Source organism: Dendrobium catenatum, unplaced genomic scaffold (genome assembly GCF_001605985.2).
Source record: "Dendrobium catenatum unplaced genomic scaffold, ASM160598v2 fragScaff_scaffold_1122, whole genome shotgun sequence".
NCBI classification, from domain to species: Eukaryota; Viridiplantae; Streptophyta; class Magnoliopsida; order Asparagales; family Orchidaceae; genus Dendrobium; species Dendrobium catenatum.
In genome coordinates this window covers 236,128-355,355 of record NW_021319584.1, presented here as the reverse complement: position 1 = coordinate 355,355, position 119,228 = coordinate 236,128, and the positions used below count along the sequence as shown (strand labels likewise).

Genomic DNA, 119,228 nt, shown 5'->3' with positions numbered 1-119,228 from the left:
CTCTCTACTAACATGTCCATTTAAATCTCCTCCAATAAAAACTTTCTTCTAGAGATATCTTTTGTAATAATTTTTCTAAGTCATTTCAAAAGTTTAATTTAGAACTCATATCCAAACCTACCTGAGGAGCATAAGCACTTATAATATTAACAATCTTATCATCAATAATAATCTTTAAAACTATAATTCTATCTCAAATCCTATTAATTTTTATAATATTATCCTTCAAACCCTTATCTATAATAACATTTACACCATTTTTAGTACGACTCCTGCCCGAATACCAAAGTTTAAATCATAAACTATCAATTTCCTTATCCTTCTCTCCAACCCATTTAGTTTCCTGAATGCACAAAATATTTATCTTCCTATGAATCATAATATCTATTAATTCTATTAATTTTCCTATAAGGGAACCTATATTTCAAGTTTCTTCGACTACCTAACGCAACCCTCTATTTTTCTCATCCAGGACTTGGGACCTGGCAACGGTAGTGTTTCTAAATGTGATTGACTGAAATGGAACAAATTTTGTTTCAGTAGTGTTATAAATATTTTGTCCGAAATCAAGATTTTGAGGCTTAAGAGGTTAAGTTACGTTAAATAGCTTTAGCTTATGGTTTTTGGCGATGCTGAATTGACTAGAAGCTCTTTTGATTACCACCAGGAAAGAGCAGCTTTTCAGAAAAACACTTATATATGCTTAAGTGCAAAGTAGGTCTTTAGTTACTTGCCAGATTGTGAAGTCAACATCGAGGACATGTACTAGGGTGTATGTGCGGCTCATTGAGTTCAGATCATTAGTTTTGATGGAACCTAAGTTCTATAGCCAAGTAGGATAACATAAGATATGCAACAAGATACTTGCTTCATTAAAACATAAACCAACACCAACAGAATGAAACTTAATAGTAAACAGATGTAAGAAAATGATTAGGTAACCTTGCCAAAAAAAAGACTAAAACATAAAAATAAACTACCCTCAGAACAACCTAGAAAGGTCACCTCATCTGCAAATTTGAAAATTAGAGAATGGTTATCAAAGGAAAATCAAACCAATAGTTTGCCATAGAAAGTTTGATCCAGCTCAAGTCGGTACTCCTCCGGCAAATACCAACAAACAGGCTCAACTACACCTCACACTTATTATATTTGGCGAAGAAATGTACAAGTGGAAGGGAAACATGGAGATAAGAAATAGATGGAAGACCAGAAAGAAGAAATAGGTGTAGGAAGAAGATATCTCTCAAGCTAGGAAGAAAACCCTCAGGTTTGGATTAGATTTCAGCAAATAACTACCTTTTTCCTGCAACAAATTAGCTATATTTATAGGAGAAAAAAGTCCAAATGCACACATAAATGTGCCACCCAAGCAGTCAATTGAAGTCACATATTGAGAAGATAAAACACTATACTAGTAATCAACAAAGAGGGAAGGTGAACGGACAGAAGCTTGAAACCAAAGCCCATGGAACACTGACCAGCATGGGAAACCAGCAGCAGGACTGCAGGAGTAAACTGAAATCTGCATGGGAAACCAATGGCAGGAGTAAAACCGAAATCTGCATGGGAAACCAACAACAGGAGTAAATCGAAATTTGCAAGAGAAACCAGCCATGGGGAGCAGCCATGGGGAGACATGGGCCAAGCCAATTAAGGGAAAAAACAACCCAAGATTAAATGCTCAATTAGCCAACAAGGAAGCAAGTAAACAAATTCAACTTGAGTGGAAAACTAAAGAAGATAAAATACATAAGAGCACAAAACCTAAGCATGATCATGGATTGATTTCCATCATAGGGCACATAAAAAAAATATAGTTCAAAATTACATGAAATCCAAAACATAAGAAATAAAATACAAAATTTAAAAGGATAATCCTAGTTTGCATCAAGTTTGAAGAAATGCAGATTTTTTTCTAGTATCAACGACCACTATTGATTAATTAGGATAGAGTAGAAGACGACTATTTAATTGACTATTATATAAAAATGAGTTCCCAAAATTTACTTTTTTATAACTATGTGAAAGGAAAATTTGAAAACAGTATTGTTTATTTATGTCTCATTCATGATATTGTGCGTAAGGGGCTGTTGGTAGCACGATTTAAACAGGAGTTGGGCTAAATCCTGCCAATTGCAAATCTCATGGCAAGTTAAATCCGTCGTTATTGACTTTTGCCTTAAATCCTTGATTTACTAAATCCCAAGATGATTTACATAAATGAAGGGAGGGAGAAATCACAGGAGTAATGCATGAAGAAATACCTGTCTTTTGTCCCCTTAAGCTCGATGGGTAGCCAGCCGACGGAGAGCTCAACTGCTATGACTCCAAAGATGTAGACGATGTTCTCCTTGAAAAGGAGGGAGCGAAAGAAGGCAAAACCTATTGTGAAGTACAGTGAAAAGCCTATAGTTGGTTCAATAATATAATCTGGCCCTTGTGTAGCTGTATCTGCCTTTAATTACACTATTTAAATCTCTAGAATGTGCCTTAATGTGATTGAATGAAATGGAACACAAATTTTGTTTCAGTAGTGTTATAAATATTTTGGCTGAAATCAAGATTTAAAGGCTTAAGAGGTTAAGTTGCGCTAATGACTTTAGCTGATGGTTTTTGTCGATGCTGAATTGACTAGAAGCTCTTTTGATTACCACCAGGAAGGAGTAACTTTCAGAAAGACACTTATATATGCTTAAGTGCAATGTAGGTCTTTAGTTACTTTCCAGATTGTGAACTCAACATCGAGGAACATGTATTAGGGTGTATGTGCGACTCATTGAGTTCAGATCATGAGTTTGAAGAAATGCAAATTTTTTTCCAGTATCAACGACCGCTATTGATTAATAAGGATAGAGTAGAAGACGGCTATTTAATTGACTATTATATAAATAGTTACCAAAATTTATTTTTTTATAACTATATGAAAGGAAAATTTGAAAACAATATTTTTCATTTATGACTCATTCATGATTATCGTGCATAAGGGGCTGTTTTGTAGCACGATTTAAGCAGGATTTGGGCTAGATCCTTCCAAACGCAAATCTCATGGCAAGTTAAATCCATTGTTATGACTTTTTCCCTAAATCATTGATTTACTAAATCCGGAAGTTAGATGATTTACATAAATGGAGGGAGGGAGAAACCAAAGGAGTAATGCACGAAGAAATACCTGTTCTTTTGCCCCTTTAATCTCGATGGGTAGCAAGCCGACGGAGAGATCAACTGCCATGACTCCAAAGATATAGGCATGTTCTCCTTGAAGAGGGAGCAAAAGAAGGCAAACCCTATTGTGAAGTAGTAGGGTTGTCAAAATCGAATCATGGTTCGGGTTCGGGTCGAACTCGGAACTGACCAAACACAAAATGACTCGACCTGAACTCGACACGGGTCACTTTTTTGGACTCGAATCCGAACCGCTTCGGACCCGGGTCAACCCGGTATGACTTGCCAACCCGGATCACGGGCTTGTCTTCAATCTTTGCTGACGGTGGGTTAGAGCGGATGGTGGAGGTGGAGGCTGCGGTGGGTTGGAGCGGATGGCGAAGGCGACAATGACGGTAGTGGTTGCAGATGGCAGAGGTGATGATGGTAGAGCGAACGTGTATGGTGGTTGCAGAGACCACGAACGGCTCGGTTGTGGCAACCTTCGTTTACTAGATGGAGGGTTGGCGGATGACTTGGCAAAGACGACGACGAATGGGGGGTCAACCTCCGGATACCGACAAGTTGCGACAACCTACGACTCATTTTGTTGACGGCGAACAACTCGTTGGTGGTTGAGCTGACACGTGATGGGAGTTGAGGGCTTGACCCGAGTTGATGAGAGCTGATACGGGACTTCACTCGAGTTGATGTGGACCGCTCGTAGACTTTACGTGAAGCGGGTTTTTGGGTCAGTCCGGTTCAATTTTGGGTTAGCGGATTGACCTAGACCTGGCCTATTTTTTCAAACGGGCCGAATCCTGGAACCCGAACCTAACTCACTTGTGTAACGGGCTGAACCTAACCCGGAATTTTCGGGTCGACTTCGAGCCGGGTTTTCGGGTCATGCCAAATAATTACATCCCTATGAAGTATAGTGAAAAGCCTATAGTTAGACTTCATGCGACTCTTCAACAACAACGAAGAAGACATGGCGATGAGGAAAAGCATACTGTGTTAATGTAATTTGTAATTGAATAGTTAGATAAGCGTTAGTGTCTATGATGCACCGACGCTTCTCCTCAAAGAGGCATGCAGTGTCCGACACGTATCCGAAACTACACACACCCGACACTCCTCTAGCACGTGTCGGACACATTGTAAATGTGTCCAATTAAAAAAATATTAAATACAAATTGGACACACGTGTTCGACATGCGTATCTTATATATTTTATCCACAACACCAAATCAATCGCCCTACTTAATATTCAATTCATTAAATATTCTCATTTTCATTTCTCTTTGGTGAGTTTCAACTTTGATTTCACAATAATGCTCAATGTCATCTCAACATCGACATCTGATGTCGTTACAACATCAATATTTCAAAATGATCTCTATATCAAAGTTTGATGTTGTCTTTACATTGATGCTCGATGCTAGCAATTTTTATACCCACAACTTGGCATCTCATCTTTGTCAAACGCCTTCTCAACATCGACGACCAATGCCCTCACAACGTCGACGATAAATGCTCTCTTAACATTGACGCCCAATATTTACTGCATAACATCAATGCTTGACTATCGACATCCTTGTCAACTCCTCTCTCGATGACTAATAAACAACATCAACGTCCGACTCTTGACATCCTAATATTAATTATTTTTAGCACAAATTCTATTTAAATAACTTATTATTTTTAAATAATTTTTAAAATTATACTCATTCAATTTTTATACATTATTTTTAAAATATAAAAATTATAATATCATGTCTAACCCGTGTCCTATATTTTCAATAATTGACATGTCCCGTGTCTGTGTCGTGTCGTATCCATGTCGCTGTGTTCGTTTCTGTGCATCATATGTTAGTGTAATTAGTTCTTAAATAATTAGTTATTAAAATAGTACTTATATATTTAATTACATCAACAACAATAACATCAAGCACTTAACCCACTATATAAGGTCAGCTATGTGAATCATTTTCTCCATTGTATTATGTTAAGTTAACACAATGCATTAAAAGTCTCATGTCATGATTATTCGACAAATTTTACGCTGGTTGTCGATTGCCTAACGCAATCATTTAACTTTTCTCATCTAAGCTTGAAACTTGACAATGGCGGTGTTATAGTTTCTAATCAAATAATTAGTTATTAAAATAACACCCAGATAATTAATTAGATAAATAACAAGTAATTAGAAATAAATTTTTTAGTTATTAAAGTGACATGTAAATAATTAACTAGATAAATAGTATTGTAATTTGTAATTAAATATTTAAATATGTAGTTATTACAATAAAATCTAAATGATTAATCACATGATTAATAGAGTAAATAGTCATTAGCATTTTTAACGATCTAACCACTATAACTCCTGATTTGTTTTGCCAAAAGGTTCCACAAGATTTATTAAGATTTAACATCTTTTGTCAAATGGTTTTTAGGATTTAATATCGATGAGTTTTACTAAATTCGAAAATGGTATGTTTGAGGGCTGGCTAACAGACTGAGCCGCTGACCCGCTGACCGACCAATCTATTTTGGGTGCTTCTTCTTTGGCCAAATCCCATTTCGTGCGTCCAGTCCGCTCTGACCCATACCGGCGAACTGTTTGGAACTTTCAAATTAGCGAATTGTTTGGAACTATAAGAGAAATGGTGAACTACAAACGAAAGTTATGAAACAAAATATGATTCCCGCCTCCTCTTTGCGCGCTTCTTAGCAAAATCCATAAATCTTTCAGATCCGGGTCAAAATTAGGTTGACTTGTTGACCCGAACCCAACCTTTTTTTAAACGGGTTAGATTTTTCGACCCGAACTCGACTTGTTTTTTAAACGGGTCAACCCAAACCCGTAATTTTCGGGGTGGGTCTAGGTCTGGTCAATTTTTAACACTCTTAAAATTGCTAGTGTCAAGCTTTGAATTTTAGACGATTTTGAAACATTGATGTTATAACGAATGATGTTATGTGCCGTCGGATGTCGATGTTGTGATACCCTAGCTTCCATATACTTGATATAAATGAAAATGATATGTTTCGGGAATGGTATATTAAATGATGGCAATTGATTTGGGTCTGTTGAGAGAAAATAAATTTTTTATTTTAATTTTTTAATAAATAAAAAATTGAAATACAAGAAATTATATTAAAGAAATTTGAGAAAATTTGTAAGACATGTTTTTTATTTATTTTTATTATTTTTTTAATCGGATACATCATCGAAGTATCTGATACGCGTATCGAAGGCATGTCGGACACGTGTCATGTCTGAACGTGTCGGACACTATATACCTCGTTGAGGAGAAGTGTTGGTGCATCATTGCAGTACAAATTTTATTAAACATTTTTTCTACCCCTAAAATTTTTTTTATGAATATCTGTTTTAATTCTATTACAACAACAACACTAATATCTAGCTTGAATTCCATTGTAACGAAAAATCTATTTGATGAATTTGAAAACAAAAATTGGTATGATATCGTGCGAGTAGAGATGAATGCTCTGAAAATAAGTACACTTGAGAGATCATTGAACCACTAAAATGAAAGAAAACGGTAGAATGCAATTGAATTTTTTCGATAAAAAATAGAGCAGATAGAAGCTTGGAATGGTATAATTTTAGATTTATGGCCAAAGGATATATTTAATCCTATGAACTTGACTATCATAAATTTTTTCTACTATTGTGCAAATGAATGCAATACACATCTTAATTTCTCTTATAGTCAATAGTGAACAGTCCATGTCGCAGTATGATGTGAAGAATGCTTTTCTATATAGAGATGTTTATATGGATACACTATCTCGATTTTATAGTTCTTTCATAAAGAATAAGTTGTGCAAATTGAAAAGTCAGTGTATGGCTTTAAATAATTTTTGAGAGCATAGTTTAGCATTTTACATAAGCCATGAATAAAGTTGAATATAAACAAAGCTAATGAGGTCATATCCTCTTAATAAAATTCTCTAATAATGGGAAAATTTCAATTGTCATCGTATATGTTGACAAAGGTAATGACAATAGAGAAAAAGAGTTTTTTGGAAAATACCTGGGGAGGAGACAACCCTCCTTTCCCCTTGCTTTAATTATTGTAAATTGTACCATTCTCATTTATTTTCCGCTTCACTTTGGTTAATTTAGTTGTCGTTATATTTTCAACCAATTAACTAATGATTAATAATTATCTTAAAGAAATTTTTTTTTGGGAAATTTACATACATACCACTTTATTTTATGCTATTTACATATCTAACACTCAAAACATTAATATTACATCTCTACCACCCATATACAACTTTAATATCAAATATACCACTCCCAGGCGACAATAACAAAAAAAAAGGCATCCATATTTAATTCATTATGACTAAAACGTGAAAAAAAAAAGATAAAAACCAGTCAAGATGCAACTATAGTTCAATACATTAGAATTTTAATTATAAATAAGACTTAAGTATAGAAGTGCTTATCTAAAAAAAAAAAAATAAACGAGAAGTTAGAAATGGATGTGTAATACTACAATAAAGATGAGGTGAGATAAATATCAGTTATGAAAGTGTTTTGAGGCTTCTTGTTAAGTATGCCAATTAACCTGAGAATCACTATTTTCTTTTGTCATCTAAGCAATATGATAGGTATTCAAGGCAAAAGAAAGTGTGGCGATGTTTGTTTCTTCAGACTTTTTAGATTATCCGATAAAGTTCTTTTTGTTTGTTGAAGAAGCATCAGGTTTGTTCTAGTTCAAAAGCTTGCTGGCAACAGAATTTGGCCTCTATAGTATCTCTTACTGACTGGTTTACCGAGTATTTTTTCACGAGAATCTTATTGATGGATAAGTAGTAATGAGCGTCCATCAATACAGTATTCATATTGAAAATTTGAAGAGGTACTTCTTATGAGGAATATTAAAGCAGTTTTAACCAAGCGCACTATTTTACTTATAGTCTTTCATTGCTATATGCGATCGTTAACAACAAGCAAACTGAGTTGCTGTGGAGTCCTTGAGTTGCTGTGGAGTTTAATTCATTAGAATACTAATAAACTTGTTGAAAAGTTTACTAATAAGCAACTTTTTTTCTTAGTTATTTCTGTTGTCTAGACACTAGATCTATAGAATTTCTTTTAGTGGCTACGTTTTGCCATTAACTAAGCGTAAATTCTGTTTTTTCAATTGGTTTTTCTGACCTAAATCAATAATTCTTCTTGCTCTAATACTGCTTCTGCAGGTTTATTTATGTTTTCATTGGGATTGGAGCTATTCTCTTTCTGATATCTTTCTTTGGCTGTATTGGAGCAGTGACTAGAAATGGATGCTGCTTGTCCTTCGTATCCTAAACTCAAATTTATTATGCTTTATTGTACATGCTTATTTTCTATGCTTTCCTAATCAAAGCTTATTCTTCCTTCAGGAGCTTTATGTTCTTTTATGTTGACTGGATGATTAATAAATACTTCCCATGGGAAAAAAATATGTTTAGTTAATGAAGCGGTTTTGGTTTAATTTTATAAAAGTTAACATATACTTTTTTCCCATGGGAAAATGCGGTGTTGTTGGTTTGGAAAAGAAAAAAAAAATTTCTTTTTGGTTTTTTAGTCAATCATTTAGTTTCCTTGAACCAACCAAAGTATGCTTTCTTGGTAATCTTGTTAATACTGCTGGAACTGGGAGCCGCTGCTTTCATATTTTTTGATCATGACTGGACAGATGTGAGTTTTCTCTCATGTACATTTTTCATATCTCGTATTCAACCTCTCTGTAATTTTCCTGATAGCATATTTCTACGCAGTTGATTCCACATGACAAAACAAGAAGCTTCGACATGATTTATAAATTCATAAAGGAGAATTGGAAGATTGTGAAGTGGATTGCTCTTGGAGCTGTTATTTTAGAGGTAAAACCCCTTTTCAATTTTTCGAATTCATAGCTGCTTTTTATTTATAATGTTGGCTTCAATTTGTTGTGTTATGATATAATTCGGCATTGTTTATTCAATTCAGCATATCATGAATAAGCATTCCTATGCTATTTTACACTTATCCAGTAGGTGTGGTTTCAGTTAGGACTTAGGGACTATTTGGTAGCACCCCGGATTTGATTTAAGCAGGATTTCGTAAATCCTCTAGATCCAGATTTTGGAAACCTTGAGGGGCTTAAATTCCGAAAACTATTTTGTAACATTTATGATAAATCCTAATTAAATCTCATGTAACTATTTGGCTATAGACTAGGATTTACCGAGCAGACTCTTCCTCTAGCATCATGGATGTCGTAAATCCGGCAAAATACATGATTTTAGAAATCCGGGATTTAGAGCGAATCGGTGGAATTTTTCGTCTACAGCGGACTTCGTTTGCCGTGAGATTTGATTTTGCATTTTAGGCCGTTTGGCTGGATTTTGCTCAAATCCGCCTCAAATCTGGCCTAAATCCTGCTACCAAACAGCCCCTTAGGATATTATGCCTCATGCGCATATACCTCTTATCAGCAGTGAAGCTTATGTTTAGGCTCTATTCTGCTAGATCATGTATGTGGTTTCCTGATCTCTATTATATTAGGCCGTGATATCTGTTTAGCTTGTTCATTGCTCGAACCTTGTTCTTAGCGGATCTGCTCAAGTTTGGTGGCCATATCAAGCTGTTTAAGTGTGAAAGTCATATTGTATTTTATTTGCAGGCACTCGTGTTCCTGCTTGCTATTTTAGTCAGAGCAGCAAACCTACCTGCCGATTATGACAGTGATGACGAGTACATCGCGACGAGGTCCATACGCCAGCCATTGATCAATAGGCAGGGTGTACCTGCAACCGGCGTTCCTTTGACTGCAACTCTTGATCAGCGCCCGAGTAGGAATGATGCCTGGAGCCAACGGATGCGGGAAAAGGTACCATTTTTTAAGTATGGAAAGTCCTTAACTCTTAGGCTTCGTTTGGGACGGTTTTTTTCCTGCTTCTTAAAGTGACTTTTTAATACAAAAATTAAAATTTTTGTACTAGAAAACAGCTTTAAGAAGCAGAAAGAAAGCCGTCCCAAACGAAGCCTTAGTATTTGTATGTGCTGGCTAGTTTTGACACTGATTTTGTCGTACAGTATGGTCTTGATACATCTGAGTTCACCTACAACCCCTCCGACCCAAACAGGTTCCAACAAGGAGGAGCACCTCAAACAGAAGAGAGAGGCCGTTGTACCATACTCTGAAGTATCAATTCCTCTTGTGGGTAGGTGCCCTTTATGGTATGTGAGAGCTCCGTTTCTGTTGGGTGTGAAGTATTTAGGCATTTCCTTCCTGGTTTTCTAGGACTAATGCTTTTGTTCACTATGATGTATTAATGTAGTGGCTTTGTTTGTCCTGATAATCACCGTAGTCATAAATTGAGCAAAATTTTCTTTCTTTATTCCTCCATCGCTGTTCTGATCCAGTAACATATACCTCTTAACATGCTTGGATGTGTTTATTGATATGTTTGTTGTAGTTGTTTCTAGTTCTACTATTAGTACATTATGGATCTACCATTTTTAGCGTTTGTGGATTCTAATAACCATATTTATTCATTGGAGATAATCTCAGGATAAGAAAATTGTTTACTTGCTAGAGTTTTTCCTTTATTTTCGAACAGTGTTGTTCCACTAGTGAGAATTTGCTTTCGTATCTTGTTACTATTATAACGTATCTTGTACTGACCACTAACTTGTTTGGCTTTGTTTCTTGGCTATCGAAAGTTGATTTGTGAAGCAGTTTCAAATCTCCATTTTAAGAGTAGTTTTTTCAAGATAAATGCAGGGAAATGCATATTTGGCTTTTTTTACCCAAATGCAAACGGAAATTTTACTGTCTTGTAATGGAAAAATTGTTTTGTGCGGAAGTAGAACCTGTCGGAATACCTGAGCCCGTGGCTCGGTATTCCTCGGTACCGTGGTACCGAGACTTGGTATCGCTGACATGGCTCATTCTGATTGGTATCCGGATGTAGAGCTGCGTTCGGCGTCCGCACATAATAATCTCTCCTTGTAATGGATCTATTTGGATAAATATGTTTGTATATTAATTTGAGGATATATGATTGAAATTCTATTATAGACAAAATTAACTTAAATGAGGGATATTCTATTCTATTAGCAAAACTGTTCATTGGACTAGTCAATCATTTGAAACTAGTTAAAATCTGTTTGAATTTGAATTGATTTGACTTGGTTCGAATCTTTATTCGATTCACATACTCTTCTTCTTCGCTTGCCACCTTACCATCAACGCCTTCTCTCAATGAGCTCTCATCACTAATTCCTCGTCTCCTTACGCCATTGATGGTTTCCCCCACAAGCTCTTGGGCGTTGTGCTTGCCTCCAAAAATCTCCTGCCATGAACGATTCTTCACCTCTGCATGCCTCCAATCTCAGCAAATAATTTTCTTCAGCAAGTGAGAAATAGCTATTTGAACTAGATTGAATTTGAACCGATTTTACCAGTCTAGAATTATTTACGAATGCAATGAGCTATTCTTCAGTACAAGGGATAATTCCTCCTGCATATTTCTCAAATGAACTTTGTGCATATTTCTCAAATTAAATATATGAGGAGAATATTTAATTTATAATTTGTATTATGAAGCATATACAGCCAAATTTGTCCACGAGATCCACTTGTTTTGTGAGAGCTTTACATTGCAACAAAATGTGTTAAAAAGCTCAACTAAGGTTAACAATTCAATGGAGGTTTTCCTTTTTTGAGAATGCTCATACTGGCATTTACTACTTTATTTGTGCTAAGGGTGGTAGCAAATGTCTATTATTGTGTCCGGATACCGAACGTGACCAGAGACTAATAAAAAAGCGTCACATCATTCGTCGCTCGGTATCGTGCTTGGTACTGCGCTCGTTACATTCGGTACCGCTAGGTACGCCGCCCTGATAAGAATTTTTCCTTCATTTGTCCCACTCAAATCAAAATTTTATTTATTTAATCTGAGGTATCGATGGTGATGTTTTCACTATTCTTAATCAGAACTTGCAGAAGCGGAGAGAATTTGCACTTTATTCTTAATTATTTGGACTCAAATGCATATCTTTTTTTTAAAAAAAAAAAATTATTTTTAACTCACATACATATCAATATTTGTAAGCTTCAAATTCAAAATCTTTTCATAGATAATTTAAGCTTTCAAACAAGAAATCGAAGTTGTCTGCACAGATAGTTTATCTTAGAAACATTGTTTGTTGGTTTGACTTTAAATAGTTATTAAGGTGAGGCTTGTTTGTTTTTTTAGTGCTTTTGTAAAAGACAGTTTTAAAAAATATTAGTTTAGAAAATGGAGTTTTGTAACGGAGAAGCATATATAAAAAGCTTTCTCAAAACTATAGAAAAATGAAAAAAATGAGTTATTGGGAACGTGATTGACGAACCAAACAATACAAAAAAAAAATAAAATTCCTTCGTTTCCAAAACGGAAAAGGCAAAAAAAAACGCTCAAACAAACAAAGCCTGAATCAGTTACCATAACTGCGCCGTGTATCCTTAACAATCTCTGTTAATTTTATTTCACAAAAACATTTGTTAATTTTACATCTTGAAATGCTTCTAAAGAGCCTTACTCATATTGTTGAAAAAAAAATGGTGCACACAATCACCAGTACTTAATAAATAAGCTGCAGTAAATCCAATCTATATGTAGTTCTAAGAAAATATCAAGTAAAAAACATGTGAGATGGAGGAAAAAAAAAAAGAATTATATATGTATGGTATTATGGTGCAGCCAATATTATTATAAATTAAGAGATATTTCATTAACATTTAAATTATTATAAAATTATTTCATAATAATGAACAACAAGCTGACATTTATAATGTTCAGTAAGGATTGAAACACATACTTGAGAGAAGAGTGTGAAAGTTGCAGAGAAAATATATATATGTGATGTTAAGTTTTGTGGAGGTCTAATGGCCAATTTTACTGTTATTAAAACAGCTCTTCTAGGCCTATTGGTTGAGAGCTTCGACTTTCAACTAAGAGATCTAGTGTTCGAGTCTATATGTATGCGTTGTGTGTGTGTGAGTTTGTCTTAAATGATCTAAATGTCAAAAAAAAAATGTTGGTGACTTGTAATAAGTAACGAAGAGGATATGCCTCATGATATTGAGAATTAGGCCAAGAATTATTACTTAGCTTCGTGCTGAGCTTATAAGTGATAGAAGTGAGGAATTCATAAATTTTTTTTTCTTTGAAGAATTCATAGAAACATTTTGTTAATTTTAGATCTTGAGATATTATTTTAGGAGTCATATGCATAATGTTTAAAAAGAAAATAAAAGAAGTACAAACATATATTGTTTCGGGTTAATTCCGTATTTGATCAAGTAAATATATGGTTGATCTTTTTGACCAATTTAATACATGAATCGAGTTGATGTTGAAACCCTTTGTATACATAACATTTTCTTTGGAGTCTCAAGTTGCAATCTTGAAGCAACGGGTAGAAAAAATAGTGGCAAATGATGGCTAGCAATGATATAGATGGTTGAAAATCAAAAGTGATAACACCATTGAAGTGTCAGAGCTTAAATACAACTCCAATAATAATTTAATGAAAATGCTATCAAGCTCTGTAAAGAAGTAAGCCACCAAAGTGAAACCATAAAACAAAGCCATACAAAATAATTGATTTTTGTTTCTGTTCTTTTCAAAATAGTGTATAGGATATTTATATGTATTACAAGCAAGTCCAAGAGAGGTGAAGTGGAACATCATAATTAAAGTCTATCTTAGTAATATCTTATCTAGTTTGTTACAAGTTGTTGCCCATTTTCTAGAATCTTCTAGGTGTCTCTAGGTTGTTGCTTGCTTATTATATATAGATTGTAAAAGAAGAATGAGGGGATGATGAATATTATCTCTTTTATGAAGCTTTGAAGCTTGTGTTCCTCTTGTTCCCTGGATTGGGATCAAATCCTTCTTGCAGGTCGATTCTTCCGACGATCCACTACATCAAGAGGGGGACCAACCAAAATAATTAAACATACATTAAAAATACATTCTTTTAATTTGTCTTGGTTTTTTATAGCTTTGAAATTTGGTTGGAGTGAATTTTCAATGCATGGCAACTTTCTTTTGCCACCTTAAATTGTTGATTATTTTTTCTAATAGTATGGCATGGAGAGAAAGACTTCATTTTATATTTTTTTAATGTAAATTTCATGATAATAATTTAAAGCTAATAATTTTGAATAATCGGTGAAATATTAAACTCATGATAACAAGCCTTCCAAAGTAATTTATATTTCTTACAAAAATTTTAATAAAGATTAAAAGATTATTTTCAAGCTTTCAAAAATGCATATATATATATAATGTAAGTTTGATTGGGGTTTAAGGTATGATGCTTTTATTATTAGAGTCTACAATTTAAAATAATTGAAGAAGTGTCACAATTCAAGTCAATATGATTTCGATTGTGTTAAGCTGTGACAGGCAAATCCAAAACTCTAGTTTTGGAAATGCTTTAGATTACATATTCCAAGTTAAACTTCAAATCAATGATGTATTACAGAGCGACTAAAAATATCCATAATACTGAAAATAAAATCATCCACAAAATCTCTTTTCATTTTATCAAAATGGCATATACAAGACCTAGACTACATTACATTGCTATATAACATAGTACATAATAAAGTAAAAGCTAACAATGATTGTACAAAAATCAAAACAAAGAATTACATATATACTTAGATCCAATTCTGAAATTGTTAATCAATCGGTTCATTCCCTTTCCCATATATTGAAAACCAAAAGCAAAACCACAATTAGCTTAAATAGCTCAGCACACCACAAATACCGATCTAAATTTCTAAATAATTCTTTTATTAAATATATTTTTATAATATTTAAAAGTAATTAAATGCAGTATAATAAATTATTATGCTGTGCATAATAATAAGGGTGTAGCCATTAATCAAATTCAAGTATCATAACCTGCATATGGAACCGCATGTTGAATATGTGTAGCGTCCGCAGTGAGGTGAGATGAGGCACCGGAGTCTAAAATCCAGTCGTGCGTATTGGCTTGTTGTTGTTGTGCTGTGAGCGCTCTGGTATTTGTCGGCGGTGCGTAATTGAGGTTACATCTATGCCAGCAGTTGAGAGCTGCATGACCAATCTTGCCGCAAATCTGACATGTCGGGCGCTGGGAGGGAGGACGCGCGGACGATGATGCTTCTATGGGCTGCGTCTGTCTTTCATTCGTCTGTTGTCTTGAAAAAGAACCCCTGCCTCTCGGCTTTCTCCCTTTGTAATTGCGATTGGAGAATAGGGCTGTAGACTCGGATTGTTGCATTTGATCTTTGAGCCCCTGTTGTTGAAGAATGATTTCTTCACTGCTGAGGAGTGAATAGAGATCATCCAGATGAATGGGTTGCATAGAGGTTCTAATTGTAGTCTTGAATGAGTTATAGACGGCGGGCAACCCATTGAGGATGTAGAGTACGATATCTTCTGTATCAACGGTGGAACCGGCGGCCGTGATGTTGTCAACGATTGTCTTGATTTGATCAAGATATTGTTGCATTGTGCGGTCGCGCATCTGAATTTGATGCAGCTCATTTTTGAGCTGAATGACGCGCGATCTGTTGGTGGGTTGAAGACGTCGTTCTAGAGCAGTCCAGACTTCATGTGCGGAGCCAAGATTGATCACATACGGTAGAATTGGAGGAGAGATAGTTGCAAGGAGAGCTGAGACAAGATTTCGATCGACTAGCTTCCATCGATTTTGTTCTTGAGGAGTCGAGTCCGGAGGTCTAACGGCTTGACCGGTGAGATGCTCTTCATATCCGTTTGCAGCGAAGTGTTGAGATAATTGAAGACGCCATATGGAGTAGTTTTCGGATGTAAGAGGATTTGGAACCATGTTCTTGACATTTGAGATCAGAAATTTTAGCTGAGGGGGAATGAGGAGATCGGAATCTTGATTGGAGGTAGTAGACATAGTTCGGCCTTCCGCTCCAGACCGGCGTGATCCGGCTGTATCTTCGTCCGCCATCGAGTTAGCGGCTGCAAATTTGGAAGGCGAGGGGAAGACGAACGAGAATCAAGGCGGTGGAGCTTAGCAGCTCTGATACCATGTGAAAGTTCTTGAGCGGCTGAGAAGAATGCCCAGGTGAAAAACAGAGAATGAAGAAGATGAACAGGAAAAGAAGAAAGTAGTTGATTTTATTGATATCCCATATTATTACAGGTTAGAACTATATATAGACCCAATGTAATATACTAAGCAAGAAGGTACAGCCTGACGTGGCAACAAGAAAGTACAAGCTGATGTGGCAAGAATGACTTAAACCGTTGGTTCTTAACAATTACAAATTAAGGGCTATTTCATTAACATCTAAATTCTTATAAAATTATTACATAATAATCAACCCTAAGGAGCTCACCCTGCGTCATCTGCTAATTAGGTTCATCATCATTGAATTCCAAAAATATCATTCAAACCAAAATTTGTTCTAGGGGCGCTGCCCCTTGACCACACGACCTGACCGGACAGGTCGAATCTCGCCAGGGGGCGCTGCCCCCTTGGACCCCTAACATATATGCCTTATAAGTTTGCCCACCTGAAAATTAGGACTTGTTCCGCCCTCGATGCTTGAGAGGAATAGTAAGAGGCAATGTAAACCCCTTAAAAGTCATATTAAAAGTCTTATTATGACTTTCCGAATAGAGCTTCTCTCCATTTTCCTTCAAACCTCCCAATTGGATCTTTTTTGTCACTACCTTTGATCCTTCTCTTTCCGGTTAGCTTTGCTTTTTTACAATCGATTAGATTCTTGTTAATCTGGATGGTCAATTATAATAACCAAAGTTTTTGAAGCTTTCAGCTTGTACTAAATTGGTTTGCTTAGGCTGAAGCTAATTTATTCTTTTATTTTGTTCTGAGTTTATGTGATGTTTTGATTAAACTTTCCTGAGTCTGGTTGTTCGTTGATTTTTTTTTTATTAAATTTTGTTCTGTTTTTTTTTTTTTTTTTTTTTTTTTTTTTTTTTTTTTTTTTTTTTTTTTTGTGTTTGGTTTTTGTACGTTTTAGTTTTGTTTTACTATTATGCTACAAAATAGGTTATTTCTTCTACAGGTTTTGATTAGATTTGTTGGATGCATTTAGAGGTCTAGGTCATTCGGTTTATTGTCTAGCTCTTGGCAGTGGTTTCAAATTGAGTTTTTGGGATCTAGCTTTGATTGGATGGGCTATATTGATCTTATTTTGTGCCTGGCATATTTTGATGGCTTGGGAGGCTGTTGATTTTGACTGATCTTAGGTGATTAATTGCTAGTTTGGTCAGAGGTTGTGTCTAGCGAGTTCTTCTGTGGGCAAATTATTAAGTCCGGTTATCAGATCTAGAGATTGGTTCGAATATTAATAAAATATTATTTTAAATAAAGTGTATCAAAAGCGCAGGTAAAGCGCATATAAAGTACAGGTAAAGCACAGTAAAAAAACACAGTCAAAGCACAGTCAAAAAGCGTAGGCGACGTGACAAGTTTTTATTGGATGTCCGGACCTATTTTTAGGTCCGGTGACCAGACCTAATAATTTGCCTTTATGGTGGCTTGGGTGGCTGCTGTTTTATGCCTGATCAGGTTTATTAATTGCTGGTTCGGATCATGGTTCTCGGTTGAGCACAATTTTGCTCGTTGTTGTTGTCTTAGATTTTGCTATTTCGCTGGCTTGAGTTATTTTTTACAGGTCCAGATTCTTCATGATTTGCTTTTGGTTGTACTAGTTCTTTGGGTTCGGGTTACATGATTGATTTCCTATTTGTTTGTATATTTTTTCTTTTCTTTTCTTGATTTCTGTTTAAGTCAAGTTCTTTTAGGATTTCTTTTATTTTTTTTAAGAATTATAAGTTTTTCTTATAATTCTTATATTTTGTAATTTCTATTATCATAATGAAAATTGGGCATGATTGCCCCTAATTTTTGCATTTTATATATTGATATTTATGTACTTCAAATATAATACTTGAAATGTCATCAAAAAATTATCTTGATCGGGCAAGAATATCGAGGCAAAAATCAAGTTGGAAACTTCAAAAATTAAATCCAGGATCACTTGATCTCGGATTTCAGAAAACTTACAGTTGAACTGATCGTATTGGAAATATTAACCCAACGACACCAAATTCAACTCGTTCCGAGCCCAAATGGATCCAAATTGAAGACCCGAAGCACATTTGGAAGCTTCAATCCATAAATCAGATTACCAAACGATTTCCAAACATAACATGCTTACAGTCAAATCGAGCGGCTCGACGAGACGAATCCAACGAGCCCAAGATCGTTGAATTCCAATATTATTAAGACATTCAAATGTTTAACGAACGGTCCACGATCAAGGGATTCAATATCGGTCGTTCATCCGAACCACTCAACATTTTCCCTTGATCCTTCTCCCATTTACGGGTCATGCCATGCTAAAAAAAATTATAAAAAACCCCTCATTTCTCTTGAGAGGGGACTCAAGCAAGACAAGAGAAGAATGAAAAGAGAAGAGAAGGAGGACATAAGGGAAGAAACTCCTCCTCGACCATCGCTGCCAGAATTATGCTCGAGTGACGCCAGAATTTCGCCCGATCTCTAAGTGGCGCCGGAATTCCGCCCGACTTCCAAATGACTCCAGAGTTTCGCCCGACCTCCACGTGACGACTGGGTTTCACCCGAACTCCAAGTGACGTCGGAGTTCTGCCCGAATATCATATAACGCTGGAGTTCTCCTCTGTAGCCAACTGATGTCAGACTTCTAACCGTCGCCGGACCTCCGCTCATCGCCAAGTTTCTACCTGACTCCGTATTTCTACATGTTGTCGGACTTTCACCGGACATCTATCCGATGCTGGATTTCTACTTGACGCCATCCTTCTGACCTCCGTCGCCTGTCGACTACGGTCATTCTGACTTGCTTCGCCCACCTACTACAGTCCTTTTGACCTACGTCGTCCGTCGATTACGGTCCTTCTGACTTACATCACACACCGATTATAGGCTTTCTAACCTTGCCCGCTGACTACGGTCCTTCTGACTTACGCCACCCACCGACTATAGTCTTTCTGACATCTATCTTCCGCTGATTATGATCCTTCTGACTTACGTCGCTCACCAGCTATAGTCCTTTTGACCTCCATCGCCCGCCGACTACGATCCTTCTGACTTACGTTTCCCACCGACTACAATCCTTCTGACCTCCGTCGCCCACCGACTACGATCCTTCTGACTTACGTCGCTCACCGACTGCAGTCCTTCTGAACTTCGTCGCGCGCCGACTACGGTCCTTCTGACTTACGTCGTACACCGATTACAGTCCTTCCGACCTCCGTCGCCATCCGACTACGGTCCTTCCTACTTACGTCGCCCACCGACTACAGTCCTTCAGACCAAACAAACACATCAACAATGATTCTTTGTATTCTCTTCATGTAATGTATTCTATAAGATATACATCAAGTTAAGGTCTTCCGCAAAGGAAGGGCCTCAATTGTCATTGAATTTAAGCGGCGTCCACTAGGGAATAGGACCTAAAGATGAAACTCAACCAGTCAGCGGCCCTTCACGATCAATTTGAGGTCTCGTATGGGGGTTCTAACTTAATATGGTAGAGCAGAACCCAGTCAATTTGCTTTGGGAAACCTCACGCAGAATTGCACCAAGAAATCGAAAAAGGTAGAGAGGAAGAAGAGAGGGAAAGCGCGGGCGATCGAGATCGCGAGGAGAGATAGAGTGGGTAGATGCCGAAATCATATCTCCATCGCCCACCATAACACCTATGAACCCCATCAAAACTCATCCCCAAAACCTAACCCTAACCCCAGCGTTAGGTCTTGCACATCACGACGCAACCGATGGAGTGGTCGTCTCCAACGACGATGATGCCGACTATATCTTCCAATCTTACCATCTCCACTCCCAATCTCTCCTCCTGGACGACGACGATGACCCGGACCACGAAGATCCATCCTGCAACCCTAACAACTCTAATCCCTCGCAAACCCTAGACGACACCCATCCCGAATCGCCCTTCTCCTCCCTCCTTCTCCGCGACCCGGACATCGACGATGAGGAGGAAGAAGATGACGAGCTCCCTGCCCCGGCCGATGGCGGCGACGATGTGGTCCATGATTCTGACTTTGAGCTCAAGACCGACTCCAAACACTCCTCCGACGCTGTCATATTGGCGGCGGCACTGCAGCACGTCGACCCATCGCCACACATCTCCTCCCAGTTCTACACCTTCAACCGGGATTCCCACGCTCTGATGATTCGTTGCATCCTTGAGGGGCGACTCGCTGCTCCGAGCGAGATCCGGCAGGCAACGCCTCGGTCGGTGCTGAAGTCCTGGCGTTTGGTTTGGAAGGACCGGAACGAGGATACCGCGTACCTTACGGCGTGGAAGCGGATTCAAGACAAGCTCCACGCACATGTCGACGATAAGGGTAACCCCTCCCTTTACTTCAAGAACAACCCGGCCCAATGCGTCTCCCATTTCGAGCAATGGCAAGACATTGTGGCCTCCTTCCATGCGGACCCCGACCTTCTCCGACACCTTGGTCTAAAGGAGACCGTGGACAGAATCAAGCAGTCATGGACAGTTGGAGCTAAATTCTATGGCATCCCCGAATCCTTCATCCGTGATTGCATATCCTCATGCCCCATTTGCTCCTCTTCCACCTCCATTGCTGGTGCATCCTCATGCGGTGGAGGTGCTTCATCCCGATCCAAGCGGCGCAGATTTGAATACACTGAGTCATTTGATGTCCCCGCCAAGGATGTACCTTGCAGGCTTCAGCAGCTGGCCGCCAAGCATAAAGTAGTTCTTTGCATCCGGCAGAAATATATAAGATACAAGCCCTTTATGGCAGAGGTGAAGGATTATACATGCCACCGTGCTGGAGAGCCTTCGTCCGTTTCAGCCTCAACCTCTACAAAGAAGCAACGGGTTCTGAAGAGGGAGCCTTACCAGTCAAAACGATGTGGCTGCGGGTTTCGTATCCGTGCCATTGTGCCCATTACCAATTATAATGAGAAAGACAAGACTTTTGTGTACCTTGAGGAGGGCACAGCTGTGTTCAAGCTCTATGCTGTGCATTCTGGGCATGAGCCAGGCCCCCTAGATGGAAATGCAAGGATTATTCACAGAGTGGTAGGCCACAAGGGAGGTTTAGAATTTGACCCTGTGGTCTATGGGGTCCGAGAGGACACAGAACCTGAATCTTTTGTTGACCTCATGGTTAAGAAAGATGGTTGCGGTAGTCATCACAGCGTTCTTCAGAAGATCCAGGAGTTGAAGTTGGAGGCTGGCTTGTTAGAGGGAAAGATGGCTAAGATGCCACCAGAGTTACTCAGATCTCTTTCACGTGAGTTGACAGATACTCTGAACAGGCTCAGGAGTTTTACTGGTCAACAACTTTCTGAAGAATCCTTAGTTATGGGTGATGATAGTATCGGGCAGTGGGGAAGTGAGCAAAATCATGATTTTGATGAGCATGGCAGGATATTTGGCAATAAGGATGCGGAAATTGTTGATGATGATGAAACTGATTTTCATTCAACCCTTGGGCCTATTATGCCGTGGGGTTCCATGACGGTAGAGTGCCAGGAGCAGAAGATGCTCTTGGGGGATAGCTGCAAGTCAGTCAAATGGTTACTGAAGGAAGATTGTAGTGACTTTGATGAAAAAAGCATACTTAATTGTGGTGAGGATGAGGATTCAAAGTTGATAAAGCCTTTGAGGCATGAAGAAAACATTGTGACGGATTCTAATCTTGTGGCAATGCACGTTGATGGGTTCTACCCGGAAAACACAAAGTGGTATGATTCTCCTGTTGGTTTGGATACTGTAACAGATTCTGGGGATGGTGGGTATAGGCATGGAGAACTAGTGTGAGTGAGTGTTAAGAAGTGCTTTTTACCCTTCCGAGGCATTTGTAGAAGGAATTTTGTGTATTATGTACACTAAAGACAGTTGGAATTCACCTCTTTAAAACATTGGAACAAACATTTATTTTTTGAATCTTCATTCCGTGTTCCTGTTGGCTTTTATGCCAGGTTACCTTACTAATGAAATCAAATTTATAATGCTGCTCCATTTTTACTTGTTTTTGGTACAATAGTCATCTATGGTGAAAATCTAGTTGGTTTATTTCGGCAGAATTGCAAGTGATGTTCTTGCTTATGTTACTCTCTACAAATCGACTATCCTTTCTTTCGTTTTGAGTTTTTGAACCAAGATATAATTTGATGTTTTTGCTACATTGAAAACAAACTTCTGCTCTTCTCACAGACCAAGAATTATTGAGGATAGGCTTATGAGGTAGAAGTAAAAGGAAAGCTACTGGCTCACAAGGTTGGGTCGTTAGTTACAAGCTTTTCTTCTACATCTTGCCATTAGCTGTCTTTATCTTTGCTTTTGTGTGCTCTTAGCTCCAGTGATGTCTTCCATTTATTTTGCAGCTAAGCTGTTAATGTTCTGTTATGCTCTTTTAAAACAACTTTTTAGAGCTTAATGGAAATTATTTCGTCTTTAATCATTTATTGTTTTTTAGCTGCTCAATCTAGGATGTCTATTACTAGTTCTATGTGTTCCTCCAAATGTTTATTAAGGATTTTGATTTTCATGGCTTCTAAAATGTTTTTTTGAGCTAAAATGTTTTTTGGTCATTAATTGATTGTATTGAGCTCTTATTTTTGTAGATGTATATGCAGTGACCTCTGAACAGTTGCAGCCAACGACTATTTTCTCTCAGCATTCATACTACCATAGTGCAGCTCTATGCCTCTAAACATAAGCGGAGAATGACTGATGGAGCAAACTGTAATAGTCTGTAGTAGGCTGATAATGGTGATGTACACAACACTAATCTCTATTTGTTTTAAATTTCTTCAATTGATTTCCTCATGTTCACAGTCGTATGTGTTTAGTAGTATTTAGATGCGAAATCTTTTTTGGTAAAACATGATTTAAAATGATAACTTGTTTCTTTATAATTGGATTATTTTTTCTTTGTGTGGATACATAATTCCTCAGGTCATCTCAGCACATCTCACATCTATGCTGGCTCTCATACACTATGAATGTAGTTGCTTCCTTTCTGTTAATGTTGATATCGTGGAGGTTTGTACTCTTAACTTTTAGCTATATTCATTTAAGATTCTGAAAGAAATTATTTTATTTGTTGATATTATATAAGTTTTAACATATATCATTTGCTCTATATGATTGATTCATCATTGATTAATGATAACGAATTTGGTGGTGTCATCTAATGATTTTCAAGTGTTATTAGTTTAACTATGGTGGTGATGAAGTTATGTATTAAGATTGTTTAGAGCTTTTGCAACTTAAAAGTGAAGCTCAAGCGAGAAATTATGAAGACTAAGTGTTTCTTAAAGCAGCTTTCGAGTACAAAAATTTTAACTTTTGTATTGAATTTTTTTTAAGCAGCAGTAAGAAAGCCGCCCCAAACGAAGCATTAGTGTGCAAATGTTGATTCCAAGGAGAATAATTAGGAGAATTGGAGTAGTTCTTCGATCTTATCATAGAAGAACCAAATGAAGCCCGTGCTTGCAGTTGTTGAGGAAGATGACACTCTCCGTCAAGCTTGAGAACTATTTGAATGCTGCATGATCTTTCGTTGGGGTTTATCCTGGAGCAAACCCTTGGGTGTAACAAACACCAGTTTTCTCTCTCTTGATTGCAATTTATTTTGTATTTTACTTTGTAGTATATTTTAACCACACTTGCAGTGATTGTGTAATTTGTATTTGTTGATGATAGCTTAGTTCACCACCAAATTTTATTAAGGCTTTGTAAAGTATTTCTTGTGTTGTCGAATCAAGGTGCGTGGTGGCAGTCGTCCTCTATGAAGTGTATTAGTATCTTCTTGGACTTGTGGGAGAAGTGAAATTTTTCACATCGGCTTGCAAGCGAAGGTTGTAAAGTTGTCTTCACATTGAGTTTTCCATTGTCACACTCTTTTGCCTGAAGTGATTACCATTAAAATCACACTTTGAGTAATCATTATGTCTTGCTTTACATGCTTACATGTTGATTCTAATATTGAATGTTCATATACTTATGAGAGGGTTGTGATTTGGACTGTATTTTAGATTATATAGTGCTCTTTTATATCATGATATAACTTTGCATCATTTTATTTCTTGTGAACATTAACTTTTGTGTTGATCACATAGCTAGCTTGTTGGAAAATGAATTTGATAGGACCAATGCTGGAGAAGGAAAAATTATTCTATGCGGATGCCGAACGCCGTCTGAGACCAACTAAAATGCGTCATGTCATCACTTCGCTCTGTATCGTGGTTCAATACTGCTTGGTATCGCTCGTTACCGCGGTTCGATATCGTTGACGTGTTTGCACCTGATTCGTCTCCGAATGTTGAGCTGCATCCGGCCTCATAATAATTTCGCATTGATAGGACCAATTATTTTTAAAAAATAAGAGGAGCTCATGAGACTTTGGGACGGCTTTCTTTCTACTTCTTAAAGCAGCTTTCTAGCTTTAATTTTTTATTAGAAAACTGTTTTAAGAAGCAATAAAAAAGTCGTCCCAAACGAAGCCTTAGTCATTTGGAGTATCTAATTGAATCAACTCAGAAATTAATGAGTGTGGCCTCATGAAGAGCAAGTTTGAGCTCATTTAATATACATGCTTGAGTTTGAGCTCAATCTCAAGCTTGTGATTTGATAAGCTCAAGTCTTGAGTGTGTTAGAGAGTAGGATTTGAGCTTGCTCATGAGCCAATGGGCCAATTTGGCCCACTTATGCTCCTAGATCATTTATATTCATTTGAAAAAGTTAGGTATCATTCATTATTCTTTGATTGTACATGTATTAAATTTTAGAGGAATCTCACGAGTTCTTTCTTAAATTAGTTTATTTTAAAATATGAAATTGTTGAGAATGAACCCAGCAGTAGTATTTATACGAAACCCCCCTAAATTCAGATGAGGATAACTTTGAATATTTAAATGGCAAATCTAAAAATACTTTTATTGGATAATTATGTATTTCCATCCTTAAAATAAGTAAGAATATTTTAAATAAGCACATCTCTATTTAGGGATATAGAAAAAACACAATGCCTTTAATCTACAAAGCATGTGTTGATTTCTAGGTTGGAGATCCTCTCTTGATGCAATCAGAAAATTATTCTTCAACATCAAGCTTAATTGTGATTTCTTGGTTATTGTTCTCAACTAGAAGCATGCATTGATTAAGCTTGTTAAGTATCTCGATAGAGTATTTGCTTATTGTTTGTACTTTGTGAACAATTGTTTTATGAAATTGATCAAATGGACTCCAACTTTTGATATTGAAGTTGAGTCCCCCATTATTCCGATTTGAGTTTCGTTTCCCAAAGTCAAGCATTATCTATTTTCTTTCCGAATCCTTCATGATCTTGGGTCTTTGTTTAGTCAGCCTCTAAAAAATTAGTAATGCCACTTCTACTAGCTCTCGACTTTCTATTGCAAGTGTTCTGGTTAAGTTAGATGTCATCAAAAAATTTTCTGATAAGGTATGGGTTGGTCTCAAAAACTTGAGTTATATTTAGTATGTAGTTTTGGAAGATTTTCCTACTTATTGTTCTCATTGCAAATTGTTGGGGAACTCGAAACTAGAATGTAGCATTTTACATCCTTATCTTGATAATACTCCCACTGTTGTTAATGTGTTGACAGAGCTCCTAATAAAGTGCAGAGAATAAATGTTGATCATGTTGTTGTGGGTCATTTGGTTAATGAGCCATTGGGTCTTCCTTTGATTGGTGGTGATGTGGGGCATTCAGTTCAACCCCTTTTGGTGGTTTCTCTTGTTGTTGTTCCTGTTTCGAAGAATATTGTGGATTTGGCGTGTATGTTCAAGAGGCTTGTAGGGATCTTATGCTTTTGCTGTTAAGGACCTTATGGAATTTGTTCTTGCTTCCTGTGATAATAAATTGGAGGAGCAATTATTACGTCCTCTGACCTGACGTAGAGGTAAGTTCGGCCGCCAAGAACATGTCGCCACGTGCTCTTACTCTTTACCGCGCGGCCCGACGACTTGACCAGGAGCGGAACTCGGGAATGCTATGTTCGCGATTTTCTCGGTATTGCTTTGAAAAAACGAGAAATACCGCTCTGTGAAGACCAAAATTATACAAATATCGAGTTGTACTGAGTTTTTCTACAACTCGGTACAACTTGGTACAACTCGGTATTTGCTCAAGATTTGCTCGGTATTGCTAGGGATTTGCTCGGTATTGCTAGAAAAAACTAGGTACAACTCGGTATTTGCTAGATATTTGAAATATATCCAAAAGGTGATGAGATGTTGTTCGGCTCGTCAAGGAATTAAAAAAACGCATGTGCGAGAACCCAAAAAACAACGATCGGGTCGGCGACTTTTCTTCATGCTATGTGGCGCTAAAACGTTGGTGGCCGAATGTAGAGGAGCGTACGTTCACCGGACCAAATAAAAGTTCAAATTGGAGGGGATGAACAAAGGCGTGTCTAGAAAAATTTTAATCAGTATTATCAAATAAGAGACATAGCAAAATTTCAAAAAATAGTGTCTAGAAAGTGGATCTAAACCATTAATGTCAAATAATATAAAAAAAAAACTAATTTAGGTCATTTCACATTTACTTTCTTTATTTTATCATGCTTTTTGAAAATCATATGATATTCATATTGAGTGACTATATCTATTAGTGATATATCATCAAAACATTATCCTAATCGGTCATGAATCTCGAGACAAAAACAAGTTGAAAATTTTTGAAATTAAATTTGAGATAATCCGAACTCCGATTTCAGCAAACTTACAGTCAAAATGAATGTCTCAAAAATACGAACCTAACGACACCAAATTTGACTCAATCCGAGCCCAAATGAGTTCAAATCTAAGACCAAAAACGTATTTGGAAAGTTAAAATCATAAATTAGATGGCCAAACGATCTCCACACATGACATGCTTATAGTCGAATCAAGCCGCTCGATAAGACAAATCCAACGAGCCCAAGATTGCCAAACTCGATATCATTTAGGCATTCAAATGTCCAGTAAACTTAAATTTTCACTTAGCATCATATATTTCATGACCGCTATTTTCATACGAAAAATTAGAACAAAATTAATGTACACATGATCTTAGTTCTTAACTGTTTGCGAGATAGTGGTTTATTTTTGCATATTAATGGTTGAAACCCTTATAATATAATTTTATTATAGGGGATTTACATACTCATCACTTTATATCTTGCTATTTACATCTTTAATATTTAAAATTTTAATATTATATGACTATCACCTATAGAATAAATATGATTGCATGAAATGAAATATTAAAATTTATAGGATAGTATTGATGATATAAATGAAATATATAAATTATATATTTGATATTATAATTTTATATGATTGATAAAAATATAATATTAAAATATCAGATATTAAATACATAAATATTATGAAATAAAATGATATGTATGTAAATCCTCTTTTATTTTTTATTTCTATTTAATTATTAATGTATGCGAATTGATAGGCAGCAAGAGAAAAGAACCAACAAACCAGCAAGGTAGCAATACTAAAGAAATATTACACATGTATGTTACACTCTAGGTTCTGTGGTAGCGGCGATTCAGAACCTTCGGCAAGGGATAGCTCGAAATACGCGGGCAAGCACGGCAGCATATCATGGCGTCTTTGTTGCTCTGCATCCCGCGCATCGCCCGCTTCGTTCTTTTCCCCCGAATTCCCCGCTTCATTCACAAACCGCCCGTGAGGTTTCTAACCCGAAGAGTTTCAATCGATCATTTCTCCTGCTCCTCTAGCACTGCCACTTCTTCATCTCCTTCCACCCCGAGTTCTTCTCTTTCTCCTACTCCTGTGGCTGAAAACGTATCCCCTGATCGGACTTCCGAAAGCCTAGCAGAGTATTCAATGCAATGGGTCTCTCCTACGGTCTCTTGCAGCGAGCTTGGCGTCGAAGATGTTGGCAGGCGTGTCCGACTTTGCGGCTGGGTCGCGCTTCGTAGGGTTCATAGGGGCCTCACCTTTCTGAACCTCAGAGATGACTCTGGAATTGTTCAAGTGAGATTTGATTCTTCAAATGTTGCTTTAGTTAATGTTAGATTGTTCATCTGTTATTTGTTCAATCTTAGGTTGCCACGCTGCCTGATGAGTTTCCGGAGGCGCATGCAGCTGCGAACAAGTTGGGGCTTGAATGGGTCATTGCCATAGACGGCACAGTGCGAGCTCGGCCGAATGAGTCGGTTAACCAAAAAATGAAAACTGGGGCGGTAGAGGTAATAAGAACAACTGACACTGTGTTTTTATTTCTTGGTTATATTAGCATGATTTCCACCTTTAGATAAGTCGAAAAATTATGTTATGGGAGCTTTGTTCTATGAAACGTACTGCAGGTATTTTGTTGGCATTTTTCTAATCTAAGCATGACATTTGGTTGTTCAAAATTTTCTGCTGCACATCAAACTTGATACAGAGACCTACTTGCATACATCCTGATTCCCCATTTGAGTCATTTGACCATCACAAAGTGGGTAAACTCAAGTTTTCACGGGCATGAAATCGGAATTTCCAATGTTATGCTTTCCAAAAAAATCAAGTTCATCCACATCCCTGTATTGTTTTTGATCTTGGTGGCCTTGCTCATGAAAGTCTTGTGAGTTTGTGCCCGCCCCATTGGATGCGTATTTTAGAGCTCAACATTGGGTGGGTCATAGGAATTGTCTCTAGCCGTAACTAAGTTAGTAAGAATTATTTGAACTCTATTTTGTAAAATTTTTGGTTTCCTGCCTCTTTTTACACAAGCAACATAAGCAATTTTATGCTGTTATGGCTAACGGCTGTGTAAACAAGTCCAGTTCAGTTAAATCTATAAAAAAAACTTTCTTAAAATGATACTTTTAGTTAGCTTTCCAGAAAAGCACTTTTGCAAATTTTAGCTTTTCTGTATTATTAAGTAATTATTTATTTTAGTTGATTATAACAGATTAAGATAGGATATTATATTATAATTATATGAAGTTCATAATATATCTATTTCAATAATTCAATGAACTCATGGTTGCACCACAACAATTTTTTATTGAACAAGCACAAATATTAAAACACTTTTGACAACAAATTAATGTGATTTTGCCAGACAATCACCTGCTTTACTTGCCAACACAACTATAACAACACTATATTACACGTTACATTGCGACACAATAGTCGATAACAAATCCATGTAAATCTTTTTTGGCATGTACATTATTGTATGACATATATTTTGTTTTATTTTTTTTTTCTTTTGTCCAAGTTTATGCTTGAATACCTAGCTTTATCTTAGTCCATATCAGGCTGAGGAAAGCAATTTGAACATCCGAGTTGAGGATCCTCTTTATTTTTCTTTAATTTTATTAATAAAGAAGTTACTCTTGGTTATTTTTTTATGCAATATCTCAGTTCATCTTGTCATTGTGAACACTAGGCCTTGTCACTTGAATAGATTCCGTTTTTATTTTTTTTTGTACAATGAAAAATCAGCCCGATTGTTTTAGTTGTTTCATCATATTTTTTTATCTTGCCAAAGTCAATATTTATTTTCTGCAGGTTATTGCTGAGCATGTTGTTGTATTGAACACTGTCAACTGTACACTACCTTTTCCAATTACTACTGTAGATGATCTAAATGTTAACATCTCTGAGGAGATACGCTTGAGGTAAAATTAATTGTTGAATTGGTGTAGTAGCATTGCTAGTTTCACATTTTCTTGCAGTGTTCCATTTTCTCCCAGAAACTTTAACAAATGTTTGATTTCTAATATGAAGTACCTAGGAAGCTATGATTCTTTGGTCCAAGTGCTTAATCTATCTATTAACTTTCAATGCTTACAATATGGTGATCTTGGTAGATCACCATAACTAGCCGGACATTAGGCCGGTGGCAACAGTCCTAGGAGAACCTCGGTTTTCCCTTGGGGGTCGGCGGACCGAGCTTAGAGGTGGCTTTAAGGGTCTTTGAACCCATATGTGATTGCTTTTCATTTGAATTTGTTTTTGTCATTTTTCTTATCCATTTCTTGATTTTAGGGCTTCTAAATTATTTATTGCTTACTTTTAGGAATAGGTAGTTTGAATCCATCCAAAACTCATTTTGTTTTTAGAACATTAAGGAGTTTTCTTCTTTTTGAATTGTGTAAATAATTAGGACTTTTTATTATCAATAGGAGCTTTTTATAGTACTGAAAGAAATTGAGATGCTTGAAAATTTTAAATTCAAGATTTACTAAATCCTTCTCCTTTTCTTTCTCTCTATTTCCTTGTTAGCCAACACAGTGAAGTAGCATGGCGTCTCTCTATCTTTTCTATCCCACTGAGTTTTCCTTCTAGAACCAAGAGCCAAAAAGGGTTAAGGAAGCCATCAAGAAACCATATTCCATTCTAGGGAGGTTTGCTTGGTTGAAATTTGATAAAACAATGAAATCACTACTAGGATATTAAAACTGCAACTATTGGGGTGGAAAATTCATCGATGGAGTGGAAGTAACAAGAGGAAATCTTATTGGCTTTTCTACATCTTGAACTCTTAGATCGTTTAACCTAACTCTTGATTACTTGATTTCTTGAGACTTTGATATTCTTGTTGATTTCATAGCTACAGGTTCTATCTGTCGTGTGGTGGGGGTGGGTGTGGGTGTGGGTGTGGGGGAGGGGTGGTGGTGGGGCAGTCAACCAACTCCTCCGCTAATGCATAACAAAATTCGAACACAAGTCATAGGCTCAATCTAATATCCAATCAAGCCATATCATCAATAATGAGAATAAATTCTGGAGCCTGAGAGTAGGCTAGATATCCTGAAAGGATAACAAGGAGGAAATATGACAAACCATGGTAATCTCCTTAAACATTCATAAGATCATGGTACAAGTTGCCTATTCTGATGGAGGAGGTTTTGAAGATGATAAATATATGGAATGTGAAGTACTTATATTGAAATTTTTCTAAGAGATTCAATCATCGTTTAAGGTTTATACCAAGCTCGAGTTGCCAATTTATGTTGGGACAATTAATGTCCTGTCCTAGGATCTAAAGTCGAAAAATTTCTTCTCTTTTTCTTTTATTCATTGATCTTTCTCCTTGCAATTCAATTAACAACCAATATTCATTTATAATCGGATCATTATCAACCATGGCTTAATAATTGCATCCAGAAAATTATAAATAAATGTAAACATCGAAACATAAAATTTCATTACTTCAATTAATATTACATTCTACTATAAGGTCAAAAGTATCAAAATAATATATACACTACTCACTATTGGCTTCAAAATAATACAAATAAATCAAAGAACTTAAAATAAAATCAAACTATCATTACTGCTAAGCCTCAATCCGCAAGTTATTTACCTTTACCTGAAATCATATAAAATCACGTAATAAGCATATAACCCAACGAATAACTAAAACTTATCACCGCATTCAATGCAAGACAACAGAGTTTATATGCCTACTCTAATTACAATCTATGTCAATTAGTTATCAATAGTCTATCAATATAATCAATAATAAATCTATAAAATCCGTATCAATCAATAATGAAACCAATATGATCGAGAAAGTAAAAAAAGATCTATCAAACTATAAGAAAATCGATAAAAGGACGACCAATCAATGGGCATGCTATGTTATGTTATATCAATATCAATACTAGTTCTATCAGTACAATTTCAGTCATATCTATCAATCAGTTCAATAGTTTTATCTATCAATCAGTTCAATAGTTCTATATATGAACAGTTCAATTGTTCTATCTATTAATCAATTTAATATACTATAATGTAAATATAATCATAAAAAGAATTATGAAGAGCAAGGCAAAACATCTAGCTTTTATGTGGTTTTTTAATCTTACCACCCCAACTGTCGCACATTTGGTCATCAGTCTTTAATTTAAACCCAACTGTCGAATAGTTGATCATCAGTCTTTATCTTACCATCATTCTTCATTATCTTAAGTCAATTCATAGGTGACTTTCAATAATAATTTAAGATTCGTCACCCTCTACCCGTCGGCATAATTCAGTTAATCGGTCAGAGGCTACTCCCATGATTACAACACGAATTTTTATTTGAAGAAAAGCTAGTCAACGCACCCTCTTGCACAGGGTATTATGTTTGAAGTGTCAACCCGTATTAGTTTTTGTGTTAACAACCAACTTTTCTTGCTTACATGCAAATGTCATATTTTTTATATTAGTTGTATTAGTCTCTCTTTAATGCATGAAATACAACATGAAATGCTAGAATCTATAAAATATAGGGAAATCTGTATACTAGTCAATAACTTAAGAAAATCATAACTTCTATTTTATTCAGTGAAATTTAATAATGTTATAATCAAAATGTTCTCACAGTTCATATCTATGATATAAAAAAAAGTTTCAGAGTTAAATATTGATAAATATGGAGAAAATATATTTGTATCAATTTGGGAGAGATAAAACTTGTAAAAATCAAAATCATCAAAAATATGAGTATAAAATCACTTACTTTAAGTATAACAAAATCTATAACAGGAACATTGGACGAAAAAGTCCTAGAGAGCTTCTTCTCTCTTATCTTTCTCCTCTCCTCTCTCCCTTCTCTTCTCCTCCTTTTTTCTTTATTCCTGGCCAAGCAAATGGTGCAAGAGTGAGTGGGGGAGTAAATAACAGGGATATTTATATATTAAAGTAAATAAAAACTCATTTCAATGCGTGGCATCATGACACTCTCTTGACCCAGCATCGTAGCACTACATGCTGAATCCATAATTACTGTTGAATAGAAAGTATTGGCACGGCTATGCCAAAAATCATTGCCTTAGCGCTTCTCCCTATAACGCCGCTGCACTCAAAAGCGCAACGCCGTAGCGCTCTAGTTTCGAATTTTCAGGCTTCTTCAAATTTTTATTTTAAAATCATTTTCAAAATTTTAAGTTGTTACCATTAATACCTAGAAGCTTGATGGTTAGTTCGAGCGTTTTGAAGCATACCTTTCTATAAATTGATAAGGATGACTTAATGTTAGTCCAATGCCAACTTGAAGATGTTTTATCCCATTAGTCACTAGAGAAAAGTTGATTTGATGGCAGAGATTGAGCCAATGATTCAGGCAATACGTACAAGATTGTATCAGTGTTTTAGAAGCAGGCTATTTTCTTAGACATAGTTCTAAAAGAAACCTCAACTTCGATGAAGTTCATTGTATAACTGCATGATAACCTTTGTTTAGAAGTCCTCTTTTCTAGGTTGACTACCATAATAGCAAAAAAAAAGAAAAAGAAAAAAAAAGAAGATATATATATAACAACTCCATAAGTTGTCAGTAAAAAGGGAACAACAAATTTGCTTCTATCTCTTGTGACCCACCAAGGTAGTGAAAAATATTAAGTTTAGAGAACTTAATCAACAGATTAAAGTTATAGATCACAAACCTTCAAAATCCTTATCCCTTGGTGTAGTTCAAGAAGGAAGTGGAGTACAAGGTGGATCGATAATGCACCCTTAGATTCATATTATGGAGTGATACATCAATGAGGTCACCCTTAAGATTGTGGATCTTAAGGCGTGCCATGAGATCTTTGGAAATTCATATCTCATGCTCCTCTAGTTTATTAGGAACAATAGCAAGTCAGATTGGTTAAAAATGATAGATTGTATCCTATTTTATGACATCCTATTTATCTTCATATTGTCTTCCTTTATCAATCAAAGACGATGATTAGTGCTAATTCTAGTTTGTACTACTTCGTTTGTGTTAGATGACAATTTATTCATATATATTCATTTGTTTCAGTTGTGGCTGGCCATTCTTATGGTAAGTAGGTTAACCATTTTTCTCGAAGTTTTCTACCTTTTGCTAGGTGATGAAAGTTAACTAGGAGAGCTGTACAGCATGAATTGTTTGAGAGATATTCATTATTGAATCAATCTCATGTGTTGTCATTTTTCATCAGTGTAAGGAGATTAGGTGAGGAGTCAGATGTATGAGCAATGTTGATATGTAGTTCACTATTTCTCATGACCGTCCTTTCATGCACATATTAAGTGCTAGCTGTCGCTTCAATGGGGTAAAAAGAAGAACACTTTGAATTGTTGGAAAAGAAGATCATTAAGGTACCACTACTTGCTCTTCCTAAATTTCAACCACCATTTGAGTTGGAGCATATTTATCCAACTATTCTGCTGTTGTCATTCCTCATTTAGGATGGAAAATTTGTGCTTACCATTTAGAGATGTTGTAGGATGCTTACAAAAACTATCCAACCTATAACAAGTTGATCTTTTCTTATATCATGCAATGAAGCATTGAAAAAACTAATTATTATGAAAGGACACAATTCTTATACAAATCATTAGCTGCTATAGTACCTGTACACTTACTCGAAGCTACAATGAGCTAGATTCATGAGATGGATGCCATACTTTTAATAGTTCAATATGGCGAGCAAGTTTAAGAATGGAGCTAATTAACACTGCTACTACAACTCTATTGGATGATGCAACTGCTACCAATTCACCACGAAGATTACAATGTGCTGCACTTAACATATCTAGACTTCTAAGAGTTGTAGGAAGCTCATTAAAGGGCTGAACTACAAAGTGAATCTATTCTACATCCATCAATAGCTACTGGAAGGCCCATGGAAGGCCAAAACAAGACCATACAATAAGATATAGGTCATGGACATCCACTAAAAAGGCTGTTGTAAGAACCGGTTCAAGTGAACCGGCCAGTTATTAAGCAAACCGAGACAGACAATCCCGCGAACAGACGACGGAATCGCTACCCGAGCGGTCGCCGCGGGAAAGCATATGTTGATTTGGTGGATTTTTTTGCCGTTTTAACTGATTAAACTCATGCAGGAGTGAAAAAGAATAACTTTTCACGTGAGAAATATTTCGTTTCATTCATTCCTATAGAAAAAAAACGCAAAAAGGAAAGGTTCTGTCGAGAGAAACAACTACAACGAAGAAGAAGGAAGAAAGTAAGTTTCCAATTTTATTTCTTTTGACATTTTTCTTCTTATGTGATTTAATCCTAAAAAAAGATACATTATTTTAAAGGGTGATAGAAGAAGAAATTGAAAAAGGAGGTGAAGAAAATTTTGGGGTAAACAAATCAGTGAACTTTCATTTATATCTATAGAAGGGGTAGTTGAATTTAGTTGTTCTTTTATATTCACTTATAAATATTTTATTTTCTCTAACTTACAAAATAATAAGTGATTAACAAATAGGAAGGAAAAATATGGTGGGGAGTGTCTTGATTCAAAGCGAAAGAGAAGAATACATATTGAGGTAATTATAAGTGCATGAGATTTTAAATTTAAGTCATGAATATATCAAATAATAAATTGAATTTAGAAGCATAATGAAGTTTGGGCATAGAATCTACTTATAGAGAAGAAATTTTAAAATTATAGTTAGAGAATTCACGAGTAGTCTGTAAAATTATTAATAAGAAAGTCTTTTATATAGGTAAATATAAAGACTATCTATGTGCATTAAATAACTAGTTCTAGAGAATGAGATCAATTCTAATTAATAATATTTGAGATGTTAATTGTACAAATTGATTATAATTAAACAAGTTAGAGAAATTAAGAGAAGTTTATCACTTAAATTTATTGACGATGTGGTCTTCCTAGGTATAATCAACCATCACTGGAATAAGGAGCAAAAGTAAAACAACGTATTTCTTAAGTTCAAGTTGAGTCTTTATGTCTTTAATTACAGTAATAATATTTGTTTTCTCCTACGTATGATGAATCAAATAGTGTTATTATTTATTTGCTTATTATTAATGTTCTATGAATTAATGCTATATGATTTTTTTTACTAAAGGATATTTGAGCATGCTAAATTTTGAAGACTTAAATTCTATATCATAGAAATGTCATCTATCCTATATTATGATGTATATTATTTAAATCAATATGAAATAATATGGAGATTGCAAATGATATGATTTATATAAAATGATTGCATGTGCATGTTGATTAATGGAGCACACCCCTTATGGTACTGACTGGGGATGTAATGTACCTGTGCACGTAAATGAAAAAAAAGTTATGGAAAAGGAAAAAAAGTAAATGGAAAAGGAGTATCTTCATTGATATTAAATTAGACGGTGGCTCCTGTGAATGTTGTATTATTTATCAAAAAATGAGAAATATATGAATACATATATGATTTATATGACTGATATGATTTATGCATAACATTAAAAGTCTTGAAATGAAATAATATGATTATATGTAGTTATTTTATGATATGAAATGAAAAAGGGATCGTGCATATTGTTTCAATTACCTTGGGTTACTGTAATCTAGAAGCATGTTTTACTCAATAAGCTGTAGCTTACTCTCACTTGTTCTAACATTTTTTAGGTATAATTTAATATAATCAAAATGAATAGAAGAGGCGAAAACATTTACCGTAGGCGAAGCGCTCCAAATGAAAGGTATTTATGAAATTTTGTTTTAAATTTTGATGTTTTAGCGGTTCTTTCAGTTTTGTGATAGGTTTAGATTAGTTGAAATTTAATCTACCGTCCGACCATCTGTTCCTGTCTCGTTAAGTCGAGTCTCCAGGCCGGGTCATGACAGCTGTAGCAGTAACATACATGTTTTAGGATGCTAATTTTAATAATTGATAGTACTGGACAACAAGCATACCGTTACAAGAAAATTATGCTGTAACATGGATAACAAGTGTGTGCCTAGAGATGTCAACCACTTGACTTGGATTTGAGTTTCAAGGGTAGTAGGACACTAGTGCAGAAAAAACTCTCCACAATTTATAGTGTTATGTTTATTGGTCAAAGTTGCACTTTGATGTGTAACTGTTTTTGAAGAGATGTCTACTTTGCAGCACATCGGAGCCTTCGAATCAGAATATGGGTTTATACATGCTTTTGTCAATACTCACTAGGCTATTTGAGCACATTAGATGGATTTCTTGGGAGTGTTATCAGAGACATACAATGAGGATTTATCAACTATTAATTGTAGTTAACCTTTTTTGTTTGATGGTGCCTCTGATTTCATGCTTGAAGACTATCAAAACAGAGAAGGCTGCAAAATTATCTTTACAACATTTTTGGAAGTGTTTTGGGTTGCCTCATAATTGCTTAGTAATTTTTAGAAGGTCATTTGGGGTTTGATAGACACCAACTGAAAACGAAGCACTATTTTTTATCCTCACCCAAATGAGCTGATAAAGGGAATAAATCAGACAATGGTTTGCATGTTGATGATCCACAATTCACGACATCCAAAGACTTGGGATGAAAGTCTTCCCTTCATATAGGTTGCCTTTAATCGCACTTCCCATGTGATATTCAACTTTGAAGTCAGTATTGGAGTTTTGTTTAGGGTACCCACCCTAAAGGCTTTTGATATCAAGTTCTAAGTTGGTGCAGAGAAGAATGTTAATGGTGAAGAGCACGAGCTACGATGAGCACATTGATTTTTGGAAGGAATTTTCATGATTCAACAAGAGTTGAAAGGAAGCCTTAGGAAGTCATATGAGAACTATAAGGCTCTCCATGGAAACACAAGATTGACCACTTTTCAAAAAGATGTTTGATTTGGTTACACTTCAGGAATGACATACTGAACGACAAAGAAATAAGGTCATGCTCATTCATTATGGTACATTTTAGTTTTGCAGAATTTTAGTGAAAATGCGTTTCAGTCAGATCAACCTTTCCACATGAGGCTTTTCTTTGTTATTAATGTAGAGAAACTAATTCAATTTGACATTCCATATTTTCATGATTGGAAGATGAAGATGAACACAAAAGGTTGATTCCTACATTTGAGGATCTCAATATTAGCCTTGGTGACCTATTTTAGATTGACTTTTTTGTAGATATAAAGGCCAACTCGATACAAAATTGGTTCGAGTCTATGATGCACCGACACTCCGCTTAAAGAGGGTATGCAGTGTCGGACACGGACACGCGTTGAACACCGACACGACATTGGAGTGTCGCAATTAAAAAAATTAAAATTAAAATCGGACACGCGTGTCTGGTTATTAAATGAGGTATCGCTAGGTACATGCTCGGTATCGCTAGGTACATGCTCGGTACTGCTCAGTACATGCTCGGTATCGCTAGGTACATGCTCGGTACCGCTCAGTACATGCTCGATATCGCTAGGTACATGCTCGGTACCGCTCAGTACATGCTCGGTAGCGCTCAGTACTGCTAGGTACATGTTCAGTACTGCTAGGTACATGCTTGGTACCACTCGGTATCTTCCCATACAAACAACTTACGAACTTTATAAACAAGCAGAATTTCAAAATTACTCTTACAATAAAATTTTGTTCTGGGGGCGCTGCCGCTGGAAACCCCCGTAGGGGCGCTGCCCCTTGACCCCCCGACATGACCGGGCAAGTTGAACGCCGCCAGGGGGAAGCGCCCCCTTGGACCCCCGGCAGATCGGTATATTGTTGTATTCATGTTGTCTTATTATTGAGATATTTTGATTTCATTTCATATCAATTTAATTTGATGTATTCATATGTATAATTGGTTTGTTAGCAAAATGAGCTCTGCTGCTGGTGCGAGTGGATTAGGTGAATGTTCAAAAGAGCCATCTGTCCACGTCGTGTCTGTGTCCTATATTTTTAAAAATTATTATATATTATATTAAAAAATTATTACATCGTGTCCACGCCGCACCCGTATCCTATATTTTTAAAAAATACCGTGTCTCGTGTCCGTGTCGTGTCGTGTTCATGTCGCCGTGTCCGTGTCGGTGCATCATAGGTTCTAGTTGACCTTCAAGATTTCCAAAAGAGAAACTGCAAGATAGTTTAGATGGCCTTTGAAGGAAGATGGAATTTGGCTCTTCCCGTATTATGTACTATTCACAAGAGTGGTGAAGCCAGATGACGTAGCCGTGATCCAGGCTTATCTACAGAGCCAGCTGACCATTTGACCTGCTGGGTCAAACAGGCTGACGATATTTGTTCCTAAAGAAGTAAGTCTAGTTATTTTTACAGACCACGGATGCAGAAGGGTCATTCAACCCATGTATGTTTGAATTTCATTTGAATTTTATGTTTTTTTTTTATCTTTTTTCTTTGATTTGATAACTTTGTATTTGTCTTTCTTTGCTTTTATGATTAGTAGTATAAATTTAGCAAAAGTTGTTTTAGCTTTTGAGAACTAATGATATCAGGTAGTTATTTTGTATTATAAATAGGGACTTTTGATAATGAGAGCAGCTTGAAATCTTGAAAATTTAGAACTCACATTTTCCTAAATCCTTCTCTTTGCACCATTTCTCTTTTTCTCTATCTCTACTTATCGGCCAACACTAAGAAGCATCAAGCTGACCCTCTCCTTCTTCTATCCCTCTCAATATTCACCGAAATTGTGAGCCAACTAGGTCAGGGAAACCCTCAATATAAAAGATTCCACTCTAGGGAGGTTTGCTCGGTTAAAATTTGATCAAACAGTGAAGTTACTGTTGGTACACAGAAATTGCCGCTATTTGATAGGAAATTCCAGCAACTGAGAAGGAATGAGAATAAACTTTTTTGACTTGTCAACTTCTCTCTTGTATCCCTGCATCTATAACTCTTAGATCATTTAACCTTGAGTCCTTGATTCTTTGTTACTTGATTCCTTAAAACTTGATCAAATGGAAGTTCTTAAAGCAGGCTTGCTTGCTGAGCTTTATTTGTTTTTCAAAAACTTGTTTTTTGTGTGAAAATGAAGTGAAATTTTGTTTAACTTAAATATTTTCAGCGAAAATCAGTCACTATATCCTAGATTCGACAAGTACAAATGTGCCTGCATTTGTGATGGTATCATGTGGTTGGCTTTGGCTTATTACTGCACCTTGAATTTTGAGTGATTCTTTAGTGCAGCCCATGGATACTAAGAGTGAAGAACAATGATTGATGTATATACTTTCCTCTCTCTTGAGCGCCCGCGCGCACGCGCGTGCATATATATATATATATATATATATTTATTTATGTGAGTTCCTGTGAGAATCTGCTCCCACATTGTGTATGTGTATGTATGCATGGTTCATCAAATAATATCCTTAGAGAATTAGGCAATCAGCATATGGTTGAATGCAAAGTTCCAAATTTACATTAATTTTTTATATTATCTCAAGTTGGATTTTGAGTCAACATCATTTTGTTCAGTTACATTTTGCTTGCTTCTATGAAATGAAATCCTTTGAGAATAAGGTAATCAGCATATGGTTGAATTCAAAATTCCAATTTTACTTTAATTTTTTATATTATTTAAACTTCGATTATGAGTCGATATCATTTTGTTCAGTTACATATTGCTAGCTTTGAAATGGAACACATGGATCATGACACATGCATCCATGAATATGGTCGAGCCACTTATTTGTTATGGTAAGCTATGTTGAATTCTTAATGCGTGAATCTAACATGCTTTCCCAGTTTTATCAGTAGAACAAAGTATCACACCTAAAAAAAAAAACAAAAAACAAAACTTTCATACATCTACACATTAAGTTGTTCATGTTTTGTAGAGGCCAATCAATTTATTATTTCATAAACAGCCTAATTTGTTCCAGTGCTTTTATATTCGAACCAGGGACTATTTGGTCTGTAATTTCAAGGCTTCAAGATTAGTAACTCAATATCTCTTGCACACACACACAGACATATATGTATGTGAGTTCCTGTGCTCATCTGCTCCAACGTTGTGTATGTGTATGTATGCATGCTTCATCAAATAAAATCCTTAGAGAATTAAGCAATCAACATATGGTTGAATGCAAAGTTCCATATTTACATTAATTTTTTATATTATCTCAAGTTGGATTTTGAGTCAACATCATGGTGTTTAGTTACATTTTGCTTGCTTCCATGAAATGAAATCCTTTGAGAATAAGGTAATCAGCATATGGTTGAATTCAAAATTCCAATTTTACTTTTATTTTTTTATATTATTTAAACTTGGATTTTGAGTCGACATCATTTTGTTTGCTTTGAAATTGGACACATGGATCACGAAACATGCATCCATGAATTATGAACATGATTGATCCACTTATTTGTTATGGTAAGCTTTATTGAATTCTTAATGCTTGAATTTGATAGGAAATTCTTGAGTTCGCAAGCAATCCTATCGGATTTACTTGAGTTCGCAAGCAAACCTAGTCAATAATTAGTAAAACAGCGAGAAAACGAAAGAATCGAGGCGGAAGAACAAACAAACGATAGCAAAATCTTATAACAATCAATGGGAAACAAGAACAAAGCAAAGATACAAGAGATCCTCAATTCGAGAAGAGGACCGTCTCTTCCAAATCTATAGATAAGATTGTCTAGAGCCCAAGCCTCCATGAAACCCTAATTGCAATCAATCAAAACATGAAACTCCCTAATTCCCTCATCCCCTTTAATGCAAGATCTTTCCTATTTTAATTTCCCTCCCAAATCCTAGTCTCCCCACTCCATTTGAATTTTCAATCAATTGGAATAGTGGGGCCTGCCCCATTAGGCGAGCCAAGCAGAGGATGCGGAAGTCTCCGCCTCCTATAGACCAGCGGCCCCCTTTGGGCCGGCTGGTTCTGGACCGGTTCACAATGAACCGGTCTAACAGAACCTAACATGCTTTCCCAATTTTATCAGTAGAACAAAGTATCACACCTAAAATTAAAAAAAAAAAAAAACTTTCATTCATCTACACATTAAGCTATTCATGTTTTGTAGATGTCAATCAATTTATTATTTCATAAACGGTCAAATTTGTTCCAGTGCTTTTATATTCGAACCAGGGACTATTTGGCCTTTTTTAATTTAATTAAAAAATTCTAATAAATTCATATCGGCTCTTTTCTCAGGAATTATTTCACATAGGTTTTTTTAACATTCTTTTTTTTTTCTTCACCACTTTTCCCCTTCAAATCTGAGAGGTGGCATTTGGTGGTATCTACCCTCTGCCTTTTAAGATTGAGGTTCACGTTAGTGGAAAAGAAAAGAAAGGTGAAGGGCCCACATGGAATTATTTGCTATAAAAGTGTCATACAAAACCTTTCAATAAGGATTGTTTCACTTTTTTAATAAATTTAATTATCTGTATGAAACTTATTAGAGGCTTGAGGACCAATGGAGAAATTTTGATAGTAGAGGGAGCCTATCGTTAACAACTTTAATTTTGAGGATTCTAGATGCCTTTATCCTAAATAAATAATTTCTTTTCTTGGTAGAGTAAAACATGAGAATGTGTGGATTTTTTTTCCTTCTAGATTTTATGAGTCTCTTTTCCATGTACTGTTGTATCAATTGCTATGCTACATAAAGACTATGTTTTCCTTGCTTTTAAAAAAATTTCCTGCCCTTATGATTTGATTCTCTTGCTATCTTTAAATTGGATGAGTTTTGTGTATTATTTTTCCGCAAATTATAAAAATAAGTTGTAAATCATTTCTAGATATCGAGCCCTAGATCTGCGACGGCCACAGATGCAGTTCAACCTGCGAATGCGGTATAACGTGATTGAGAGCATTCGATCTTTTCTAAAGAAGCATAAATTTGTTGAGGTATCTTATTATCTGCTTATTTTTATCTACAAAATGATTTTTACTTGATATCTGGATTATTGAGATTACATTTGATGATGGGCAATGCAATGTTGCCTTAGAGTTTTTGCATGGTTAATGATAGCGAGCTTGCTAGGTGACAGACTTATAGAATATCATTAATTATTAAATACCGAGATTAACTATCTGAAGTTTTTATCAAGTATATTTAGGGTTTTGAAGAGGAATTCCTCAACATTAATAATGTTGCACTTAATAAATATTTTACTCTTTTAAGTAATGTTTAAGCTAGATAAGTTGATTCACTTTTAGGAGAAAGTGAATTTAAAGAATTTTTTTAATGGTTTGATGATGATGACATCCAACTATGGAAAGTTTATCAGAGAATGAACCAGAGATCGACGGCCACTTTATTTTTGATCTATTATTTGCATTTGATTTATTTACGTATCTTTTCCGTTTTTACCCTCACTTGAGGGAGTAGGTTTATTTGACCCTAGGGGGTACTTTTGTCTTTAGAAATGTTATTATATTGTTGCTATTTATAGCCCCTTTCCCTCCTTTGAGAGGACTATGATGATAATAAAAAAAAATTTCAGCACTTGTGTTCATGGAGAGTTGTGAGAGTGGAAGTCCCTAGGTCGGGCAAAGTATTACCCATCAGCTGCAGGAAGCTTCCGAGCTCATGGCTACCTCCTCCACCAACTTATTCTTCTTCTTTCCCTAGCCGCCACCCCCCCTCCACGGCCGAAATCCCACACCAAAACCCTAGGCCAACTCTACCCTCCCCTCTTCTCCCTTGGCCGAACCGAAATCCCACACCAAAACCCTAGGCCAACTCTACCCTCCCCTCTTCTCCCTTGGCCGAACCCCATCCTAAACCCTAGGCCAACCCCCACCTACCTGTCGGCCATCCATCTCTCTCATCCAGCTGCCGCCCACCCCACATCCCCTTCTAGCCGCCTGCCCCTTCAATTCCCCACTTGGCTTCAAAGTTTCAACCTAACGATCACTACTTCCCTAATTCATCTCCTAGTAAATTTGGAAAGTCAATTAAATTCAAATTTGAGCCTATTTAAATTTGAATTTCCTTTCCAAAATTAGAATGAGTTATATTAGGAAGGATCCTCCAGTCAATCCAATTTGAATTTGAATTAAAATCAGGAAGAGATTTGCATTAAATCTCTTTCCTAATTAAATTTACTAAGATTGGAAATCCCTCCGTATATTTAGCTCTTTTCCAAGTTGGGCCTCAATCAAATCCCCCCATTCAAGGGGCCGGCTCCCTCCCTCGTCCCCTTTCCCCTTTTATTTCTTTTCTTAATTGTTTCACTCCATCAATTTCTCCAAATAAATCTCATATTTGGAGATTTGATATAAATCTTATTTCCTCATTTAAGAATCCTTTATTGGAAACTCTATTAAAGTGCCAACCCATCTCCCCAATCAATGCTAGCCCACCCCCCCTCTCTTGCCTCTTTCTCCCCTCTTCTAAAATTACTAACTTCTGTCCCAAATCTCCCATGATAAGAGGCCTATTTTCTTCCTCCTAGCATCAATTACTACATGTCAACCTCACAAGACTGTTGTCCTGCATTCAAGAATCAGTCAACTTATTGTTCAGAAATTCCAGCATCTAGTAGCTTGCTGTCCTGCTGTCCAGAACATTTGAGTTGGCTGTCCAGATGTCCAACACGCCTTCACTTGCTATCCCGCCATCCAGAACACACTACTTTGCTGTCCATACTTGTGAGAAGGCTTCGTATTGATGTCCTTCCTTCAGAAGCAACCCTACATCGTCGCCGTTGTTCGTATCTCCTACTCTTGGTTACACTCTCTTCCTTCCTCGAACCTTTTAATCCTGAAGATCTATCCGCACAGTCCAAATTAAGAGTGTAAGTGAAAGGATTACCATATTGACTATTCTAATTGTTAAAATAGGGATTCCTTTTGAAAACCCTACATTCGCATGGTGTAATTTGATATGATTGTCTTATGATTCTAATATTTTATTGTGTAATTGATTGCCTAAGCTTAACCACCAATTTGTTGGCTTAAAACTTTGCTAAGAAACACGTGAAGTTAATTAATTGCAAAGCTCTATTCTTGTTTGTGTAATTTTTCAATCGATTGCATTTGCTAATACATATAGTCCTACATCATTTGATGTGCATTTCCCTTGTATGTGATTTAGGGTGAATCGAGATTCTTCTAACTTGTCCTATTGGATCAAAGAATGAGAAGCTAAGTCAAGGGACTTTTTTGGGAAGTAATAGATGAGGATTTGCACATTTGAGAACTCTCTAAGACGAAATAACAATTTAAAGAACAAATTGAAATAGGTCCTCGATGTATCCTTGAATTGAAAGGGAGAGGAAAGGGAAAACAAGGCTCTTGTACACAACTTAGAATGATCCTTAAATACAACTTGGATCAATTGGTGAGCATAGCCGAAACTCACCAAATTGCTTTCAATAATCTAATCATCATATCCTAGGTTTGAATTCTATATACAGAATAAAATCACAAGGATCAAATTTCTTTTATTGTCACATTCAAATAAACTAAAAAAAGAAGGATAAATACATAAAAAACTAAGCAAATTTAGGGTCATTCACAACATGATTGTGTTAACTCTTCTTGTCATCCTTCTTGTCAGATTTGTCTTTTTATGGTTGATTTTTGACAATTGAATTAGGCTGCGCCAACACTAAAAACACTATATTGCTGAGATAGATCCCATCTAATCAATTTTTAACAACACCTACTATTGCATTATTATTATTATTATTATTTTGACATTTTAAACTAAATATCTTAGAAGTGATTTCTTGATAGCTTGAGACTCCAATCTTGTCTAAATCCACACCTGAAGGTGCTCGAGATTATCTAGTGCCATCTCGTGTTCAGGTAAATCTCTGTCTATCTTATGTGGTTATAATAATTTGTCAATCATTTTCTTATTGTTGTCAATCATTTTCTTATTGTTGTTTTTTTTAAATCTCATGTTAAAAAGTGGTTGTGTGTTTATCCTAGCGACAACTTGAAGTTTACAGGTTGATAATAGATTATAAATATTTCTTCATGAAATTATTTAAATGAGTAGCATTTAGTTGTGAATTTTTTAATCAATGTTGTGATTTGCATTGTTTTGGTAGGGTAGTTGAGAACACACATGCTGCTCATATAGGATGTTTTTATATTATTGACGAAAGCATTACACCATTTTGGGTGTCTCTTTATGTTTTTGTTTATATCTTCAAGCTTATCCAACCAAATATATATTTTTTTACTTTAGAAATATTATGCTAATTACTCCTCTATTACAAGTTTTGAACATTTCTTTCTCTTAGTTTTTTTTTTTTAATCATTGCTCTTGAAGCCAGGAATGTTTTATGCACTACCTCAAAGCCCACAATTGTTTAAACAAATGTGCATGATCGGGGGATTCAAGAGATATTTTCAAATAGCAAGGTAATTGCATTGTACATCAGCTTGTTTAAATTACATGCACTTCTTACTCCATTTCATAGTTTTGTCTTCAAAATAATTAGTAAGGGAATAGATGGTATGCAAATTCTTGTTTGCTTATGTCCTGTTTGACATCATTTTTTATTTTTTTTATTTTTTGATTTTAATTTAATTTATTTCTTTTCTAAATTTAAATATAAACTTGTTTGTTATTCCTTTTTATTATTTTTAAAAACAAGTTTTCACTCTCTCTTAAATACAAGCTTCCAAAATCTAAAAGATGCATCTTGGCATACCTTGAGCCCTACCAAAGACATGAGCTTGATTGTTATCTTCTTAATATTCCAGCTACACACCATCTTGTTTGGCTTCCTTTACGTCGTTGACACCATTAACATAGCGAAGGACACTCTAATCACCACTTGAAGTGCAGAGGCTCGTCGCTAGGAAATATAATAGGCAACTGGTGAAGGAGACCTTGACTAAGCCGATCAACCTGTTTTTCATCATCTTATGTTGGCTTACGTGTCTTCGGCCATTTAGTTTTCATCATCTCATCACTAAATTTCGTGCTTTGGATCTTTCAACTAGATCATCTAGTTTCTATGACCTTGGCGAATTAGTAAGCCCAAGGAGCTCATTCTTGTGTAATTCATGATTGGGTTCTGCGCAGGGTTGGTAAAAAACATGTTTTGAAAACTGTAAGTACTCCTAGAACTTATTGATTGTTTTTCAAAGCCATTTAATTAATTTTTAAAAATAAAAATAAAATTACTTTACATATTTTATTCTCTTTTTTCATATTAAAAAAAAAAGAAATAATAAATGATGCCAAGCAGTGCCTTTAATGATGCTATTTTTTAAATCCTTTTTCCCGATAGTATATGTGGATTTAAGGATGCATTTAAAGTAGAATGATTGAAGATCACTTACTTATGTATGCTAATTGCATGCATGTAAAGAGGGATTCGGAAAGATATCTTCTTTATTCCCCTTTAGATGACTATTGGAGCTAAGATGTTGCTCGTTCAATGAACTTGCTCTTTTTGCTGGAATTAAAACTGCTGTTGTAGACAAGATTTTTGGAATTTTGAGAAAAATATCAATTTTGTTTTTTAAATAATAAATAAGACCAATGATGTATGTAGAATACATTCAATGGATCAATAAAATTCGTATGTCCTCTCAAACTTGTGTGCTAGTTGGATGTGAAATTTTCAAGTGTCTTATTGACGACAATTGTCATGGAGAAGCCTTTTTTCCCCCTTGAATCATCTTAAGGCTTGTTTGTCTTTCTTTGCTCTTTTTTTATTTGTTGTTTTTCTTATGTGATTAAGATTTTGTTAAATCTGTTACAATCTTGTTTTCCTTGTGCTATGAGTTCTATTGATTTTTATTTTAATTTCATATTTCTTGCAAAATTTATGTTTTAGACTGTCATTAATTTACTTCCGGTGTGAGTTTACATGTTTTTTGATCTACCAAAAAAAAAGATGATGTTTTGGTTTTATCTAGAGTTGGACTGCTCTTTTGTGTGTTCTCTTATGCATCCCATCCTAAATTTATATTAGGATAACTCTAGACCCTAAGACTTCCTACATCAATTAGTTTACTGTATTAGTTGTCAGAGAAGGTTTATCAGCCTTTTCAGTCACCTGCACTGCGACCATTGACCTAGCTGAAACGGGCCCATTGTTTGGCTATGTTTTAAATTGCTCCAATATAGTCAGCTTGATCGAAAAGTTTGGTCACAACTCGATGTTCAGGCAGGTTTAATAACCCAATCCTTTTTTTTTTTTTTTTCTATTGAACTTTGAAATGATAAAAAGCCAAACTATTCAAATATCTAGTATGATTGAGTGTCTAGACAATTAAATAGTAGTTAAAAAAATATTGCTCATTAACTAATTAAAATTTGTAATTGGAATAGAATTACTGTCCTAGTAATTTTGTCCTTTACATATCTATTTAACATTGCTTGCTTTGTTTTCTTTGTGCTATTCTGGTTTCAAAGTCTAGGAGGATGTAGGGCATGATCTTTGCTCACGGCAATGCTGCCTTTCATAAAACAGCCTCCTCAAACTTGAACCGGTCAATGTGTTGCACCATTTATTTGACTTATCACTACAATTTCTTCTGCTTCATCCCTTCCTTTCTATGTTACCTTGGGATAGCAATTGCAGAAAAGAACTGGGTAGATCATTCAAATCAAGCTCTGCTGACCTCTCTTATAAAGGAATTTCATTTCATCTCGATAACTGTCACGCTTCCACTCTTGCTCCTACTATAGTCGCTTCCTTTCCTTTCCTCTTTCGATTGCGCAAAGCTTCTGCCTACACAATTTATATGTGCATGCTAAGATGAACGAGTGGTAATGTGGAAAGATAAGGGCAAGTTGACTGCTTTAGAGACCAAGTTATATCTTGGAAAGGGTGCTACAGAATATATTGAGATGTTTTGACACTTCAACCATACCAAAAAATTGGAAGCACCAATTAGATGGGAGTTAGAGGCTTGCATGGGAAAGTATTAGCGGTCAGAATGTTCTTCAAAGAAGTTTTGGTTCAACTAGGATTAGCATTAAATGCATCTCCTCGCAAAATGAATGGTGAATATGGATACAACAAGCTGACCCTCTAACAAGTTGGATTAGGTTGCTGAAGATAATTGTGATGATAGCTGTCGTAATTTTGTTATTGTGACTTCCATTGCCTGTGTTGTCCATTCTGGCACAATGTATCGAGGATTCAAGCTGAAAGACTCAGTTGAGCTGTTAGCGGTGGCTCTGTTTATTAGTGTTGGCTTCTGACTTAAGTGGTGCAAAATGGCAGTCATATGGTGAATCGTGTATTAGTGAAGCTCTTAATACCATTGTTTTAATCGAATCAATCTTAACTTTGATCAACCCAACATCAGTTATAAATGGCCTATAATGCACTAGATCTAATCTGCATCCTGCTAACAAGACTTCGGTTTTGATTTTTGACTTGTCTCTGCAACTTAGCGTTACTTGGCAGCATTGGCTTTATCTGAACTATTTGGGTTGGGCAGGTATGATTTTATAACTTAAAGAAAATGTTGAGGCAGCAATTAGATCTGTAGCCTTGCATGGGAAAAGTTAAGAACAATCGAACCCTTTGCATCTTTTACGGAGATTGGGATTCACCTTTATTGTTTTAACAGCAAAAAATGGATTTCTTTAGAAAGCATGGGTATTCCATAGGAATATTGCTACAACTAATGGTTCTTTTTTATGCAGATGCTTTCGAGATGAGGACCTTAGAGCTGATAGGCAACCCGAGTTTACACAACTTGACATGGAGCTCTCATTCACAACATTAGAAGACATCTTAAAACTTAATGAAGATCTGATAAGACATGTCTATTCTTGTTGTAGTTTTTTCTTCTCTCTGAAGTTTCATTATTTATTGTTGCCTTAAATATAATTCTTCATTGCAAACCTTGTTTTGACAGGTTTTTCATGAGATGATTGGAATAGAACTTCCAAACCCTTTCCCAAGGATAACTTATGTGGAGGCTATGAATCTGTATGGGACTGATCGGCCAGACCTCCGGTTTAGCCTTGAACTAAAAACTGTGAGTTCCAAATTGTGCATCTGACCTTTCTGATGGTAGTTTCTGTGTGATTTTTTATGGTAAAAGCTGTTAGTTTGTTTGGTAGGGAAAATTACTTTCTTCAGAGGAGTTTTCTGTTAAATATTTTGATTGTAATGAGCTTTAGTAGTGTGAGTGATAGAGGCAGAGGAAGACAGATTTTTCATGAGATGATCGCTCTTATTTTAATAGCATGTGAATATTGACATGAGAATCGCATTGCAAACATATGAAGAATGATTTAATTAACTTACACAAAGTATTATGATGATGATAATGATGCAATGTTAAGAGAGTGTGACAATATAAAATTCAATCTAAAAATAACACTATAATGATGGTACAGAATCTCATATCTTTCAAATCATCATAATCATGTAAATCAAGTGAAGAGACCGACACAACTCCATTCTACAAATAGAAGGTTGTACTTTAATTTAGATTATAGGCAAGTGTGCCTAAGACAAAGCTTAGAAACACAAGGAAAACCTTCCAAGACTTTTGCGATGAATAAGGCTTTGACTAATAATACATATAAAAAATATTTAGGAGTGATTGCAAATAGTACAAGAGTAATCAACAAAACAAACTAAAGAGATTGAGAGAGAAAGTTGTGATTTGACTCTAGGAGTGATGATGGGGATGAACACATAATTTTATCTCTAAGATGATGCAACTTTTTAGCATAAATTCTTTTCCAATATTTTGTTCTTTTATTTTGAGTGAAATGATCTATCTTTTAAGCATTAGAATATCTAACATATATAGGTGATGAATGGAGATCAAAACCAACCCAAAACTTCAATTTTTTCCCATGAATTTTTTCCCAAATTACCAATTTACTTCAAAATATGGTTTAGATTCCAAAATATCCATTCAAGTATTCGTGTATTATATTTATTTAATTTAGCTTCCTATATATAATTGATTAAACATGGTTCCTTAGGGATTGGATTAGGATGATTTTTGTATGGCGGAGGGACTAAACAAAAATCAATTTTGTATCACAATTTCTATATAAGAGATCATTTTAGATCAATTTTGTGCAGTTAATGAACTAAATTAGAGAAATGTGATACTCGGGAATTATGTTTGCCATATATGAATAGCCATGTAGCACCGATACTCCATTTTACGAGGCATGTTGTATCAGACACGTGTCGGATACGGATACGCCTCCAATACGGTCGGATACGTGTCATGTCCAATTAAAATAGAATTTAAATTTGACATGACACACATATCGGATACGCGTGTCCTTTTAAAAAACGAAAAAAATGATGGATTTGCTTGCTTTGCCCAATTCATTTCCGCTACCCGCTCGATATGCCCATTCATTTTCGCGCCTTACTCATTTCACGAGCTAGGGTTTCTCCACACGCTTCTTCGTTGTAGTCGAAGGAGTGGCTCAACGACGCGAGCATTGAAGGCGACGAGACCCTCCTTTGTCGACGGAGCGGCTCGACGACGCAAGCATTGAAACCGACGGGTACGGGAAGTTTCTTTTTCTTCGTCTTCCTTTATGTAGAAAATTTTTTGAGAGCTTTTATATTTCTGTAGAGATTTTTTTAAGTTTTATGTATCTCTCTCATTTCTGAAAACCAAAGATTAGTTCACTTCCACATGAAAATACAAAGAGGAACAATATTTAATGTACTCTCTTCTCATGTTTGAAAACAAAAAATTAGTTCACTTCCATATGAAAATACAGGGAGGAATAGTATTTAATATAATGCTCTCTCATCATTTCTGAAAACCAAATATTAGTTCACTTTCACGTGAAAATGCAGAGAGGAACAATATTTAATAAACTACTCTCTTCTCATTTCTGAAAACCAAAGATTAATTTACTTCCACATGAAAAATGCAGAGAGGAACAAGATTTAATGAACTGCTCTCTTCTCATTTCTGAAAATCGAAGATTAGCTCACTTCCATATAAAAATGCGGACATGAATAATATTTAATGAACTGCTCTCTTCTCATTTCTGAAAATCAAAGATTAGTTCACTTCCACATGAAAATACAGAGAGGAACAATATTTAATGAACTGCTTTCTTCTCATTTTTGAAAACCAAAAGATTAATTCACTTCCATATGAATTTGGTTCATGTTTCAAATTCATGTGGTTTAATGTTATAGAGATGACATTCACATATTACTACGCCTAGATGCAACAAATTGAACTTGATTGTTTTGATAAAAAATTGTAGTTTCAAATATCCAATGACTCCCTTTTTTGGAGTTCTAACTATTGAACATATATTTTGTGTTGATCCTTCGTAGGATAATGAGCTCTAGTGGTGGAGGAATTGAGAATATTAGAAATTGCTAATCTTTCACTTGATAAGCCTGCATTAGAAGCTATGATATTTATTGAAGATGATATAGAAGTTCAAAGACAAACCACTGAAGAAGCTAGTCCTATCAATCCTTCTATTGAATAGTTGAAACTTCATTTGCTAGACAATTTATGTTTTTGTTTTTGTTTTTGTTGTTGTACTAGACATTTAGTACTTACTTTAATTTTGATATTATAAGCTACAATGCTACAAATGATGTTGCTTTCATTTTTTTGTCATTTCAAATATTACGTTTTGATTACTTTCCTTATTTTTATGTATGATTTATATATTATAATGCCATATACGCGCCGTACCCTTTATCATTTATTTTAAAGAATTGACGTGTCCCGTATCTGTATCATGTCGTATCCGTGTCGCTGTATCCGTATCGGTGCAACATAGATGAATAGTCAGGGGTTATTAATAAATTAAAAATTTTATTTTATTCGTAATTGAATGATTTTATTAGCTTAATATATGGTTTTCTATATGAAAATTTATGTAAACAAATCAATGAATTAAATGAAATAGCAATCAACCTCAAATTCTTTTGCTAAAAATAATGATTATAATCGAATAGTTAACATTAAATGTTAATCATATTTATTGGATTAAATAGAAACTTTAGGCTCAAATAAACATACTAAAAATGAGTCTAAATTATATAATTATAATTTAAGCATGTGACCACTTTGATAAGATATTTACACATAATTATTTTATTGATAATCAATCTAAAAATTGGAAATCAAGGCAATTAAAAATTTAAAAATTATGAAATATTTTTGTAATATTAATAAGTATAGTGTTAAATCAATTATTTTTATTTGTATTTATCTTCTTCGAGTGTTAAATCAACCTTTCCTATGGGAATAAACACTCCCCAAATAATTTGAGTTCTTAAAGGGTCAAATCGCCTATGGGTGCCATGGCTCTCACAAATCCAAATTAGTTAATTCTTCTTGGTCTTTTTGGCCTTCCTTGTGTTGAACCTTAGTGAGGACGAGTCTGAAATAACTTTTGAAAATTAATTCTTCTTGCACCAGTTATGACCATTTTGGCCATGATAAAGAGAATGGGTGTAAAAAGCAAACCTTAATTCTTGGCAAGTTAGTCTAAATTAGTTAAACAAAAAGAAACAATAATAAATCCTCATTTAATCCCGATAGTAAAAATTTTTACAATATCATATTTGTCGCATTATTGATGCCATTCTTATGGGAAACTTTTTTCATATAAGAGCTTGAATTGACATTAATGTCCTATATTGAAGGGAGTAGCTAGAGAGGGAGTTGAAGGTAAACTCGAATTATGGAGGTCAATCTTAGAGTCTAAAGGTTTTCGCTTGAGTGGATCTAAAACAAAATATATGGAGTGTAATTTTAGTAGTAATAGACCTAGTGAGGGGATTGTGACTTTGGGCGATCAAGTCATTAATAAGAGTACACATTTTAGATATCTTGGATCTATTGTTCAGAGTGATGGTGAAATAGATGGAGATATTATCAGCAGAATTCAAGTTGGATGGTTGAAGTGGAGGAATGCATCAGGCTTGTTATGTGATAGAAATGTACCCCCTTAAACTTAAGGGAAAATTCTATAAGATTGTAGTGAGGCCTGCAATGCTTTATGGTGCCGAATGTTGGCCATTAAAAGAGAAGCATAATACTAAGTTAAGTGTTGTTGTTGTATTGATGGGAGTAGCATTAATTTTATTTTAGAAAAAAGCCATTGATTAGAACTTTTTCTGGGAAATGCAGGTTACAGACATTTTTGTAGGGTGTAATTTTCAAGTTTTTGTGGAATCTGTAACAAATGGTGAGGTTATCAAAGCAATATGCGTGCCTTCAGGTGCGGAAAAATTTTCGAACACAGCTCTTAGAAAGGGTAATATATATAATGAGGCAACAAAGGCTGGAGCTAAAGGTTTGCCTTTCCTCAAGGTCCTTGATAATGGTATATGCATTACCTTCTGCTAGTTGATTTCATGTTATTACTACCATTGTGCTTTAAGTTTTTGCTGGTTTCTTAGTATTGTTGGTTATTCTTTTCTGCTGATATTATATAGGAGAGCTTGATGGCATTCCTGCTTTGGTTTCAAGTCTCGAACCTGTAAAAAAGGAGCAATTGATGAGACTTCTTTCAGCAAAGGCTGGAGATCTAATTCTGTTTGCGGTGGGCCACCAAGCAGCTGTGAACAAAATCCTTGACAGGCTCAGATTGTTTGTAGCCAATGAGTTGGGGTTGATTGATACTGTATGTCTTTGAATTTGAACATTCCATTCATTATGCTAATTTGTTAACTAAAATGCTTGATTTTCACTTACGTACCTTGATCCATAATACTTGGTAAAATTTTCTATTGATGATAAATAATTCAACAAAATTAACTATTTAGTTGAACGTATGTAATGCCCTTTCTAAATTAAAATTCTTCTGGTTCTGTTTTTTTTTTAAAGAATCTGTTAATATGCATGCAAGACTGTAAGTAAGTCCCTGTGTTTCAATATTTAATGGTGTGTCCTGAATACAAACTATCATGCTAACCAGATGCTTATTGTTTGTACTTATAAATGAATTTCTTGGAACTAAAATAGTATTTATGAAAGCTAGTGGCTAAGAATATCCATTGGTACTTATTTTGTTAATTGTTGGTAAGAATCTAATGAAGGTATACAAAGAAAGTGGATAAAATGTTTTGTAGAATTCCAATTGAAGCAGATTTGTCATTTGTTTACTGATTGATATACCGTAACTAACAACACTGCAATTATTATATTATTTTTTCTTCCGTTGAAACTAAAGTCCTTCGAAGAAGATTGAAAATGTACCATTTTTTAGTGTTTGGTAGGGGTCGGCTAAAAATAAGACAAAGGTAAAATATGTTAAAACGGTAGTCAATTTTTTTTAAAAAAAAAATCTTCGTTAGGCGTTGTGTGGAGCTGGAACTTATATTTAGAATTTTCATATATATTTACTGTGCATTAATTCTCCTTTTTGCTAGCTCTCCCATTCGATTCTTTGGGTTGTGGACTTTCCAATGTTTGAATGGAACTCTGCGGAACAAAGACTCGAGGTCAATTGCTCATCTTTATATTATGTTTTCTTTTTTGATAAATGTAAATCCTTTATGCTTGCTGATGAACGTAATGGACCATCTATGAGTTTTGTATAATGAGTGGTATGTACTGCTATCATTACCTGGAAGTTATGCCCTTAATAATTCAAAGATCTTACTGGGTTGTGGATAGACTCTATTAGGGGCTTATGAATATCAGTAGTTTCTTTTATTGGTTACGTGTACCTGTTGATGTGTTGTATATGGTATGGTTCCTGAAGCAACATCTTTTCTAGTTTTAGTAATTAATTGATGCATCCAGGGCTTTTCATGTGAAATTGAATAACTTTATACTTGATTTGCATGCGGGAAATGTTTTTAAAAGAGCATTTTGATTTCCATCGTTGCAATCTTAGTAATGACGAATAATAAAATACTAGCTAGTGAGTTTCTTTTTAATTGATTCATTTCTTTGGAAACTATTTTGGAGCAACGTGTTACAGAGAATATAGAAAGGGAATTAACAATAAATTTAATAAAACTGTATCAAGTCCTATATGCGAGATTTTGAAAACCAAATTTCGTGAGAGAAAGATGATTTGTTTGATGAATGTGTGGTAAAACTAGAAAAAGAGATAGAATATTGTATTATAGAGACATTGGGAGTTGCATCATTTGAAGTAAGGTAGTTGGAAAGAGAATTAACTGGTTTGTGCAGGTGCAACTTAGAGTAGAAGAAGTAGAGTGTTGATAGCTGTCCCCACTCACGCAACCGGTCACTCCCAAACGGCGCAACTGAACGGTCACTCTTTCGTTTCCTCAAAATTGCACACAAGAGCGGTTGAAGGATTCATTCGACTCTCACGCACGTAGGAACTACTTGCTTGCCCCTCTCGTTTGTCTCCCTCAGTCTCATGCAGACATAACTGAAGACTCATGCACTCTCGATCTTTCCCTCTCATTTATTTGTGCTGTACACCTGAAGCTGAAGCCCATAACACGTTCCTTTCCCTCTCTCCGGATCTCCCTCAGCTGCACACATGAGCCAAACTATTGCTCCCTCTCGTCTCCATTAGTTGCTCGCAAGAATCCCTCCTAGGTTGACTCGAGCCAAGCCCTTGCGTTCTCTCGTGCGACCCGTCCTGCTCGAGCCAGCCTCCCATCGCCAACCCGCAACCTGTCTCCCTCAACCACACCATATGTGATTCATCCCGCTTCTGCAACCGGCTTAACCCGGTGCCACGCGTGGCCTTCGACCCAATCTCGTGCAAGTCTCCTGCTCCGACTGAATTAACCACTATCCCACTATTTTCAGCTGACTTGAGTATATGAGAGTATAGTGTTAAAAAAAAAAGAGACAGGTACCGCAAGCAATTGAAGACTGGAAGACTTGTGCCATGACCAATTGTGCCCTCGGCCGTCGAATCTTTGATTCGGCCATATGGATTGCAAGGCAAGTGCCTTCCCAACCTTCCTTGGCGGGGAGGGGATGTCGGGAGGTTGCTGAAATTTTAAATGACAAAAGAATCCCCCCCCCCCTCCCCAACATAATTAGCTAAAATTAAAAAAATTACAAATTTCAATTAATTTGAAATAAGGAAAAAAATGATCTTATTTGATTTGAAGTTGACTTAATATATAATGCATGCAAATGAGGCCCTATATATTGTTTGTATGAACAAGTCTCCTAAGTTAGAGAAAATTATTATATTAAGGATCGAAATTGGTATCAGGATCTTTAAGAAGTTAATAATTTTCATAGCTCATCAAGATTTTACACTCAAAGAAATAACAAAATTGTTCGGGCCACTCTCAAATCATGAATGATAGTGATTACATAAGCAATTCATACACACTTAAGATAAAATTTCTCAAATATTGATCTCAAAAATAAAAATTTATATTATATCCTCTGCATCAATGCACTTCCTAGTTTTCCTTGGCTTCAATTAAGGTTCGAATCACTACTCGAGTACATATGAAGTTTTACTTTTCTTACTTCATTTTCTTTCTATAATTTTTTGAAATGGAGGAAAATAATAAAAATTATGTTTCAATAATTGGTCAAGTACAAAAGGCATTATATCTTGTTGAAAATGAGCAAAATTGTCCCAATAAAAATCTGTGAGAAACCCATGACTTCCGACAAGGTTTCCTTCTCTCAGGTTGGGTTGACTATCTCGTCTGATTAGGTAGACTAGTGATCATGATAGCCCAGGACGATGGAACCATGTGATCTTAATCAGGCCCATCATCATTCCACCATTACCCGTTTTAAGTGTACGGTGATAAATTTAAATCTTAAAAAAAAAATTCTCAAATCCAATTTTAAAATCCTAAAGTTGCTGCTACTATACGTTGGATACTATGTATTTGTTCAACAACTAACCTTAATCGAAAGTTATCTTTTGTTATTGGGAGGGGTAATTAACTATAGGGGCTTGCGCCTATAGGAAACCAGAACTCAGATAATAAAGTCCTTGTCAAATGAGGGTGGATTCTCTGGATAGTGTCTTATCTAAAAATCCAATCCGCCTTCTGAAAATTCACCCCGGAACCTATTTTTTTTAACTTTGCCCGTCAACAAAAGGGGCACGGATAGGCCGGGGCTCAAATTTTCGGAGCCCACATAGAGGCGATTATATAGAATTAATGTGGTAGAAATAGGAAGGCAATGGGTTAGATAAAAATAGAAGTTCTTGTTCTGTCATACTTTGCATGTTTCAAACTATCTGATTCTCTCACCATAGCCCGCATTGTGCTTCAAAATTACAAAGCTGCCATTGCATCTCTTTCAGACTTGGTGAATTGGACTAGAAAGCATTGTTCTCAAAAATAAATTGCTAAAATTCTGCAATAAACTTTCAAAAACTAGATTAATGCCCCATTTAGCCCTCAACAATAATGTAACAGAAGATGGTCTTACCCCAAATAGGTTTGATTTGACAGATGATGATTATAGTGTTCATTTAATTACTATATATTTTATAGTTGGAACTTAACCATTTAGTTGGGTTGTATGGTCCAAGTTAAAGGCTGAGACAGCATTTAGTTCTCCGTTTTAAAGCAAACCATTCCTAAAATGCTCTTGGGCCAATTCATTATGAACTGTTTACATTCGGCTTAATTAGATTGGTTTCTTGGTGCTTTTTTGGGGGGTGGGTGAAGTTGTGAAATGAAAATGAGAAATGGAGAGATTGAAGGGAACTTAGAGAGATAGAAAATAGAGAGAGATATAGATGGAGATTGATAAGTGGGATCAGGTGATCTTGGAAGAGCTTCAGCGGGATTCTATAGATGAGAGGGAAATAGAGATAGAGAAAGATATGATGAGACTGCAGGTAGAGACGCAAAAGAGATGGTGAGAGCAGAGAAATGGTGAAGGCTTGATGGTGGTTGATATGGTGATCTTGCTGATGTATGGAGATGTAGCAGTTGGGAATACTTGGTTGATTTGCTGGTAGAGAGGCTAATCTATCAACTTCATAGTTTCAGGGAATGGTGGGTTGACGAGTGGGATGTTGGATTTGCACATAGTAGAGACTTGATCATAAGGTTATAATTTCTACTGGCCTGTTTCAGCCTCTTCCACTATTTGCTTGGAGCCGAGAGTTAAACTAGATTTATCGGGTCCATCATCTGAAATGGAATTGAACCTTCCTTTAAGCCCAAGTTTTTACCTTTCTATTTTTATAATTTATACTTCTTTGACGCACAGGCTCTTCACCACCCATTTACTGCCCCAAATCCTGAAGACATGGATGACCTTCCTTCAGCTCGCGCTTTAGCCTACGACATGGTCTACAATGGAATTGAGGTATCCCTCTTGTTCTCTTTCGTTCTCCAAACTATCAGTATTTTTATATATTACCTCACCTATTTTAGTACTTCCAAAGGCATTAACATTTGCACTTTTTTAAGTCCTTAGAGTTTGATATGATTATCTTCTGTATTGAAAGGTTGCTTGTTCTAATTTTTCTGCAGTATTTTTTGAAATATTTTCTGAACAAAATAGGAGGTAATGCTTTACCCTACTCTCTAATGATGATAACAATATGATGAAGAATAACAGTTAAAAAAAAAAAAGGTGAAGAATAACAGTTCTTCTTCACTCTCTCTGGCATAGAATTGTAATGTGAATCTTTGGTAAGTTTAACAGTGTAATTAACTGGATGCAATTTTTTATATTTAAAATTATTGATGTTAGTAAAATATGTATGCTTGATATCTTTATTCAAACATAACAATAAGGTTGATTTGACTGGTAAATAATTGGCCATGAAGGCACATATTAGCAAGGGGAAACCTTTTTTATATTTGTTTATGTAGTCTTGAATTTTAGCCATTCAATCAGTTAACTTTAAGTTATGATAGCTTCTCTAATCTTTTTCTTTGCCTTACCGACTCACATTCATGCAAATTTGTGTGCCTTCATCTGCACAAAAATCAATGCGCCTATGAATGTCTGTCCTTGGTAGGCTATGTTTCTTAATTACATGGTTGGAGCTCTTGTCTAGATTTCTCCGTATCCGCAGCTATATCTTATACGCAGAAGATGGTATCATACTAATGAAGTCTTTTCATATGTTTATGCAATAGATTGGTGGGGGCAGTTTGAGAATTTACAAACGTAAGGTTCAAGAGAAAGTATTTGAAACTATTGGCATTTCACCTAGGCAGGTAAAATCTTAACCTAAGGAAAGTGTAAGAGTTTATCTTAAGAAATGCCATTTTGTTTGATTACTGTTCTATTGTTTTTTCTTAAAACAAGTTTAACATCTTCTACTAATTCATGCCCATATCTACTTACATTTCTATACTATTTTTTTACTTGCACCGGCTTTTGAAAATTGCTAGTTTCTTAATTCCATCGCCATGCAAAGAGGAGTTGATGCACTATGCATGCTTTTTATTTGACTGTACGTGCCTCAAATTTATTTGTATGAACTCAATAGTTTTTCTCATGAATGTATAACATTCTATGATTCCATTGGCTAATTTTTTTATTTGTAATTAATATCTTTCATTAATACACCTGCCAGTATAAGCCCTTGACAAGAAGTTGATCGTGTGATTCTAAAAATTAGAAGGAAGAAAATTGGGAGAAACATTGATTTCTATCAATCAATTTTTATGCTATTTATTTTGATTGAAACATTTTATTTTATAGTTTGTACATTTCATAGACTGAAAGTGATGCAAGCAAAAAGTAAGCAAAAAAATTAGGAGACCCCTAATTTTTTTGCTAGAAAAACAATACCTTACTAGGATAAAGAAATTACACGAAATAGACAAAATACAACTTCACTTTTATATTATAATAAGACTTACAAACTTTGACACTTACAAACGACTCAAACAATACACCTAAAGTTGCATTCATCCATTGACCTAAAGAAGCTTTGCCTTGAGACAAGAAAGATACAAGTGGAATGGTACTTGCGGAGAGAAGGAGGCAAGAAGTCAAGACGAAGATAGGAGAAGCTCGCAAGCCTTTCCAAGAAGTAGAAGAAGAAGAAGTGGAACAAGCTCTCAAGCTTTTCCAAAAACTCTCAGGTTTTATCTCCAAAAATCATATTTTTCACCATCCTTTTAACATCCCAAAACACCTCCTATTTATAGAAGAAAAGGGCAGCCAAACAGCCACCTAAAACACATTTAATATCTTAATTAAAAGAAGGAACTAGAAGGCCAAAAGTCACCAAGAAGACGGCCAAAAGACGGCCAAAAACTGCACAGAAAGCAGGGAAGAGGCCACCGAAATCCCCCCCAAACAGCTACAGGAAATCAGCCAGCAAGGGACCCGAAAAGCCAGCATAGGAGACAAAGGGGCAAGGCACGGGAAACCAACCAGCAAGGGAAAACCGAGAGGAAGAACCAGGGGAACACCAACAGCCAACAAAAACCGAAAAGGCAAAGGGAAGAAACCAAAGAGACAAAAGAAAAGGGGAATGAACCAAATAAAGATAGTTTATGAGTTGAATTAAGTAGTGGGAAAGCATTTATGATCTGATTTTTAGTAGATGAAATTAAAGATCACAAAAAAAAAACACCCAACTTGTTTTGACCCCCCCTTTGCCTACATCAGATTCTCCTCCGATTGAAAGAGGTCATCTCCCGATGAATTGTCTTTAGATTTCTTCTGAGGAGGCAATTAAGGCGCTTCAAGCTCTTGAATCTTTGTCGCATACTTCTTCAGGATTTCATCTCGCTCTTGCTTGAATTGGGCTTGCAGAAATTTCTTCCTTTTCTCGAATTTCTCATCGCATAAGCTCATCCATCTCTGTATCTTGTAAAGTTCATTTTGTAGTGGATTCGTTGAATCACTTTCTGTTGGAATCCACCTGTCCATTGGTTTTGAGTCTTCAAGATTTTCTGGATTGCATTCTTCGATCTCTGGCTCATCTTCATTTTGTTTTTTTCATTTTTTTTATGAACACAAGAAGAAAAACACGAAATAAACTACTTTGGAAGACACAAAGCAAGACACTCACACAACTATCATGACACACCAAGACTCACTCGACAAACCATGCTTTGATACCAAATTGATGCGAGCAAAAATTTGAGAAGGGTCTCAAATTTTTGCAAGCAAATGAAAGACTTTCCTAGGTAATAAAAATTACAAAGATTGCTCCAAAATAGACAAATTACAACAAAAACAAACTTTAATATTAGAAAAGACGCTTACAAGACACTTACAAACTTTGACGACATAAAGACAACTTAAACACTTAAAATTGCTTTGCTTTGAGAAGAAGGATACATGTGGAGTCGAACTTGCGGATAAAAGAAGAGGATAGAAGCCGAGACGAAGGAGGAAGACAAGCTTGCAAGCTTTCCTAGGAGAAGGAAGGAATGGAACAAGCTCTCGAGCTTTTCCACGACGAAACCCGCAGGTTTAGGTTACCCAAAAATAACTCACATAACATCCTTTAAACATACAAAACATCTCCTATTTATAAGAAAAGAAAGAAGCTAAACAGCCACTATATTAGGGAATATGGAAGACCAAAAGTCACCAAATAGAAGGTCAAAAGACAGCAGCTGAAAGGTCCCTAAAAATCAGCCAAATACATTCCCAAACAGCCAGCAGAAATTCTTCACGGGACAGCAAAAACTGCAGTAGGAAAACTGCACAGAAAACAGGGAAGTGGCCACCGAATTCCCCCCCAAACAACCACAGGAAATCAGCTAGCAAGAGACCCGAAAAGCCAGCACAGGAGACAAAGGGGCAAGACACGGGAAACCAACCAGCAAGGGAAAATCGAGAGGAAGAACCAGGGGAACACCAACAGCCAACAGAAATCGAAAAGGCAAAGGGAAGAAACCAAAGAGACAAATGAAAAGGGGAATAAACCAAATAAAGATAATTTATGAGCTGAATTAAGTAGTTAGAAAGCATTTATGAGCTGATTTTTAGTTGATGAAATTAAAGCTCACAAAAAAAACACCCAACTTGTTTTGATCCCCCTTTGCCTACATCAGAAAGCTATGGGTTTGATCAGTGCGCTGATTAAAATTGTTTGATTATTCTAGATGCATAAGCAAGAGAACAGAGGAACATTTTTTGTTTCTGCCATTCTTAATAAATTTTTTTTTTTAGACATTTACTTGATTATTATTGATATATTACCTAGGATTGCCAATTTTCTGGCTAGTTCTGGTGTCTAAAGTTTTGTGTTTTCATTTAAATTTAGATGCTATATGTAATGCACTATTGAGTTAGATATGGGCATGAATGATTTAAAGAGCTTTCTAAGATTGTTTGATCATTAAATATATGCATTAAAATTTTTTGAATGGATGACTTGGTTGAATGAGAAGATAGTTGCAATTTTAAAGCATACTGGCTTTTAAATGGTTAGGATATTGCTGATGATATTTAGAGTGTTTATGATTATTTTAGTTAGTGAAATACATGATAAAATAGAACCATTAAGAGGGATTCCATATTTCATCTGATCATCCTTGTTTTTTTTTTTTCACAAACATGATAAATGCTTAAATTTAATGAAAGTTTTTAAAATTTTTAGTAGTTTTCCTGTTGTAGATGACAATAAACAATGTGATTTTAAGAAACTATAAAATAATAGCTGTAAAAATAAAATTAGTCAAAGAGTAGTGTATATATATCCCAAAGAAAACGACACAAAAATCTAAATTGGTTTCTACTTTTCTTAGGTGGCTGAATCACGAAGTAAAAGTGTGCAAAAGTGTATTGCACTATCTTCCGCTTTTTATTGGACCACCTTGGCAAAGTTGATCCTCGTTTCTTTTTTGTCTGGATTTTTTTGGGGAGCATTGTAGCACTCTTTCAGGACTCATGAAGCCAACCTCAAAAAGTTGGAATAAGGCTAGTTTGTGTGTGATTTATTTATTCTGGCTATTCTTACACCACAAATTTAATGAGAAAATTATCTGACAAGCATGACCTATTCACATGCTAACTTTATGGGCTCATTGCATAGCCAAATCATTGTAAAAATTTTATGAAGCTTGTCCTAATTTTCGGTCTGTTGATTAATAGGACAAAAAATATGAAAAAATATAACCTGTATTGCTATTTTAAAGCATACTTTTATAGCATATAGGCTTTTAAATTGCATAGCCAAATCATGTTAACTTTATGTCGGTGTTGATTTGCCATTTGAGTATAGTATGACAAAAAATATGATTATGAAAAAAAATTTTATCCACACTTAAAATGTTTGTTTATCCCTTTATATAGTGCCAGAGTTGAATAAATTTTAATATTTGTTTTTATTTTAAAATATTATCTGTTTTCTACTTTGTTTCTCTTACTATCTTCTTTGGAGCTAATGTTCATTTGCTGTGAATTGTGTTTACGTGTGTGACCAATAGCAAAAGAGCACAATGGTTTTGTTATGTTAAATTCACGGGCATGTCTCTTTTCATATTATGACTATCATGTGTTTATTCTCACATTTTAACAAATCTTACCCCTCTAAAAATTTGATGCCTTTTATATTTTTTAGTGATTTTATTTATGTATTTCTAATTATTATCAATTGAACCTCACTTGATAATGTAAATACGTGCAGGCTGAAGAGAAATTTGGTTACTTCTTGCAAACTCTAGATCAGGGAGCACCTCCTCATGGTATGCGATTTTTGGCATGATAATATGACAATGTGATTCAGGAAAGCTCTTAATGGTATTTAGATGAGGGGAGAAACCTCGTTGCCTGTGAGTTTGAAAATTGAAAATGTTGTTGAATAAAAAAAAATATAGCGTATAGATGACTTTCTTAGAGTTTTGAAGTTTAGGTCATAAAATATCAAACAAATATCAAGTATTAATATTAATTTGACCTTAGAAAACTTTCAATTGTCAAAGTTTATCACTACTTTCCATTATAAACTCTGAAAACATAGTCATCAAATGGCAATAAATGCACATTTTACTGTTGATTTTTCTCTTGTTTTTGCTTCAAAATTTCAAGTTCTACTTGTGATTTAAGTTCCAAAACAAATGATACTGTCCTATTTGTCACCTAGTGATGGGGACATCAGTTGTAGTTTGGCCTAAGCGAAAGTGACCGTTTATTAGTTTTATTTTGTGGTTTTTAATCACTTATAACAAAATCTAAAATTGATCTTTAAATATTTCGTGCAAGTTCCTAAATCATGCGTGTAGTCCGGCATCACCTAGCATAGTATTATTTCTAGTTTTAACATTTTCTTTTCTTGCATCGTTCTACAGGGGGGATTGCATATGGTTTGGACAGGTTAGTGATGCTTATGGCTGGTGCAAGTTCAATCAGAGAAGTAATAGCTTTTCCAAAGACTGCAACCTCTCAATGTGCATTGACACATGCGCCATCAAAAGTAGACCCCCAGCAATTGAAGGATCTAGCATTCCCTCCACGATGATGTAATCACCTTTTGGTAATCTTGAAATGAATATTTCTTCGTCCTTATATCCATGCATGTATGCTTGCATAGTCATCGTAGACATGTTCATTTTTGCATGCTTTTATATACTCATGTACTCTCGGATGCACACCAGCAATATCACCATGCACATATTAGTACATAAGGATAAAGATTTAGACTTCATTTAGGACGGCTTTCTTACTGTTTCTTAAAGCAGTTTTCTAGTATAAAACTTTTAATTTTTGTACTAAAAAATTGCTTTAAGAGCAGTAAAAAAGCCGTCCCAAATGAAGCCTTACTCATTTACAAAAAGTTAAACCAACGAAGCATGGGTACTAACATGAATGGTAAGCTACCTTATTCATGCTCATTTAAGCAAAGGTGAAGTGTCATAAACATGTGGAAGTCTGTAATACTAAGTTAATATGAAGGTTTTCATGCAAGGAAATGACTAAAGAGAATATCAAAGGGGAAAACCAGTAAAAGGAGGTCATTTCTTGCTCTTGATGTAGGAAAAGAGGGGATGAGGATGAGGAGCAAGGAGGATAGATTTTGGAGGCATCTAATCATGTTCTAAAACACCATTTGCTTGCTAGTTCAGGTATGCATTAAGTTGTTTACCTAGATCTTTATGTTTCTTTTAGGTTGACAAATAAAAGATTGTTGGAGTGTAGAAGTTTTGTCAATATCGAAAAATTGATGTAAGGCGTTGGGAAATTATTTTGGCTCAACCAAAATATACTGAATTACTAGTCTAGCATATTTCATATTTTTACATTTGCTATTAATTCTTGAAGGGATCATTTTCATTTTTAAATATGTGCTTAATGCAAAGTTTAGGAAGCAATTAAAAGTGTGTTAAGATGGTTTATGTGTTATAAGAGATGAAGAATGATTAGATTCCAAAATCTAGCTCTAATGTGTAGTTCATGTACTGCATTTAAAGGAGTCACACATCCAACTTGTAGTTACAATATTGAAAATTGAAAAGGATATTTTTATTAAGCCAAATGATGAAAATTACATCCCCAAGAGCAACTATTTATAGATTTTTCGTAACTGAGGCATTGGATTACCTTAATCTAAATTTAAATCACATCCCAAAAGATAAGAACCATTCAGCCTTTGATTTCAAATTTTATAAATAGCTTGAAAATTCATTACATATAAGTATTGGGTTTAACTAGTGCAACCCACGAATTCATTACAAGAGTGGATTTGAGGGGCATCTAAATATATTGTGGGTCTCTGAAAGGATGCTACTAGCGGGGTCAGAATACAAATAGTATAATCGCACTATCCAATAGGATAAAATAGTCATAGACCTTAATATTCTACGCAAGAAGATCAATTGAAGAGAAGATTGGATCATATATTTGATTAACTATGGAGGATAATGGTTTTCACGTACATTCTCGATGACTAATAATATATATGACTCGATAATCACGAATTATCACGTACATACCTCGATGACTAATAATGGTTTGCAAGATTGGATTTGAGGATAATGGTTTTTACGTACATAACTCGATGACTTTAAATTAAAAAAAAAAGATATTCCATTAGGGTTTAAAGTAACCAGTTTCTAATTGTGTTATATATATATATATGGATCGGTTAGTTAGGGAAGTAGCAAACATACTGAATTGTACGGCATCTTTTTTTATATATAAAAGTTGTCTGTATATCTATTGTTTGTATTTTTTTTATATTTTAGAATATTTGTTTCGGATCAAACATCGATTGAATTTTAAAATCAAAGCATCTTAAATAAGTTTGAACATTTTTGAATTTAAATATGTAATTGAATAAAAACAAAAATTTTCTGCCTTCTGTAAGTATTTAAAAGTATCTGAGCCCGTATCATAAAATACAAACATATCATCCCTGTTCTTACGTTGGCAAAGTATTTTATTTAAAAAAAAATCTATCAAGGTGTACTCTAAGGCCTATAAAGATAAAATTTATATATATAAAAAAAATCTTATCGCTATATATTTTTTAAATTGTATTAATTCTCTATTTGAGTTAAATTATGTTTTAATTCTATGAGTTAAATTCTGATGGGAACTCCATATATATTTCTTCATCTAAATGAGTTATTTAGCAGACATATTCATATCGAATTATTATGCCTTCAAATTCTTATTAGCTGCAAATGATAAAAGAACTGTAAAATTGATCATTTTTTGCAGTTTGAGCAAAGATTTCAATTTAATCTACACTAACTCTCAATATATTTTTCCATTTTCTCTGCTGCTGCCAGCTCCAACTTTTCTGTTCAATCCTCTTCGTTGCTGATTAACAAAAACATCTGGGCCTTTATTTTGTAAACGCCTCTGCTTCTATAGCAAAGCTCCTAATGTATTTAACTTAGTATTGGCTACAATAATGGACGGAATGAATTCACTATTTCTCTAACACTATTATTATTCTCCATACTGCTTTGTATCGTCTTTATGCAGGACACCGCAACGAAGTTCAACATATACTATAAAAAGGTACGAACCTTTTGTTTTTTAAAGTATTCAACCGCATCAATATTCAGGCAGTGCTTATCAGTTTCTTAACATTCAAACACTTAAGCTTATTGCAATTCAATCAAAATGAAAGTCTTCAATGCCCATCTTTCTTGTAGAAGCAGCCATCAAATCTCTTAGAACATATAGATTTGCCAGGTGCATTGTAGCAAATAATAGGGAAATACATAGAACCTTAAACGAAGCAAATTAAACTATTTTTTAGTTTATAAAAATGCTAATAAAATTTTCTTAGCAGTTGAGTTTAGAAATATTATCCTTGTTACATATAATTCTTTAAAATCCAAGCAGGAGGGTTACTTTTAAAAGCAATTATATTAGTAGGGGTTTCTTTTGTAGCTTACTAGCAGAAGCTTTTAAAGTTGCATCCTGAAGAACTGCTTTCTTGCCTTTATTTGGCGGATAATGAGCTATATGAGGTTCTTCTTTCTATTTTTGAATAATTTTAGAAGAGCTGAACTTTTGAAATTTATCAGAAAACTTAGGACTAAATTATTATTTTTTGAACATTTAGGCTAATTAAGGCGAATTTATACGCACATAACTTGTGTGAAATTCAAACCCAAAACCTTTTAGTTGGTTGTCAAAGCTCTCAACCAATAGATCAAGGTGAGCTACATGGAGTAACAACAACAACAAGTTTTTATCCTACTTTTGTGGAGTTGGCTTCATGAATCTTTTTTTTTTTCTATTGTGTCTTAATAAAAGTTAAATTCTCATTTAAATCTAATAAAAGAATATTATTTCTAATAATTTTTAACCAAGTCTTTTTAGGTCTTTCTCCACCTTTCTTAACTAAGTCAAATCTAATACATCTACTTTCCTAACCGGGTCATCGGAAAGCCGCCGTTTTATATGACAAAACCATCTAAGACGAACTCTCTAATATTATCTTCCATTGAAGCTACTCCAACCTTTTCATGTATATATATACTCATTTCGTATCATGTCTCTAAGAGTAAAGTCACTCATCCACTTGAGTATTTTCATCTATACAACACTTAACTTAATATTATGCTTCTCTTTTAATGGTCAACATTCTGCACTGTAAAGCATTGTAGATCTAACCATCATCTTATAGATTTTACTCTTTAAATTTGAGTGAGACTTTTCTATTACACAAAAAAATCCGATGCATTCCTCCACTTCAATCATCCAACTTGAATTCTACTTATAATATCCCCATCTAATTCACCATCACTATGAACAATAGATCCAAGATATCGAAAACGTGTACTCTTATTAATGACTTGTTCACCTAAAATCACAATCCTCCCACTAGATCTATTAGTATTGGAATTAAACATCATATATTCAATTTTATATCTACACAAATGAAAGCTTTTAGACTCTAAAGTTGACCTACATAATTCAAGTTTATCTTCGACTCTCTCTAATCTTACCAACAATAATAATTTCATAAGCAAAAGCATACACAGGGTATTAGAAGTCTAAGCATGTCGTAGTACAAGTCTTAAATTTAAGACTTTTTTATTAGAGGTCTCACCTTTTAACCAAGAGACTTAAGATGAACTTTATAGGTACTATCCTTTAAAATTATTTTCATACTTCAAAAATTTTTTCTCAGTGCGAAGATCATTTTTGCCTCATTGTAAAATTCTTCACAATCAAACTATAATGAAATATGTGATGACAATAATATTCTATTTAAAATTATCTGTACATTTTTTTACATTGATTTTTTTATTTATTTTTTTTATCTTTTAATTTATCTATTTTACAGTTGATCATTGGCGATAGCCCATCACAGTTTCTCATATGCCTATGCCTGTCGATGCGGGCCACAAGAACAACCCATCCTTTCCTTTAATGATTGGTGATTCTTACCATATTATCTATAGTGCTTGTCCATTTGAAGAGCTGTCTATCTATGTCGTAACAAATATAAACCTTATCCACAATGTTTGACAGTAATAACAGATTAGATGCTTTTAAAGCATAGTTTTTTTTTTGGAAGGGGGTATCGGGCCGCTGCCACGTTAGCTTGTGACGCGATTGAAGATCTCCACTAATCCCTCGCCGAGTCTATCAGCAATCAACCCCATAGGTGTAGGACCCACAGTTCTTTTCTCTCCACTTAAGGAGTCGTGCCGTATGAGAAGGGATTCGAACTTGAGATGGGGGGTTCTCATCCAAGCACGCCCACCAACCCACCTAAGCCCAGTGGGGTTTAAAGCATAGTTAAAGCCCCTCCTAAACTACATCCACGTGGAAAGCCCTTCAACGGCTAAAGCAAAAAGGAAAAAAATAAATTCCATATTAAACATTTTGAAATAAAATGCCTTTATTTTAAATTAAATTTGACAATACTCCATATATTTTGAAATAAATATTTTTTTTAAAATAAATTTTAGGGTGTAGAGTTAGTAAGAATTGATTCCACAATCATATAGTTAACTTTATCAAATATGCATTAAATTAAATACATAAGTCAAAATCAAAGTCTATGGAGATTATTAAGAGCACAACTCAAACATTTTTCTTTGCAATTATGCGCTATCTAATAATATATGAATGGAACGTCCATACAAAGGAAATGCCATAAAGGAAGGCTTAATAAAGCTTGCTAATGAGTTAGCTTATCCTGAAGATGTCTCAATTCTAAGAGGGGTACAAGATCACATGGTCTTCTCACCCATTGATATGGAATACATAAATAGAAGCCCTATAACTGAGGTGAAAATTATTTTCTCTATAGAAGATGAGGCAATAGATTGGACGAAAACCCTTAATTGATGATCTACACGAAAATAAGCTTCCTTGAAATAAATCAATTAAGGATCAAATAAAAAGAACCCTATCTTATACTTACTAATCGTTCGATCATATGTGGTTACAATGTCTTAGTAAATTAGAAGCTAAAGACATTATAGAAAAAGTTCATGTTGGATTATATGGTGCTCACCAATAAGGTGCCAAAATGAAAATAAAGATTAAAAGGATGGGATATTATCGTCCATCAATAATAGATGACTACATAAATATTGCACATCATTTCATTATTATCAATCCTTAGAACCCCCTCTTATTCTTCACTTCTCCTTGAAACAATAAAAGATTATGTGACAATCAATACGAGCAAAATATCAATTTATATCAATGAAACTAATCTAACGTAATAACCAATAATCAATAATCATATAAAGGGTTAGTACAAACAATATCAATGTGATATCAGTTGTTGATACATGTCTATAAATGTTGATACATCATATATATTATTACTTATTGATGTAGGTTAATATCATATATATATCATTCCTACTCCCTTCCATGCATATTAATGTGATTTTATGCGTGTTGTGTTATGTTGGTGCAAAAATATTATATGAAGGTGCAAACGAGTCGAGTCGAGCTTGAGTCATGCTTAACTTGAGCTCGGGTCATCTGTAAGATTGTGGCTCAAAGTCAAGCTTGAGCTCGACTAGTCGCGATGAATGCGAGCTCGTGAGGCGTACTCTTCCCGCTCTGATCCTGATCCTGCTTTTGCATTTCTACGTGACCAAGTTTGCACTGCCGCTTTTGCGTCCGTGTTTCCACTCTTCTACCTTCCGCAATTGAGTCGTTCGACAAGTAATCAAATCGAGCTTTATCTCAATTGAACTAGAGCTCGATAATTCAACAAGCTCGAAAATCTACTTGAGCTTGAGGTCAAGTTCGAAACTCGATAAGCTCGTTTCAAGAGCTTGTTAACGAGTCGAGTTCGAACAGACTCGTGAGTTTGCTTCTAGTTTGCACCCTTTATATAAAAGGTGAAGTTAAACTCTATTTTATAATAAAACCGAAAAGAAAATGCATTGCTATCAGAAAATGTTAGAATAATTTCAGTTTTCTGTAAAAACCAATTTTCATTTTGCCTTTTATGTGAAATCGGAGTATAATTTTGAGATTCTGATCCCTTCAAGATCTTTGTTATGTTGCTTTTCCATTATAATACGGCATGACTGTTCCTTTTAAAAATTTCGCTTCTTTAAATACGTTGTCTCAGATATTTATAGATAAATAAAATTACGAATCTGCCCTTGCAGTCCATGGGCCAGTCAATTCCATCTGATTAGATCCCAGTTTAAAATTCTTCGACAAATTTCCAATGTGTACGCGTACGCCATCCTTTACTTCTTCCCTCTCTATCAAATTTAATCAAATGTCGACTAACGGCGAAGCCGCTTCCACCCGATTCTGCCCGCCGGCGCAAAATCGCCTTCTTTGAGAGATCGTACATTTTAATCCAACTGGTTAAGATTTCAAAGAGACGCTGACCGTTAGATCAGAAATATCGCATAAAACTTCGGGCACCAGTTCGTCATTCGGTCACATAGTGCCCCTAAAATTCTACCTCAACGCGTTAACTGCTTATATCGGTCAACTTCTTTTACTACCCACGAGTTCCTAGTCACAACTACTCCTTACTTCACGATTTGCTCTCTCTCTCTCTCTCTGTCTCTCTCTAGGGTTTCACAGCCCGTCGCAGGTCAAACGCCGTGCCCTGTTTTCATATTCTACCCGCTTCTCTCTTTCATGCCCACGGAACAATTCAATCTTCTCAAATCTATGAAACCCTGTTCCGCTATTCCCTTTGCCTGATATTAGAGGAGCAGGTCGATTCAATTTGAACGGATTTATCTCCTGCTTGGATAGAGATGGATCAAAATTCCAAGAGTCAGCATCACCTCGGTATCAACAAGCTCGGAAGGAACATCCGCAAGAGCCCTCTTCACCAGACCAATTTTCAGAAGCTTCCGCCGGCGGCGCTTCACCTGCAGCAGTCGGCTCCGCCGCCGCAACCCCAGGTGTACAACATCAGCAAAAGTGACTTCCGGAGCGTCGTACAGCAGCTAACCGGGAGCCCCGCCAGGGATGCGAGTGGAGCCGGATACCTGCCGGTGCCGGCCCGTCCGCCGCAGCCGAAGCATCCCAGCTCGCGGCTTATGAAGATTCGACCGCCTCCACTTACCCCGATCGCTCGTCCGCCGCCGCCTCCTCCTTTTCAGAATCAGCTACCAAACCCTAACCCTAATTTCAATCCGAATCCTGCTTACCATCGTCCAGCGCCATCGCCATCTGCTCCTGGTAGCGCTGTCTGGACTGACTCGCCTGTTTCCGCTTACATGAGGTACCTTGAGAGTTCTCTTCTAGCATCGGATGGTTCCAGGCAGCCGCAGCCTCGCGCCCAGGGCCTACCTCATTTTCCTCATCCTAAAGCAACCGCAGCTGGCTCCTTCCCCTCGCCCAGGGGAAACCCTCCCCCTTCAGCGCTGCCGCCTTCGCAGCCGGCCATGTTGCCGTCTCCAGGATTACAGTTCCCACTGCTGTCTCCAGGATCGCAGTTTCTGCTTCCATCTCCAGGCGCCCCGTTTCCCTTGCCATCTCCGAACTCACAGTTTCCGTTACCGTCACCAAGTTCGTTTTTGAATCTTCTTTCGCCCAAATCGCCCTATCCGCTGCTTTCTCCCAGGTTTCAGTATCCAACGCATCTCACTGCTGATTTCTCCTTCTCACCATTGCCCCAGTCAGGAATATTGGGTCAAGGGCCTGGGTTTCAGCCGCCGCCTTCTCCGACTTATTTGTTTCCACCTTCACCCTCTGGGTTCCTTCCTTTGCTTAGCCCTAGATGGAGGGAGATGTAGATTATTGGCATTGAATGAAGCTGCGTTGGTAAATGCTTCATCTTCTTTATTCCATTTTATAGATCCGAGTTTCTGAATCATCATATCTTGGGCATTGTAGCAATCGTGATTGTAATCTGCTTTGACAATAGAAAATAGAGAGGAGTAGATCAGTTGAAAGCGTTTTAAAAAAAAGTGTGATTATTGGTTTAGGCAAAGCTGGCAGTCTTTCTTCATCTTGAAATTTGACTAACCTTGAAGGAGTAAGGTGTATGGAGGCTTTTATGACAGGTTCAGCTCAGCAATCAATTCGTAGCTATTTAACTAGACGAAGGCTTTTGTTAAATACTTGTATGTAACTTTATGATTGAACTCATTGATTTTATTTGATTGAGAAACCTTTTAGATGATAGACGTTTTCTTAATTGTATTTACCTGAAATATCAGCTAGTTCTGATCTTCTTAGTCCTATCAACCTTGTAGTTTATATTATATTTCTTTATTTATTGAAGTTCATGTGCGCTTACTCATGAAAGTAAACATAATCCTTCATTTTGATTTTCCTTTAATCGGCATAAAGTATATGATAAGTCTTCTACTTATGGATTTTGCTACAACTGTTAGTTGTCACTCTTTGTTATTTGTTGGGATTGATAATTTATCACATTTTGTAATGCTAATTAGATTTTTTAATTATGTTATTGAAGTTTTTTATGAAATAATTACTTTTGTGATTTCATAAGTTCTAAACACCACGTCTTTATCCTAATAAGTAGGGTCTACATGAATCTTTTTTCTCCATTGTCTCCTATTAAGAGTCAAGTTATTATTTAAATTTAATAAAAATATCATTTCTAATGCTTTCTAACCGAGACTTTTAGGTCTACCTCTAACTTTTTTAATATAGGCCTGATCTAATACATCTACTCCTAACTGGGTCATTGGAAGGCCGACGTTTCATGTAACCTAACCATTTAAAGCAACTCTCTCTAATCTTATCTGCCACTTGAGTCACTCCAACTTTTTCACGTATGTGCTCGTTTCGTATTCTGTCTCTGAGTGTAAAACAACTCATCCACTTGAGCATCCTCTTCTCTGCAACACTCAACTTTATTTTGTGTTTCTCTTTAGGAACCAGCATTCTGAGCCATATATCATTGTAGGTTTCCCCACCATCTTTTTTAAGTTCTAGGTGCTTAGACATAAAATTGTACTATTAATTTAAAGAACGTATGCTTACATTTATTTCTGTTGACAAGTATTTTCATTGAATTTATATTTTTAAATGCTACATTGTGCAGCATTCTGTGATTTTTTTGTATGTGCTGCTTTATACTTTTTAAGTAAAGCTTGATTTGTGTTATTGATGTAACCAATGCGGAAATCTTTATTTCTTGTTTTTTCTCGGCTGGTTTTTGGTTGAACTGCTATCTTATTAAGATACATTATTTTCATGATCTGGCTTATATTGAGCTATTCATGTTTATTGAACATTCTGTGTGTGTGTGTGTGTTTTTTTTTTTTGACATATGACATGTTTATGCTGAGAACATGGCGGTAGCCTTATCTAACCTAGCTCTTTCATTAGCTTAGCATAATAATGAACTTATATGATCATCACAAAGCAAGGGTTATGAAGCAGCATGCCATTGTTGACTTTAAGATAAAGAATTTATTGATCCTTCTTCTAGAAAATATTTTAGTTAGAGCTTGTGTTTTATGGGTGCTTGCTCCAATATTTCATAAGGTTATACAGCTTGATTAGGTCTTGCTAAATATTATTTTGAGCTTACTATGCCGAAAAATTTTCACCGTGCTCTTAATGTTTTTCAAAGTATATAATAGTTATCAAAGTACAATTAAATTAACATGCTTGTTGCATGATTTTTTTCACCTCAAGTTAGATTAAGATGCCCTACATCACTAATCATTAAACATTAATTTTATCTACCGTAGTTTTGATACGTTTTATACCCTTTGTACAAATTAAAATCACAACAGCATGATATTTTCATAATAATAACATACTTCATCATGTCAGTACTATTCCAAGCTAATGCAATAGATAATTGGACCCATGCTAATCATATGAACATTAGAGGAAATCAATTTTCACAATTTCAGAAAATAATTATGTAGAAAATTGATAAGAAAAACATCATAAGTATGAAAGCCAACATGGAACATTTGATGAAAGGTACATCACCTTAGTTAATAAAAGGTAGTAGGGCTAATCAAGATATATATCATTTTAGAAGAGTTTAGTTTCATCCCACAGTTTTTGAAGAATGGGATAAAATTGCCACACTAACCAACTTAAGGAAGTAGCAGTTCAGAATTAAGCCTCATTGTTAAGTAAAAGTATGCTAAGTTTTTAAACTCGAAAGGTTCAGAAATATGCCCCTTCTAGAATTTCAAGCATCTGAGGCAGCTTTCTTACTCGAAAAGTTGATTTAGAAAGCAGTCTTAAATGGAGCTTTAGTAAGCAGGCAAAATGTATAAGAATGATTAGATTGTACATTGTGGTTTTCTTAAAACACTTGTCAAAAAATTTTCATAGATTATAAACCTAAAGCTATTATTTAGTTAAACTGAAACTTAACATGAGGCTGCCCACTGCTGATAGCCTTGTTCTCTATTTGGAATCATAAAACAAATTTTATACCATTCAAGACAAAATAAATATTTGCCTCCCGAATATTGTGCAGTAAAATAATATTGCAGAGACTTGAATGTATGAAACTATACTTAAGCTAGCCATGTTGTATAGATTAGAGTGTCAAATAATAAACAAGTTATTTATAGACGGATTGTGTCAGAAAAATGAGAATGCTAAGATGATTATATTTTGTTAAAGATAGTGATAACATCTATTGAAGTTATGGTAATGGAAAATAAAATTTTGGGTGGTTTGGGCATATGTGACAAATGGCATAAGATGCACCAATAAGAGAGTAGGTAAGCTTAATGTAATTGGTAGACTAAAGATATTAGAAAGAAAAATTGGTAGACTAAAGATAACTTGGACAATTGTTTTTCGAAAATATTTTCCTAATATAGGTTTAAAACTTATCTAACAATGAGCATAACTAGTGGAAATGAGTATTCATAAGCTGGCGCTCAATGGTTGGGATGAAGCTATTAATGGTGATGATGATTATGATTTCCTAGCTTTCTTGCATTAAGTTTTTTGTTTTATGGTAATTTGACATATAGTGCAACTTTTCTCTTCAGATTTTACTTGTTCTAATTGTTTCATTGGAAAAATAGATGGTCATATTGGAGCGTAATAGTTCTTGGTTGTTTTTGTTAGTGTTGTTTTGAGTCATGGGCAAATGTTTTTTTTTTCTTTGTTCTTTTGCAAGTGTTATGCCCTTACTAATTATAGTCTTTCGATCTTTAATTTTATGTTGAACATGCTGTGTATTCTTATGCATGAATTCTATATGATGTTATTATAAGTATTTTGATTAAGTGTCTACTTTTGTATTTGTAGTTAAGTATTGATTTATTGGGCTCCAATGGGATTTGTGGTACTCGTTTATTTAGTAGCTTCTATTATTGATATTTTATGATTTTTTTGTTTGGTGGTTTTTTCTACTCTTTATTTGCAACTTTTATTGATATAAATCAAATGTAATACTCTATCCATACGAATTATTCTGCACCATTTGGTGGCCACCTTATCATCCATTTAATATTCTTTTGTTACTTTTTATCTGTCCCTTGTTATTAGGATTGAGCGTCCCTCCTTTTATTGTCGAGCTTTAACAAATTTTCTTTCGAATGACGACTCTTCTAAAATATCTCTATTTCTATTATGATCAATGCATAGTGAATTCTATTGGATTTTGTAATTATAAATGTCGGTCTTAGGCTATTGAATGAAAATTTTAGTTATATGTGGTATCCCTTCTACTTTAGAAAGTAAACTACTTGAGCAAGTGAAATTCTTCAAGATTTTGTTCTCTCTTAGTACAAGCATGAGCCCTTTTGGTGAGTTATTTCCGTGTACAGTTTTTTTTATTCTAAAGTTTTGTTATTGGTTTGATTTTGTTATTGGTTTAATTAAGTTTGCTGTAATTTGTTTTTCAAGAAGTGTTTGGATATTACATTGTTTCAGTGGCTTTGTTGATTCTGAATTTCTCTCCTTTTAGGACTATTGCTCCATTGAAGAGAATTCTTGAAGAAAAAATATTATCATCTCTTGTAAAATCTACTAAAGAAGTAACAACCTCAATATCATGTATAATCAAAATTTGATCTTATTGAGTAAACTATTCATGAATTTTTCTTAAATTATGTATTATATTTATATAAAATACTTATAGTTATGCTAAATATAACTCTAAATCAAATTTGTTAAATCTATATTTGCACTGCAGCCTTTATTTAGGATATGTTCATGAAGCTAAACCTAAAATTGAGTACAACAACAATAACAACATCAAACATTTGTCCCACTACGTGGGGTCAGCTACATGAATCTTTTTTCGCCATTGTGTCATGTTAAAAGTCAAATTCTCATTTAAATCTAAATCATATGAAGTAATGCAACTAATTGGATATCTTATTTGAATTTATGCAATGAACCATTGAACAGCAACTTGAATTCTTCTTTCTTTCTGCTCATCCGTTAAGATTTATATCTAGCACATCATGCACATTATTTTCAGTTTTTTGTGATCCTAGGTTCTATGTTTATGTGGTGGCTTATGCAGCTCTGATTTTTGCCATTTTTGGTTGCCACTTTATCTGTGGTATTTCCCCAGTTGTCTGGATCATACAATCCTCCTTCCATTGTTATCAGGTTATGGCTATTTTACTTCATTTGCTTTAGGGTTATGGAAGCTATGGCAATCAATTCTTACGCTATTTTATGTTTCTGTTATGACCCCTGGAGAGGGAATTCTATTAGCTTTTGTAATAATAGTTGGGGTGTTAGGCATGTATGGTAACATCAGTTGGGTCTTGAATAATTTTTTTTATGTTGAATGTAGCCAACTCTTTTTGCTCAAGTGAGAGATTTAAAGAATTTTGGGAAATTTTATTTTTCTCCTTATACATGCACGAGGCTTTAGTGAATTATTTTCTTTTTCTTTGTTTTTTTTCTTACCTTTCTTTGCAACAAATGCATGAATTTCAAAACTTTAATGTGACTTTCTTGGTTTTGAATATCTAGCCATTATTTTCAATTGAAGACCTCTGGATCTTCATATCTTTTATTTTGGATTTTGATTGAAGTTAGTAAATAACTTTTAAAAATTAACAGTTTATGATCTTTAAATTGTGTGTGCTGCATCGTTTTTTGCAGTTTCATGTAAAGAAATATAGAATTGAAAGTCCTTAGTTTTCTTAACTTGCTCGGTGCCTCACTCTAAAACAAAAGTGGTTAAAGTGGTTGTCTTAATGCATTGTACTTAAAAATACATTTCATGGCCACAGCATAATAGTTGGCACAGCATTTTGACATAATCTAAAGAAACTAGTGAGATTATTTCATTGTTTTCGTTATTTCAATTCTATTTTTCTTGTTAAATCCATTAAATTGTCAGAGTAAGCCTTTTTATTAGCTGCGGTTTGTTAAAGATTTAGGTTTGGTTTTGAACGGTTTTCTTCCTGCTTCTTAAAATAGTTTTGCAATAATTTTTGTACTATAAAACTGCTTTAAGAAGCAGCAAGAAAGACATTCCAAATGAAGCCTTAGCTAGAGGAAGGCAAAGATTTTTCTTATTTTGTATTAACAGAATGTATCTATCTGCTTTTAAGCTTTTCAATGGAAGCTCTTGTATTGTCTCCTTGGTTACTATTAATATATATGTTTATTTTTTATCTAAAAAAATAGGTTGTATTTTTTATTTTAAGTCTGCAATGTCTTCCTCCAACAATCAGAGGAAATTTGATAAATTAAGGTTTTTTCTTAGTGTTTTCTAGAAAGTTGTTTGAAAAATCAGTAAGAAAGTTATTTCAAATCAAGTTTAAGATAATGATAGTTTATACAATTTTCAATGTATCATTATACAATTTTCAATAAAAGGTTGGATTTATGAATTTGAAAATGTGTGCTGAAGAAGCTTTTGTAAATAATCAAAAGATCAATTTAAATTATATAATTTTCACAAGTGAAGGCTCACGGCAAACCGTTAAACAGTTTAGTTCTTAAAATATCCATATATTTAGAATACATTAAAGAGAATATAGACATGAAAAGTTCCTTTCATTTTTAATCTGATACCACTTGATATGTTAATAGTCATGTAATTTCTGTTAGCTTTAAATTGTAAAATATATTATGAAAAATCAAATGATTCTTGATTATATTAAAGAATTATTTTGATCTTTTAGATTTTTAGGAAGAAATCAAAATAGTTTTGTGATGAGTTATTTTATTATTTTGATTCTTTTAAGAAATTAAGTGATCAGAATAATTTTTTAATATAGTTAGAGATTATTTTAATTTTGATAAATAGTTAAAAGTTTTTTTTTTCTTTCGAAATTTTTGACAGTTAAATTCCATCAGTTAGCTTGGATGCAGTTAGAAACTAATAATAACTCTATTAATCTTAAACCTCTTTGCAAAATAATTATAATTTTCAGAAATTAAAGATTAAAAATTAAGGTTTTGTTTGGATACATTTAGGTTATTATTATTGTTTTTAAGAGATTTAAAAAACAAAAGTTTTAAAAAGCAGAAAATAGTTATTTCAAACAAAACTTTAATTTAGTATAAAGGGGCATGCACAAAATTTTATTTGTCCAAAGATTATTACATGCGGAGTTTGGATACAGAGAATTATTTGAATATGTGACTGCGAACAGTAAAAGTATAGTTATTGTTCACATCTATACTTTTTCTGTTTATGATCATAAAATTGAATGTCCGTAATAATCTCTCCCATTTGTCTAAATAATAGGAGTTAGAACTTGGGTGATGTTAGCTCAGAAATTGATCCACCTAAATCGGTAAACCTGGCTAAGTTTTTTATTTTATTTGTGACTAGAAATCACTGTTTCTAGGCCAGTGAAAACTCCTGTCTATCTAACATGCAACTCATACCAATTTACACGGGCTAACACTTAAGACTTTTACTATTGTAAAAGAATTCGAGTTAGGAATCTAGGTTTTGCTCAACCGACTTTTCACCACACAGATAAGGGGGATGGCTGAAAATAGTGGTAGTCGTCGACCTTGCTTTTGAATGAACAGAAAGCGTACAGAAGGTGCGGAAAAAAATTTTAATTTTATTGCTCAAATTTATTCATATATATATGCTAATAAAGAAAGAAATAATTATAAAATCATAATATAATTCTTTCTAAATCAACTAATTAAATATGGAAGGAGATTGGCATAATCCAGGTGAGTCTCCCACAGATCCCCATCCTATCCATGAGATCAAAATGCCCAAGGGATGACAAAAAGTTAACATCGTGATCTAGGTGAGCCTGTTATGGATACCTATGTTGACTTTTGGCATCAAGTGTCAAGGGATGACTGAGATTTAGCACTCCCTCTCAACTTAGTGAATAAAGATTTGTCGTTCTCAATTTGGTAATTAGTTTCGGAAAAGTAGAGTTATCAAATACATTTGTGCACTATAGAGTCCTCCATTTAGTCAAAATTTTTGGAGAAATTAGGTTCAAGGACATTGCAGTTGCAAATGGTAACAATGAAGGCCATATTAGACATGGTAATAATAAAGGCTGCATTGATTATAGATAGTATAGCAGCCACAAGGGATGGTCGGTAATGAAGGCAATGTAGTAGGAAAAAACTATTTTTAGGCTTGCGGTGGTGAGCTTCAAGAATAACAGTAGAAAAACATATCTCAAGCCAAAGGAAGTGACACACGCGAGAGGAGGCTGATGCATGCAAGAAGAGAGGTGTAAATTTTTTTGAATTTATGTTGCAATTAATGGGGTGTTGGATGTCACAGACTATGATCGAAATTGGAAAAATTACATTAGACTTTTATTTTAACCATTTAACTAGAGTTTATTGATAAACAACGGAAAAAAACATGATTACATTTTTGACAAATTTAGTAGAAATAAAATCTGTATAAATCAAAATCATTGAAAATAAAAGTAAGAGAATAAAATATGTAACATGAATGACTGACAAATATCAATGTTCATGGTCTAGCACCACATTGCACACCAGATCAGCACCAAAGCGCTGTACTTCAAAATTTTTATATTTTTCAAAAAAAAAAAAATATTTCACATATTTATGTTATTACATTGGAAATACTATTAATCTCAGCACAAAATAAAAAATTTGAAGTTCATTTTGAATATTGAAGTCGCCTTATCTAATCATTTCTAAAACTTTTTCATTTTCATTAGAAATGGTTTAAATCAAGTTTAATGTTAATTAATTTGACTCATTAGTGGCTTGTTGATTTTAAATTAGACTCATTTTGACCTTAATTACTGATTATTTTGCAAGTTTAGATCCTGGAATTAAAATTATTAACCTAAGTATTCATAGATCGTGCAAATATTAATTGTGGTTGGCTCATTTAGCATGAAAGTGACAAATATTAAAGTGGTTAATGGGTAACAATTGCTTAAACTATTCTTCAAGTTTCAACGAAGTGTAACGTTTAGCAAATTTAAGCAATTAAATTCTCAAGTATTATGATCCTTTTTTATTTTTTTTTCGGATGGAGGGGTTGGTTGGATATTTAGGTCAATCGAGGCAAACTCATACAGACATCACATACGTTAGACTCGAACCATATACCTCTTTATTAATAGCCAAAATTCTAAACTAATAGATCAAATTGTGTTACGTAGTATCATAATCTTTAAGGCGCTTATGCTTTATGCTTAAATTTTTTATTGCTACTTTTGGTAGTGATGGCATCAAAATATAAATTTTGGCTTCCTAAGTATAAGAGATTGATTCACATTATGCACTTCCATCTTATATATTTTTGATGAATTTGTTAAAAAGTTCCCTTGATTTTAGAATGTCTTTTTTATTATAAAATGAGCTAGATAATCTAGTGGACATAATTTGACAAAGGATGGTAGCTTGTTGAGTTTTTTTTTTTTCATTGAAGAACCTCTCAACAATTAAAATCAAATTTTGGCCTTGCTTTCATTTGTGATAGTTTTTTTTTACTATTTTTTAAAGCAATTTTTTAGTACAAAGTTTCTTAAAGTATGAATATTTGCTTTAACTTTTTCATTTCTTAATGATATAGGCTAAGGCCCCAAATTTTCTCAAGAAAAAAATAAATAAATATTTGCACCAAAAAGCTGTTTTAGAAAGCAATAAAAAAGCTCTCTCAAATGAAGACTTAGGCTTCGTTTGGGATGGCTTTCTTATTGCTTCTTAAAGCAGCTAAAATTTTTGTACTAGAAAGCTGCTTTAAGAAGCAGTAAAAAAGTTGTTTTAGAAAGTAGCAAAAAAGCTGTTCCAAACAAAGCCTTAGTCTAGAAGTTAAGAACTGCTTTGCGCTTGATTAAGATTTATTTTATTTTATATTAATATTTATATTATTTTATGAGTTACATATGAGGACAGCTTACCATTGCAATTGGTTGAGTAGATTGGAATCTATTTACCTAATTCAAATCTTTAATTCAACCAAATAATGATGTATCTTAGGCACACTTTTTTGAGCCAAATTAAAAAAATAATAATAATTAATTAATAATTTCATGCCTATGGTCATCATTCATTCAATTAAGTATCTCTTGCATTTATATTATTTTTACGTGCATTATGTGCATGAAATTAATTAAAAAAATATTTTTAGTCATAAAAGTATTCGTATTTATTTTCACTCACTCGAATATTTCTTTTTATCCTCATATTTTTTCTAAATATTATTATTATTATTTAAAAGAGAACCATTCTGATTGGAACAAACTTTTTACTTTTTATGAATCAGTAGTGTTATGATTTCTATATACATTATAGAAAAGGTAAATTTATAAAAATGAGCAGGTTTTTAATTAAATTAAACAGAAGAAGCAGGTTTGACAGATATTTTAAAAAGAAGCAAATAAAATTAATTTTCGCATTAAAATAATACGTGAAAAAAAATGGTTTCTTAAAATGCGGAAAATAATTTTTCGCATTCTGTTTGTATCGAAATTTTATGTTAATTTTTTTTAATTCTAAGTGCTATTCACGCTAAATAAAAATATTATGTAACTACTTATATTTATATTTATTTATTCTAAAACTAACCTTGTATGTTATATATATACACACACTATTTAATTTTAATGCCTTTGAAATTTTTAAATATCAAATGATAATCCATCATGATTATGTTCTTCCATAAAAAATAAGGATAAATTTTAAGCTAGTTTTATTTTAAACACTATTATTAATATTACTACTTATTAATATAATTTAAATATAATTTTATCATTAAGTCATTATAAGTAATATATGACGTCAATATTTTAATATCCAAATTACTTTTGTTCATCTAATTTTTTAGAATTAGTAAACTATCTAACATTAGGTTTATATAAAACTTTCTCTATTAAATTTAAATTTACAACCTAATAATATACTTTGATAAAATTTTTTCTTATAATATATAGGAATATGTGTAATCAATTTCTAATTGATCATTTTTAAAAATTAAATAAATATAATATAATTAACAGAATGCGAAAAATAATTTTCCACATTCAATAGAATGCGGAAATCTATTTTCCACATTACGTGGAAAATTGTTTTCTATATTCGGAGAAATCAAAATATATTTTCATGTATTCCTTTAATTGAATGCAGAATCCTATTTTCCTCATTTTATTGAATGTGTAAAACTATTTTCCCTATTCTAAGAAATCAAAAAAACATTTTAATGTATTTCTTTAATGCAAGAGTTCATTTTGCTAATAATATAAAAATAATAATATATGACTCAAGATTAGTTAACTACCAATAACACCCTTTTATAAATTTATTTTTTTATAATATTAGAAATATTTGTAGTCAATTTCTTAATTCATCATTTGTTAAATAATAAAAAAATATAATATAATTCGCATAATATGAAAAATAATTTTTAGAATTTGCAGAAATCTATTTTCCACATTACGTGGGTAACTATTTTTTGTATTCAGAGAAATCAAAATATGTTTTCACATTTTTCTTTAATTCAATACGAAAATCTAATTTTCATATTCTATTGATGTGAAAAACTATTTTCTGATGTGGAACATTATAGCTAATAGTTCTCCTTAGGAATAGCTTATCTAGTTTGTTACAAGTTTCTCTAAAATATTCTATAGATGGGTTATATATGTATGCATTGTAGTAGGGAAAACCATTGAATGATATAATATACTCTTTGAAGCTTTTGACGCTTGTTTCTCTTCTTCCCTGGATTGGGAGCCAAAAATCCTTTTTGCAGGTCGAGTCTTCCGACGATCCACTACATCATTATCTGCATTCTGCATTCTAAGAAAGCGAGAAGTCAAAAAATATTTTTATATAATATGAAATTTTATTTTACGTATTTATTCTTTTTTAAATTATCTCTTAAATGTATTTTTTATTTAATTAAATTAAAAACATACTTCTCTTTATAAATTTGCCCGTAGGAAAAAAAAAAGGTCCAACATCATTGAATAGATGCTTTGATGATGACTTTACATCACCTGAAGTTTTCTTCAAAGCTTTAATGAAGCGACGATGCATAATCGTAAAGTTTTTGTTTTTTGAAATAATCTAACAAAAGAAATCAAAATAATAATGACTTGCGTTCTACGTTGTTTTGTGATGTCCACTCAGCTGAAATTTTGTAAGACGTCGATGGGCCTTTCTTTTTCTCTAAGAGGATAATTAAAAAACATCTTACTCGCCTAAATAAATAATGAAGGATGGGAGGAGAGACTTGAGGGCACGCTCGTAATAGTCATCAATAATTTGGGGTAAAACGGAAATAAAGCTAAACCGTAAGGCTGCCATGGCTCCCGCTTTACCAAAAAGCGAGGCTATTTCCGTCACTATCTATAAACCTTTTCTCCTTTCTACCCTCCCCTGGAAAAAAAACGACCACAAGAGAGAGAGAGTGAGAGAGGCCACAATGGCGATGGTATATCTCCTTCTGCAACCTCTCGGCATGGAGCCTTCAATTTGACAACTTAACTTCTTTATTTTTCTGCTTCTGTGTCTCAATTCTGAAGAGTCGCTGCTTTGCTCTGTGAGCTCTCTCATTTTCTCTACCAGCCACATCAACGTCTGCTTCTGCAACAATCAGTGCCCGATCGAAGAAGAAGAAGCAATGCTCACATCAAAATCCAAGTAACAACAGCACTCTCTTCTCTAGATCTGGTGATAATTGTTCTTTATGGTCGCGCTTCGATTTCTCTGTTGCTTTAATGAAATGTGCTTTGATTTCTGTTTCTTTTTAGCATTGGGCATTCAACGTACTTTGTGTTTGATTTAAAGCACCAACGACGTTTAGGTTGGCTTTCTTTTGTGCGTTCATTTTATTTTGGATTGAGCACCTATTGTATTTTTTTCATCTCTTTATTGGATTTTTCTACTGCATTGTTCTGATTGGTAAGCAATTCGGAATTTAAATTGTGATTAAAAGTGTCTTTAAACTTCTTTGCATTGATACTGGAAGTGTCATTTGATTTAAATCTGGGCATGTGTGGAATCTGATACATTGATCTTGTGAAGATCTAGCATGTCAGATTCGTCTAGTAACAAAAGCACACCCGCAACCCCTAGGGTTAGTAAAATTGGGAGGCCGGGATCTGCCAAGGTGGAGCCTAATTCGCCTTCTCCGCTGCAAAACCCACGTCCTTCAGTCGAACGGTCACCGAGATCGGTTAATTCGAAGTCTACTGCTGATCGCCGCTCGCTCGGGATCAGCACTCCTCCCGATGTAAGCGAAGCACCAAATTTTTTAGGGGTTTTTTTTATCCTTTTTCACTGTGCTTGGTGATTTCTGATTCGCAGAAGCATCCACGGCCATTGAGGGGATCGGAGCTCCAGGCACAACTTACTCTAGTGCAGGAAGACCTGAAGAAGGTGAAGGAAAAATTGGATTTTGAAGAGAAGGAGAAGGCTCGAGCTCTTGAAGAGCTGAAGGAAGCAAAAAAGGCAGTGCAGGAGGCAAATGAGAAGGTGGAGGACGCTCTCCTTTCTCAGAAGCTTGCTGAGGAGAGTTCAGAACTTGACAAGTTCCGTGCTGATGAAGTAGAGCAATCAGCAATTGAAGCTGCTCAGAAGAGGGAGGAAGAATGGCTGGAAGAGCTTGGAAATGTCAGAAATCAGCATGCTTTTGATGTTGCAGCACTGCTTTCTGCAACGCAAGAGCTTCAGAGGGTGAAGCAAGAGCTGCTGATGACTACTGAGGCAAAGAATAGCGCACTAGGCCATGCTGATGATGCTATGAAGATTGCTGAGATCAATCTAGAGAAGATGGAAATGCTATCTGGAGAAGTCAGCCATCTTAAATCCTTGCTCGAGTCTGAGCATGAAAGCCATTCCAAGGAGATGGCAGAGATGATCAATAAGTTTGATTCTGAGGCTGAGGTTTTGAAGATTGAACTTAGAAAGGCAAAGGATGCTGAGGAGAAGCTGGTTGATGTGGAAGCATTAGTTGAAATGCTGAAGGTTCAGGCATTAAATGCAAAGATAGCTGAATCAAATGCACTTTATCTTGTAGATGAGCAGAAGAAGAAGTTAGAGCTTTTAGAATCTCAGTTGGAGGAAGCCAGTATTTCTGAAAGCACGGTGAATTATTCACTTGCTTTGGTGATGAAGCAGCTAGAAGAAAAGGAGGTTGTGTGTAATGATGCCAAATCCGAAATTGAATCTCTCAATGTCAAGGTTGAAGGTTTGGAGCTTGAGGTAGCCAGGCATAATGAAGATCTTAAAGAATCGGATCAAAGACTTGATTTGGCAAAGCAGGAAATTTTGAATATGGAAAAGAAAGCTGAATTGATAAAGTTTGAGATCCAAAAAGCGGAGGAGGAGAAGGAAAACGCACTGAACAACGAGAAAATTGCATGTTTTAATGTAGAAAGCCTTACCCAAGAAAATAACAAGCTTGCAGTTGAGCTGGAGATCACTAAAGAGGAATTAGGCAAAGCTAAGAAGTCTATGGAAAGCTTGGCTTCTGCATTGCATGAATTATCTATGGAATCCAGGGACACTCAAGAAAGGCTTTTGATTAAGCAAGGCCAGCTTGACATTGCCTCTGCTGAGGCAGAGGAATTGAAATCAGCCCTAAAAAATGAACAAGAAAAGCATGAGCAAATTCTTGATGAAGCCAAACATGAGATTGTTTGTCTTAAAAAAAACATTGAGAAATCTGAAAAAGAAACGAAAGAGTTGAGAATTGAATGGGATCTGAAGGAGCATACTCTAATCTCTGTCATTCAGAAATCAGAGGAAGAAATTGCTTCCATCAAACTACATAAGGACAATGCTGTTGAGGCATTCGAGAGACAGAAGGATGAAGTAAAACTAGCAGAGGAAGAGGCGTGTAAGCTTCAAGATAAAATGAGGCTAGTTGAAAAAGAGTTAGTTGCTACCAAAAAATCCATGGAAGAGGTGATGGCTGAGACTTCAAACTTGAAAGAAAGGTTGCTGGATAAAGAGAATGAACTTCAGAACATAACTCAGGAGAACGATGAACTCCAGATCCGTGAAGCTGCCGCTTTGGAAAAAATTAAAGAGCTTTCTGAATTGCTTACTGAGTTAAGAACCAGTAAGAGTAACGAAAATGGTGATGTAAGAGGAAACAGGGAAAATGGGGAAAACGGAGAACTGTCAGAGAGTCACGCAGAATTTGATTTACTTCCACTGCCCACAGTTGACATGCAAGAGCAAACTGAAACCAAAACAGAAGAATCAGGAATTCCTAACAAAGGTGAAGAAATCCTCAGGAAGGATACAAAAGTAGTGGAGATTGATGATGCCAATGGTAATACTGAGGAAAATCATAATGGACTTGGAAATTCTGAGGAAGAGGAGTCTGTAAAGATGGATGTCAAGCTTTTTGAAGCTGATAAAATTAGAGCCATTGATAAGCAACTTTCTTCGGAGAGGGAAGACAATACTGAATCAGTGGATGATGAGCCTGAGTCAAAGATCGTAAACAACAACCTTTATTATGTCAATGAAGAGAATGCTAATAATGGCAACAACACGTCCCTAGACAAGCAGCAGCAACAACAACAAAAGAAAAAGAAGGCATTGCTACAAAAATTTGGTAATATGCTGAAGAAGAAAAGTAATCCCAAGTAGCTGGTAAGCATTGCCATAGTTCTAGCTTGTGCGGTCTAAAATTTGCAACAATAGTAGTAACTTTATATATATATATATGAAGCTTGCTTGTTCTCCCTACCGAGTTATGTTTGATATGAGATCGTCTTCTTGTATTTTTCAAACTTTCAACTGCAGTTCCCGATTGGATTAAAACATATATGCACAATCATTTGATTGTAATTACAGAATTTTCTTTTAGTAATTTGTACTAACTGTATGAAGATTTTTGCTAGTTCTAGAAGTCTTTTCTCGTGTTGCCTCTTTACTACCGCATCTCTGATCATGCTCTATTTGATTGGACTTCTGCTCCAAATTCGGATCGTCTTAATTAGACTTTGAGGGAAGAAAATCTCTACGATTTCATGAAATCATTTTCATTCATTGTGAGCTTGGCCAGAATATTTTTAGTAGTTGCATTTGAAATGTCATGTAGTTGTTTCTGATCACCAAACTCTACCGACCTATAACTCTATTTTCCTATTTTTTTTTTCCGCAGCTTTTTATTGTCCTTAGTTACTAAATTATACATCAAGTTAGTATTAGATTTTCCATTTGTTGTTTGTCTATAGTGGTTAAAGGGGATAATAGGCCACAACTGATTATGATGATTATTTAGCTTTTTATCAAAAAATATTATCTGCCATAGACCGCTACCTTTTTGTTGTTTTTGCTTCGTCTTCTTCGTGTTGATCCTTATGGCCGCAATATCTCGATTTGATTGGCAATGGTGATTGTAGCTGAATCTCCCTCTGGAAATCTCGCTCTACCCTTGAGCTTAAGTTGGATACTCTTAGCAATGGTTTTCAACATCTTTTTCGGGAGGTTTGGCTTTATAGCTTCAACACTTTAGAAATGGCGATCTTCCCAATTTGACAAACATACTGGCAAATCTAGCACCCATACTAGTAATTGTCAACAACGCAATGACTAATGGAGATCTATGGCATCTTCATGGATCCAATTGATTGGCACGCAGGGCTTCATCGATTCGAAGATAAACTATATAATCTTAATCAGATTGTTGTTTCATACCATATCAAATGTAATATACCTTTTTTTAGAATGGTTATTATTGTTTGACTCTTAATATGATAATGGATAAAAATGATTCATGTGGATAACCGTTCGTAATGAGATAAATGTTTTTCGTTTTAGATTTATGCCCTTTTTGTAAACTTGTTCCCACCTCATCTCACCCTACAAGACCGCAACTACAACGCATTCAAAGTTCAAATCAATATTTCATATTTTGACTCCACCTTTATGTGGAGGACTATCTCGATTGGGACCATAGGTGGAAGATTTCTTCAAATACATGTATATTCCTTAAGAGAAATAAGTTAAGTATTGCCCTCACAAGTTAATGCATAGAGCGGATGCATGGTGGAGCTAATTGGCCCAAGCATGTCATCATTAGGGTAGGAATAAAATCAAGACTTGACCCAAGTTGAAGCAATTGATGCGTGGACAATTTCTTCTGATGGACTACGAACAATTAGTGTATCTTTAGTGCCAAAGATGTTCACAAGGTTCTCATTTTTTTAGCACATGCACTGAGGAGTTTCATTGACTTGGCGCTTGGGGCAATCAAAGCCAGACCAAAATACTAGTAGCTTGTTATATTTGTGGGTTGAACGATACAATTCATGTCAAGCTATGCATCACAAACTTGACATGAATACCATTTGGTCACTCTTCTAGGATGTTAATTCCGCTTACAAGGCCGCAACATAGCTTAGAGTCACACCCAAATGTTTGACCTAGAGGTTTGGCCATACTCCTTGGGTGTGACATGTCGAGTTGAGGCCACAAAAGTCCTTTAGAACCATTCCTAAATGGGGTCACATGACATTGAAAGGTTCTGGAAGAATATTGAAGGTTCTAGAATATTCTAGAAGATTTTGAAAGATTCCAAAATATCTTGGAAGGTTCTAGAAAGCCTAGAGTTGTCTAGAAGATTCTAGAGTACTCTAGAATGTTCTAGAATGGTGTGGATACTTGGAGAGTATTATAGGACACTCTAGAACTCTCCAGAATATTGTAATATAAGTATTGTAAGGATAGAGAAAGATGAGGAGTATTCTAAAGAACCCCACACTCATGTACTTTTGAGGGAACTCTAGAATATTCTTAGGAATGGGAGGAGGGCTATAAATAGGACCCCTTTCCCTTCATTTGTAACAAACTCCCCAATCTCCCACATCTCTCCTAATCCCTCCAACTCCTCAAAAACTCCTACTATTATAAGAAGTTTTCTAATAATAATGAAGCTTTCCCATTTACTCTCTCTAGCTTTGCTCGTTTACGAAGCATTGTGTGAGTTTAAGGTTGATTTAGTACAATGAAGGAATGTTAAGGCCGCACGGGAGATTTAAGGAATGTCTCTCGATGACAAGTGGCATTAGAGCAGGTTCAATCCCAGGGCAAGACACAAGGCCAAGAGGAGGCAAGGTTGGTATGGAAAGTGTGGGGTCTTCAAGGGGAAGTCAAGGAATGGATGAGCGGCGTGATCTAACATCCAAGCCATGGGGGAAGTCCAAAGAGAGGATCTATAGTTTCAGTATACATGTACCTCGACGGATAGAGGTTGCAAATGACATAGGGGCCAAGATGGATCACAAAGGTGAAGATGGGAGTAACCTAGTGAAAAGAGGTTCCACCATCCAGGCTGCGAGAAGAGACAGGGTGTCTCAACTTATAAATCCTTGATGAATAAGGTGACAGTGCATGAAGAACTCAAGAGGGAGCTCAACTTGATGCTAACTCGAGTTAGGGACCTACATAAAGATTGTAGTCATGCCTTGGCAGAGCTACCACTACTGGCCACAATTGCTAATGGGAAGAACACAATGTGTCTGGGCTAGAGCAACAAGAGAGGCAAATTGGACAAGGTAAGGAGGAGGCTTACTAGGACATCGCGTGGGGCAATGGAAAATGGGATGAGCAAGCCAAGGAGCGAAGAAGGATTCATAATATATGCTTTGTTTGTGTAGGACCTTATTGGGCAAGACATTGTCCTAAGATAGCCTCAATGCTCGAAGCCAAGCGTCAAGGGGTGATGAATGGTGAGAGTGGTGATCAGGTGGATGCTACGCGGATGATATGGGATCAAGAACAAAAGGGAGACAACTCCAAACGGCGATGAGTTGCAAGTATTGGAAGACATTCTAAGGGTTGGGGATGGCCATCTAACTCAAGGAGGTGATTTAAAGGCACACGATGAAGGCTTGCCAGCATGGATGACAGAAGTCTTTGAAGTTCCTTCTAATGTCTTGCCAGAGGAGTAGCACGAGGAGGCACCAATATAGAAGGCAAGATCCCAAGTCCTTGATGCACAAACTGTGGACGAGGAAGCCAACCCAAGGTCCCAAGTACTTAATGCTCCAGCAGGTGAAGATGAATCCAATCATGAGGAAAAGGCAAAGGACCGATGGAGCCAAATATACAGGATGGATATGTGGCAATCCAAGGACCTTCGACATGGATTCTGGAAGGCTCGCAATGAGACATTGTGAGAATAGGCGGGGGAGAGTGTCACACTCAAATGTTTGACCTAAAGGTTTGGCCAAACCCCTTGGGCGTGATATGTCGAGTTAGGGACAAAAAGTCAGAACCATTTCTAAATGGAGTCACATATCATTGAAAGGTTCTGGAAGAACATGGAAGGTTATAAAAGCTTCTAAAAGGCTCTGAAAGATTCCATAAGATTTTGGAAGGTCCTGGAAGGTTATGTAAAGACTTTGAGTTTTTTCAGAAGATTTTAGAATACTCTAGAATGTTCTAAAATGGTTTGGATACTTGGAGAGTATTATATGATACTCTAGAACTCTCTAGAATATATAATATAAGTATTGTAAGAATAGGGAATAATGATGTGGAGTATTCTAGAGAACTTCACACTCCTGTATTTTGGAGGGAACTCTAGAATATTCTTAAGCATATGAGGACAACTATAAATAGGACCCTCCCCCTTCATTTATAACCAACTCTCCAATCTCCCGCTTCTCCCCTAATTCGTCCAACTCCTAAAAAAGTCTTCATGTAGGAAGTTTTCTCATAATAGTGAAGCTTTCCCATTTTCTCTCTCTAGCTTTGCTCTTTAGCCAAGCATTGTGTGAGTTTAAGGATGACTTAGCATAAAAAAGGAGTGGTAAGAACAAAGCTAGAGAGACTTAAGGAAGCCCACTATTAGCTTCCAGAACCTGACATCAATATCTCAAAAGAGGCAGGCCATGCTAGAAATACAGGATCATCATCTTTGGGAAACAATTATTGGTTACATATAGGAATATGCATACGTGGAGGAAAATAATTTAGCTAATCATTCTCCCTATAGTGTGTCATTAGCACCTTTCTTAGTTGGATATTGTGTTTCATTTTACATTTTCAATAACAAGTTTTTTTATTTTGTATATCACTAGTATTAAGTATAGTGAAACATGTAACATATTTGACTTTCTTTACTTAAATTATAAAACCCATAACATAAATTGTAATCTTATATTATATTGATTTCATTGAAGTTTATTTGAATTAAACCTTGCTTGAATATTTGGTTTCATTATTGTCTATGTTCTAGAGTTCAATTAAGTGGAGATGCCATTTTGCATTATAAGACTATAGCATGAATATTCTTATTTTCTAATTTAAGCGGAGATGTTATATTTTTTTCAACACCTTAAGTTTGGAAACATCGCATAAGCGGTGAGTTGTAGTATATTCATTATGCATATTTTTTAAAAGATCTCAAGAGTTTTGATATTAAATGTTTGAGAATATACATATTTATTTTCATTTCTTTAATTGCATGTGGCTTTCAATATGCAAGTTTTCAAACATGTTTTTCAGCATTAACAAGATCTTTCACAATCAGACATAACATAATAACTATATTAATAACAAGACTGTACTTCAAACACTCATATTTCGAGTTACATTAACAATATTTTAAACTTTATTTCATAATAAAAAGGACTTAAATAAAAGAGTAATCATAGTTATGATTGCAATTAGGATTGCTATCATAATTTTAATTAAAAAATTTATAGGCTAAAGATTCCTCTTAAGTCCTAACCATGTCTTAAAATGTTTGTCTTCTTGCATATTTCATTTCATATGTTGCATTCCTAACTTCATTTTATGGATTAGCAATTTAACCTCATGAATTAGTATCAAGAATAAGGTCATTTTGAAAATAATGCTAAAAGCAAAGAATGTAAGTGTTGATCTCTATGGGGAAACTCGTCAAACAACCCAAATGTTTGAAGCAAATCGTTAAGCACATGGCAAGACGAAATGATGCCACAAAAATTTATGAGAAAAAGGTTGACAATAAAGGGTTGGTTAGGATAGAATATTTTGCATTGAAGATAGATAGGTAAGTTATGCTTTATGACTAATAAGAGCTGTGAAGTTGTAGGAGAGAAAAAATGGATTTCATGAAATCGGTAGACAAAGATGATAAAGTGGTAATTTTGAGATGTTAAAGATTTTTTTTTTCTTTTATAAGTAAATAAGAGATTTTTGACGCGAGATATCTAAATATGACGTTTAAGTGGTATGTATGAAATCTCCCAAAAAAATAAGAGAAGGAAATTTTGACTTGTTATCTCTCATAATACATTATTTTGGACTAATATCTCTATTGTATTTTTATTTTGACAAATATATTCCAAAATATTTTTGGAATGGAATAACCTATTGGATAACCTCTTATATTAATAGACTACTCATTAAGGTTACAAATCATTTAAAATTTGTTTAAAATAGTTCAAACTTAGTTTGACTATAGTTAGTCAAACTAAGTTTGAACCAAATTTCATGATTTGCACCAAGGTACAACAAATTAGCACCATCTTCTTCCCCCAAAGCACACGCTTGTGCCTATGCTCACCATTGGTTGCCTTTTTCCTCCGAGGCGAGATCAACAATATCTCTTTATATCCTATTAGGGGTTGTCTTATCTAATATAACAATAACCCATGAGGTTTGTGAGCTTCATTCGCGAGAGATTCATCTACTTTACCCGCATGAGATTCTCCCACTTTACCTAGGAAATGCTTGCTACCAAACACCACCCTAACGATTCCATCGATTACTAAAACCCACTTTCCCACACCACATCAATATCGATCGTTTCATCTCCTTCGATCACTTGATCTAATTAGAATCCTCCGATAGCTTTATTCCTCGATGCTGTGGTAACAACCATATTGGGCTCACATTACTAAAGCTCCAACTTATATATCTCATTTAATTCACTTTACATTTATGAGATATTATGATCCAAAAAATATGTTAGAGGATATTTAAACAAATAAAAATATATGGCGGTGTTTATTTCATGTTGGAAAATGTGAGTGATAAATAAATCAGAAAATATATGACTCCAACCTATAACCTTTGAAAAACAACCTTATCACTTAACCATTGGATCAATAATTCATTCACTGAGGGGTTGTTTGGTTGCAATTGTTTGAAAATTAGCTATATTCTAAATATAACATAAAATAAAGTTAATGTATTTGAAATACTTTGTGTTGGGTTAGATGTAAAAAAAATTCTTGAGTTTAATTTTGTTATGTTTGGTTGCTTGTAAATTAAATCATATTTTTATGGAATAGAATATGTTGCATGTTGCTCATTAAAACTAAATATTGATAGAAGTCATCGTGTGGGATCTTCAATAATGAGGTCCTGCCTTATGAGGAGAGAGTGGGTCAATTAGTGATGTCATGTGTTCATGGGCGAATTATTACATCCGGTCACCGGACGTTCGGACATCCAATCCAGACGCGCCACGTCACCCAAATATACTGGGACCTGATATATTTTGGTGACGTGACACGTCTGGATTGGTGTCCGAACGACGAATCCCAACGAATCCAGACACCAGACGTAATAATTTGCCGTGTTCATGAGGCTTCAAAAGAACAATGATCATTCATGACTTGCTTTAAAGCAATAATGAAGAAGATGGCCAAAGGCCCAAAGTAGTCATGGTCATGGGCTTGAAAAGGGAGGGTCACAAGTCAAGTCAGGTTGATGAGATTGGTGCGTTAGGTCTTGAGCCTTGCATAGAGTTGGCCAAGCGAAGAGCAAAATACAATGCATATTGAAATTATTTGAATTGGATGATTTTAGAGTACATCAAAGTTAAATTAAAATACGAGTTTCAAATTTCTCAAAAATATAATATGATTTTATTATATTCTCAATGAAACATTTAAAAAATCAAAACTCACATGTTAAAAATGCAATTGAATCAAAGCTCCTAAGAAAATTATTTTGAGATGTACTTAGTAGTTCTCTCATTTAAAGATCAGTTGGAGCTGGTTAGAGTTTGTGCTAGCAATAACTTTTTATAAAGATAGTTGATATGCCATGATAAATTGGCTTGATCAAGCACAATCTCAAGACATATTCAAGTTAAAAATTTTCAAAATTAAAATTGGGACCATCCGAACTCTAATTTCAGCAAACTTATAGTCAAATTGAACGTCTCGAAGAAATGAACCCAAAGTCACTACTCGGTCCAATTCGAGCCCAAATCAAGGGATTGAAGCATATTTGGAAGCTTTAAAACATAAGTAGGAAGACCAAATGATATCCAAATTTTGCATGCTTATAGTTGAATCGAGCGTCTCGATGAGAAAAATCCAACGAGCCCAAGATCACTTAAATTTCAACATCATTATGCCACTCAAATACTTGATGAATGTTCTACGATCGAGGTAATTGATATGAGCCATCTGATTCACTACTCCAATGTTGTCCTAGATCTCTCCATAATTATAGAGCATGTCACTCACAATAATTTATAAACAGGCCCATGCACTCTTCATGAGGGGACCTTTTTGGCTCGAAATTGAAGAGAGCTATGAGGCTTCAAGAATCCTAGAGTTCCTCCTAGGCACCATCGTTGATAAACTTCCGTCGAACATCATTCAACCACTGCCCGTCTGCCAACCACCATTGGATCTCCACTTGGTTGCCTACCCTCCATTAGACCACCACCTATCTGCCAATCACTATCGGATCTCTGCATGGCTAGCATCAACACACCACTTAGATCACCGTTGCCCATCGACTATGGTCCTTTAGACCATCATGGATCGCTATTCGACCACGGTCCCTCCGACCATCGTCTTCTGACTATAGTCCATGTGATCTTCATCACCCATCGATTGAGGTCCCTCTGACCACCATCGCACGTCGACTATGGTCCGTCTAACCACCATTGCATGCTAACTACAAGCCCTTTGACCACTATCGTCCACCGACTAATATCCACTGCATACGATTCCTCTGATCACTGACGCCGACATACTACAATCCCACTAATCACCGAAGCTCATTGACTACAATTTCTCTTACCACCATCGCCAATTGAGTCCGATCCATCGGACCACCTTCGCCTGTCTACTATGACTCTTTTGACCACCATTGCCCACCAACTACGGTCCCTTCGACCATCGTCACCCTTCGACGATTGTCCCTCCTACTAGCATCTTCCACCAACTACAGTCCCTTCGACCACCGCCACCCATTAGCTACAGTCCCTCCGACCTACGTCACCCACCAATTATGGTCCCTTTGACCTACATTGTCCACCTACTACGATCCCTCCGACCTCCGTCGCCCCTAACAACGATCTTTTTAACTACCTTTGCCCGACTACAATCCTACTGACCAAACGAACAAGCAAGTGTTCACTTGAGAATAACTCTCATATCATTGAATTCTTCCAACCCTTGTTAAGCAATATGATGTATATTTTTTACAATGAGCCAATGCCTTCCCCCCCGAAAGGGTATTAGTTGTAATTAACAACAAACACTACTAGATTCTTTTCAACTGGGTAAGACCTCATAGTTTTTCCTCTTTTCAGGTTTTTTCACGTAAAAAAATTTGGTGTCTCTTATGATTCTTGCATCCTCTCTATTATTTATTTGTGTGCTAGATCTTCATATAAAGTTTAGATGCTAAACATTATATCTCTCTACAGCCACGAATGTTCTAGGACACAACAAATGAAATTGTTTGTAAATAAAAGAGTTCTTTTAATTATTATAAGTTTTCTTTTTATTTCTTTTAGAAAATTTTGAAAGTAGAGTTTCATTTCATTTATAAAATAGGATAGAATTTATATAAGATAGAACTTTAATAATTTTGAAAAATTAAAAAAGTTGACAAAAACTAAACTAAAATTTTTAGTATTCTCTAGATTTTGCTTTATTTAGACAACAACTTCTTTCGCATTTGCTTGAAAATGTCGCTTGTAAGAGTACTGTCATGGAATGTTGTCAAGAATTTGATATTCTATCTAGCTCTCCATGGGTAGTCACGGGTGACTTTAACTATTGCAAATTCAATGTTGAAAAGTGGGACGTGACCCTTTATATATCAACAAATTTTGGGAATTAAATAGCTTGTTGTTCGAAACTGGCATTTTGATTTAGTTTTTTTGGGGCTTACATATACCTAGTTTAATAATTGAAGGATAATCCGATCCACATCAAATTGGATAGGGTTCTTGTTAACGTAGAATGGCTTGAGGATAAATTGTACCAATGTTTTGACCACTTATCTTTAATCACTAATGCCAACACTCCTACCAAAAGCAAGCATAGGTTCGTATACAAAAAGTACATGTCTAAGCTGCCCCCTTTTTGGGATCTTCTCCATACTATTTTTTCTGAAGGTATTTCTGGAGATCCGATTATTTCCTTCTACAGTAACTTACATAAGCTTAAAATTGCTATAAAAGCTAGAAAATAGTCCACTTTCACATATCTTTCCTCTGCCATCTCTGATATGAAAAATCATAGTTGGATTGATTTAACATTTTATATGGAAAATCAGCAGTTGGATTGTTTTAACCTTCTTAATCTAGACCCTCTAAATTAGCCTTTAAACATTAAAGCAAAGAATATGTCTGATTGGAAAAAGTAAAAAAAAAAAAAAAGAGGAAAAAAAAAAACTAAACTTTTAAGTATTCTCTAGATTTTGCTTACTTTAGATAACAACTTCTTTTACATTTGCCTGAAAATGCCTCTTGTAAGAGTACTGTTATGGAATGTTGTCAAGAATTTTGATATTCAATCTTGCTCTCCATAGGTGGTCATGGGTGACTTTAATTATTGCAGATCCAATGTTGAAAAGTGGGATGTAACCCGTTATATATAAACAAATTTTGAGAATTAAATAGCTTGATTTTGAAATTGGCATTTTGATTTAGTTTTTTGGGGCTTACATATACCTAGTTTAATAACTGAAGTATAATTCGATCAACATCAAATTGGATAGGGTTCTTGTTAATGAATATTGGCTTGAGGATAAATAGTCACAATGTTTTGGCCACTCATCTTTAATCACTAATGACAACACTCCTAGCAAAAGTAAGCATAGGTTTGTATGCAAAAATTACATGTCTAAGCTGCCCCCTTTTTGGGATCTTCTCCATACTATTTTCTTTGAAGGTATTTTTGGAGACCCGATTATTTCCTTCTACAATAACTTACATAAGCTTAAAATTGTTATAAAAGCTAGAAAATAGTCCACTTTCACATATCTTTCCTCTGCCATCTCTAATATGAAAAATCATAGTTGGATTGATTTAACATTTTGATATGGAAAATCAGCAGTTGGATTGCTTTAACCTTCTTAATCTAGACCCTCTAAATTAGTCTTTAAACATTAAAGCAAAGAATATGACTGATAAGCTCTCTATATCCTACAATGCTTTGGCCCTCTTGGATAATTCAAAGGAAAAAAAAAAAAACTAAATGTCTTGAACAAGGTGAAGAAGGTTTGAAATTTCTTTATGGGAAAATCAAAGGGAGGAAAAAATAATAATAATTGCATTAGAGAACTTAACATCCCTTAGGTTCCTTCACCAATTAAGCTGGCATGTTGATGCGACTATCAAATATTACTTGAAGCTCTTTAACTCTCCTAAACCTATCATTGGCAGGCCAGCCCTCCCTACTGGAAATAAATACCTCAGCATCTTGTTTCTTCTCTCAGGACACCAATTTCTAATAAAGAAATAAAAATAAAATAAAATAAAATAAAATTTTCCTCATCCAAATCTGCAACCTCTGGTCCTGATGGCTTTAATTTTAATTTCTATGCTATTGCTTCAGAGGCTATTTTCAAGCATGTATGTGCTGTGGTCAAACACTTTTTTTTTCAAAATGTTACATTCCAAAAGTTTAAAGCCATAGGAATTGCTCTTATACCTAAGTTGCACCATACCAACAATTTATCTAACTACACCCATTTCATTATGCAATACTTTTTACAAAATTATTGATAAAATCATAGCTACTCCACTCAAATCCATCATGTCTTACATCATTCAACCTAGCCAATTAAAATTTATTTAAAATAGAATATCCATTGATAATATCATTTTAGCCAAATAAATTTTAGGTGATTTCTAAATGCTTACACTTCATAACTTTAGATGATTTGATGTTGTAACGAGCTTTGCTGATATTTATCTAGAGCTCTCGGCTCATATTATTATTTTTGAATGTAGTTATATTTTGTGCAATGTATTTTTTTTTCTATTAGTGAAGGAAAGGGCTCTGCCTTCTCTTTGTGCATTGATCCCGTCAATTTTTAGAACCATAAATCTGACAACTCGCTTGGACTTGTCTTTTTTTTTGGACATTTAGGCTAATTAAGACAGATTCATACACACATCACATACACAAAACTCAAATTTCAAAACTCTTAGTTGGTAGCATAAGTTCTCAACCTGACAAAGATGGGCTTATGATGCATCTTCCTCTTGTTCTCTGTAGCTTCGTTTGGGATAATTTTTTATTATTTTTTAAAATAAATTTTTAATTTAAAAATTAAAATTTTTATATAAAAAATTGTTTTAAAAACAGTACAAAAATTATCCCTAATATGCCTATGAAATGACACGTGCCGTTCATCAATCACCCTGAACCGCTGACAGTCGGCGCGGTGACGGAACCGAAGTTATATATAACGTTATCTTTAATTACAACTACTTCCTCTCTCCTGCGAACTGTTCTCGGTTCCTTTATCCGATCCGATATTCGTGATAACAGAAACCCTAGCCTTCTCCTTCCCACTCTATGTTTCTTACCTGGTAAAGTCTACCTCAAGAAATAGAACTATAAATTCTCGTTGGATTGGTGTCCTAAAATGCCACTTCTTATTGCAGGTTATTTGAGATCGAGGAGGAATTCGCGTCTCTTCACGGATTATTGACATCCGAATGGAGGAATCGCGGAGGTTTACAGTAGGCTACGCGCTGGCCCCCAAGAAGAAGCAGAGCTTCATCCAGCCTTCGCTCGTGAACCTTGCCTGTACACGCGGCATCGATCTCGTTCCTATCGACACTGATCGCCCTCTCTCGGTCCAGGGGCCCTTTGATTGTGTGCTTCATAAGTTCTATGGCGAGGAATGGAAGGCGCAGCTTAGAGATTATGCTTTTAAGAATCCCTCGCTCCCCATCATTGATCCGCCGGACGCCATTGAGCGGCTCCACAATCGGATCTCGATGCTCCAGGTCGTCTCTGAGCTCGAGATTCCTCAGGAGAAGGAAACTTTCGGAATCCCCAGCCAGATCGTTGTCTACGACTCCATGGCTCTCTCCGATTATGGTGCCGTCGGTGCCCTGAGATTCCCTGTCATCGCGAAGCCCCTCGTGGCCGATGGTAGCGCAAAATCCCATAAGATGTCTCTGGTTTACCACCGCGCTGGGCTTCTGAAGTTGAAGCCGCCGCTCGTTCTTCAGGAGTTTGTAAATCACGGCGGGGTCATCTTTAAGGTCTACGTGGTTGGAGACTATGTCAAGTGCGTGAAGCGGAAGTCTCTTCCGGATGTTTCCTTGGAAAACTTGGATAGCACTGAGGGTTCGTTGTCCTTTTCTCAGGTGTCAAACATGACGACACAGAACAGGAACAATGAGGAGTACTATGAGAGCTTGCAACTGGAGGCTGAAATGCCACCGCTGAGTTTATTGACGGATATTGCGAGAGGATTGCGGCAGGCTATGAGATTGCATCTTTTTAATTTTGACATCATAAGAGATTCTAAGGCTGGGAACCATTACTACGTGATTGACATTAACTACTTTCCTGGTTACGCGAAGATGCCATCTTATGAGACGGTCTTGACAGATTTCTTTTGCAATGTTGTTAATAAGAAGTCAGCGGAAGATGGTGCGGATTCAACTGTTGAAGGCAAGGGAAATGAGATGAAGCTTCTGAGTCGCACCTATTGTGGTGGCACAAAGGATGTTGAGAGCGAAAGATGAAGCCCGGGGAATGCCTCAGGCTTCTGATATCTCAGTTCTCCTCAGGAGTCTAAAAGATAAATTTCTCAATATTTTGAAAGAGAAGGTAGGAGCATTCTAAATGCGGTTGGCGTTGTCATGCTTGATGGAATCCATAGTTTAATTGGTTTTTGACTATTTCTTTCTTGATGGATACATTGGTTGTTAACCAGAGTGTACATTCTTCACTATGCTGATGATAGGTATTTTTTCTCCCTAATTTTGGAATACGTAACATTTTATCAATTCTAGAGGTAAGTTTGAAAGATTTGCACTGCTTCAAGCTGTCTGAGGCCTGAAACATGGCATCTATAGTGCCATGTTTTTATTACCGCTGCCTTTATGATTTATTATCTGTTTGCATTTGAGGAAGCAAATGGAATTGATATTGTTTTGTTGATTGCTGCTTTGATATGTGTTAACGTATGGGTGGGAACTTATTTCTTAAATGCTGCACAATAGATATTTTTATCTTTAACTACTGATGTTTCTTTTCATCTATTAAGAAGTTACTGGAAATTTAACTTTATTCTTTGTTGTGGGTCTCATGCTTTTATGTAAATGTATCGAAGTACAGTTATCACTATGTGCTGCCTTCTAATCTCGCTTTTTTTTTTTTTTTCTCACTTCTATTGTTTGCACTTGCTTCTAAGATTTCATATTTGGTTTGTTATTAGACACAAGTTGAGTGGAATCAATTTTTAGGGAAGGATTTTGGAGGAGTAAAGATAATGAAAGGAGAAGGATTCATAAAGCCGACCTTAATATTTGAGTTAAGAGTGACTTAAGTAGAAGAAATTGTGAATTGATTGTATTTAAGAGCTTCTAGGATAAAAAACTTTTCAAAACAGTGTTATTGAAATTAGACAGACAATTGGAGCATGCATAATGAAGTGGAAAAGATGCACCAGTGATGCAGAATTGGTTTTAAGGCATGTGAAGGAAAAACGGCCAACCAAATGTAATTTGACTAGAGTTTGTGAAAAGAGCTGCATAAAATAGAGCTATCACCACGCACATTACTATGCGTGAATCAATGGACAAGGTCTGATAAATCCTACCCAAGTATTTGGGATAAGGGTAATGATGGCGATGATGATGTATGTGCTGATTTGTTGTATTGCAAAGTGGTACAAAGTTAATAAAATCCATATGAATTTTACATTGTTTATGTATGCTTTGTTATTAAGTGGCGAATCACTTTACACCAAGCAAAATCTTACGATAACAATATTTTTTTAATTTAGAGTAGTGCAAAGAGGTTAATTCCTTTTATTTGGTAGACATTTTGTTTGTGCAGAAGAGGCATTTCTGCAAAGCAAATAGGCATGTAGTAGTAGTTGTCTGAAAGGGTATGGATGAATGAGGTTCATGTCAACAAAATTTGTAGAATAAAAGAAAAGAATAATATGAATCAACTACTATATTGATTTCTCTCTATGAATTATGGCTAGAAATTTATATAATTAGTTCCTATGGTTGTAAATAGTTAATTGCTTTCTATTTTGGATTATCTGATTGAGCAATCTACTAAATGTTTTAGCTTGTATGCACTGTTTCTCTTTTTTATATTATGATAAAACCCTTTAGAGGAGGGTAATTTATTTTGTGCATCAGGCCTTGTTTGTTATGGCTGAGAGCAATTGCTCTGTCTTCTTCTTTTATCAAAATACCATGAGGATCTCATCTTTTCGTCTTTCTTTCACAAGATGTACAATGATTTACCTTCATCTTTTATTGTGAAGGTTTCATGAAGATCCACAAGGATCTATCACTTGCAATTTGCACACCTGCATTTCGCCTTGTTCAATGTTTGATTGGTTTCGCTGACTAATGCATTGTTCAATCTTTGCTTGGTTTCTCCGACTCTAGCACTTGGATCACTTGCCTGTGCATCAAGTTTTTTTGCTGCCTTGCACTATTAGGTAGCAGTGGATCTCTTTTTTTCCGTTATCTTGCTCTGCTTATGCTATCGAGTCCACAATGGATCCTTTAAAGGGCGATAATATCCATTGCTCGCCCTACCGTGTAGCTTACACTCACTTGCTCTATCGCGCTTTGCTAAAGCTCAATTAGCTTAGCTCGCTTGTTTGTGCTCGCTCATTTGCCAACCATTAATTACAACACTAGCTCTTAGAGCATATAATGTTATTCTAGATTATTGTAGGCCTGTTCAGATCTAATGTCTTATAATCTCTTGGCTTGCTATTTTGAGGCCTTGCATATCATATCAACTATGGCAAACATAACTTAAAATAATTTGGATGTTTTTGGCATGCAACTTATAGATAAAAATACCAATTTTATTTATTTGTTATGGGAAAAGAATTATGGGGACATATTGATAGGAGTGATCCTGCACCATTTAGATCACTTAAACTGGCTTATTAGCAAAGAAATATGTAAGTCATAACTTGGATCTAAGGATTTGTTGATTAGACGAGTGTTCTTAATCTAGACTATGTAGGACATGCCAAAGATATGTGAGAGTATTTATGAAAAATTTAAACCAGTAGTTGGTCATTTACAATTAGAATATGAAATTGCTAATTGCACCCAATGAGACCTCAATTTAGGATTATTTTTTTAGCTTCAAAATTTATGAACTATATTAGTTGATATAATTTACTCCAAAGTACCTTTTGAATCTCTTTTGGCTATTCAAGAGGTTCTCAAACAAAGCAAAATAGATCAAATTTTTATGAAATTTCATCTAGAGTTTGAGCTGTTCATTCCAATTTAATGAACTACGATCGTTCTCCTTTTGTAGATGTGTGTTTTGGAGAACTGCTTCGTTAGTTGTAATGACTTGCGACACAAACTATACTCAACAATAAAGTCTTAAATAGGATCCTAGTTGGGTACCCATTGGATACCCATGCTTTGCACGAGCGGGCTTCGCCCACCTATGTCCACCCATGGTGACTTTAAGGATGTTGTACCCACCCATACTCACCCATTTTTTATGCTTTTTAAACGCAGTTCATCATGGACTGATGACATTGAGGTTTGTTGCCCTTTGCTATGATTGCAAACTTTGCATATTAGAATTTATTGTGGTCACAACACAATTCAGTGTCTCACACTGCATAGTGAGGATTGCAGTAATATACGACATATGGTGATTAACAATGTAAATTGGTTTATCTCATGATGTTGAGTACTCATCCATACCCATACCCACTCATGAGGCTATGAGCGTACCCATATCCACCCAGACCCGTTGGGTATGGATGGGTATATGGGTGGGTGTGGGTATGGGTACCCAATGCAAGGCTCTGCTCAACAATATCAAGTGCACGAGGATGCAGTTGCATATGCAGTCCACGGGGATAATAAACAAAAAATATATGCAACATATATAATGCTTCACTTGCAAGTGCTATAGACATGTTTCTTTTTATTATTATCGTATTGTACATCAGATTGACTGCAATAATACATCATGGCTCGTCCAAATTCTATGGAAACTATTATACTCTTTGAGTTTGAGAGTAGTATTTTGATACGTCTTGGAAGTAAACTCAACAAAATAAATAATTAGAAAATGCAAGAACACGAAGATATGGGCTAATTTTTTGATTGTCTCTTCAATAAGAAAGAAAGATATAAGTGATATGCTATTCGAGAGGTAGATCAATTTTCCCACAAAATCTAGATGCCGCTAGGAACAACTCATAAGAAGACTATAGCAAACATAAATCACATACATCGAAAATAAAAAAAACCTTATTACATTTAAATAAACCATCATATTTTCCTCTCAATTCTGAATTCAAATTAGCCCTATTTTCCTTAATAAAACCTTGCTAATTCCCTCCCAAATCGGAATTCAAAACTACCATTTTTTTAAATAAAACTTTCCTATTTTTCTCTCCAATAGTCCAATCTAAATTCAAATAAGCCATCTTTCTCTAAATAAAATTTCCTAATTATTTTTCTCTAGATTTCTCCTCCTTACATAGTGAATATTAACTCCCTTGTGCTCCACAAGGTGGGCCCCTTGGCGTATCGATACAACCCTCTCCCCCCCCCCCCCCCCCCCCCCCCCAAAACACCCCCCCCGAAAAAAAAAAAACACCTTGCGCTCAAGGTGAAAGATGGGAATGATCTCCATATCATCTCTTATGGCTTAGTACTTTGATAAATCATTCCACCTGATAAGCACCTCCTGAACAATAAACCCAGGATACTGAGAACAAATTGACAGCTCAATAAGATTATTCCTTGAGATGATTATTTTTTAATCCTCAATTTGTTTGTTGAAAGTTCTAAATTGTTCCTCTTCCTTGTCATCAATCATTCGCATTTGAAATAAGTAGAAACTGCAGGTATACAAAGATAGGGGATGATTTTTTTATTATCTCTTCAAGAAGAAAGAAAGATAAATGTGATCTACTATTCGAGAGGTAGATCATCTCTCCCACAAACCCTAGATGCCGTTAGGAATAACTCCTAAGAAAATTGCAACAAATGGGGGCTATTTTGGGAGGGAAATAATTAAGGAAATATGGCAGATTTGAGAGCTTATTTAGGAGGGAAGAAGGAGAGCTTATCTAGGTTAAGTTTAGGGTTTATTTGGAGCATATTTTTTTAGAGTTGCTGTAATTTTCTTTTCGTGAGGGCTTCTTAGCGGCGTCTAGGTTGTTTGGGAGAGCTGGCCTACCTCTCGAATTGTATATCACATATATATTGCTTTTGTATTGAGTTATAATCCAAAATCAACCATTGCTATTAGTATTTATGTAGTTTTTCAATTGTTGGTTTGCTTTTTTTGTCACTAAGGTGTATCAAATATTGATATGGAAATATCCAGGACGGGGACTAGATAGGGGCGGGCCAGGCAGAATCCGTGGGGAATATTTTTTCCCCCTTGTGAGATTGATTTGGGGTCTAATTTGGAGATAATTAATTAGATATTTCCTAATTGAAGATGGCTGATTTGGAGGATGATTTGGAGGGAATTAATTAGGAGATGTTTCCTAATTAAATAGTATTAATTTGGGTACTGATTTTGAGGGGATTAATTATGAGATATTTCTTAATTAAAGAGGGAAAATTTGGGTGTTGTTGATTTGGAGGAGATTAATTAGGAGATGTTTCCTAATTAAATAGTGCAGATTTGTGGGCAGATTTAGGGGTTGATTTGGGAGGGAAATAATTATTAAATAGTGTTAATTTGGGAGCTGATTTAGGAGGGAAGAAGCAGAGCCTATTTAAGGTAAAGTTTAGGGTTTATTAGGATTATGTAGATTTTTGAGAGTTGTTGTAGTTTTCTTTTCGTAAGGACTTCCTAGCGGCGCCTAAGTTTTTTGGGAGAACCGATCTTCCTCTCGTATTGTAGATCATAGTATCTTGCTTTTGTATTGAGATATAATCCAAAACCAGGCATTGCTATTAGTATTTCTGCAGTTTTTCAATTGTTGGTTTGTTGCTTTTGTCACCAAGGCATATTAAATTGGTATCAGAGCGATTTTCTTGGACCAATATTGTAGTTCTCCTCGCTGAATTCTGTTGCATATTTCCTCCCCTTTGCTGATTTTTGCTTTTTGAAGACCATCGCTGTTGTTTTTTGTTATTTTTTGTGGTTTGGAACCTAGATTCGTGAATGACAACAAAGAAAATTGAGGTGTTGGAATGAGAGATGGAACAATTCAGGTCTGGGATGGAAGAAAAATATTATGGAATAGAAGGGAAGTTCATGATGTTGGAAGAAAGGTTCACAACGGTGGAAGGAATATTATCATCCATGAAAAATTGACGAGAACATGGAAGGCATGATGAAAAAATTAATTGAGATGTAGTCGAAAGTTTCATCGACAAATCGTAGGGCTGAACCAAAGGGAAAGAAAAATTTGGAGGAGATGATGAGAAAGCTCATGGAGATGCGATCCAAAACCCCGTTGACGGTTCCGATTGTTAACCCTAATCAAGATTTGATTGGAATTTCCTTCACCCAATTTAAAGGGAAAGAGATCGGACAAGAAATGTTTGACGTAGAGAGCCCCTTTTATCAAGAGCCATCTCCTAGGGCTCTGATAAAAGGGAAATATGGTTTTTAGATGGGGGATGACAGGAAGAGAGTTTTATGGTGGAGGTGGTAGGGTGACCGACTACTATGTGAGACCGTTTGGGCAAGCGGACTGGATGACGGGAGGAGGGGAATGAGTCGAGCATTGGGGAATGGGTCATCGGAGGCAGATAGAGGAAAGGTGGAATTTCACCCTCGATACAAGGGGGGAACCATAGACAAGAGTGGAAATTGGGGCGAGATGCTAGGGTCAGGAAGTTGAAGATGCTGATATTCGAAGAGGAGGATGCCCATCGGTGTATTATTAGGTCATGTGACCTGACATAGCTCTACGTTCGGACGCCAAGAACATGTCGCCACGTGGTCTTACTCATTACCGCGCGGCTCGACGACTTGACCCGGGATTGGTATGTTCGCGTATTGCTAGGTATTACTCGGTATTGCTAGGTATTGCTTGGCAATAATGAAAATATTGCTCTGTGAAGACCAATACCGAGCAATACCGAGAAATACCGAGCAATACAGAGAAAAACTTGGTATTGCTCGGCAATTCTCGGTATTGCTCGGTATTGGTCTTCACAGAATGGTGTTTCTCATTATTGCCGAGCAAAATCGACCAATACCGAGCAAATACCGAGCAATACCTAGCAACACTCGAACATAGCAATCCCGTCTCCGTTCCGGGTCGGAGTCGTCAAGCCGTGCGGTAAATAGTGAGAACACGTGGCACTATTTTACTGGCGTCCGAACGTAGAGCAACGTCAGGTGACCGGACCAAATAAAAATTCCATTGGTGGTGGGTATACTTGGTGGAGCTGCACCACCTGGAGGAGGTTCAAAATTCTGAGATGGCCAGGTGACCCCACTTTAGAGACAAAGTGTTCCTCAGTTATTTCTCATCCTTGCACCTTGAGGACATGGTGCATTTCGAGGAGGGGAGTATTGCCCCTCCAGGCGTATCATATTTAAACACATTTTATCTTCTCGAAACTCCTTTCAATTACCTTGAGAAAACATGCTTTGTACTTCCTTTCAAGCCTCTCTTCTGAATAGTTTGCATTATTTTCTTTGTTCATTTTATTCTAGATCTCTGTCTACACTCTTTCTCTGTGTGTGTTTATATGTGTGTTCTTGTGGATTACCAAATCTATTTAATTTCTTCATCAGTCTCTTAACTCTTCTAATTGAGAGCATTTAATATTCTCGACTCTTTTTCAGACTGCATGATCCTTGGTTGAGTTCATTGCATTTTCTATTTTGGTTTCCTTTACAGTATTCATTCGCCAATTTTTTCTTATTCACTCTTAATGCCTGTCAAATTCATTTTCATCCTTTTCTTGCGTAAGGATGAAGTATTAGGGCCTTTATAAGTATCACATTGAATTTCTACTTTTAACACGTGTAAAATGACAAAATTCAGATACATTAAATCTTAGGGACAGGATGAGGGAACGTGATGGTGAACTATAAAGTATGGTGTCTTGCCAGGCCCATTCAAAACATTAGATTAAAAAATACTTTGGAGATACGGTGACATATTCAAATAAATAAATGCATGATGATAATTTAAGAAAAGTTTGCTAATGATGAAGAGATTTGTAAAGATTGTTTGTATGGAGGTTAGAGAGTAAAATTGGTATTAATAAGGGGGTGTAGAGAAATGATAAAGATTATAGTGGGGTTGGATGCAATGTTTTAACATCAAACCATTAAAAGTGAAAATAGGAGCCTTTGCTGATAATTCCTTATCCATAATGAATGTGTTCCATCCTTATCATCATGATTCATCTCTTCTAAATATTGTATTCTAGACACATATAAGTGCATCATTGTTGTATTCGATAAATTATCAATTATTTTATGGAAAATGATTTGTGTAATGGAAGTTCGGTGTTCATAATACTAAATAGATTAACTGAGGAAAATGCTTTGTGTAAGAGAGAGTTGAGTTGATGGAGAATCAGAAATACCCATCATAGAAGATCATGTTACTAGAATTTATTATAATGATTCTGCTGACCTACGTCCACCATAAGGATTGGAATAAAGTTTTAATATTTTTCATAACAAAGACATTAGTTGTGACTTAAGGTGACTGGTAGAATAAGATGTGAGGAAAAAAGAAGTATCACCATTCCCTTCTTTTTTTTTGGTAAGACCACAAGAAGACATCTGGATTATTGGGCGATTAATCATTATGTCCCTTATGATTGACCCTACCCTTTATCATGGATGGAGAGTTAAGATTGTCATGTCTTTATGCTAAAGGCATGCTTAGTGATTCAAATGACATGTTGCAGTATTCTAAACCAAGCAGGTTATATTGACAAGCATATCCTAACCCTTTGTTTCATTTAGAGAGTGGGTTTTATTAAATTGATCTCGGTTGAGCAGATTTTCTTATTGTTGTTATTCAAAATTTGCCCATTTGCTATGCCCTTGATAGTGCTCAATATGGTATGCCTGTGTTTTTTTATCTGAATATCAAGTTTAGGGAGGTGAATTACCTTCATCTAGTCTCCCTAATTTTTCAGTCTATTTGAAGACAATGTTTCAAATGACATTTGAAGTATTTGCCTTTGTTGACACTATGTGTCAGCAATTATGTTGAACTCATTTTGATGATGATAAGCATATGAAGGATCAATCTAATGTTTATTCAAATGATTTAGTGTGGTTAGATAAACCTCGAAGATGGATCCAAACTATGATGCACCGACATAGATATGGTGACGCAGACAAGACACGACATAGACACGAGACACATGTATCATTGAAAATATAGTCAACGAGTATGACGTGGACACGACAGTGCAATTTTTAAGTAGTGTATATATATATATATATATATATATATCATATATAAAAAATTACACTATATAGATATCATATATAAATTAATATAATATCATATTAGAAATGAAAATAATAATAAATCAATTTCATAATTACTTGTCTAGTTTATAATATAAAATGTTTAGTACAAAATATCTAATACAACCACAAAAATATTAGAAAAACTATTTAGTACACCAACAAGCTTCAACCACTCATTAAACGGAATAATAGGATTAGCTTCATGGGTTTTTCTTTGGCCTTCAATATCATCATCATTAAATATGATTGCTTCCTACTCTAGTTCATCAAGAGAAAGATTTGCAATTTTCAATATTCTCATATCATCAAGGGACTCAAATAGTCAAACCCATCTCCAATAATATCTCACATCTTGTTATCACATTCAATATAAAATGAAGTCTTTCTTGATAGAAGATAAAAAAATTTTATGCACATAAACTAAATTTTCAGCCTGTTGTGAAGTAATTTTGTTCATCTACATTGGTTGAATGTATAAGTATATGCTCCAATTTCTCTCACAACAAGAGGAGGATAAAACTTGATCAAAAAGTTTTTGCAATTGTTTTAAGTAGCAATGTTGAAACTTTGTGAATCAGCCACCACATCTTTGGATCCATTCTTCATCTATCAACCAAATATTCTTGATCACCAAAATCCTCTAAATATACAAAGAATTTTACAAGTTTTATATTAATCATTCGTCTCTTTTGCTCATTTGGGAAATAATGTTTTAAGCATATCTTTCTTATATTTGAAACTTCTAAATCTTTTTGTGGAGAAATATTTTGTGGGTCTCTTCTTGAAGTCATTCTTTAATTGAATATATCTTATAAGATTACAAAGAAAGTAAAATTAGAGAATTACTATCGAACAAATTAAAAATCAATTATAAAATATATATTAAAATTTACTGTAGATTTAATAAGTAAGCCAAGCAATAAAGAGGTGTGTCATTTTTGCTTAACATTTCCTCAAAAATAGGATAGACAATGCTAAAAAAACTTGAGTCTTATCTTTCATGTCTATATAGCTTTATTCATGCGACTTTCTTTCATATTTATCTATAACTTCTTTCACTTTAGCTAACATGGAGTCTTACGTCTCATAAATCAAATTTAAGCATGATTTATCTATGTCGGCCACTCTTGGCATATCATAAATTGAACTAGTAAAATTAAAATATAATTCATATCATTCCACCATAAATCATTTAAGATCTTCTCTTTTACATACATTGCCTTCTCAATGTTATTATCTCGATAACAAGACTATTTCTCACTGGTCACCATGAATTGAAGTGCATTTTTTATTTATTTGAATCTTTTCTTTATGACTATAACATAGGCAAAATAAGTTTTAACCACATCTAATATTTTTAAATTTGAGGATATGTTTGCTCTACACATAGTTTTGTAGTTCTACATATTGGTGCATTATCAGTGATAACCTGAACAATATTTGATGGTCCAATCATCATTATCACATCTTTAATCAAATTGGAAATAAAATATATATCTTTGTATTGCCCTTCATAATTTACAACTTTGACGCACATTGGGTAATTCTCTGTAACAGCTATAAAGCTGATGAGTGGCCTTCTTTTGAGAATTAGACCAATCATCACTCACCAAACTAACACCTTTCTCTTTCCACACTTGTAAAATTGAGACTTTCTCATTTTCATAAAATGCATACATAAAGGGCATCAATACTCTAAAAATAAATATATTTCTATACAACAATTCTGATAAGATAGGAAGGTGATCCATCCAACCAACAAACAAGTAAAACCCAAGATTTTAAAATCCTACTGTGTAAATCTATACGCAACTAAACAAGACTTCAATTATCAGATTCTACCTTGAGAAGATGGTCCATAAGAAAACAAAGACTCAAGATCCATCGGCCTCGACTGCTCGCATAAATGAAGACACCTTCCGTCTTTGGCCTCGCATACTCACATAAACAAAGATGAGGCAAGACCCTCGATTGCTCTCGGAAATGAAGAAGACTTCAAATACGACACTACGGGATAACCCTCATCTCCATGTGTTGCTGATGTGTATAATTTGATAGTCTTCGTGATCTTGCTCTTTGTTCTACATTGTTGGAGTTTGTGTTAGGTCTACAGGAACCTTAGCTTTGATTATCATTTAAGGCTTAAGGGTTGTAATGAACCTTGTTCAAATGAATGTGAATTTGACTTGAAGATTGAAGACCACTTGAAAATCAAATTATATTTTTTTATTTGACTTGGATTGAAATTCAATAAGTTGACAATGAACCAATCTCGGCTCAATTTGAACTTGAATGAGTCAAGTTTGCATTAGATCGAGCTGACATGAGATCATATCAAAAAGTATGTGTTTATATATGATTGCATATACATATATGTTATGTATATATTTTCATTTGTGTTAATGTATATATGTATTCATGTATTTTAATGTATGCATGAGTACATGTGTATATTTTGGACTAAAAAATTGCCTTAGGAGATTAAAACTTAGTTGAGAGCAGAGTATATTTTGCTTAAATTAAACTCTAATTATTGTTAATGAGCCATGCTTCTTGAATTGATATCTGAACGAGCCAACATTAATTAAAAGTTATGTTAGCTTGAGATATGCTTAAATGACTTAGAGCTGATATGTATTCGGGATCAAATTATATGGACATAATCAGAGCCATAGCAAGCTTGTTCATATCAACATATTTCTGTTTAGCTCTATTAAGAGTCCTTTTAAAGTAGTAAATACTAATCTCTAAGAAGTTACTACCACTTAATAGTATCATCAATGGTTCTCTTTGGTTAGGACTAGTAAGTAAAGGTGGTGAAGCCGAGGATTTCTCTAATTCTCAGAAGAATTTCTCATAGCCCTTTCACCAATTGAAATTAACTTTGACTGCTTGGCACTTTGAAAAGTTGAGCACTCCTGTCTAGTCACTAAGAAATGAAACTACTCATCTGGGTTAGCTTTTCAGTTAACTTTCAAATCTCTTTTATTAAGCGGTTGAGGTCATCTCATGCATTACTCAAACTTAATCAGGCTAATTTTGTATGGTTCACATCGAATATGCATTTAGTGGTTTAAGCTTCATATAATATATATATATATATTTTTAATGCGATGAACATCTCAATGAGTGATCTTTAAGGTGATCGACTAAGTTTGTATATTTTATAAGGATGTTGTTGAATTTAGATTTGTTTTTTTTTGGATGATGCCAGGCTTTACTTTATACACCCACCTATAAGCTTGAGAACCAATGTGCGAGGACGATGAATAAAGAATAGGAAGGGGGAAAGAGAAAGGATAGATTTGGACAAGATCTTTATTATCTCTGTCAGAAATACAAGAATGAAAGAGGGTGAGAGCTCTATTCTGCAGAGCTTAAGCTAAACTATGAAAAATAAAACATCTCTCTCTCTCACTCTCTCTCTCTCTTTGTGGTGTCGTCTTTAGTTGTCTTGAGTCCTCTTGAGTTCTCTTGTGTTCCCTCTCCCTTGTATTCTTCTCTCCTCACTTTTTGCTTGTATCCCCCCCCCCCCCTTTTATTTTTAGGGCTTGGAGAGTTACAGTAAAATGTGTATGAGGTACAATAGTTGTACTATTGATCTTTCATGTAGCTCGACCAGCTATGCCTAGTGGTGTGGAAATCTTGTAGGAGCTGATGCAGGTGAGATGTACCCATTAGCATCTGGAGATCTAGTCGGTGTGAGATAGGAAGCCAGTCTAAGTTCGGCCTGTTAGAGCGAGTGGTCAAGTAATGATTTGATGTTGATCTTTGAGTGTCTATTAGCCTTTGATAGTTGGTATCGACATTCTTTAAATTGAACATTATCACTTTGTAGTAAAATGAGACTTCATCAGTGATGAAGTTGGATTTTTCCTCATTGAATTAATGCATCTTTATCTAGTAATAGTCCAAGAATACATCAAGAAAAATCAACATTAGATGCCTGGCTTTTGAGTCAACATTAAAATCTAGCTTGGGCACTTAATTAATGCACTAATTCATATCAACTTGTGTACTTTTGAATGGATTACTTTTTTAATCTTAGCAACATGCTTTCTATTATGTTATTTAATTGTCTTTAATTTTAGCACAAATGGTGAGGTTTACCTCATTGTATTGAAGTGGCACTGACTTCTTTGGCGAGTTGCTTCTGTATCTACTTCTACAATGATTGCCTCTATTATTCACTAATCTATTTATTATTGTTAGATTGATTGAATCAGTCATGAGATGCTTTTTTTTTTACTGGCGTTGCTAGACCTTAAACTACTTTAAATATGCCGTTTGAATAAGCTTCTCAATGAGGGCTTTGAGCTACTGATAACATATGTATAATGATGATTGTCTTGGTAGAGGCATAATTTACTCAGCTTTCTTATTGAATGCCCTTTTGATAAGAATTGGCCCATGGTATAGAGGGTTCTTTAGCAATAATAAAGAACCGAGATACTCAAGCGATGAAAGAATCTAGCACTCATGATTGTCATGATCACACTTATTGAATTGGCCATCTTGAGTTGAATGTTTGATTGCTTATTCATGTCCCTTCTGCTTCAGGTGTAGAATCTGAGTTTGACATTGCTAAAATCTCATTGGCATTTCACATGCTTGACGGTCTTTTGTAATAGCTTTTCCTCTATTAAATGCTAGGTTTCATGCTTGCTTAATTTAGGTTTAGGAATTAGGAAAGTGTTTCTAGGGGAATTAAATGCTAGGTTTCATGCTTGCTTAATTTAGGTTTAGGAATTAGGAAAGTGTTTAATTAAATCCAATTTGAATTTGAAATTCAAATAGATTTAATTTAAGAACTTTCTTAAAATAGATTTGTCAATTTAGGAAAGATTTTAAATTTCAAATTGTTTGAATTTGAATTTCAAAATTTGTCCAAATTATGCCAATCCAAATTAGGGAAGGGAAAGCAATGGGGAGGGGATCTAGGGCCGGCGGGTTGAAGGGGTTTCGGGTATGGGGGCCGGCAGCTAGGTGAGAATAATGTGGGGTTTGGTGGAGAGAAGGGTAAGGGCTTGGGGAAGGAAGAAACCGTGGGAGTGATGTTGGCCGGTGGTGGTTGGGGGTGGAGTTTAGTGGCCGGTGGCAAGGCTTGGGAGGACCTAGGCTGGCGGCTAGAGGATTGAAGAAGGGGTTAATGAGAAGACAAAGATAAGGAACCACGAATCCGATCGCCTCCAAGGTTGGTGGGTGATCCGTTCTCCCTCTTCTAGGGATTTCTCTCTCAAATGCTCATACAATCTTACAAAGAAATCACTAAAGGGAAGAAAATTTATCATTCATTCATTCATTATTTCAAAAGAGAGCATGAGGGCTATTTATAGCCTCATACAAAGGACTCAAAATAAAATACTACAATGCCCTCTTCGGCTTACATACGACCTCCCTTAAGTAAGGGTAATAGTGGAAACAAAAACTAATAAAGCAAATAATAAAACAAATACATAATAATGCTCAAAAATACATCGACTCAATCGTGACCGTTGATCGACGGCCATGTCTTTGACAAACTTTCCAAGCTCCGATGTCCCCATCACTTACTATAATGAATGTTGATGCGTAAGATGATAAATCAACGAGGGATCTGGCCCTAATAACTTGGATTACAGTTGTGTCAATATCTGTTTCACAAGTATCCCTATTTCATCTTTTGCTGCTAATTAGTTGGGTCAACTACATCTACATATACTTCTTGGATGGGTTGTGTAGTAGCATTTGACCTCAAATCATTTGGATTAGGAGATCGATTCGTTGTATAATTGGGTCATTAATGTCTTTGGCACATCATGGAGCAATGGGGATTCGATTCGAAGTTTCCTTGATTTTTTCATAAGATTTTCCATTTCAATTTGATGAATGTGTGACTTGAGAGTTTCAACACTTTTATCAACTATAGTTTTCTGAAATTTGGATTTCTTTTTCTTAAATTTCTTGCTATTTTCTGAAATTTTTGTGATGAGAAGCAATTTCCTATAGTCAGATCTATAAATTTTTTTTTTGGGGGAAATTTGGGCATAGCCCGTATATTAATTAACCACCAAAATACAAGAAATGGGTAAGAACCCAAAAGAAAAAAGGGCTTCACATAAAAAAAGAGTCAGCTCATGAGAGCAAAAAATGAGCTAAACCTAAGAAAACAGTACAAGAAGTTAAAGGAAGATGAGGATCCATATAGACTCAGCGAACTAAGAGTAGCTTGACTCAAAACGTCTATCGTTTCTTTCCTTCCATATATGATAAATAGTGCAACAAGAGATGAGAAAATAAATTTTTTTAACAAAACCTCAATATACTTTTGATCATTCATCCATTCTAACAGTTAGTAGGACAATAGGTCTAAGAAGTGTAGAAGAGCCGGGCAGAAGTTTGGATAAAATAGAGAAAGTATAGTTGCATTCGAAGAATAGATGTGAGATGCTTTCGTTAGAAAAGTAGCATATATGGCACAGTGGGTCAATCTGAATGTTTCTTTTAAGCAATGCATCCGCCGTTTTGAGACCATTAATTAAAAAAAGCCAGACATAAAAAGAGTATCTCAAAACGAAATGCTTGTGCCAAATCATAGAAGACCAAGAACATATAGGCATGCCTTTATAGAATTCCTTAACATATTGCCAAGAAAAATTAGGCTAAGCTCTTTGGCAAGAAAATATTGGCTGATCTAAGAGATTGACTTCTTAGTGGAATGTCCACTCTCTATAATTTGTCTATATAACTTCCAGTGTTAATCACTGCTTTAATTATTAAACTAGTTTAAAAGAACTTTTTATTCATTTAATCTCAACTCTTCACATGCCTTTTGTCATATAGTTCCAAGTTCTATTGCATGGCAATGGATAGCTGGATAATGCAGCACAAAAGATAGCAAGATCGATCTTCATGGAAAAGCTTTATTTGGCACTGCTTTTTGTAGAAGCAGTTTTAATTTTGTGTTTTCAAATGGTCTCATGGCCTCTGAAGGACAACAAATTATGAAAGCAGAAGTTCGACAAAAGCTGATAAAGCACAATTATATGCATGTCATCTTGCACATCCCCCACCCTTGTTTCCCCAAACCCAAACTGCCCCACGCCCCCAACCATTATATTACTTGAGATAAGCACTGTAAGAATCTGGGAAGAGAGAGAGAGAGAGAAGAGAAGAAACACTTATGAAAAGATGTTTGAAAAACAAAGGAGCTGTATAGATATGATGTGCCTGAGAATGGGAGAATGAAGCTACCTCAGATCTGAAACAAAAACTGTCTTTACGATGAAGTGCTTCTCTTATCATCTGTCATGGAGAAATTATTCTGTGCGTTCACCGAATCGTCTGAAGGCAAATCAGAATGCGTCATGTCACTCGGTACAAAAAAAAATAATGTAGCACGCTGATTTGCCTTCAGACGCCATCTGGTACTGCACAAAATAATTTTTCCTGTCGCTAGCTCATCATCGATTGTCGCTACCACATGCTGATATCAACAATCGATGCCACCTGTCATTAGCAATCGCTTGCTCTCGTGGTTGTCGATTGGCCAGCCAGCAATGCGTGATTCAATTATTTCTTTATCCTCATACAATAAAAATATCTATAACTCTATTCTTTTATAGTATTCATGTGCATCAATCGAAAAACCAAACGATATTTCCAAAATTAAAAAACAATATTTATTAACCAAAACTAGTATTAAAAATAAACTACAACTTATTTAAGTTAACTAACTATATTTATCATCGTGAATGATTAATTATATTTTAATTCATAATTGTATATTTTTAGGTTATATTAAATTAAATTATAATAGTATTGTTAAAATTATTTAAAACTATTAATCAGTATGAACATAAACCTTAAGGTTATAAAAGAAGGGTGTATTATAATTTTTTTAAATTATAAAATTTATTGTTATATTTATTTGGATGAGACGGGCATACTTCATATATTATTATAAATTTGGAGGTCTCTTCTTTAATTACAAATACATAGAGCTTTGTAATTTATGATTCTCATATATTGTGACGTCTCTTAAATATTGATTCCATCCCTTCGGTCGCTCCAATGTCAGAAATAACGCATCTATAGTTGGAGTCATTGGTCAATCCAATATATCTAAACTTCCAATAATTGACTTTGGATTGAGCCATATTGCGGTCGATTAGCCAATTTTGGACCGTGGTCGTTACTTAAAAGTTCAATTTGACTAAGTTTGTGCTGAAATTTATGAGTTGGACGGGCACATATTAAATTGGTGAAACATGAATATGTATTTCTTGGCTATCAATATATTTTTTTTTTTGTCGATATCAACATTATATATATTTTTTTGTATACAAAATTATAAACATTTTTTAAATTTAAATATAAGTTTTTGAAAG

General features: G+C 35.1%; 6 protein-coding genes across 34 annotated transcripts in view; all 6 read left to right on the top strand.

Moving 5' to 3' along the window:
- The window catches only part of LOC110105407 (tobamovirus multiplication protein 2A), a 14,808-nt gene extending 4,128 nt beyond the window's left edge, over nucleotides 1–10,680 (top strand). For both annotated transcript variants that reach the window (XM_020834896.2, XM_020834897.2), the window contains exons 3-7: nucleotides 8,386–8,485; nucleotides 8,786–8,866; nucleotides 8,947–9,051; nucleotides 9,834–10,040; nucleotides 10,247–10,680. In XM_020834896.2, the coding sequence (XP_020690555.1) occupies nucleotides 8,386–8,485; nucleotides 8,786–8,866; nucleotides 8,947–9,051; nucleotides 9,834–10,040; nucleotides 10,247–10,354 (601 nt within the window). In that variant the 3' untranslated portion in view covers nucleotides 10,355–10,680. The remainder of the gene's footprint in view (nucleotides 1–8,385; nucleotides 8,486–8,785; nucleotides 8,867–8,946; nucleotides 9,052–9,833; nucleotides 10,041–10,246) is intronic.
- A 9,050-nt stretch (nucleotides 10,681–19,730) lies between these two features.
- Nucleotides 19,731–23,977, top strand: LOC110105408. Of its 5 annotated transcripts, none has more exons than XR_003702098.1 (4): nucleotides 19,731–21,994; nucleotides 22,889–23,024; nucleotides 23,211–23,297; nucleotides 23,628–23,977. XR_003702098.1 is itself a non-coding variant. In XM_028698685.1 (2 exons), exons 1-2 carry the CDS (start codon nucleotides 19,953–19,955, stop codon nucleotides 22,896–22,898), a joined length of 2,052 nt encoding a protein of 683 aa, XP_028554518.1. In that variant the 5' UTR covers nucleotides 19,731–19,952; the 3' UTR covers nucleotides 22,899–23,543. The 5 variants fall into 5 exon arrangements, 1 of the variants encoding a protein (XP_028554518.1); XR_003702101.1 differs by having other exon boundaries at nucleotides 22,877–23,024; XR_003702100.1 differs by having other exon boundaries at nucleotides 22,889–23,297.
- Nucleotides 23,978–27,759: 3,782 nt separating this feature from the next.
- LOC110105413 (aspartate--tRNA ligase, chloroplastic/mitochondrial) lies at nucleotides 27,760–69,692 on the top strand. 24 transcript variants are annotated; one of them, XR_003702081.1, is made up of 18 exons: nucleotides 27,762–28,277; nucleotides 28,349–28,492; nucleotides 29,805–29,914; nucleotides 42,694–42,802; nucleotides 45,641–45,712; nucleotides 46,185–46,276; nucleotides 49,533–49,653; nucleotides 49,748–49,870; nucleotides 53,993–54,188; nucleotides 54,301–54,488; nucleotides 55,237–55,308; nucleotides 59,009–59,107; nucleotides 59,890–59,970; nucleotides 64,356–64,413; nucleotides 65,017–65,187; nucleotides 65,702–65,790; nucleotides 67,658–67,693; nucleotides 69,477–69,692. XR_003702081.1 is itself a non-coding variant. In XM_020834919.2 (17 exons), the coding sequence occupies exons 1-15, from the start codon at nucleotides 27,882–27,884 to the stop codon at nucleotides 65,184–65,186; spliced, it is 2,031 nt and encodes a 676-aa protein (XP_020690578.1). In that variant the 5' UTR covers nucleotides 27,762–27,881; the 3' UTR covers nucleotide 65,187; nucleotides 67,658–67,693; nucleotides 69,477–69,692. The 24 variants fall into 24 exon arrangements, 7 of the variants coding, with proteins under 7 accessions (XP_020690578.1, XP_020690579.1, XP_020690577.1 ...); XR_003702087.1 differs by having other exon boundaries at nucleotides 67,633–67,693; XR_003702093.1 differs by having other exon boundaries at nucleotides 65,647–65,790.
- Nucleotides 65,518–73,828, top strand: LOC110105415 (protein HAIKU1-like). The gene is made up of 3 exons (XM_020834923.2): nucleotides 65,518–65,536; nucleotides 69,081–69,172; nucleotides 72,367–73,828. Exons 1-3 carry the CDS (start codon nucleotides 65,518–65,520, stop codon nucleotides 73,378–73,380), a joined length of 1,125 nt encoding a protein of 374 aa, XP_020690582.2. The 3' UTR covers nucleotides 73,381–73,828.
- An 11,613-nt stretch (nucleotides 73,829–85,441) lies between these two features.
- Nucleotides 85,442–88,859, top strand: LOC110105422 (WEB family protein At3g02930, chloroplastic-like). Its single transcript, XM_020834930.2, has 3 exons — nucleotides 85,442–85,645; nucleotides 86,030–86,237; nucleotides 86,312–88,859. The coding sequence occupies exons 1-3, from the start codon at nucleotides 85,626–85,628 to the stop codon at nucleotides 88,607–88,609; spliced, it is 2,526 nt and encodes an 841-aa protein (XP_020690589.1). The 5' UTR covers nucleotides 85,442–85,625; the 3' UTR covers nucleotides 88,610–88,859.
- Nucleotides 88,860–100,624: 11,765 nt separating this feature from the next.
- On the top strand, nucleotides 100,625–102,349 carry LOC110105426 (inositol-tetrakisphosphate 1-kinase 1-like). Its single transcript, XM_020834934.2, has 2 exons — nucleotides 100,625–100,760; nucleotides 100,836–102,349. Exon 2 carries the CDS (start codon nucleotides 100,890–100,892, stop codon nucleotides 101,931–101,933), a length of 1,044 nt encoding a protein of 347 aa, XP_020690593.1. The 5' UTR covers nucleotides 100,625–100,760; nucleotides 100,836–100,889; the 3' UTR covers nucleotides 101,934–102,349.
- Nucleotides 102,350–119,228: the final 16,879 nt, after the last annotated feature.

Bases quoted from the DNA above. Each gene is read 5' to 3' on its own strand.
- LOC110105422 (XM_020834930.2), top strand. From the start codon at position 85,626: ATGCTCACATCAAAATCCAA. The intron at 85,646-86,029 runs GTAACAACAGCA...GATCTTGTGAAG, and splicing joins ATGCTCACATCAAAATCCAA to ATCTAGCATGTCAGATTCGT. The intron at 86,238-86,311 runs GTAAGCGAAGCA...TCTGATTCGCAG, and splicing joins GGATCAGCACTCCTCCCGAT to AAGCATCCACGGCCATTGAG.
- LOC110105426 (XM_020834934.2), top strand. From the start codon at position 100,890: ATGGAGGAATCGCGGAGGTTTACAGTAGGCTACGCGCTGGCCCCCAAG.
- LOC110105408 (XM_028698685.1), top strand. From the start codon at position 19,953: ATGAACCCCATCAAAACTCATCCCCAAAACCTAACCCTAACCCCAGCG.
- LOC110105415 (XM_020834923.2), top strand. The intron at 69,173-72,366 runs GTATTAGAAGTC...GATTCAATTTGA, and splicing joins TAAGCAAAAGCATACACAGG to ACGGATTTATCTCCTGCTTG.
- LOC110105413 (XM_020834920.2), top strand. From the start codon at position 27,882: ATGGCGTCTTTGTTGCTCTGCATCCCGCGCATCGCCCGCTTCGTTCTT. The intron at 46,277-49,532 runs GTAATTGCATTG...TTTTTTATGCAG, and splicing joins AGATATTTTCAAATAGCAAG to ATGCTTTCGAGATGAGGACC. The intron at 59,971-64,355 runs GTAAAATCTTAA...AAATACGTGCAG, and splicing joins TTGGCATTTCACCTAGGCAG to GCTGAAGAGAAATTTGGTTA.